General features: G+C 35.2%; 7 protein-coding genes and 1 non-coding gene across 15 annotated transcripts in view; 4 read left to right on the top strand and 4 right to left on the bottom strand.

The window, feature by feature from the left end:
* The window catches only part of fli1rs (Fli-1 proto-oncogene, ETS transcription factor-related sequence), a 41,200-nt gene extending 23,136 nt beyond the window's left edge, over positions 1–18,064 (bottom strand). For 4 of the 6 annotated variants that reach the window (XM_030158954.1, XM_030158956.1, XM_030158955.1 and 1 more), the window contains exon 1: positions 17,904–18,064. In XM_030158954.1, the coding sequence (XP_030014814.1) occupies positions 17,904–17,921 (18 nt within the window). In that variant the 5' untranslated portion in view covers positions 17,922–18,064. Of the gene's footprint in view, positions 1–17,319; positions 17,809–17,903 lie in introns of those variants that run through there. The other 2 variants (XM_030158958.1, XM_030158957.1) reach the window with 2 other exon arrangements.
* A 16,407-nt stretch (positions 18,065–34,471) lies between these two features.
* Positions 34,472–46,227, top strand: etsrp (ETS1-related protein). 3 transcript variants are annotated; one of them, XM_030159348.1, is made up of 8 exons: positions 34,472–34,613; positions 36,330–36,411; positions 40,262–40,348; positions 41,627–41,701; positions 41,783–41,923; positions 43,251–43,499; positions 45,399–45,517; positions 45,934–46,227. In XM_030159348.1, exons 1-8 carry the CDS (start codon positions 34,560–34,562, stop codon positions 46,219–46,221), a joined length of 1,095 nt encoding a protein of 364 aa, XP_030015208.1. In that variant the 5' UTR covers positions 34,472–34,559; the 3' UTR covers positions 46,222–46,227. The 3 variants fall into 3 exon arrangements, with proteins under 3 accessions (XP_030015208.1, XP_030015207.1, XP_030015209.1); XM_030159347.1 differs by having other exon boundaries at positions 40,229–40,348; XM_030159349.1 differs by lacking the exon at positions 40,262–40,348.
* A 10,662-nt stretch (positions 46,228–56,889) lies between these two features.
* On the bottom strand, positions 56,890–71,427 carry tektl1 (tektin like 1). The gene is made up of 9 exons (XM_030158053.1): positions 71,291–71,427; positions 68,127–68,753; positions 66,010–66,294; positions 64,343–64,447; positions 63,099–63,249; positions 61,875–62,041; positions 60,571–60,666; positions 60,383–60,496; positions 56,890–57,354 (listed from the first exon to the last, which is right to left on the bottom strand). Exons 2-9 carry the CDS (start codon positions 68,472–68,474, stop codon positions 57,127–57,129), a joined length of 1,494 nt encoding a protein of 497 aa, XP_030013913.1. The 5' UTR covers positions 68,475–68,753; positions 71,291–71,427; the 3' UTR covers positions 56,890–57,126.
* On the bottom strand, positions 68,792–90,167 carry LOC115435558 (uncharacterized). Its single transcript, XM_030158052.1, has 11 exons — positions 89,963–90,167; positions 86,276–86,494; positions 84,726–85,735; positions 82,451–82,594; positions 79,527–79,604; positions 77,947–78,063; positions 77,465–77,614; positions 77,159–77,326; positions 73,967–74,158; positions 73,701–73,892; positions 68,792–71,634 (listed from the first exon to the last, which is right to left on the bottom strand). Exons 2-11 carry the CDS (start codon positions 86,445–86,447, stop codon positions 71,530–71,532), a joined length of 2,328 nt encoding a protein of 775 aa, XP_030013912.1. The 5' UTR covers positions 86,448–86,494; positions 89,963–90,167; the 3' UTR covers positions 68,792–71,529.
* Positions 90,168–93,010: 2,843 nt separating this feature from the next.
* LOC115435560 (lysosomal thioesterase PPT2-like) lies at positions 93,011–99,561 on the bottom strand. The gene is made up of 8 exons (XM_030158055.1): positions 99,238–99,561; positions 97,451–97,604; positions 97,116–97,211; positions 96,581–96,688; positions 96,400–96,483; positions 96,221–96,305; positions 96,030–96,084; positions 93,011–94,185 (listed from the first exon to the last, which is right to left on the bottom strand). Exons 1-8 carry the CDS (start codon positions 99,391–99,393, stop codon positions 94,042–94,044), a joined length of 882 nt encoding a protein of 293 aa, XP_030013915.1. The 5' UTR covers positions 99,394–99,561; the 3' UTR covers positions 93,011–94,041.
* Positions 95,498–95,569, top strand: trnae-uuc (transfer RNA glutamic acid (anticodon UUC)). Its single transcript has one exon. It is a non-coding gene; the product is annotated as a tRNA-Glu (tRNA).
* A 682-nt stretch (positions 99,562–100,243) lies between the features above and the next one.
* Positions 100,244–123,669, top strand: dhx16 (DEAH (Asp-Glu-Ala-His) box polypeptide 16). Its single transcript, XM_030158051.1, has 21 exons — positions 100,244–100,498; positions 101,191–101,393; positions 101,740–101,978; positions 102,193–102,367; positions 102,451–102,507; positions 102,597–102,851; positions 103,032–103,265; positions 103,646–103,837; positions 104,688–104,798; positions 104,932–105,047; positions 105,556–105,766; positions 106,075–106,173; positions 107,015–107,167; positions 107,559–107,699; positions 108,827–108,989; positions 109,123–109,241; positions 110,321–110,388; positions 112,464–112,626; positions 113,730–113,891; positions 120,290–120,463; positions 122,976–123,669. The coding sequence occupies exons 2-21, from the start codon at positions 101,196–101,198 to the stop codon at positions 123,102–123,104; spliced, it is 3,159 nt and encodes a 1,052-aa protein (XP_030013911.1). The 5' UTR covers positions 100,244–100,498; positions 101,191–101,195; the 3' UTR covers positions 123,105–123,669.
* Positions 123,670–134,563: 10,894 nt separating this feature from the next.
* The window catches only part of rnf183 (ring finger protein 183), a 14,255-nt gene continuing 8,818 nt past the window's right edge, over positions 134,564–140,000 (top strand). Inside the window, exon 1 of the mRNA XM_030157049.1 lies at positions 134,564–134,722. The gene's annotated coding sequence lies outside the window, so the exon portion shown is untranslated. The remainder of the gene's footprint in view (positions 134,723–140,000) is intronic.

Below are 140,000 nucleotides of genomic sequence, written 5' to 3'. Positions count from 1 at the left end.
GACTTGAAATGTTAATTAAAGGCCGACTTTTAACTTTTTGTACTTTGAGAACATTTCAGGGCTTTGTCTCATATACTGCTGTAAAGAATCAGTACTTGTACTTTTAAAAGGGAAAAACACCATATCATCTTTCTGCACGTCTGTATGTTTACAAATCACCTTCCCTTACAGTGTCGTCATCAGTGAATACGATGAAAGCAAAAATATGTTTATCTCTTTGTGCTTCATACATTCTTAACCTGTCTGTAGCATTCAGTCCCAAACTCACATCTTTAAAAATACACAAATATATTCCATTTTCATTAGTTCCTAAAACTGGTGGGATGATAAAGTAAAGGAACAATCTAGTGGGCCATGGTGGATGATCCTACAGCAAATAATAAAGTTTGCATTCATTTAACTTGATTTCGTAGAAAGTTAAGGCTCAAACAGCTGAAGTTCTTAATTAGAATTTGTAGAGGTTTTCATCAGATAAATACGCTCCTGCGACCTTCTGATCTCTGTATAAACGGCTTTTGTGTATTGATACTTGATTACATGTGCAAATTTATCAATACTGGAATCAAGGAATTACAGATAGATCACAAATTAAAACTACGATATGTGACTTATACATTAAAAATATCAAAAAATTATGCATGATTTTATGTTGATTTGTGAACTTTTCAATGATATCCAGTGGTTCTAAAAGTGGATCATGTTCACATACATATAATTTTGTCAGAATATTTCACTAGATTTTCTATCAACAGCATCATATCCCCTTTAGGAAATGACATAATATAAATATATCCTACATCTTCACAACACAATCAAACAATATTCTATATGTGAGACCATTTGCAGCAGAAACAGGACATCTTCTAGACGGAAATAATAAAATCAGTAAATTACCAAATGATACATATGCATGACATTTACAGATACTTAATACCACTGATAACACTAAAAATACTGCGTAATTGTTGTGTTAGGCTATGACAGGGCCATGGCTAAGCTTTGATTAGGTATAGGCACAAAAAAAAAACTTGGATATTACAAAAAGGCTTAGGGATACGACTAAACAAGAGCAAGTTAAATCAGATGATGTTCTTTCAGATAGTAGCAGCTATGATCAAAAATGTGTTCACCCATATCCAATCAGTTCGTCGTTGAATCTAAGTGAAAGTTAGTGCCATATTATGAGATAAATCTTGAAATATCAAATCTTCAAGAATGGATGTACATGAGATCAGAGTGAGCTTAACCTTTGACCTTTGGCCACCAAAAGTGCTCCAGGTCGTCCATGTAGAAATACCATGCTCTTAAGGATGGATGGTAACATTTTTAAAAGGTTGATATAATAACCTTAAGTCAGAGCATCATCCCCACCCTTCATCCCCCCAAAACAACTAAAAAAAAAAAAAACACATTTCACATGTCTGAAATGCTCTGTCACTCTTTCATGTTATTTGAAGTTTAACATCTAAAAAAAAAAAAAAGATTCACTGAACTTCAAACTAATTAGTGAATAAATACAAATCTGAATATTAAAATCATTGTAAAGAGTCTAGATGTGACTGATTTTTAGTCAGTATTTCTATTTTTGAAACATGATATTAACTGTTAAATCCAACTACTGTTCATGCTGGTTACAGTCATCCAAGTGAACATGTTTTATCCATAATGGGGGCCAACCAGCGGACACACCATTCACTGTCAACGCAAATAAAATGGAAAGTTAGAACCATTACAAAAGTAAATGCAGCATTTTACCCTCTGGTCTCCTATTTTTGTCATCCCAACACTTCCATCCCCAACATTTGTCCCTGTTCAACATAACTTGGCTAAAGTAAACATCAGTTATTTTACTCTCATTCAATAAATAACCGGTTGTGTCTCCTTTGCGGTGAAGTTGAGCTGAGCAGAAATGACAGTGGGGCGAAGTCAAGGGAAGGTTAACATCTGGTCAAAAAAATTAAATTACAGTAATCTACACCAAACTTATATTTTTGGGTAGGTAATTACTTGTATTTTCAGGAAAATGTATTTTGAAATGAGAAAAAATGTATGAAAAAATGTGAGGAGTTTTATGATTGTCAAAGTTTTGTGCCGTCATTCTGGGTTCATTTGATAACCTCTCATAAATAAACTAAATTTATTCCGAATACATTGATATTTGGCTTTTATATGATTTATGTCATATCCTAGACACACAGTGTTTAAAATTAAATTAAAATTAATAAATGCATATATCTATGCAAAATACATTTGAATATAATGTTAATATCATTTGTATGTTGTAAATATTGTAAAAAATAAATGTATATGATATTGATAATTGAAATAATAAATGGTTAATTTGATATTTACTTTTGTTGTCCATCCGTGACGCTGCCATTTGTCAAAACTCTTGCTATTTAAGTATGATAAAATATCTTTTTCCTTTAACCAATTATTAGGTTGTAAAATAGAGGGTTTAAGGTATACACGGAATACATTTTAGGATGAAAATCTCTTAGGAACTTCACTTTTGAGAATTTTGTAATTCTTGCAAAAAATAGACTTTTTTTTTTGTCCATCCATGACGCAGTAGTTTTTGATATTTTTCATTTAAAAATATTTGAAACTAAATTTTACCCCTTGAGTATGTTTAAGATGGCATTTAGACCTTTCCAATTATGTGTAATATTTGTCTTAAACTTGTCTATTTCAAAAGTTATGAATTAAAAAGTAGTGGGCTGTCCATCTGTGACGTCCTTGACCTTGCCCAGTGGTTCCTTTTGAAAGGAAACCCCTGAAGGGAGTGAGCTCTTCCAGGGGTGACGGTTTTTATTAAACTGATGTGAATCATGTGCCTTCGCAGTCGTCAGATCTCAACCTGAGCAACTAATGGAGATGGACTGACTTCCGGTAAATTTCACCAGCTCTAGAATCGATCATGAGCCTGTTGTAGAGGCGGGTGATGCTACGACACCTTGCAAACACATGTAAGCCAGAATCTGTGTGGATTACTTATGTGCTTGGAATGCAGATGAAACCTAAATTTTAGCACCCGCAACTAAAAAAATGAGTCATTTAGACCAATCTTCTATTCAGTCAGGTTAATCATTTCATTACATAGAAGTATTTAAAAGTTAATAGAGCGCTCTAATCCAATTCTCTCCGCTAAATTTACTGTCAGGACACAAAATGGGATGTGAGGGTTTTTTTTTATTTGGAAGTTAATTTCATTATTCATTATGGCATTATTAGTCTTTTTCATGATGATTTTGATAATTACCTCCGCCAAGGAGGTTATGTTTTGCCAGGGTTTGTTTGTTTGTCTGTTTGTTTGTTTGTTTGTTTGTTTGTCCGTTAGTGTGCAACATAACTCAAAAAGTTATGGACAGATTTGGATGAAATTTTCAGGGTTTGTTGGAAATGGGATAAGGAAGAAATGATTACATTTTGGTGGTGATCGGGGGTGGGGGGGCCCATGGGGAGGGCCACTGATCAGCCTTGGCGGAGGTCTGCGCTCTCCGAGTGCTTCTAGTTTTTAGTTTTATTTCCCTTCATTTTCTAGATTTTGTTCACTTTCCTTCTGTTAACATTTTTTATTCAGTGTGTACATCAAAACAATAGAAAATAATTTTATTCTTTGTCCAAATGCATATTGTTATAATTAGAGAATAAGATACTATACAGAGTAATGCTATAGCATGTGGATTCATTTTCAGTAACAGAATGGAGATGTGAAGGCAGTTCCTAATACATTTTTGTGTCTCAAGGAGTTTCTGTTTTAGATCTTGACGTGAAGAACTTTAAAAGAATCAAATAGGATTCTTCTTCTCTCCCCATAGCTTTAAATATACAATACATATCCAGTAATACATGCACAGCTCTTACATGTGTGGTTTATATCCATCAGCAGTGTTCCTCTCTATTTGGACCAAATTCCCTGTTTTCTGCTTCAGATGATCTGCTTTTATTATTAATCCATCACTGATTTAAGGGTTTACTACAGGATTCCACATTGGTCTTCATTATTAAATAATCTGCTATTTTGTTTTCTAAATCTGGTTCACTAAATGGCTTACTTTGTCTCCTGCACTAGGCTATAAAACGCAAGATATTCAATGATAAACTGATCATTTAACACGAGTATGTGAAGGAAGTGGTTTAGATGTTCATTCACACTGACCTGCTCTACTTTTCTTTGAACCAGATCCTGTTTACTTTATTTCTCACAATTTTACCCCTAAATTAACAGTTCAGGACTCAAGGTGTTTATATGTATATATTACATATTAATCTGACAGTTATTTCTATGATTAATACTATTAAATTAAACAGATTTGTCTACAAGTATCAAAAACCTGGAAATATTCCATAATAAACTTACAAATGTCAAAGTAAAGCTGTAAATCCTTGACTTCGATAATGCAATTAACTGTAATTTCAAGACTTCAATGCACGTGGAAGTCTTACTATAAAGACTTTCAATGGTTTATTAGTCTTCCTTCAGTTTTAAAGTGAATCTGATAATTCATACACATTTCCTGAATGTAAAGGAAGTGGTTTTTGTCTGTTCAGCCTGGTTTCATCTTTAAATAACAGACTTTTGACCAGTAAAGGAAGAAATTTTGGCCTGGACTTACATTTTATTTACATTAAAATGTTATGTTTTTTGTTTAATAGGTTAAAATCTTCCCTTCTAGAGGACTGTGTAGGTCATTTTAACAGCTTGTTTTTGTCTGGTAAAGGTGAAAAACATGAAAATATTCAGTAATTAACTCCATATGATAAAGTAAAACAGCAAATCCTTAAACATTTGTTCACAAGTCTTCCTTTAATTTTTTAAGTAAATCACATACACACTTCCTGTATGTGAAGGAAGTGGTTTAGATGTCAACATTGTCCTGCTCTGCTTTATTTGGATGAAACACATTGTTTTCTTCTTTCTTTAACACATTTTCATCAGTAATTTCAGGATTTGGATTTGCATTAAGATGTTTAGTTTCATTATATATGAATTTGGCTGTCCTTTTTGTGATTAACTGTGAAAATTTGTGAAAAAAGCATGTTTTATATGAAAAATAAATCATGCACAAGAAGACGGTAAAGCTGCAAATCTTAAACCGTGACATGATTAACCATTTTCCTATTGTTCAAACCTCCAGTGACATAAAACAAATCATATAAAGGTGTTCCCTCAAAGACTTTACATGGTTGTAAATCTAACCATGCGTGCTCATATCTTGTGTGCTAAGGAAGTGGTTTTAGCTGCCCGTCAACATTGTCCTGCTCAGCTTTCTTTTGACCACACTCCCTGTTTTCTTCTTCGTCTGTTGTTGTGTTGTCATCTTTTCCCCAGTTAGTCGCCTGGCCTCAGTGCAGAAGTGAAACAGCTCAGACAATTCACTCCCAAACAGCAAATTCTCACGAGAAACAGCCGTCAAATGTGACTTTTTATTGGTCGGTCATTTTTTGATAATTGCTCGATAGTATCATGGTTGTTGTGTTCAGTTTTAAGCACTGAACGTTCAGCTTTCAAGACCACAAACACGTACTCCCGCTCTTTCTTTATCTACCCCTTTCTCTCTCTCTTTCTCTGCACTCTGATACAAATATACCAAAATGTGGCCTGACCGCCAATGCCACAACTGACTTCCTGTTCAATGTGTCTCATAGCGCAGGCTGTTGTTGCACGGTGACACAAAACAACTTTTAAAAAACATCACCTTTTGCAAACCAACAACCCTTAGAAAACTCTGCACCGGACATGTGAAGGTACAACATAAACATGGTCACAGTTACTTGGGAACTCTAACTCTGAATAGTTTTCTTAGAAGTAAAATTATTTGGTACTTGCACAGTATCAAATAAGTACAGACTATAATTAACCCCAATAACCTTAATGGCCCCATTTCAGCTCTGTTAAATGGAAATTCTCTCCGGTGTGTTAATATTTGTGCATGTTTTTGTCTTATTCAGTTAAAACCAGTATCAATAGAATGCAGATCTGTGCAGGAAAAATGGTAAAAATGCCAACTGCGCAACAATTTCTTTCGAGGAAATTTAAAAAATAAAAGTTACTCTTACCACCTCTGTCTTTTTAACCAATTCGTTGTCTGCCCTGTATGGAAACTTTGACTCTAAGTGTATAAGTCAGCAGCTCAGCTGTTGCTTCACGCCAGCTTGCCCAAACAGACTTCTCAGGGCGCGATCACAGGGTGTTTACAACCAGGACTCGCATCTGCCCAGAATAACACTTAACTTTAACACTTCACACCTCGACCATAAACCATAAACACCTAAAATATATGTGTATGTATTTAATAAACCTATCATGACTCAACCTGAAAATATAATCATTAGGGTATGTACTCGCTCATACATGCACTGTGGTGTTCGTCTTTACTTAGAAAGGGATTTCCATGTGTTTTTATGCCCCAAATTATATGAAATAAACTGCAACTAATGATTATTGTTTATACTGATTCACCTGCCTATTACTTTTAGTGTGAGAGAAAGAGTATTACATCTTTGGGGGTTGCTTGTAATTTCTGTGTTAAGCACAGACTGTATAATAAATAATAAACAGCAATAAATAGTAATAGAAATAAATAGTAGCTGGAGTCTCTGTGATATTGCTGTTGGTTTGTGTTTTGCTATTTTGAAGCTTTGGGTTAAGCGTTCTGGATGTTACAATGTTGTGAAACTAGACAAGCTAATGCTAACCTAGTAAAAACCTCAACTAACACTGTCATGTCAAACACCACCATCTAATTTCATGTACTGAAATGAAATTTGTGGCATTAATTTTGTAATGTTTTATACCAGGTTTCATTAAACTACATATCAGATGTTTATAATTGTTTGTGCTGCTTCTTGTAACGGGGTCAGGGATCAAACTAAATAGTGACTTTAAACTTTACAACCCATTTGCTTCAGTTTTTTGTTTGTCTTTTAAGGCTGTGCTCATATTTCCTGTATTTTCATGTGGTATCTGAAGAAAGGAGAATGAGAAATAAATCTGTATGCTCATTTTAACCCTGCATAAACAACAAACTTAGAAGTAGCCAAAGACATTTACAGATTACTGTATAAACACACCAGTTAGCACTAGCTCACCTAGTTAGGCTACCTGGCTAACCATAGAATCCTATGAGAATTAATGCTAAAATTAGCTAATACAGCTAAGTTATGTTAGCGGGCCTTATACTGTAGTTATAAACCTGTAAATTTGGAATAGTGTTGTGACAGAATCTTCCATTTTGTTTGTGTAATTTTTATAAACAACAACAGCAGAGCTACATATAAAAAAAAATATTAGAGGCCCAATTCATGCGCTTCCATTGGTACATTGTGTACATAGTATATACGTATGCCAAGTTAGTGCTGTGTAAAATCAAACCGGTTGTCATGCACTAACTGCAACTGAAATTGGCAACGCATTCTTCTTTTCAGGTTTATCAGTGGAGCATTAGGACCCACCAGAACATCTGCCAATAAATGTTTTGTTCTTTGTCATTCATTAACTTGTGCTTGTATTGTTTTGAAAGTTTCTTTAATGACCTTTCCTTTGTACAGAGCAGTGTTTGTAACTTCTACTGTCACAATCACAAGGTCTTCCACCTCCATTTCTAACTTTTCTAATCCCTCTTCCACTGCTACACCATTGACTTTCTGACTAAAGAGGCAAGTTTCCAGTCTTTAGGTGTAATCTTGTCATAGCTGTGGAGACCAGGAAGGGAAACCAGAGACTCACTGAATAAGTATTTGGTGAAAATTTTTGGCTCTATGGGCATTGTTAGACCTGGGCATTTGGGACTTGAGCCCTTGATGTTTTGGCAGTAGAACCGGATCTCTTTTTTTTTTTTTTTTTTTTTTTTTTACATAAGCATATGAGTAAATGTGTACCTTGTGAAATTTGAGAGAGAGAGACAGAGTGAGAGGTATGTATGGCATGACGCAGTATTTATGGAGAAAATACCGCAAATTTTTTTTTTTTTTTTTTTTTTTAAGCACCGGATGTTTTGAAGTCCTAGTGATGAATCTGGTTGGCTCCATCAGTCGATCTCTGTATGATCTTTAAAATCTTATCCATAGATTGGCAAATTACAACAGCACCTGATGAGATTTAACATTAACTTACTGTATGTTAGACAGTGATAGTTTGAGGTGTCGTGATAGAACAGCTCTACAGTCTATCATGTACCAGAACCATGGCCCAAAGACTGATGGATTTTTATATTTATTTTTTTCTTTTAGCCAACCATGTTACTAGTCTCTGCCATAAGTCCCTAAAAGTCCTCTCTACTGAACAAGACTGATAAAACTTTAGGAGAGCGTTCGGCGTCAAGGAGATGATGTGATTGGCTAACATTAACCAATGTGATGGAAGCTGAAGCTAATTAGCCACAGCTAAAACGTTGATCATTGAGAAAGAGAAGTGAACATTCCACACTCAACATTTCAACTGTTTTGGATGTACATCTACGTATTCAATGTGCACTACATTCTGCCATAATTGACAAAATACTAAGTGCAAGTACTAGGGGTGTAACGGTGCACTTGTTTGTACCGAATTGAAACCATTCATCACAGGGCCTTCAATACAATACTGAGGTGTACTGAATGAATACATGCAGCGTATATGAAGAATGCAAATACTCGCCTTAAGTTTCCACACGAACAATGAAGCGGAATGCATACATTATGAGCAGGGTGGCCGCAAGCAGAACCCATGTGCAATATTTGATATCCTAGACCAGGGGTACCCAACCCTGGTCCTCGAGAGCTATTATCCTGCATGTTTTAGCTGAATCCCTCTTCTAACACACCTGATTCAAATGATAAGCCTATCATCAAGCTCTGCAGAAGTCTGAGAACGACCGTCAGGTGTATTGGAAGAGGGATACATCTAAAACACAGGTGTCAAACTCCGGTCCTCGAGGGCCGGTATGCTACATGTTTTAGATGTTTCCCTCTTCCATCACACCTGGATACCATTACATCATTATCAGGCTTCTGTAGAGCATGATGATGAGCTGATCATTAATTGACCTAGGTGTGCCAGAAGAGGGAAATATCTAAAACATGCAGGATACCGGCCCTCGAGGACTGGAGTTTGACACCCCTGATCTAAAACATGCAGGACAGTAGCTCTTGATGACCAGGGTTGGGCACCCTTGTCCTAGATGAATGTCTAAGTGGTGTACGCACCATACACATGCTGAACATGAACCATCATGGCAGCTCAGAGCAGCATCGCAGGTACAAAGCCAGAGTTGGAAGACCCAACCGTCTTCTCTAAGGTCTTCGATTTGGGATTCTTTGTCAGTTATGTCAATGGAGAGAGACAAGTCGACAAAACATTGTGTCCCAGCATTGTTTCGTGAAGATCATGAAGACTTCTGGCAACAAGTCAAATTTCATAATGCATTTAACAGCCAACACCCAACCGTTAATATTAACACTACCAAGAGAAAAACTGTAACCCAATTTTTTACTTCAATAAAGGTTTTCAAATGAAATTGGTCCCCTTCACTGTACCAAAAACGTATCGAAAATATATCGAACCAAAGACACCCTGTATTGAAAATGTACCGAACCGAAATTTTTCTGTACCGTTACACCCCTAGTAAGTACAGAAGAATGTGATCTGAGTCAAATTATACATTTCATTCAGTAAATAGCAGCTCTAAACATGCAGCTCAAAGTAAAAAGGTGAAATCCTGGTGTTTTTTAAATCCAGAATGTTGGAGATACAAACTAATGTTGCTGCTGCACAAAAATCAAGATTTGCTTCTTCTTAATATAAGTTGATGAGAGTATAACAGAGTGTAAAGGGCTAGAGGGAAAGACAAAACAGTGGTGCTTTTTGACAAATGCTTTCAGTCCATAATGGTGGAAAACACGTCTGTTGCAATGGAATGATGTATTACTTTTGTATCTTGCCAATCTAATATCGCTGATTTAAAGCCAACATGGCAGACAACACATGTGAACTCCTACAGTCACCAGAATTGCCATGTTGCCGGTTAGATGAATTTTCTAAAGAGTCGGTGCAGAGGCATTACATCACAGCTGCATGTTTATTTCACAACTGCATGTCTGATGGACACTATAGCTATCAATCACCTGCTTTTCTAACATAAAGGAGCTTTAAAACTGAACTGATCAGAAAGACGATAATATGAGCACAAATCCACCTGACGACAAACATCGGAAATTATCTCTAGAGACCAAAACATAGGCTTTGTTTTGACTCATGGATATTCATGGAACTGCAGGTTTTGACCCTTTAGGGTGGAATTCTAAGGTTGCTGCTTCACATTTAGATATACTTGTTTGCTTCGAAGCTGTGCAAGTTTAACCGCAGTAATATCTTTGTTCAAAGGCTAATTTTTGCCGATCTGCAGAGGTGATAAAAGTCTACACATTGTTTACTCCAGTAAAAGTTCAGATATGTGCATTAAACAGACTGGTAAAAGTAGAAGTACTTATTCAATAGAGCCGTACAAGTGAGTCCAGGCTCTGAAAGGTTAAAGTCAGGGACATACAGTTGCAGAAAAAATTATTAGACCACCCTTGTTTACTTCAATTTCTTGTTCATTTTAATGCCTGGTACAACTAAAGGTACGTTTGTTTTGGGCAACTATAATGATAACTGAAAATATAGCTCGGAAGAGTTTAATTTCAGAGCTGATATCTAACCATTTTCCATGTTTTCTTGATAATAACCAAAATCACTTCAGTTTTTACATCAGTTGCTATGGCATTGTACTGACAAAAACAGTGCTTTTAGGCATTCCATGTTTTCTTTTCTGTCTGTTTTAGTCACATAATACACACAGGAGTTAGGACTTGATTGCATAACTGTTGTTTTTGACGACTTTTGATGGTGTAATAATTTTTTCCACGACTGTATCTAAAAACTGGATTTTTTTTGTGAGGTGAATTTTATCTCGCGTCATGTTAATACAATGCAAAAACTATTAAAATATTGTAACTTCAAAGAAAATCAAAAACAATAGATAATTGCACATTTTCTCCCTAAAATGACTGGTTGTCTTATGTCTTTTACGTTGATTTCATTGTGTTTGTTTTCTTTGATTTTCACTAATGGATTCACCAAAGGGTTGACTTTTCTTTGTTACTTTCTCATCTGTGGTAGAAATGGGTCCTGATGTACTGGTCTGAAAGTGGAATGGAAAAGTAGTGTAACTGTGCTAAAATAGGGTCATAAGGAAAATTAGGGCAGAAGCTGTAGTTGGCTATATTTTACTATAAAGGGCTGTCATAATTAACACATTAGCGCGTATTAATCCATCATTATGATTTATCTGATTAATAATGTTAATGCAGTTAACCCATCTGCAGCACAGAACGACTCTGAACGTCTCTGGCAATGCATTTTGGGCAGTTTGTCCAAGTAGAGTTAGCATCACGCATGAACAAATGGGCAGTTGATCCGGTAGTGACAGGCAGCAGAACCAACCCATAAAGATGGAAGACACTAAACAGCATGTTGGCCCTCTGGATGGAAATATGAGGACAAAAAACCCAAGATGGAAGAGTTGTTTCAAGTTGGTTTGTTGAAACTGCTGAAGGCGTTGAATAAACACGTTAAGTGCATATATACAGGGTGGGGAAGCAAAATTTACAATGAGCATTTAGTTGTTTTTTCTCAGCAGGCACTACGTCAATTGTTTTGAAACCAAACATATATTGATGTCATAATCATTCCTAACACTATTATCCATACCTTTTCAGAAACTTTTGCCCATATGAGTAATCAGGAAAGCAAACGTCAAAGAGTGCGATTTGCTGAATGCACTCGTCACACCAAAGGAGATTTCAAAAATAGTTGGAGTGTCCATAAAGACTGTTTATAATGTAAAGAAGAGAATGACTATGAGCAAAACTATTACGAGAAAGTCTGGAAGATACTATTAAAGAAGAATGGGAGAAGTTGTCACCCGAATATTTGAGGAACACTTGAGCAAGTTTCAGGAAGCGTGTGAAGGCAGTTATTGAGAAAGAAGGAGGACACATAGAATAAAAACATTTTCTATTATGTCAATTTTCTTGTGGCAAATGAATTCTCATGACTTTCAATAAACTAATTGGTCATACACTGTCTTTCAATCCCTGCCTCAAAATATTGTAAATTTTGCTTCCTCACCCTGTATATTCTCTTCTCTCTTGAGTCTGTTTACTGATGCAAAATGAAATGTGATTAATATAGATTAAAAATGAATATTTAATCGTGTTTAATCAAAATTAATCCACAGCAAAACTTTTAATCGTTTGACAGCACTACTATATACACAATCTAGTCAAACTTTACGATTTTATAAATTCATCATATAATGTGTTTTAGTTAACAGAAATGTTTGTAAAGTAAGTAAGTAAAGTAAATTTTATTTATAGAGCACTTTTCACAGTCACAAAGTGCTTTATCAATTCAAATCAGAATCAAATTAAGTTTACAGAGACCCAACAGAATCCTTGTCTGAGCTAAAACAGTCTGCACATCAGAATACATTCATTCTGATGTTCCTAATTTCAAATTTATAAAAGCAATGTGTACATGTAGACATAAATCTATGTATATCTAGCTTTATCATATATCTTGATTAACATCAGTCACCACTTTTGTCATTGGTTTTCCCGTTCATTTTAACAGAGTATTCTCAGAGGCAGATTAATTTCCCAAAAACTGTATTGTCATTCCTCTCATATGCATCAAAACTAAAGAAATAAACACATCGGTGTCCACAGGCAGTGTTGTTTCCCAGTTCACCCAGTAAAGAGCCAGTGATGTTGACTGGTAGTTTCAACTGTAACCAAGGATGTGGTTACAACAGCTTTCCTGTGTGCACTAGTGATGTTTTATTTGTAGTGTTTGGTTTTAGTCGTAGTGTGACTAAATGTGAGGCCCTGGTGTAAATGGTGACACATTTGAGGTGGCACAGGTGGATTTTCTGGTTTATCTGATTTCAAAGTCAAGACAAAGTTTTATCAATCTAAGTAAAACTGACTGAACTGTTTTTTTTTTTCTCATTTATCTGTCAGAAATTAACGAATTCTGTCAGGTTTCAACAGAATGTGACCTCCTCTTTCGTAGCCGGATCTAACAGGCATGGATCGGAGATGAGACGTGAATGATTTTGTGTCTGATTGTCTCCAAATGTGCTGCCACTTAGCTTTTTGTTTATACAAACTGAAAGTGATCCCAGTTCTGCACTGACTTCTGTTTTCACTATGGTGGTATCCAGATCCTTTAAATGCACCAGTACCCACTGTGTATCAGTGTTTTGAAGAAAACCTGTTTGTATAATCAGTAAAATGTAGTTAGAGAGAAAAGTAAAACAGTCTGTCTGTGATGTTTTCACTCTTTTTACTGCTGAGCTCATTTACTTTTAGACTGATCATAGTTTAATTTATGCATTTTATCAGTTAAAATCAGAAAAAGTCCCTTCTCAGGCCTGTTTTTACTCTGAGTGACAATACATTTCACAGCAGCACAGTACTTGAATAAAAACACATATTGGTACAAGGCCATTAGAACTTGGTTGGGTTTTACCGATGTATAAATCATATTTACATGGAAACTTTTTTTTTGGAAACTCTCTTACATCAGAAATCTGATATTTGGTGACACATCTATCCTAATTTTATACCGTAAATCAATGTTTGTTTGTTTTTTCTGGGGACCCACTTTTTAAAGAAAATCCAGTTCATAACTAACCTGTAATTAAGGAGAAAAGTGCATTTGTACATAAGTGACATTCCAGACCATTTCCACTGTCATTTTCACTTCACCACAGGTAAACCAGTCAAAAATACATCTGATAAATCATGTTCTGTCATTGAAAACTAGCCTCAAACAGCCTTAACAGAAAACATCCAACATATTTCCTGTCAAACATTTTAGAGGTTTTATTTAGCGACCCAAATAAATTCTACTGCTACCCACCAGAAAGTCCCTACCCAGTGTTTGGGAATCAATTTATTAAACTATTTTAGATGCAGACCATCACTAACTGGTTATAGTTAAACAAGAACAGGATTTTTCCTCCCCTTAATTTTTATTAAATTATGGAAAACTAGGATTTTTCACCTGAATGTACTGAATCATGCCACTTCTTTTGTAATATGACTATGTAAAAACTTCAAACAAACAGCGGCTAAACAGTATTTTTCTTTTTAATCATCAGCTTTTTAGCTTCTTCACATACAGTATGCAGCCAAAATATTCAAAACTCCAAAATATGAAATGGTATGCAACAAAATCTGCTTCTTTTTGACATTTTTATGAATAGCCTATGTATACACTCTCAAAAATAAAGGTCCCAGCTTGTACTTAAAAGGGTACAAATGCTTGTCACTGGGGGTGTACTTTTTTGAGAGACATTTCTGTACCCTTTCGAAATGGTCCATTTTTGTACCTTAAGTACTTTACATAGAAAGAAAACTCTCATATAGTTGATAATGCCATGATGTTTAAAGTTTGAACCAGTGACCTAATTGAGAGAAAAAAAAAACAGCATAGGCGAGCTACGACATCAAGACATGGAGGTGTGAATGAAAACTTGATAAAACAGAGATTATGGCAATAATCAGAGGTTCTAATAAGCTAAATAAATTATTAGGCTATTATCATTGAGCTAATTGGGCTATTAAATTAAAACACAAATTATTATTAAATATAATATAGGGTAATTACAGTATGATATATAATAAATAATGCGCTAAGCCTAATGTTTGAACTATAATTAGGCCTACTGTTCAGTTCTCCTAGCCTATAGCCTATTCTCATGGTCTACACACATTTTTTAATGCTGCAAGGTACCTTATAGTACAAATTTGTACTTTACAGAACTTTGGACCCTTTTTCATAGTCTAAAGGTGCAATTCTGGCCTCCTAAAGAACAATATTGTACTTTTGAGAGAACATTCTTAAAAAATGTACTTATAGGTATATAAATGTTCTAATCCCGTACCTCTATTTTTGAGAGTGTACAGTCTATAGATTTTTAATACTTATTACTATTATTATTTTTTGTATTGTTTATTTGTTTTGGGGTTTTTTTGCACTATGCATGCACATGTTCTTGCACTTCATCCTGTTGCTGCTTTGACCCATTGTGGTATCAACAAACTTTCATCTACTCTACTGAAAAGAAGTATAAATCTGCATGAAATGAATATTACTAAGGCTTTTAATTTTTTTACCTAAATAAACTTAAAGTATTCAGTTACTTTGCACCACTGGTTCTAAACATTCCTTTTAGATGTCTTATTTAACCCTTTCATGCATTAATTATGAGAACGTTAATCAAGATTTTTTTCTTTATTCCCCTTTAGGCATTTAAAAAACAGAGATGTTTTTTTTTTTGTTTTTTTTTTTTGATGAAGCTATTTTTCATGGAGTTGCAAAAATGTGTGTTTAATTTTTAAAGCAACAAAACGTGTATTTACTGATATACTGTGTGAAAACTATGAAATAAAAACATTAAATGCTGCTAATTTGACATTTTGTCACATTTTAACATACACTACAAACAAAGTTATGGATATTTAAAATTTTTTGAGCTATTTTTTTTTCAGTTGGGATTTTTGCACAACGCTTTTTACTTTTTTTGTGTGTGAATTGAACTGAAACACATTTTTTAAATGACCAGACATAGTTTTATTTACAAATGGCAAAAATGACCAAAAAAAAAAAAAAAAAAGACAAAAAACAAATATCCTTAACTTTTTGTTTGTAGTGAACTCCAATACTAGTCACTTCATGGAGATGATACACCAAAAAAAAAAAAAACAAAAAAAAAAAAAACAACTTTTGTTGTTAATAACAGTCTAATAACGATAACAAGGAATTGATTTACACTCAAATATGTTAGATTTGGTTTATCAAGAACAGCCAAGTTACAGTAATGTTATCATTTGCAGTGTTTTGTGTATTGTGTTGGCTGCTATGAAACTAAAATAACAAAATCCATGAATATACAAGAGGACAGCTGTAGAATAACTGTCCACTGTAGTGACCACTGTGCATGAAAGGGTATAAAAAAATAAAAATAAAATAAAAAAATCCCCAAAAATGCAGGATTAAAAACATTAACGAATGGTGGTGAAACCTCCACCAACAGGCCTGAGATGAGGTTGTGCAAAGACTCATCATGTCTGAGACAAACGTTTCAAAAGCAGAAGTAAAAGTGTAGTCAAGCTGATTTTGCAAAGAGCCGAGCAGCTGCAGCCTCCTGCTACACAAACACGATGCGGTTTTCACAAATGAGAGGCTGGCAGCGCTGCGCAAAGGTCTGCGCCACCCGCGAACGAGCACACGCAGCCCCGCACGGCCTCCACGCATGCACCGTGAGACACAGTGGACAATCTGAGAGTGAAAAACAATGCAACGACTCGGTCCGTCCGCTCCCCTGGTTCTTTCTGGAGGGTCTTTGTTGGCTTTTTTTTTTTTTTTTCTCTAATCCATTGAGCGGAAATATGTGCGGAAAGTCTGAGGTTTGAGACAGGAAGCCTGCTAAATTCAGATAACGACACCTGACAAGTGCTCCCGTTTGCAGCCATAAATTAGACCCAAAATAACCTCAAACACAACAACTCCTGCAACACAACGGAATCAGAATCAGAATCATAAAAATCCAGTTTACAGACAGTTTTAGAAATGCGGGATAAAACATTTTGCGTGCGTTTAGATATTGGTTTCTCTTTATTTCTACTCATGTTAAACTCACATCTTTAATAAAAAAAAAAAAAAAAAAAACAAAGAAAAAGAAATAAAAACATGTTTCAAACACGAAAAAAGGCTAAAATCCACCAGAATATATTTGCTTTGAACATAAGAAGAAGCACAAGACAAAATAGTGAAATTAGTAGTTCCTCAATCTGCCCAGGCCTTGTTTTTTTCTTTTTCTCTTTTTGTAAATGGCTTCAATAAGATAAAAAATGCTCACGTAGTTGACTTTTATTAACAGATTAAGTAAGACATTTATATTTAGTCAAATGTAGGATGAATTCGATACAAGATTCTAATAATATTAGGAGCAGAAATGATGGAAAAAAGAAACAAATTGAGCTCTTTTTAACTGTCGAGGCCTCAAAATGCGCATCGAATACGCACGATGTTTAAAGATTCGATAGAATTTGTTAGTTTTACGAAGCGTACATTTGAAGAAAACAAACTGATTTTCTGTTTGTCTCGAATCTTAAATAATCAGCCATCGGTGTAGATTTGATTACAGGGTTAAAATTCCAGTAAGGCCTTTAATATCTGCGTGTTTTCGGAGGTAAAAAATATAAAATAAATGAAAGACGAACCAGTTTTAAGCTGTAATGTTTCGAAGAAGCTGAGCAGGTGCAGAGGCATGAAAAGTGAAATACCAGTCATCTGATGAGTCCTGCTGTTGTCTGAAAGCGGGTCCATGTAGATCCATGACGCCTTCAGGGACACCTGCCTTGTGCGCGCCAACATCCTTCATTTAGCCTCCATTAAAGACCAAACACTTTACCTGCGCCATAAATGTTCAAGAACTCCCCCTTTTTTTTTTTTTTTTTCTTCTGTTATTATTTATATTTTCTATTCCGTGGACAGTGCGTGGATTAAAACGAACCAGGTTTTGTTTTTTAAAAAAAGCAAAGGCAAAAGGCGTGCGTTTTGGAAATCGCCTTTTACGCGTATAAGCGGTCACCAAATAGTGTTTTTATCTGAGCGTAAAGATGTAGTGGTTAGTTGTGTTATTATAGAGCCGACATACAACCACGAACGGGAAGGAAGAGGAAATTTTGTACAAGAAGGAAAGAGTGGGGAGCTCTCTCACTCAGCAGACAGTGCGTTGGTGTGGGTGGCCGCCTGTCATGTTCAGCAGCAGCAGCAGCGGCACCAAAGCGCACCGAACTCTTACCTTTATCGTACAGTCCATTGCAGCAGCCGCTCAGTCTTTGTCATTTAGTCGATTTTTTAGGTTAAAGTTTCAGCCAATTTAGCCTCTAACGCCTCTTCAATTCATGCAGCGGTGCATTGGCTCTATGGCGCAAACCATTGCAGTTGCAATTTTTTCGCTCAGAGACCATAACCGGATGACACCCCCCCCCCCCCCTTTCTCTCTCTCTCTCTCTCTCTCTCTCTCTCTCTCTCTCTCTCTTGCTCTCTCATGCTCTCTCTCTTTCTAAATTGGGAAGTGAAGTCTGTCTTTACTTCACACACGAAATCAACACTATTTATTCGTAGCAACAAAGTACATTTAACTGACTAATTGAAATAAATGCGTAAATCCAAATAAGGACACGCAGGACTGGATTTAAGTGGATTTTATTTATATGTGAATCAAAAGTTTTAAAGTTTTTGGACTTTTTTTGTGTGTTGCGGTTGTGATCATGTGACCTTCTAACCTCTTTTGCAAAAATCTTAGTAGTTTATTGCAGACCGAAGCAGTTTGAGACCACGATTAGATGTAGGCGACAGATTTTGCAACACTTGCGTCTATAGGAGAGGCTGTTTTTATTGAAATGCAAAAAACAAAATGAAAGTAATATGAACATTTAGTCCATTCAAGGTAGTTGTAACAGGAAGTCTGTTGTGAATGTAGACATGTCAAACATATTCTCATCAAATACATCTTTTTCTTTTTTCTTTTTTTTTTTTATTAACCCTTTCATGGATAGTGGTCACTCCAGTGGACAGTTATTCTCCAGCTGTTCTCTTGTATATTCATGTGTTTTGTTGTTTTAGTTCCACATCAGCCAACACAGTGGACACTTATGCATCATCCCATACACTGACATTCATTCCATTAATGTAACTGTGCTGTTCTTGGTAAACTTGATCTGCACTAACATGTTTGACTGTAAATCAATTGTTATTTGTTAGACAAAAAGTTTTTTTTTTTTTTTTTTTGCATATTATCTCCATGAAGTGAGTAATTACTAGCATTAGAATATGTTAAAATGTGACAAGACATCAGATTAGCAGCATTAAAAATATTTTTATTTAATTGTTTTCATATCACTTTCTGATATTGGGTTTTAAACACGTTTCTTTACTTCAAAGATTAAATGCATGGATATTTCTGTAACTCCATAGAAAAAAAAAAACTCTCGCATTGTTTTTTTCATGGCTAGGGAGGAATAAAAACACTCAACAAATAAATCTTGACTAAGGTTCTCACAATTCATGCATGAAAGGGTTAAATGTTAGTACACACTGCAGATACTCCACTCATAATGGCTGTTTTTCTGTTGTCACCAATAACTGATATTTATTCCCCTCTATTCTGTTCAAATTCCTACAAATCCCCCACTTACATCAACTTGAAGCGCTAAAAGAAATGTCTCAAAGCAGATTTTAACATATGCAGATCCACAAATAGTAGATTTGTTTAATTGACAGTGAAGAGTACAGTTTTTTGTTGTTGTTTTTTTTATTAAATGTTATTACACACTGCAGATACTCCACTCATAATGGCTGTTTCTCCGTTGCCACCAATAACTGATATTAATTCCTATTAATTCTGTTCAAATTCCTACAAATCCCCCACTTATATCAACTTGAAGCGCTAAAAGAAATGTCTCAAAGCAGATTTTAATTTATGCAGATCCACAAATAGCAGATTTGTTTAAGCTACAGTGAAAAGTACAGTTTTTTGTTTTGTTTTTTTTTACAGAAATGGATTTGGTAGCAGATGTCCCATTTTATGAGGGTCTTATCCACATGTTTATAAAATATCCAACATATTTTATTTTGAAGGGACAGCATGAGTTCAAGCTCTTTAAGTTCAAGTGTATCACAAATTTTGACAGAATTTTCCAAAAACCTGCAACAAAATTAATCTTTTTTTTTTTTTTTTTTAGTTTAGTTTATTTCAAATATGCAACAAGACAAAGTAATCTTACTTGGTCCTTAGAAATAAAACAGGTATTAAGAAGTCATGGAAGAAAACAAAAAAAAAACAAAACACAAAACTTACCCATTTGCACATTCGAAAAGGAGTGGGAGGAAGTAAAATGTATTTAATCCCACCCCTTCTCCACACAACAGTCTATCCTTTACACCTTTGTATCCACTGTGTAAGAGGTGATGAGTCGTTACTTTGGTAAAAAAATAAAATAAATTACTTCACGAGCATGATGACATCTGATTCTTTTATTAACAAATACTTTAAACTGGACAATGAAGCTGAAAAGTCCTGAAAACATCATTTGAAACAAACACTGTGCAATGATGTCAGAGGCCTATTTAATTAATTTTGTTCTTATTTTGTCCATTGTGGTTTAATGTTGCTATTCTTTATGGTCAGAGCACGACAAACACTTCACAGTATTTCCCATAACAATTATAATGACAGAACAATGTTCAACATCAATTAAACATAAGTCAAAATTACGTAAAATAACAAAACATTGAAACACTTTCAAATAAAGCAAGTTAAATTTGCATATTTCAGTAACTTTATTTATTTAAACCTGGTTGAAATCAAGACGTTGCAATCATAATCTGCATTTTATCCTCATTGTAACTGTCTCAAATGATTCAAAGTGACTCCTCCCATCATTGTAGTCTGGGCTGCATTAGAAAGACTTAAGTTATACTTTAAGATTGTTTTGCACTTTTTAGAATTATGGATTTATACCTAGTTTTGACTGTACAGTAGTGTATGTATTAATACTTAATCTTTCATACGTATGGAAATTTCCTTCAAAAAACCCACAGTGAATTGTCTTAAAATGTCTGTTTTTTACAGGTTTTTGGTGCATAGTTAATATTGCAAATAAGTTGTGAAGGGAATGTTGGAATGTTAATCTCAGCAAAAACTGGCAGGTAATGTTATTTAGTCAAAAATGTGCTAATCACTACTGTAATTAAATATTAATGAACATGACTGAACAAAACAGTGTCAGAAAAAATGTTTTTGACTTTTTTTTATATTAAGAGTGAGTCCAGTTTGTTTAGTTTTTAGACATTTTACCAACTTTAAACTGGTCAACTTTGTCTTTTATGTCTTTTGATCTGAATTTGTGAAGTTCAGGTAATGTTGTATCATGATTGGTGCCATAGAAATAAAACTGAATGTAAGTTGAAATGAAGTGTCTTTCCACATTTTCTTTTTACTCTGCATTTAAGTCCTCCTATTTTCATCTGAAAAAAGGAGTGAAATTCACAGAAATCACAATCACTGTTTACTCAGCAAGAATTTGATCATGTTTTCAGGCCCAAGTTCCCAAAAGACAGTGATCGGTGCACATACAGGCGCAGAAAAAAATAATTAGACCATCAAAAGTTCTCAAAAACAATGGTTATGCAATCAAGTACTAACTCCTGTGTGTATCATGCAACTAAGACAGACAGAAAAGAAAACATGGAATGCCTAAAAGCACTGTTTTTGTCAGTACAATGCCATAGATAATGACGTAAGAACTTCAGTGATTTTGGTTATTATCAAGAAAACATGGAAAATGGATAGATATCAGCTCTGAAATTAAACTACTATGAGCTATTTTTGTTGTTATCATTATATTTGTTCGAACAAATGTACCTTTAGTTGTACCAGGCATTAGAATGAACAAGAAATTGAAGAAAACAAAGGTGGTCTAATAATTTTTTTCCATGACTGTACATCACAACATTGTTTGGCAAACTTTAGCAAAGGCAGCCCTGTAGTTTTGTAGTTTTTATTCCATACATATGTTGGTCCATGTGTTGCTTTATTGACTGTGGTTTTCTGATGCTGTTCTTTACTGTTGGTTATGTATTGTTGTATTTGTGTAAAGCAGTTGTAATGCGGCACCACTTCACTGACCAGGTTTACTCTTGGAGATAGCAGTAGTCTTATCTTATGCCTGAAAGAGACATAGAAATGGGATGTAACTGCAGCCCCCTCAGATGTAAGATATAAGAAAATGCAAATGATTCCAGGCCTTGGAACAAATTATCAGTGTTTTTATTGTGTTTCTGTCAGCACATGCTCAGATAAACGTATTTCATCAAACTGTTTCCTGCACATTAGACCTGCTGAGATGATGCTTTCAGGGTCTGTGAGAAGTGTTGTAATCAAGACTATTGATGTGGTTTAACCCAAAACATAATCATTTACTGATATAAAAAGGTAAATAACTGTTGATCTACTAATTCTATCAATACATGTAAATAATTGGTGTAAAATACAGTTGGTCGTCTTTTCATGGTCATCAGATATGACCCATTTGGACGTTCAGAGGCTCCGTAGTTACCGTGGAAACACCGTCATCTTCTACAACAGTGATTCACCAGTTAAACCCATGGAGTTGGATCAATGACAGTGGATAGAAACACTTGGTCTATGTTCAGTTAATGATATATTTCACTGAAAAAGTCACCTTTTCTTCCATTTTCTCTGTTTTTGATATAATAACCCTTAACTGTAGTCTGACTTTTTATGGACATATAGGATTGGTAAATTAAATATAGGAAAATACCTGATTTTCACTTAAGAATGTAAAATACTGAGCATACTATTTGAATTAATGGGGATAAAAATCACTTAAGAAAAGTTAAAAATAGAGAAAAAAATCATTAAGGAATTGCTACAAAAGTAGCACTGGGTCTTTAAGGGCTGAGGATTGAGATGATTCCTTTTGGCAGTGGCCAGAACAAGGTGACATGTGGAAAAAGGAATCAAGAACTGACAAAGTTTTCGACCTAAAACAGGGTTTCTGTGGGGTCTTATAAAGTCTTAAGGTGATGCTTTCAGGGTCTGTGAGAAGTGTTGTAATCAAGACTATTGATGTGGCTTAACCCAAAACATAATCATTTACTGATATAAAAAGGTAAATAACTGTTGATCTACCAATTCTATCAATACATGTAAATAATTGGTGTAAAATGCAGTTTGTCGTCTTTTCATGGTCATCAGGTATGACCTATTTGGACGTTCAGAGGCTCCGTAGTTACCGTGGAAACACCGTCATCTTCTACAACAGTGATTCACCAGTTAAACCCATGGAGTTGGATCAATGACAGTGGATAGAAACACTTGGTTTATGTTCAGTTAATGATATGTTTCACTGAAAAAGTCACCTTTTCTTCCATTTTTTCCGTTTTTGATATAATAACCCTTAACTTTAATCTGAGTTTTTATGGACATATAGGATTGGTAAATTGAATATAGGAAAATACCTGATTTTCACTTAAGAATGCAAAAATACTGAGCATAATATTTGAATAAATGGTAATAAAAATCACTTGAGAAAAGTTAAAAACAGAGAAAATAAATCATTTAGGAACTGCCACAAAAGTAGCACTGGGTCTTTAAGGGTTAAAGAGTGAGCTGATTCCTTTTGGCAGTGGCCAGAACAAGGTGACATGTGGAAAGAAGAATCAAGAACTGACAAAAAGTTTTCGACCTAAAGCAGGGTTCCTGTGAGGTCTTATAAAGTCTTAAGGTGATGCTTTCAGGGTCTGTGAGAAGTGTTGTAATCAAGACTAGTTGATGTGGTGTAACCCATAAAGACCCATACATAATCATTTACTGATATAAAAAGTTAAAAAGCTGTGAGGTCCTATAAAGGGGTCTTATAAAGTCTTAAAGGTCTTGAATTTACAAATGTGCATTTAATACATTAAAAAAGTCCTTTAAAGGTAGTAAATTTGATATGGTAGGTCTTCAGTTATGTTTCCATAAACTTGTTGGCTGTATTATATTTAGGTGTGTCTGGGAAATGTCCAAACTGCAAAGAAAGTAACATTAGTCAATTCAGTTCCACCCGTTCCAACCCGAAAATTTATTTTGAAATCAGGAACCAGTTACTGCTAATGTTGCAGCCCCCAGTGAGAAATGACTTGAAATAGTTGAAATCAAGACACGAGTGAATAAAATAATTTTCCTAAATTCTAGGAGTCACTAATTTTTGCAGGTATGGCTGTGAAATGGGCATTAAATTCTGTTCTAAGTATTCTTAAACAGTCTTAAACTTTACTTGTAGAAACCTGTAGGAACCCTGTAAAAGAAAAGTTTAAAAGGTTTGTTTTCAGACAACAGTAATAATGATAACAAAATAAATAAGAAGTGGTACGCTCTGGCCTGGAGTTAAAATCCAGTCGTCTTTGTCTTATGGGGTCTTATCGGTACCATCAGTGTCACTGATCCATCCTGTTCATCAGCTCCTGAACGCACCGTCTGACCCAAACACAGAGACAGCCATGACAGATGGATGTTTGACTTTTCTCAGACAAACTGGAAGACACAGGGAGCAATATTTGGTGGTGTTTTTCCTCTGCAGACTAAATAAAAAATGTTCTCATTGAACAGAAATAGGAAAACAGCCAAGGAGCTTGAAACAGGTTCACAGACAAAGAGCAGTTTGCAGCCAGAACAGTGAGTTTAATGGGAAAACACCGCTGAGATATGTTGTAATAACATTTATGATTAAGGCAAGGCAAATTTATTTGTATAGCGCAATTCATACACAGGGCAGTTCACGGTGCTTTAAAAAAAATGGAAAAGAGACAAGTTAAAAATGCACAATTACAATTAAAACATAAATAATAATCAATTAAAGTAAAGTAAAGGAGAAGAGTGCAGATAAAACCCTTTCAGTTTAAAAAAAAAAAAAAAGAATTTTCACATCAGTCCTGGTCTAAGGATTTATTCATGTTTTGAGCATCTCAGAGGCAAATCTTGTACTTTTTACTCCACTTCATTAGTTTGACAGATGAGTAAATAATTTAAGTGTTAAGGGAGTTGTTAGTGCTTGTAAAGTGGCACCAAAAAGATAAAATAAAAAAAAAATAAAAAAATCAAATATTAATAATTTACAGGACTAAACAACAGTTTGAGGTGTCATTCTATGAAAACTGCCTTTATTCTGTCTAAATTCACACATATTTTAAACCAAAATAGTTTGTTTTTCATTACGTCTCATTTCCTTGAGATTCTGATTCGGCAATATTTCTTAAAATCAGTTTAAAAGACTTGCAGGCGCCACAAAAAAAATCATGTTTTCACAGTCATTTATAGGTTAAATGCTGTGTCTTTGAGTCTAAAAATATGTTCTTCCATGTAAAGTGCAATATGATGCTGAGGCACATGATTTAACCCTTAGATAACTATTTTTGTGGCCACTTCTAAATGAATTTTTCTCTACATTTAACCTTTCCTAAGTGATTGTTCTCTGCATTTTGCATTTTTCAGTAAATTTTCCTGTACTTAATTTGTTGACAATGTTGTACTAAAAGCTCAGAGTAAATTCAAAGGTTATTATATAAAAACTTTAGAGAGAACTGAAGAAAACTGAAAAATCTCAATCTTCTGTCATTTATCTACTATGTGTTTTTTACTGGTGAATCAATATTGTAGAAGATGACAGTGTTTCCATGTTCACTACGGAGCCTCTGAACGTCCAAATGGGTCATATCTGATGACCATGAAAAGACGACAAATTGCATTTTACGCCAATTATTTACACGTATTGATAGGTTTAGCGGTTCAGAAGTTATTAAACATTTTAGATCAGTAGATGCTTTTGGTCGTCGGTGGCTGTTTGAGTCTTTATGGGTTAAATTCACCATATTAACTGTAAACAGGTATACTGTCACATGACCAAGATCATAGAATTAGAACTGTTATTGTAGCAACTTCCAAATGATTTTTCCCCCTCCATTTTTAACCTTTCCTGAGTGATTTATTACCATTTATTACAATATTACCCTCTACATTTTGCTTTCTTTTGTGAAAATCAGGTATTTTCCTTCATTTACTGATCATATAGATGCTCAGATACGAGGAGAAAAAGTAACTTTTTCAGCAAAATAGGTCAATAAGTGATCAAAAAAACAAGCGTCTGCATCTTCTGTCTTTTATCTATGCTTTGTTTTTTTTGTAAGTGACTCAATGTTCAGTGTTTCCATGTTCACTATGGAGCCTCTGAACATCCAAATGGGTCATATCTGATGCTGCTGAAAAGCTGAGGAACTGACTTTTATTTGAATCAAACACATGCATTAATAGGGTTAAAGGATCAGAAGTTATTAAATATTTTAGATGAGTAGATGTTTTTTTTGTCGGTGGCTATTTGGGTCTTTATGGGTTAAATTCACCATATTAACTGTAAACAGGTATATTGTCACATGACCAAGATCATAGAATTAGAACTATTATTGTAGCAGCTATGATTTTTTTCCCCATCCATTTTTAACCTTTCCTGAGTAATTTATTACCATTTATTATAATATTACCCTCTATATTTTGCGTTCTTTAGTGAAAATCAGGTGTTTTCCTATTTTTCAGTTACTGATCATGTATAGGAGGTGGGAATGAAATCAATCACTATTGCATTAAAACAGAAAAAAATGGAGTAAAAACTGTCTTTTTCAGCAAAATATGTCAATAACTGAACATAAAAACAAGTGTCTGCATCTTCTGTCTTATGTTTTTTTTTGTTTTTTTTTTAAATAATTGACTCAGTGTTTCAGAAGATCACTAATAGAAGATATCTGAATTATATACATTTATTTTAGGATTAATGGATAAGAAGTTATTCAAGATTTTAGATGCTTTTTTAAACTTTAAAAGAAAATGTCCTTAAAAATAATGGATATAGGAGTAAATAAATAGAGTTGCAGCTGATCTACAGCTCAGATATGTGTGGGTGATAAAAATCTCAGTGTGTTTTTAATCCTTCATGCATGAAATGTTTAATAAAATGTGGAATTCCGTGTTGGTGTGTGTTGTTTGTGCAGGGTGATCCGTCTGGGAGCTGATAGTTTGACTGCACACGGTTGTTAATCACCTGCTGCGTGTTGTGTAACTTAACCCGGGTTGTGTCCTTGTTGTTGGTCCTGGATGAGGCGCGGTTCACAATCACGACTCTGGTCTCCCACTGACCGACGCGCACGATTCCACCCGCGGCTCCGCTCACTTTTCCAGATGGAATGTGTGTCCGTGTGTGCGCGCGCATGTGTGTGTGTCCGTGTGTGCGCGTGTGTGTGTGTTTGTTTATATAAGGCCCTGCTCTTATCTGCTGCAGACACTCACGCCGTGATTTCAGACTTTTCTTCAGCCACTACTTGCGTGTGTGTGTGTGTGTGTGTGTGTGTGTGTGTGTGTGTGTGTGTGTGTGTGTTTTACGGGGCCATTGTTTAGTCGAATGGTTTCTAAAGATACAGGGAGTTTTTTTTTTTGCTCATTAGAAACCGACTGGCAGAGCTCTGGTTTCAAAAGGCTCCACTTCATCTCCACCCATACTATTTAGTCCCGCCTGTCACACAATCACATAATCACAGTGACCGCAGCCTTCAAGTATGTTCAGGCCATTGAGTGACCTGAACAATGCGCACTGTGGACGTGGACCTTCACAAACTTCAACACATTACACTCATACCCAACGTGTAAGACTAAACAATGTGTCTGACATTAACGTAACATCCATTGTATGCACACTTTACGATGGTTTTATGAATGGAAACATGGGATTATTTTTATCATAAGGGGGGGGGGGGGGGGGGGGACGACGTAAAAATAAATAATCAAAACAATAGGACACTAATAACATTTTAACTTCAACATATTTGTATGAAACTTATGTTAAGATATAAAAAAAAAAAAAAAATTAACCAAGGTGACACTGAAATAAAGTCTCCTGTAAGTTTTTTTTTTTTTTATAACATTATATGATGATTTGACAACATAAAGCCTCCCTGTAAATATATACATAAACATATATTTTAATAGACCTTTTCTCTGTACACATCTACTCATTTATTTATGTTTATTTTATACAATACGATTCCTCAACCCATTGTTGTCCTTGTTTCTAGTCAAATGTTTATTAGGTCTATATTTAAGCGTGTTTGTGTTTATGTTGAAATTGTACAAAGTGAGTTGAGCAAAACCGAATCCAAATTCTTTTGTGTTCACATACTTGGCCAATAAAGCTGATTCTGATTCTATGATGTTTTTAAGAATGAAAACATGAGTTCTATAATGACTTTTTTGAGTAAATTATTGCAAAAAGCTACACTTTATTTATAACCTTCAGCATAATTAAGATAAAGTCATATATATGATGTTTACACAAAAAAAACTGGATCTACACAATGTGTCTGACATTGAAATAACATTTTATGTTTCATTTTATGGACTTTTATGATGGTTTTATGAATCAAAACATGGACTGTCTTTACTTTTTTGAGTGAATCAACAAGAAATCATTATGTATAAGAACTGAATCTGAAACTTTTAACTTTTAACATAATTGAAATAAACTTATTTTTAATGTTTTAACATCTAAACAATGTGTCTGATATTGAAATAACATCCACTGTAAGTATGTTATCACATTATATAATGGTTTAAGCATGACAACATGGAATTCTGTCCTTTTTGTGAGTAAATTAATTCCAAAAATCATCAAGATATAACAACTGGAAAGTTATAATCATTTAACGTCTGCATATTTAATTTGAACTCATGATGTAAAAAAAAAAAAAAAAACCACATTTAAAAAGTTAACATTGAAGTCCCCTATAAGCATTTTATGACATTGTATGATTTTAAGAATGAAAACATGGATTCTGTAGGGTTTTTTTTTTTTTTTGTAACTTAATGCAAAAATCAATATGTAGTTATAACAGCAGGACATTTGCAACCTTTTAACTTCAGCATAATTAAAATAAATTTGTATGTTAATTAAACGGACACAGAAACTCACACAGAAATCTACACACCAGAAGATGTTTATAATCTTGTAACATGTTTTAATGTTTAGGCTTAAAAACAACATTTAAACAATGTTTCTGAGATTGAAGTAACATTCAAATTCTTACACGTTTGTTATTTAATTTTGCTCAGTATCATCACAAAGAAGTAAAAACATGTAATTATTTTCCTTTTTAAACCTGTTGACATTTAATAGCAATAAAAACATGCCAGATCACCTTTTTAAAATGACTTTTTGACCCAAAGGCTGCAAATCTGTATGAGGTAAAATTTGATCAAATCTAAAATGGACTATAGGTTTTAATTTCAATGAAACAGATTAAAATTATCTTACATAAAAATACAATTTAATGTTCAGTAGAATGTTTTTTCTCCATGAATAAATGTAAAACCTTATATATACATTTTCCTTGCTCTCTAAAACATCAATTGAGGATTTATCACCCATTTATTAATGGGTTTAAATAGACTTGTATTCTTACAGGTAACAGTAACAGTTAAAACACACTTATATTTTAATACTTAAGCCTTAAAAACAGCAATATTTCTACACAATGTGTCAGAGACTGAAATAACATCCACTTTAGGAAAATAAGTGTAATTTCATGACTTTATATTACATTTTATATCTGTGGTCAGAACCCAGCAAACAGTGCAGCATTTCACAAATAACGTTGATAATCCCAAAGATGATTAAAATGACCAAATATGTGTTCAGCGTCAGACTATTCACAGGAAAAATAAAGTCAAGCAGCAAATTTCTGAAACATGTGTTTTCAGCTCAGAATATAAGCAAAAAACACCAAAGACAAAGAGAATGTGCGTAAATCTCAGTAATTCTTACTTATAAAGACAGGAAAACTTAGAATTCTTTACCTTTTTTCATTTAACTGATAAAGAAATCAATATATAAAACACAAATAAGAAAATCCTTTTAATATCATGTGTGATGTGATGCATTTGACTCTGAAATCATGACTATTGTTCTTCAAACTTTATTCAAACCAGTTTCACTGATCGCAGTAAAACTTCATAAAGACTGAAACTCTAAATATGATACACTCAGTATTTCAGATTGTTTACTTAATCCTAATCCTGGGTTTTCCTGTGTTTCAGATGAATAAGTGCTGTTTGGGTTCAGCATTTGGTGGAAAATTTAGTCTTTTAGATTTTTCAATGCATAAATATGTAATTTAGCATCATTTTGGGCGATCGCTATTATCCAATATAAAGACAAAGCTTCTGTTTTGATCTCCCTCTGATGTGATATATTTTTATCTTGTTTTGTTGGCAGTGCCTGACCTTCATAACAGTAGCTGATTTCTTCAAAAGTTACATTTTTTCTAATATAAATTTGTGTCTCAATAGGTTTTTTGCTGACATTTGACTTGATAATTAACAGTCATACAAGTAATTGTGATATTCTATTAGCTTCATGCCATCCCTGTATAACTCTAATGTTATTTAACTTGTACACGAACACATTATTATCACTTCTTTTTGCCTTTTGTCGATAAAAACTACTACTATAAAATTATACACTTGCTCTGATATGATATGATTAAAACAGGATAAGTCAAACAATGGAAAACAATGTGGAAATAATAAGATGTGTTATTTCTGTTCCTTCCATCAGTGTTTTATGCAGGTAAATATGGAAGATTAACATGATTATGTAAAATAATCATAAAATAATCAAGTAATTACAAGATGATGATTATATGTTAATTGTGGAGGGCATATTTGTGCTCATATAGATGATCGAAAACTTTTAGGATATACAGCTAATAAGACTGTAGACCCATTTAGATAAACTTTACAGGACAGAAACATGCTCCTTGGTTGCAGTTTTACTTGCAGAATAAAACGAAAGGGGGATTTTTCTGTGCTTTTTTTGCCACAATGATGAATACCTTTATCATCACTTTACAGTTTTTGTTTTGTCATGATGTGGGAAACTGAAGGAAAACACCTAGAAATTAACGTAAGGTGACATTAGAAATGCACCAGGACTGAGCAAACCTGATAAAATGAGGGTCATGTAGCTGAAAGTCTGTGAAAACACTGAATATGTGCCTTTAATTTGAGTGTAATCAGACTCTTTGTGATTAAAAATCTAATTTCATCCTATTTTGCACTGTAAAAATATGGTTTATCCCAGGACTTTTGAACAACACATTATTTACGCATTCATTGCCTTTGAATTATGGTTATGAGTTGGAAACTAGAGGAAAATACCTAAAAATGAATGAAATGTGAGGATAAAAATGTACCATAGTTGAGCACACCTGGAGAAATGAGGATCATGTAGAGGAAAATGTGTGAAAACCCAGAAAATGTCCATATAATTTGACTGTCAAGCAGATTCTCTGTGATCATCTAAAGCCATTTCATGAGGTTTACCTGTGAAATAACATATAATGTAAATTTTGAGTTTTTGTCCTGTTATGAGTTGAAAATTATAGGAAAACACCAAAAAATGGATGAAAGATGAGATTAAAAATGCACCAGAACTCAGCAAATCTAAGGAAATGAGGGTTGTGCAGCTGAAAGTCTGTGAAAACCCTGAAAATGGGCCTTTCATTTGATTTATTGTCAGATTCTTTATCAATTTTCAAGCTGTTTTACAACATTTACCTGTGAAATTCAGCAGGTCTTGAAAGACTTTAAAAGTATGGAATATTGAAACGCTGTTTTCCAGACCTTGAAAAGTCTGGAATTTTGTGTGCAAGTCTTAATAAAGTATGGAAAAAAAGTTTCTCTCATAGTTGAATTTTAGAGTATGCTCAAAGGCACATAATCTGGTAAAATAAGAAATACATGAGGAAAGCGGCAAAACTTAACATGATTTGACTAACCGGTCGGTACTGGAATGATTCTAGTGAAACTAGTTTGTGTGATATCCATGCACTTATGTGATTTTCGTATGTTGTGAAAAAGTTTCTGTCTATAAAACATAATTTACTGGAAATTGTGCATCCATTCATTCATACATTTATTAAGATAAGATAAGACTTTATTTATCCCACCATGAGGAAATTTCCCAGTTAACAGCAGCAACATACAACAAGCAATCACAGAGACAAAAGACAGGTAGAAAAACCACACGAGTGAAAATTAAAAAATATAAAGAGAAAAAAAAAAAAATTGGTATTTATATAAAGAATTTGAATTAAAAATTAATCAAAATGAATGTTTCTACCATACACAGCAGGTACAATCTCAATCAAAAAAGAGGCACACAAGTAAAGGTACATAAGTCAAGGTTTTGGGGAAAAAAATAGCAGTTTTTAAATTGTTTGAAAAAAGTCTAAAATTTTTATTTGGATAGAGAGCAAGCACCCTGGAAATTGCATGGACCTTTGAACAACACATCATCAAGTCATTTAGAGTGAGTTTTTGTCCTAAAATGAGTTGAAAATTGGAGGAAAATGCCTAAAAATGAATGAAAGAGTAGATTAAACATATATGATGGTTGATTAAATCCAACAGTTCTACAAGTAAAACACTTCTAGAATAAACATAGTCAAATTTTTGAGTCACTGATAAAGTAAAATCCAGTCAAAAATGGTGGTTGGCTGAAGTTTCACAGATACAGTCTTGGATAAAACAAGGGGAATTCGAGAATTAATGAGAGAATGGGTTTTACTCAAAAAGAATATTAGTCTTAGAGCTTCTAGATGTACTTCAAAACACTGTCTGCACATGACAATCTCAATTGGATCTTTTTTCCTGGTTAAATAAAGGTTAAATAAAAATAAATAAATAAAAAATGAACAATACATTCACTTTACAGGTTCTATCTGGTGGAACATTTATAAATCTATGATGTAAATGTGCATAAATCGTTATATATGTAATAACACTTTATCATAACATCAGCAAACCAGTACGTTTGTCATTTGTTTTCAAATCAATCTTATGAAAATATGTAACAATTAGCACATTTAATCTCTGAAGCAGATAATTTCTAAAAAAAAAAAATAAATAAAAAAAATAAAAAATAAAAAAAAAAATAATAATAAAAATAATAATTTAAAAAAAATAATAAAAATGGTCTACCCCAGGGGTGTCAAACATGCGGCCCGGGGGCCAAATTCGGCCCGCCAAAGGGTCCAGTCCGGCCCCTGGGATAAATTTGTGAAATACAAAAATTACACTGAAAATATTAACAATCAAGGATGTTAAAATAATTTTAGGTCAATTAATTCTAAAGTGGATCAGAACAGTAAAATACTATCATAATAAACTATAAATAATGAAAACTGCAAATTTGTCTCTTCGTTTTAGTGTAAAAAATGTAAAATTACACAAAAATGTTTACATTTACAGACTAGTCTTTTACAAAAAATGTGAATATCTGAAATGTCTTAAGTGAAGTATGTGGAATTTTAATAATATTCTCCCTTTTAGTTAATATTTAGTGTATTTGTAGATCCACTGTGATCTCTAAGTTGTGATTCAGGTGTATAAATGATAAACTAAGGCCTAATAATTTTAACATTGCACTTATTTTACTGAAGAATTTTCAGGTTGTTCATATTTGTTCATGTTATGTTCAAGTACAATTCATAGATGTAAACATTTTAATTACGGAATTTTTGCATGTATTGTAGGATATTTAAGCATATTTAAGTGTATTTTTGCATATATTGTAGGATGTTTAAGAATATTTAAGTGTATTTTTGGGTGAATTGTAGGATATTTAAGCACATTTAAGTGCATTTTTGCATGCATTGTAGGATATTTAAGCACATTTAAGTGCATTTTTGCGTGTATTGTAGGATATTTAAACATTTAAGTGTATTTTTGCGTGTATTGTAGGATATTTAAGCATATTTAAGTGTATTTTTGCGTGTATTGTAGGATATTTAAGCATATTTAAGTGCATTTTTGTGTGTATTGTAGGATATTTAAGCATATTTAAGTGCATTTTTGCGTGTATTGTAGGTTATTTAAACATATTTAAATGTATTTTTGCGTGTATTGTAGGATATTTAAGCATATTTAGGTGCATTTTTGCATGTAATGTAGGATGTTTAAGCACATTTAGGTGTATTTTTGCGTGTATTGTAGGATATTTAAGCACATTTAAGGTCATTTTTGTGTGTATTGTAGGATATTTAAACACATTTAAGTGTATTTTTGCGTGAATTGTAGGATATTTAAGCACATTTAAGTGTATTTTTGCGTGAATTGTAGGATATTTAAGTGCATTTTTGCATGTATTGTAGGATATTTAAGCATATTTGTGTATTTTTGTGTGTATTGTAAGATATTTAAGCACATTTAAGTGCATTTTTGCATGTATTGTAGGATATGTAAGCACATTTAAGTGCATTTTTGCGTGAATTGTAGGATATTTAAGCATATTTAAGTGTATTTTTTATTTTATAGAATTTCCTTTTTTCACTCAAAAGTTCTTCTCCTGTTGTTTACATTATTTTACTGGTCCAGCCCACTTTAGATCCTATTAGGCTGGGTGTGTCCCCTGAACTAAAGTGAGTTTGCCAGTCCTGGTCTACCTGAAAAACGCTTCTGTAAATTCTTGAACCTTAAACCCACAAACCCTAAACTGGGCCCATAATAAGCGGACAGGAAACCGTGGTGTGTTTTATGAATGGGTGTTTGGTCTGATCGGAGCTTCGTGAGGAGCAGCAGCAGGAGGAGGACCAACCTCTGGCTCCGGTCACGACGCACAGCGGGCGGCGCGTCCCCGCCCACCTCCGCCGCTTTATAACGGGACCGGGCTGACCGGGACCCGCGTTTAGTCCGTCTGTCTGTCTGTCCGTCCGTCTGTATGCCCTACTTATCAGGATCTGAGGAAAACACGACAAGGAAGAATATTTAAAAAAGAAAACGACCAAAGTGATGTACTGGGACACTTTGATCAAACCCACTGAGAGTAAAGACCCAAAGATAAAGGTAGGATGGCACAGAAAAAAACAACAACACATGTTCATTCATAAAAGGAGCATGTGTTCACTTTTTACACTGAGGAGAAGATCTTTAGGAGAAAAAAAAGCAAGATTTTAATTTTACATCATTCACATTGTCAGAATAGTTCTAGTCTTTAACTCTTTTAACGCAGATTTGACCAGAAAAAGAGCAAACATTGGCACTTAAGGTAAAGATTTACAGGATTTAATGAAGGTTAAGGGAAAAAACTAACTCGGCTTCCTGATAAAAACCTGCTATGTGACTTTTGGCTAATTTTATAGGAGAAACAAAAAACTGTTTATATAACAGGAAACTGTGAAATATGACAAAAAATATTTGTTCCTTTAATGTTGGTACTTATGATGGAATGTAAACAACTTTCACAGGAGACTGAAATTTGAAACTATAATAAGGGAGATAGCAGGTTTTTATTCCCAATCAAAAACGTCACTTAGCAGGTTTTATCAGGAAGCTGACGTAATGCTATTTCTTATTTGTGTAAGGAAAATAATGACTTGTTGCTGAAGTTAAAACTCCATGTGAATATACTGACTTTTACTCATGTTCTTGACGTGTGTTTCTATTTTCTGCAGCTTCATAGTTTTATCCCACTATATTTTCAAGACAGATTTAATCACTTTTACTGTTTTCATCCATTTCCCATCCAGTGGAAACCACCAAATGTGTTCATGTTGAGTGTTTGTGATAAACTGAAGGATTAAGTATTTTTCCTTTTTAGGTTAAGTGTCAAATTCTCCTCCCTCTTAAGCTAAATAAACTCTTGCATTCATTAGATAATGCATCATTCTGAATAGAATAGAATAGAATAGAATAGAATAGAATAGAATAGAATAGAATAGACTTTATTTGCCATTTGCACAGATACATAGCAGTATACATTGGAATTCTTGTGCATTTCCCTGAGTCACAGAGTTAGAAAAAGACATGAATAAAAACAGAAACAAAACATAAACACAGCTAAAATATATAAAAACAGTTATTGCACAAACACACATTTGTAAAATACAGTATTGATAGGAAAAAAGTAATAATAATAATAATAATAATAATAATAATAATAATAATAATAATAAGAGTACTGAAAGGTAAAAACAAGTTATTGTACATTTGAATTAAAAGTACTGGGTATTTACTAGTAAGTATCAGTCATATTATGGCATAGTGTATAGATATGATTAGACGAGGAAGGTTATTATTGTTATAAATTATATAAGGAGAAGGGGTGGGAGTTTATAAGTTGTACTTCTTCTCACTCCTTTTCGAATATGTATTATGTGTCTTATCTTTAAGCGTTTTATTTTCTTCTGTTTGACATTCATGTTTGACATAAATACATCAATCAATCAGGTAGAGCAGGTTATTGCACATTTAGTTAAGACAGTTAAAAGAGTTAAAACAGCCTAGTTTTTCCGAGCTCATGAAAAGTCGACTTCTAGAATATGATGCACTGTACAGTAAAGTGACAGCAGATAAAATAGATGGAATGAGCTCATCCTTAAACATATAAAGCAGTAAAACGACTCAGATTGAATGGTAAAACACTGACTGCTACATTTGACTGCATTTCTGTATATTTTATTAAATGTTCTGATTACACAAGTACCGGGAATTCTTTCATTGTGGAAAAACAGTAAATGTTGCGTTACCGTATAGTTCTAATCACATGCTCTTTCGACACAGATGGAGCTCTGCCAGACTGGGTATTACACCGAAGACTTCAGGACACAGGAAGTGCCCGCTGGTTTTGACTTCACATCTTATGGTGAGAACTCAGAAATCACTTGACTGGTGTTGCTCCATCATGTGACAATAGGAAGAGCAGATGACATTTCTAACCATTTCTGACCTTTAACATCTTCAGATTCTAATAAGAGCTTAGTATTATTAACTTTTAATCATTAAAAATATTTCTAATCAAAGCATCCTCCTCCTCAGTAGCCATCACGTAACTAATTTACAGAAAATAATCTGAATTTTATACCCTTATGTAAGCACTTTATCAGGTTGTGGCTTAATATTATAATAAATGGTAATAAATCACAAATGTGGAGGCAAAAAAATCATTTGGAAGTAGCTAATATAAGTTAAACACAGACTTCTTTATCTGTTTTTGACTAAATCAGCACAGAAATCAATCTTAAAAATGAAAGAAAAACCTCTGCAGCTAAGTTTATGATCAACATTCAATATTTTATTCACACATTTAATGGGATTTTTTTCCACAGTTAATGTGAAAAGCACAGTTTTATATATACAGTGATGGAAAAAATTATTAGACCACCCTTGTTTTCTTTAATTTCTTGTTCATTTTAATGCCTGGTACAACTAAAGGTACATTTATTTTTGACAAATATAATGATAACAACAAAAATACCTCATAAGTGTTTAATTTCAGGGCTGATATCTATCCATTTTCCATCTTTCCATTTTTCAGTTCTTAGGTCAATATCTATGGCATTGTACTGACAAAAACAGTGCTTTTAGACATTCTACATTTTCTTTTCTGTCTGTTTTAGTCACATGATACACACAGGAGTTAGTGCTTGATTGCATAACTGTTGTTTTTAATGACTTTTGATGGTCTAATAATTTTTTCCGCAAATGTATATGATGGTTTTATGAGGTATTGTCGTTTATTTAACTCAGTTTGCAGTCTTACACAGCTGCATTTTCCAAACATCTACCAAAATAGTCACAGAACAAAAAAATCTCATTAGAGTTAAACATATACAGGGAAAGGGACTTCATGGTGCATTCAGGTGCACTTCTGAAATCTATACTAAAAAAAACAACAACAGGAATTTCACATTTTTTGTCTTATTTTTCTTTGTTTAAAACACATTTGTCTAAATTTGCCATACTTTTCTTCTTCTTCTTTCAAAACAGTATTATTAATTAGAGGCTAACATCACAACAATATCAGTTCAGTTCCAAAAAAACATCAGATTTCGGCAGACTCTACTATAGTCGAGTAAAACAGGTCCCCGAGAACCCCAGTGAACATTTTAAGATGTTAAACTGCAGCATTTTTTTAATATCTAAATACTTAAGGCTTATTTATTAACAGACTTCTCGGCTGTTCAGTTAAATAGATCATTTCAACCATTTACCTTCATTTCTCAGTTCAAGTTTGATGTTGGGAAATGTAAGACTATACTCTTAAATTTCTCTGAGTGCTGGTCCCAGATTTTTGGATTAGTTTGTGAAGCCATCTTATAAAGCTGTGATTCTTCCTGATTCTGATGATGACCCGTCCAGTTTCGAACGGTTTTGCGCCGTCTGTTTCCTCTGAACCCGAGCAGCCGAAGGCCAGAGGAAATATTTGTACAGACTGTATCATGGCATCTGTCAGAGCTCTTTAAATAAGACCTTGACACTGGGGCTCAAACCCAGAGGCTGCGTCAGGATAACAGGGTGCTCATTCAGGCCTTTTGCAGCAGAGAATCAGGGTGGTCAGGTTTTAAAGATACTCTCCCGGCTGTACTCCCCCTCTCCGTCTTCCCTAATCCTTTCCTCCAGACTTCCTCCTCCAACAGATTTAGAGCCCCCCCTCCCCACCCGTCCCCGTCCCTCCCCATCCCTCCATCACTACTCTGTCACACTGGCGTTTCCTCCTCGCTCTTCCTCCCCTCCCTCCTTGCGTTTCCTCCATCCATTCAGCTGAAAAATCCTGATGGTGGTCTTGAGTGGCTGCTGCTGATTCGACAGTAAACAAACGGCCTTTCCTGTGTCCACTGCTGAGATAATAACCTCATCCACCCATCTTTCTCCTCGTGATAACTCCTTTTTTCTGCACAGAGCTGCTAATGACATCTGTTTACCAATAATATTCAATGTGTTCAGATTTTTAGGAGTGATTTACACTTAAGATTTACATCCTCAGAGATAGAAATCACTGGTTTTGACTAAAACAGCACTCATTCTAAAAGGTTTAACACAGTTTGAACTATTAATGTTACATGTATAAAAGTAAAAAGTGAGGTAAAAATGGACTTTCTCAGCTTTTAAATGACTTGAACTTGTTTATTAAAGGCTAAATGTAGACAAATCATGAATGAAAACAAGGTGTGAAAATAAATTAAAAAAAAACTGTAATAAATCGTACTGTATTGTGGTCATGAGACAAACACAAGAAGAGCAAGTAGAAAACATAATTTGTTCTTGTCAACAGACTGAAACACATCTGATGTCATTGTGTATATCTCTTTTGTTGATGGTTTTCATACTTTTTTAGTGTTCTATGCTCAAGTAACAGTATCGATTGGATGTATTTGGAAAAATGTGTGTTTCACCCAAAATTTTATTAAACTAATTTAGGTATTGTACTCAAAATCTTTCTCTTTAATGCCAATGACATACTTCCCTAATTTCTACCTCTAGAGATTCCCCGCATTCTCTATTTTCCCCACTTCTATTTTGTCCTTCTTTAGAACCTTTAGCACAAATGATACAACATTCTGCCATTGAAACCATTATGTTTTCCGATACGTATCACTCTTTGCAGATGATGTATTACTGTATGTGAGTAATGCTCTCTCTTAAATTCCCCATATTTTGGATGTTTTACCTAAAAAAAAAACAACACCTTTTTACCATAAAAATGTACTTAAAAAACAAATTGAAATTCAACTCAAAGTGAAAGCAAAAGATCAAAACAACCTAAAGAAAAAGTTACTGAAAAATCCACCAACTATAGTGACTTTACTCTTCTTGGTGGCAACCTCTGATAAATCCAAGGATATGCTGTGCCACACAAAACAATCCTGAAATGCATTGTACATAAAGAACAAAAATGTAGCAGAATTAACATTGCACAAACAAATAACTAAGTAATTTAGCACTGCTCTCTTACAAATACAACATTTAAAGGTGTTTTGCTGCAGATCCCTGACCTCAGGATGTCTTTAAATGGATTCAGTCTTTCTTCAAAGTCCCCAAATTTTTATCTTACTGCTTTAATGTAAAATATCAACAAGCTTATACTTACTTTGGGAGTTTTTTCCCAGAGCAAAACAATCTTGCACCATTTTTTCCCCTTAATTCTTAATTTACCATCTGAAACATGAGTTAATTAGGTAAAAACATAACACAGAGAAGTTCAAAATCAGTTGTATGAGATGCAAAAATAGTTTCAATTCATAGTTTTAATTCACTGGTGTAATAGAGGAACAAAAAGTTAAAAAAAAAAAAAAAAAAAAAAAAGGCTATTTTTGCATTAAATATCTGTTCTTAATATTTAACTTGAAAGCATCAGATATCAGACTTTCCCTTAGCACTTAAATACCTCACCAGTGACGATATTAGAGAAAAGCACAATTTACATCAGCAAAACAGCATGAACTTTGACCATAAATAGGTTTATTTAGTATTTCTGATTCTACAATTCAGGTATATTCAAAGTCTGCACAGTAGGATGTTCATTCTATCTAAAATGATGTAAGACAGTGAGTTAGAAAATAGATGTAATCTGAAACTAACATCTGCACATCCTTTAGAAGCATGATCTGTCTTCCTCTGCTGCCTTCATCCTCCTCCTCCTCATCACTGACATCATCTGTGTGCACTGTGTTTAACTCTAGACTACCCTGGTGAAGACCTGTCTTTTCTGTTAGACAGTAAAACACCCGGACAGCAGCAGTTTCCAGCAGAGAGCAGCTACTCAGACACGCCCAAAGCGTCGAACCTGTATGACGGCAAAGGTACGAAAATAAACAAAAATAGAAAATACAAACGCACTTACTGTGTTTGAGTCGTGTCATTGGAGATGTGATGGATAATACAGGCTTATTGTTTGTTCAGAGTTCTAGAACATCCCCATTTTTTTTGTATTTTTAGGTAAATGAAGAAGAAAAGATGGTGAAAAAATGACAAAAAAAAGACTTTCTTACCAAAAAACTGAAAAGTAATGTAAATTTCAGTTTGAACCAAGTGATACATCCAAAAATCTTATCATGAAAAACATTTTCATATCAGTCAGTAGCAATAATTATTACTATAAATGTCAAGTAACTATTTTTGATCCAAAGTGAAAGTTAAAGAAACCAATTGTTCTTAAAGGACATAACAGGATGAAAACAGGATGTTCTTTTTCTGTATTTTGGTTTAATGTTGTGAGCATTGAATCAATCTTGCCAAATAAAAATAATGAGGTCAGTTCATATCCAACAGGGTGACAAAAACACAAAAGGAACAGAACATTTCACAAATCATTGAAATCTTAAAAAGGAAACGAAATTAACCCTGAGGACAAGATATGACGATTCACCACTGTCCTAATTTCAGTCCTTAAGAAAACATTTTTCACAGAACATGTAATGAATCAACATCTTACAGTTTTTCTGCAGCAAGAAAAAGTAAATATAAGGTTGAAAGTAGATGTAAACTAATCCAACCAGTGTCCTGACTCTGACTGATTTCTTATTATCCCTTAGTTTCATAAAAGCTGTTATAATGACTGTTACTGAACCCTTATTTCATCAAGTATTGTCATAAGAAAAAGACATTAACAGACCTGAAAGGTGTAAATCTGTCCATTAGACAAAATGTAGACATTCTAAAACTTTATTTGGAATATTCTGACCTGTAAAAACATATTAATGTCAATTAATGTGGCTCTGATACACACTGTTATACTAAAATATAAGATTTTACAAGATCAGCACAGGTTTGTAAGTGAAAATTATGGCTCAGACTAACTAATACTTGTATTATCTATTAATCTGCACATTATTTCCTCAATTAATCCACTGTTTTGTTTATAAAGTATCAAAACATGTCAAAAAGTGTCATCTTAAAGTCTATCCAAAGTGAAAATAAAATCTGCTCCTTCTTCTGTCTGGATACATATGACATTAATGTGCAGTTGATGACCAAAAATAGTATCTCTACAGTGTATTTGTGATATTTTTACTGTAAAAAAAAGGACAGAAGTCTTTTTATATGACTGTTTTTTAAATTTTTCTTTTGTTTTTCTTCAGTGAACACCAACGACACCGGCCTCTTCAACCTGGATTCATACCAAGAGTACAACTGGTGGAGCTCGTATCCACAGGGTATGGAAGGCTCCGTCTCTGTGGCCTCAACAGAGCTGTAACATGTTGTATTTTTAGTCTGACTTTGTTCTTGATTCTCAGACGGGCTGGACCAAACAGGATACCAGGAGTCTCTGCAGACGTACCAGAGCGTCGTGCCCCAGAATGGACAGTTCAGCCCGGCCGTGGAGGGCAGCCACAGCCCCTTCCTCCCAGCCAAAAGAATGAACACAGCACCACAAAGTGAGTCATTCCACCCCTTAGAGCAGACTTTCTAAAATGACGATAGGGGTACTTGGAAGAAGCCCAGGGGGTACTTGAAAATTTGGGGGAAAAAACACATTAAATGAATCATCATGTACTGATTTCAAATTAAATAATGAGAATGAATGCTGAAATATAAAACAATAAATACAGTCATGTAATAAAATTAACACTCCTGACCTTATTTTATTTCAATATTTTTTAAAAACGCAGAGGTCCACCTTAAGCTTTGGTAACATTTTAAAAACATTTCTATTGTATATTTTTCAAGATGACTTTGAGTAATTAAGTAGTTATTTTTTGCTAATGAAAGTTCATTTATTCATAAGGACCAATTTATTAATTTTTGATGAAACAGAGCACTTTTCAGTTCATATTTTGCAAAGATTTGTTATTTTTTAATATATTAAAGTTAAATATATGTTTGTTTATAACATTTTGAAAATACAAATGAAGACCTTTGGCACAGGAATTAGTTTTGCCTAATTTTTTTCAATCAAAAACACTGAAGTGAGAGTTGGGAGTACTTGGCTAAAAGTATATATTTTAGGGCAGGGGTGTCAAACTCATTTTAGTTCAGGGGCCACATTCAGCCAAATTTGAGCTGAAGTGGGCTGAACCAGTAAAATAATAACATAATAACTAATAAATAATGTCAACTCTGAACTTTTTTCTGTTTTAGAGCAAAAAAAAAGTACATTTACTTTATGAAAAGGTTTACATCTACAAACTATCCTTTCAAAAGATGTGAATAACATGAACAAACTAAAAAAATATGTGTAATTTTAACAATATTATGTCTCAGTTTTTCATTTACACATGTACATTATAACTTACAGATCACAGTGGATCTACAAATACACAAAACATTTAACAAAAGGCAGAATATTGTTAAAATTGTACTTGCTTCTCTGAAGACATTTCAGGTTGTTCATATTTGTTCAGGTTATTTACATTTTCCACTTTGTTTTAGTGTAAATACATGAAAATATTTACATTTACAAAGAAAAAAATTTGGAGTTGCCATTATTTATATGTTATTATGATAGTATTTGACTGGTCCTGCCCACTTCAGATTGAATTGGTCTGAATGTGGAACCTGAACTAAAAGGATTGTTAATATCTTAGTATAATTTTTGCAGTTCACAAATTCATCCCAAGGGCCGGACTGGACCCTTTGGCAGGCCGGATTTGGCTCCTGTGTTTTAGGGGGTACTCCACTGTAAAAAGTTTGATACCCCTGCTTTCGAGGTTTCCACTTGTGGCCTCTTTTTGCAGATCAGTCTAACCCTCCTCTCTGTTCCAGGTGAGACGGATCAGGGCTTTTCCTGTCACTCGGCCGAACTGTACGACTCAGACGGACAGAGGCAAACGGCCTCGTCCTTCTGGCCTGAGTACCCCTCATCCGGCTTCAACACCCCCCTACCACACCCGCCTCCAGCTGCCTGTCCCCAGGCCGTCGAGCAGTACTGCCCCCGTGTGACCAAACGCAAGAGCACACACCCACAGAGGCCAGAAAGGGAGGGACCCATGACGGCAATGTCAGCTTATCCAGGTTAGGAAGGCTTTTCTTTGTCTGTGCTGCTCCAGTGACATTTCTTATTCTTCTTTAACCTCCGAAGACCCAGCTATGGGTTTTCTGTCCACGTTTATGGACAACAGTTTCACAGCTTTACACAAAAACCCCCCAAAACTGTCCACCATAAAGGACATTCCATAAAAATTCTACCAAATGCATCTGAAAAAACTGTTGCATCATGATGTTTCCAATACAGGTAATTATTTAATTACAAAAAGCCAAAACTTGTACTTTCCTGAGTCTCAGGAGGTTAAAGGTTAAATGAAGTTGTTTTAGCTTTAATTCGAGCTCTAAAGTCATGAAGGTTGAAAATAACAATGTTCAGCTTTTGAAATAAATATCAGGCAGCCTGTCATTTTTGCAGAAACTTTGTTTCCATAAACCTAATATTCTCTTCTTTGACTCGTTTCTATATTATTTTTCAACACCAGATGTTTATTTTATGTTTTACTCTTATTGAGAAAATTTCCATTTTTGCTGTCGTTCATTTAAATGTAGCTTAATTTCTTATTAACTTTCTATAGTGAATAATTAATGTGTCTTTTGCCAGAGTTTTACTTCCCATTTGCCCAAACTAATGGCCTCACAAGTGACATTTATGACAATTCCACCACTTTGTCACAGTAGTTTAATGATTACTTCCAAAGCTCTAATATATCTGCCAACTTTATGGGAAAAAATCACTATTTGTTGGGGCTGTGATCAACTTGTAGATGTTCTGAAATGTGAGCCCACTACTTTTTGTAAGACGTCAAAAGACATACGACATAAAGGTACAAACTACTGGTTTAATCTTTAACCACTTGTTAAATCTTGAGCTATTGTCCAAAGTGTCAAACCTTCTTGAGAAAAGTTACTAAAGCTGTCCCATGAACGTAAAAAGAGTAAAAAGTGCAATATTTTCGTCTGAGATGTAGTGAGGTAGAACAGGGGTTCCCAAATTGGAGTACGTGTACCCCCAGGGGTACTAGGAAGAAGCCCAGGGGGTATTTGACATTTTTAAAAAAAAATACATTAAATAAGTCATCATTTACTGAATACAAAATAAATAGTGGGAATTAATGCTGAAATATAAAACACAATGAATACATTCATATAACAGTTTCATTGTTAATCATCTCATTTAAGCTTGGGTAACATTTTAAGAACATTCCTATTTAATATCATTCAGAATGAGTTTATTTGAGTAGCTAAGTAATTATTCTTTGTTGATGAAATGTTCATTTATTAATTAGCAAGCGTTTTATTTATTTTTCTTGTCAATGAAAGAGGGCGCTTTTCAATTTATATTTTGCACACAAAATTTACTTAAAAAAATTTATTTTTTCATATATTACAGTTAAATATATGTTGTTTGTTTACAAAGTTTTGAAAAAAACAGACACCAACAAATTTTGCCTAATGTTTTTTTCAATCAAAAATGCTGAAGCGAGAGTTGAGGGTACTTGGATAAAAACGTATGTTTCATGGGGTACTCCACTGTAAAAAGTTTGAGAACCTCTTAGGTAGAAGAATAAGAAAATGGAAATACTCTAGTAAAGTACAGTACTGCAGTAAAAATACTGAGCCACATACCGTTACTGGTCAAACACCTCTTTTCACTGGTTTTAAGATACATTTTTGTTGATCAGATCACAAATACAAAGCTTCATGTGTTTCAGTTGTTCCAGCCCTTTTGCTGTTATGGTCTGGGACTCACTGGTCCACATATCTGTCACTGCGTAAATGCCAGTCCATTACAATTATTAATACAGCTTAGATGAATTGAAGGAGGACATTTAAGTCCTGCTGTCACCTTGTGGATATTCATTTGTTCTTAGTGCAGGACACTTTCTCTTTTCCTTGAGTAAATAAGGCTGTTGTTCTTCTGTCCAGGTTCTGGGCCCATCCAGCTGTGGCAGTTTTTACTGGAGCTGCTTCTGGACTCAGCGTGTCGGACATTTATCTCCTGGACGGGGGACGGGTGGGAGTTCAAGATGTCCGACCCCACAGAGGTAAAGACGCAAAAAACATTTACAACAGAACTGAACAAATAACATAGGGATAACACACTAAAGATAATTTTCAGTTGTTCCATTGACTTCCATTGAATTAAACAAAAAAATCTGCCAATGGAACAAGTGAAAATTATCTTGTAAGATTTTTTGAAACAAGATTTTCAAGATCTATTGTCTAAAAATAAGTTCTTTATATCTCACTGTAAAGTTACTCTTTAAGTGATTATGTCTTATTTTAAGTGTGATGAAATATTTTGACTAGAAATGAGAAAAATACACTTGGTAAGATTTAGATTTTTGCAGTGGAGATGCTTTTGATCACTGTTTGGGTCTGTATGCGTTAAAGGTGGTGATTAAATCTGTTTATCATTAGATTTGGAGTCTATAACATCTACTTGTGATCCTTCCATCAGGTGGCCAAACGCTGGGGTCAGTGCAAAAACAAACCAAAGATGAACTATGAGAAGCTGAGCCGCGGCCTACGCTACTACTACCACAAGAACATCATCCATAAAACTGCAGGCAAACGCTACGTCTACCGCTTTGTGTGTGACATTCAGGGGATGCTGGGAAAGACAGCGCAGGAGGTCCTGACCAGTCTGAATGTTTTGCCCACAAACTCAGAGTCGTGGCAGAGCACCGAGGTCCCGGCAGCGGCGTTGATGTCCGACCACAGCAGCGAAACATGGGCCTCACAGTAAAAAAAAGGACTTCACAACTGACAGTGACAGTGGCACGGTTTTCCGGAGAACCTTCAAAGTCAACGCTGTCCGCTTAAGCCCAGGCTGAAGACTTTTTTATAAACTTTAAATAATGTCGTAATGTAGGAGAGTGGCAGCCTTTCAGGGAAAAAGCAAAACAATCATGCAGGCAGGTTTTAAAGCAGGGGTGTCAAACATGCGGCCCGGGGACCAAATCCAGCCCGCCAAAAGGTCAAGTCCAGCCCATGGGTTGAATTTGTGAAATGCAAAAATTACACTAACATATTAACAATTATTTTATTTCAGGTTTTAAATTCAGACAAATCTCAAATGAGTCAGACCTGTAAAATACGATCATAATAACCTATAAATAATAACTCTCAATTTTTCTCCTTGTAAATGTACACAATTTCTTGTAATTTTACTGTATTTACACTAAAACACTCATTTCTCAAAAAACATGAATAACCTGAAGGAATATGAACAACCTGAAATATCTTAAGAAGCGCAATTTTACAACATTTTGTCTTTTAATAAACATTTTGTGTATTTGTAGATCCACGGTGATCTGTAAGTTGTAATACACATGTGTAAATGATAAACTGAAGCATAATATTGTTAAAATTGCACCTATTTTTATGAAATTTCAGTTTGTTTATGTTGTTCACAGTGCTTTAAAGGATCGTTTGTAGATGTAAACATTTTCCTAACGTAATTTTTTACCTTTTCACTCTAAAATATGGAGGGAAGTTTGGAGTCGACATTATTTATATATTATTATGTTATTATTTTACTGGTCCGGCCCACTTGGGGTCAAACTTGCCTGAATGTGGCCCCTGAACTAAATGAGTTTGACATCCCTGTTTTAAAGCAAGGCATCTACAGGTCCTTAAAATGTCTTACAGTCAGTTTTATGAATATTACAACTTAGATGTCAGTGAATCGTCTGGAATAGTCTGAGGATGGAAATGCTGCAAACATTTTCATTTATTCTCTTTCATTTATATTGTCAAAGTGAGTCGACCTCATTTCTTAACTGAATACTGTCTTTTTACATGCACTTATGTAGATTAACTCGCCATAATTACCATATCAACCCCTGGATTTCAATGGGTTTTTTGGGGTTGTTTTGACACATTTCAGAGCAGCTTTTCTTAAAAAAAAAAAAAAAAAAAGAAAGAAAAATTGAAGTGCACATTGCAAAATTTTTAGGTGTGCATTTTTCTTTGGGTTTTCTCAGATTGAGGGAAATTTGCAAAAGTAGTTGGGATTTTGTTGCAGGGTATTTACCCAGTAAATATATGGCACATAGTTGGGTAATTATCACTGGTAAATAAGTAGGTAAATATAGAGAAACTACAGCCCCAATATTAAGACCCAAGTACTGTGGTAGTTATGACAAATGCATGTGGGTCTTAACTTCATAGAAACAAAACAATTAAAATATTTGTGCAATTCATCAAAGTTAATGGGTAATATTGGAGGTTTTTCTTCATTATTTCAGCTTTTATGTGTGTATCTGCTTCTAGAGTGTAACTATCCAACAATATATTGCAGTTTAGCATATATTTACTGGGTACATTTTTAATTATGGGACTGTGAAAGGAAAGTAATCTCACTAAAATGACTCAATATAAAACTTTTCTAACAAAATCTGCTTTATAATTGAATAGAGAAGTGCTGCTGAGGGTTATTTTTAATTCCACAAATCGGCAAAATCTGTTCGGAGCTCAAACACATAGTTGTAAAAAGCACAAAAATCATAAAATATAAAGTACATGAGGCACTGATAGATGACAATAACAGTGACAAACTAATATACTCTTCTATGATAAAAGTAAAAATACCAACAAAATAATCAGTCTACACCTTCTCAAGCAGAAAAGTTGAAAGAGATGTTTTATCCCAAACTCTCAAATTATACCTTTAAAAGGTATTTTTCAAATTAACCTGTAGAGACGCTGTAAAGAGAATCATTTCTGATAAATGACACTAAATCATGTTTTACACATAACCTACAGGTTCCTTCACCTCAGGGCTAAAGAGCTACAGGCGTTTTAAGCACTATAATTAATTTCAGCTATTCTTTTTCCATTTCTTTTGCATTTTGGAGGAAATTGGTTTGTAAATAGTGTTTATAATGTATGATGTGTGTGTAGAGTTTTGTGCATTTATGTTATTATTTTTTTATACAAAACTCACATCTACCTCTGTCTGTCAGATGAAATAATGATTTATAGGCACTCACTGTGAACAGGTTCCCCTTGTGACGACTGTGTAATAAACTGTATATATACCATATTTGTGTCATTAGTCTCCAACTGTACAAATGTCTTCAATAATACAGTAGAGAAGTGATAATCGAGGAGGATATTAAGTCCATATATTGTTATTTTAGGGAATTTAGCCTTTTAAGAGAGATACAGAAAAAGTTTTTTTGTTTTTTGTTTTAACCAGCATTCTCTTTCTTTTTCTGTATTTGCTGCTTTTTCTTGGTCTATCATTTTTCTTCTTGTTCTACTCTTTCACTCTCCTTCTACTCTCAGTTCAAATCTGACACACACAAAAAAGACATTTTCAACATAAAAAAAACCCCAAAACATCTTAATATGTATTTTTGCCAAATTTATGATCCTTTTGTGCATAAATACCATGTTTGCAATGACTCAATTCTAACTGTTTACCAGGATTCACATTAAATGAATTTAAAAATACAAGATAAATCAGATTTATATCAGTCATTGATAAAGACAAAAAAAAAACAACAACAGTAAACTGTAATACAATGGTTTAGTCTAAAAGTTTTAAGATAATTTTTTTTTTTTTTTTTAGAACCATATGATTGTCATAATTGGCTGAGAATAAATGACTACATGGAACTGTTTTTGGTAAAAACACTCAGGACTACTACTACTTGTCCCATGAACTTCCGCAACTAAAGCTGCATTTAGGTGCACCTCCTATGTAAGTCGCCTACATGTTTTATTTAAATAAGCTCTGTAGTTCTGTCTAAACACCATATTATCTGAGTCATCCAGTCCGACTTTTTCTGCTTTCTTTTTCTTATCTATTTGGCTTATTTTACACTGTGCATTTTTTAAATATAGTATTATTTAATCTATTTTAAACTTTACATTATCCTTAAAACTGCTAAACTGATTCAAATGTTTAACTGCTTCAGTGATAATCGACATATAGCACAGGTGTCAAACATGCGGCCCGGGGGCCAAATCCGGCCCGCCAAAGGGTCCAATCTGGCCCCTGGGATGAATTTATAAAATCCAATAATTACACTGAAGATATTAACAATCAAGGATGTTCAATCTAAAGTGGGTCAGACCAGTAAAATACTATCATAATAACCTATAAACAATGAAAAAAAGCTAATTTTTTCTTTATTTTTTTAGGGTCAAAAAAGTAGAATTACACAAAAATGTTGACATTTACAGACTGGCTTTTCACAAAAAATATGAACAACCTGAAACGTCTTAAGAGAAGTATGTAGTATTTTACCAATATCCAGCCTATTATCAAATGTTTTGTGTATTTGTAGATCCACTGTGATCTGTAAGTTGTGATTCACATGTATAAATGATAAACTGAGGTGTAATTCTTCTGCCCTCGGTTAGTGTAACTACGTAACCTTGACAGCGAGCTAAACATCAAAATGGTTCCAGCAATAAAAAGACACGTTGTTGTTGTCGTCTTTGTCTTTACTGAAGACCATATTTTATCTTGTGAAACTGTAACATACAGAACAAGGAAAGAACATAAGTGCTCTTACATACACAAATTATAATTACTAGTGACAAACATCAGTTATCTCACAGTGCTAGGCTAACGTCGGCTTGGTTTAGCAGCTGACGGCTAACAACATTAGCTTATTTCCAAACCGTGCTGATACGACGGAAATACGTTAAGAATCCTAAAACAATAACGAACACAATATAACACTGCATTGTGACTTATACACTTACAGATTATGATTTGCCAAGGCTCCAAACGATACTAGGTTAAGAGAGAGGACAATCAGCATATTTTCCCCTCCCGTGCTGGATTTAAATACCGCCACCATTCCTTCAGCTGCTGCTTACGACCCCGGGCCACTAGGTGGCACTGTTATTATTCACATCCACATATACAACAAAGGCAACAAATAACACTATAATAATGGTGAGAGCGACATCCGTTGGCAAAAAGGAAGTATAGAACTTATTTTTACTGCAGGTGAACTTGCATTGACAGATTCACTGTTTTACTTCTGAATGAGGGGCAGAACAGTAATATTGTTAAAATTACACTGATTTTTCTTAAGAATTTTCAGGTTGTCCATATTTGTTCATGTTACGTTCAAGGACAGTTCGTAGATGTAACCATTCTAATTATGGGATTTTACTTTTTTCACTCAAAACATAGAGAAAACTTTGGAGTTGATATTATTTCTATGTTCTTATCCTATTATTCACTTTTTTTTTTCTTTTTTTTTCTCCAAAATTATACTTTGTTTTAATGTAAATACATGAAAATATTTGCATTTACAAACAGAAAAATTTGGAGTTGTCATTATTTATATGTTATTATGATAGTATTTTACTGGTCCGGCACACTTTATATCATATTAGGCTGTATGTGGCCCCTGAACTAAAATGACTTTGACACCCCTGACATACAGTGTTCAAAACGCGCTTTTTACGCAATAAATGACGAAACACACCTGTTTACAAGTGCGCTGCTCCTTTTTCCGACTCCCTTGAAAGCAGCCTTCTTCCTGTGTTTTACAGCTGAGTCCTCTCGTCACTTCACTGTTCAAGCTTGTGTCTCGTCTATGAAAGATCAGAAAATTCCTATGAGGTGACTAAAAATGAGGTCTGGAAATGTCACGATGGGATTATTGGAAATGTTGGAGGATCTGAGCGCGTCGGAGTTTGAGCGGTTCTGTCACGCGCTGATCCACCGGCGCACAGAGCCGCGGGTCCGACGGAACAAAGTGGAAAACAAAACCCGCGTCGAGATCACGGACGTCCTCATTTCCACGTTCACCCGGGAACACGTCGTAGAGGTGGCCGTGGAGGTGCTGAGGCAGATCGACTGTCATCAGGCGGCCGACGACCTGGGTGAGAATGCCAGGGTTAATGTTCTGCAGAGTCTGAGCAAAGAGCAAATGTGCAGAAGATGAGGACTGGATCTGATCTGAAACTCACACTCTGGACCCACAGACATGTTTGGTTACTTTCAGTTTTACATCCTGCACAGACTCACTTCAATAAGGGGTTACAACACATAGTAAACACACTCTCACTCTATGGGGTTACATGCAACACAACCACAGTATAAGTACAAATACTACAAGGGAAAGTCTAAAACTGAACCTAACCTGAGTAAAAGTACACAATCTGCAGAGTATTTAGGATGAATGGGCCATTGGATAAAAAGTAAACCTTTAGAGCAGGGGTGTCATACTAATTTTAATTCAGGGGCCAAATCCTCCCACACTGTAAACCCGGACTTTGTATTTACTAAAATGATTTAATTACAATGTACTTAAATGATTTAAGTTTTATTCCATTACTATAAAATGTTAAGTATATTCTACTAATTTGTAGACATGGTCGAAAGTACGAAAAAGTTTAAGTTGAATGGATTTAAATCGCTGAGTTTTAGTCATGACACCTTTTTATCTCTGCATTGCATTGTGGGTATTGGGCAGGTTGTTGAAAATGTGTTTTTTTTTTCTGTGCAGGGGTTCAGCGGGGTTGTGGTGTTAGTGTTAATTTGGACTTAATGTGTGTATGGCAGTGTTTATTGGCCTTTTTGTGTTTGTTTTTGTATTTTTGTAGAGCTGCACCATGAGTCAGAGCCAGAGGAAGAACAATGGCTTTCCTGTTCATCTATAGTAGATTTTATTTGTTAATAATCTTTATGAAATTCCAAAATTATAGCACTTTATGTACTGATAAATTACACTGTGCAATCTTCCTGCTTAAGTTCCATCCATGGTGTAATATATTAAGTTGAATAATTTCATTAAGCAGTTTATATTGCCAAAGATTTTAATTTAAATCAACTTGGAGTGAGTCCAATGCACTGATATGAAGTTAGTGATTATCCAAAGCAACTGACATTGCAACAAATTTTGAGTTAAATTAACTTGGCATTTAGTGTGTTGTACTTAAAATAGCAATTCCATTCAAATCAAGCATTTAAGTTTAATACACTCAAGTTTTCATTACTCATTACTTAATTTTTTTAAGGTAACCGGTTTACTCAAATTTTTTAAGTAAACTCAACTTATCTGGTCTTACAGTGCAATATGATCTGAAGTGGGCCGGACCAGTAAATTAATAACGTAGTAATATATAAAATAATGCCAACTCTAAACATTTCAATGTGTTTTATAGTGAAAAAAGTTAAATTACATTATGGAAATGTTTACATCTATAAACTGTCCTTTTAAAAATGTGAAAAACATGAACAACCATGAAGAAACTGTAATTTTTGCATTTCACAAATTCATCCCAGGGGCCAGACTGGACCCTTTGGCCCCCGGGCCACATGTTTGACACCTGTGCTCTATGGATTACATGCAACACAGCCGCAGTATAAGTACAAGTACCACAAGGAAAAATCTAAAACTTAACCTAACCTGAGTAAAAGTACAAAACCTACAGAGTAATTAGGATGAATGGGTCATTGGATAAAAAGTAAACCTTTACAGCCTTTACAGTATTTAGCTTCTTAATCCATGAATTTGTCGTGTATTTTTAACAAATATATGCAATTCCAAGCACCAGAAATGAACATCTTCAAGGTTTAGTGCGTATTTTTAATCCCAAAAACGTGTTACATTAACATTTAAACTGCAATAATACAAATAAAACAATCATATTATGTGATGTAAATAGAAGTAAATCGATATATCGCCTGGCTGATATATTGATTTTTTTCCCAATATCGGCCACCATTGAAAGCTGATATTTGATCAGTAGGAAAAATGTTATAAGATGTTTGATCAGGCACCTGTGTGGGCAGCACTTGAAGGTCGATAAATGTTAAAAGAGTACTGTATGTATGTGTATTAATAATTTCACTTATACTGCTGCTTTAAAATCTTAATTATCTGAGTGTTTGAATTGCCTTTTATGGTCAATGTGCTTAAAAAAAAAAATTGACCTTAAATATCTGCCTCAAAATTGGCTGTAGATATCAGCCATCAGCTGACCAAATTTTTAAAAATCGGCATTGGCCTTTGAAAAACCCATATCGGTCGACCTCTAGATGTAAACGTGAAAAACAAAATGTCAGATAAGTATTTTTAGATTTACAATGAATATACTGATCAACTGGAGTCATGTTATGGGTTTTACAAGTTAAAAAGGCCTTATTTTCACACATTTGACATAATATGACGTCCAATTACTCATTTCCATCATGATCTATTAGGACAGACAGTGTTTTTCCATAATTTCTTAATTATGTCTTAATTAGGCTACATGTGACATAAATTACGTAACAACAACAGTAATAATAATAATTACTCATTATTATTGAATTACACAACATAGTTGTTATGCTATGGTAGTAGAAGTCAATTTTACACTTTGTAAAACTGTCACTGGTGTTACCTTCCTTAGTTTTAAGTTAGAAAATAAGTCACCATAAATTTAAAACAGGTTACATTTTTCTACCTGATGCCTTAAATCAGGGGTGTCAAACTCATTTTATTCTGGGGGCCACATTCAGCCCAATTTAGTCTGAAGTGGGCTGGACCAGTAAAATAATAGCATGATAGCCAATAAATAATGGCAACTCCAAATTATTTTAGTGCAAAAAATGACATTCAATTATGCCAATATTTACATTGACAAACTATCCAAACAAAAAGGATGTGAATAACCTGAAAAAAAAAAGAAATTTGTACAATTTTATCAATATTATGCCTCGACTTATCATTTATACACATGTAATACAGATCCGATCTACAAAGGCACAATACATTTAGTAACAGGCAGAATATTGTTAAAATGGCACTTAATTTTCTTCAGACATTTCAGGTTGTTCATATTTGTTCAGGTTATTCACATTTTATTGTTAAAGGATAGTTTGTCAGTGTAAACATTTTCATAATTTAATGTTTTGTACACTAAATCAAAGAGAAAAAAATTGGTGTTGTCATTATTTATAGATTATTATGATACTATTTTTGAGTTTGATGCCCTAACTTGCACTTTGCAAATTCATCCCACGGGCCAGATTGGAACCTTTGGCGGGCCGGTTTTGGCCCCCGGGCTGCATGTTTGACACCTGTAACTTAAATGTGTGCTTGACGGCTCTAGACAGCAATGATTTGTTACTTATAATTAATGTCTAAAATCTTGGACTTTAACAGGTGTTTCAACAGTGTTTTTGCTCATTCAAAACATACATATATTTAGAAGTATTGAAGAAAATACTGATCAAATCTATTAGAGAATGATTCTTTGTTAAAGCCTTTTTGGTGGATAATTGCATTACTAACTATTACACGTTAATTCCTCCATGCATAAAGATGTACAGTCCCATTTTCCTGTGCAGTCGCAGATTTTTAACATATTTTATGTGTTTTGTTTTTACAGTGAGAAACACAAGTGACTAGCTGTGACGGTGATTGATTTTCTGCTGGAGTTCTACATTGCCCAGATGGTAAAACCCTCAACTCTTAAATTAAACATGAAATAAGATTAACGTTTCAACAATTAAGGTCATATATATTATAGGTTCATATAAATACTAAGAATAACCTCAACAATTAACAGAACTAGAGGGAAATATACATTTATACCAAGTATAAATACAAGACCAAACCTGTTGATTTAAATAATCTCCACTGACTTCTGTCCATTATTTTTCTCCTCAGAGACGATGTTTTCTTGGGGTTTTTGACATCAGAGTGCCAACATGATGAGCTGCTCGGCCAAAGAAGATCAGGAAATTAAGAACATGTTATATGTGATGCTTTATCAATTTTTGTACAGAAGTCTAATAAAAAAAAGTAGGTTTTTACTGAAATGGTGCAGAGTTTTAATTAGACGCTGATCTGGAAGATTCACAGACACATTATCTTGTCATTTCCTCTCTATAAACAATAGGTTATTATTAACATAGTTTTTGTAATTACTTTCAACACTCAAAGACCAAAACGGAATAATAGAATCTACTACTTATCTAAAATGGTCAACCACTAATCCTGTCAATACATGTAAATGATTTATGTAAAATGCAGTTTCTTACCTTTTCATCATCATTATCATCATCATCATCAGATTTGACCCATTTGGACATTTAGAGGTAGTGAACACAGAAACACTGTCATCTTCTCCAGCATTCGTTCATCAGTAAAACTCATGTAGTTTCACAAATAAAAGTGGTTGTAAATGCTTATTTTTATGTTCAGTGAATGACATATTTTGCTGAAAAAGTCTCTTTATCTTCAGTTTTGTCTGTTTTGACATAATAACCTTCCTCATGTCAAATAAATGTAGTTATTTAGTCTGAATTGCAGAAGTATAAAGTAGTTGAAAATGAAAATACTCTTGGTTTGTTATGTCAGATTTGTGCTAAAGTTATGTACTATTTCAGGTCCTTTTGTAAATTAGATTTAGAAGACAGGAGCAAAAACATGTTTTACCATACTCTGTGCTGACACTGGGAGGACATTTTCAAGGAACACTGTGTTCCTTTATTCAGATGCAAATAAATTAAAATCAGTTTTTACAAGTTCAGACCATATATCAAGACAAAAACAACAAAAAAGACCAAACAAGTTGAAAAAGACAGCGATGAAAAGTGAGTGAAAAGATGCAACAAGAAAGAAACAACCTCGAAGACAATAAAGGAGAGATGCGCTGCTGTTTTTCTTTTCATTATCTTTATTTTAGCATGTGTAGCTTTGTAAAATGGCTAAAAGGTAAAGGAGTGTATTTATTTTAAAGGTACAGATATAGATAGCCTTATTTATAGCCAATGAACAGGTCAGCTATTACTGTTTTTGTTATATTTTGTTCTATAATTCAGGTACAAAAATATTTAATGCAATTTTTCCAAATTCAGGCCAAACACGAAGCATGAACAAATCATTAGAGAAGGTCTGAAGCACATTTAGAATCCGTCAATCAGTTAATAAAAAGATTTCTGTGAAGAGAATATCACACGGTCACATGTAGACTAATGTGATCCCAAGTGGTTTGGCCCACAAAAATAATAGCATAATAATTTATAAATAATAATCTAGATTTTTCTCTTTGTTTTAGTGTAAAAAAAAAAAAAAAAAAAAGTTAAATTACATTATGAAAATGTAAATAATCTGAACAACCATGTACAACCTGAGTGCAGTTTCGATAATAGTATGTTTTATTTTATTATTAACACAACTTATAGATCACAGCGGATCTACAAATGCACAAAATATTTAAAAACAGGCATTATTTAGTCAAAATTGCACTTATTTTTCTGAAGATATTTCAGGTTCATATTTGTTCAGGTTATTCACATTTTTATTGTGAAAGGATAGTTTGTAAATGTAAATATTTTCATAATTTAATTCTACTTTTTTCACATTAAACTAAGAAGAAAATTTGGAGTTGTCATTATTTATAGGTTATTATGCAATTATTTTACTTGACCTGTGTTTGGACCCTGAACTAAAATGAGTTCGACACTTGTGACTGTTCACAAATTCATCCCTTGGACGGGATTGGACCCTTTGGCGAGCTGGTTTTGGCCCACAGGCCGTATGTTTGACATCCCTGCTCTATGTTCTATAAATACCCAACAGTACAAAGTAGACCAAATGAGCTCAACCTGACATGAATAACAAACATCATGTTATGCACTATCAGGGTCCATCCTCCTGCAGGGTCTTTTCTTACTTTATTGAACACAAGACAAGGCCAGCTGGTTTTTGTGCGCCTCCTGTTGGAGAAAAGCCGGGACAGCCCTCTTGTCCACCTGCTGTCGTCTCATTCGAAGCACAGCTGAGTCCACCTGAGCCGCCGTCCTCTTGCCGTGCAGGTTGTGGACCAGCTGCAGACACGTGTCCTGCAGCCGGACCAGCTCGCCTTCAGTGGACGTCAGGCATCGTCTCAGCACCGCACTGCCCTGAAAACACGGGAATGATGGGAAATTAAAACTGACTCAGAATAATACATACACTGAACAAAAGTATAAATGCAATACTTTTGTTTTTGCTCCCATTTTTCATGAGCTGAACTCAACAATCTAAAACTTTTTCTATGTACACAAAAGGCCTATTTCTCTCAAATCTTGTTCATAAATTTGTCTAAATCTGTGTTTCTCCTTTGTCCTTTGCTGAGATAATCCATCCACCTCACATGTGTGGCATGTCAAGATGCTGATTAGACAGCGTGATTATTGCACAGGTGTGACTTAGGCTGGTCACAATAAAAGGCCACTCTAAAATGTGCACTTTTACTGTATTGGGTGGTCCAGGGGGGTCAGAAAACCAGTCAGTATTTGGTGTGACCACCATTTTCCTCACGCAGTCTTCTTCATGAATTCTCTGAAACACCTTTGGAAATGGCTTATGGTAGAGAAATGAACATTCAATTCACAGGCAAAAGCTCTGGTGGACATTCCTGAAGTCAGCATGCCAATTGCATATTCCCTCAAAACTTGTGATATCTGTGGCATTGTGCTGTGTGATAAAACTGCACATTTTAGAGTGGCCTTTTATTGTGGCCAGCCAAAGGCACACCTGTGCAATAATCATGCTGTCTAATCAACATCTTGATATGCCACACCTGTGAGGTGAATGGATTATCTCAGCAAAGGAGAAGTGCTCACTCACACAGATTTAGACACATTTATGAACAATATTTGAGATAAATAAACCTTTCATGTACACAGAAAAAGTTTTAGATCTTTGAGTTCAGCTCATGAAAAATGGGAGCAAAAACAAAAGTGTTGCATTTATATTTTTGTTCAGTGTATAAAAGAATCACTCAAATGTCAAATTCAGGAAAATGTGATTGACTTTTAACATAGACTAACACTATGGTCTGTATGAGGAGTAGAAACCACATGATGCTCATTGAGCCAATGTGATTTTGTCAAAAAGAAAATGTATAACACTTATTTTATTTTAACCCATAAAGACCCAGAGCTACTTTTGTGGCTCTTCCCAAATAAGTTTTTCTGTATATTTAACCTTTCTTAAATGATTTATCACCATTTATTATTAATATTATCCTCTGTATATTGCATTTGTTTCAGTGTAAATTCAGTATTTTCTAATATTCAATTTACTGATCATGTAGAGCAGGGGTGTCAAACTCATTTTAGTTCAGTTCCATATTCAGCCCAATTTGATCTCAAGTGGGCCGGACCAGTAAAATAACAGTGAAAAAAATAAAATTATATTATGATCAGGTTTGGATCTACAAAGTTTTCTTAAAAATCTGAATAACATGAACAACTTGAATTGTCTCAAGAAAAACAAGTGCACTTTTAACAATATTGTGCCTCAGTTTATCAGTTTATCATTTACACATGTGCATTACAATCACACAAAACATTTAGTAACAGGCAGAATATTGGTAAAATTGCATTTACTTTTCTTAAGACATTTCTATTTGTTCATATTTGTTCAGGTTATTCACATTTTTTGTAAAAGTATAGTTTAGTAATGTAAACATTTTCATGTAATTTTACTTTTTTACACCAAAAAAAAAGGTAATTTGGGGTTGTCATTATTTACAGGTTATTATAATATTTTACAGGTCTGACCCACTTGAAATCTAATTGGACTGTATGTGTCTGTATGTGGAAAATGAATTAAAATGATTTTGACACCATTGATTGGTAATATCTTCAGTGTAATTTTTGCATTTCACAAATTCATCCCGCGGGCTGGATTGGACCCTTTGGCGGGCCGGATTTGGCCCACGGGCTGCATGTTTGACACCTGTGATGTAGATGGTCATAAAAGCTCAATTTAAGGTTGTGGGATATTATCTCAGAAACAAAGAAAACTGAAGAAAAAGTTACTTTTTCAGCAAAGATATCAGTAACAGAATATAAAAACAAGTGTGTCCATCCACTGTCATTGATCAAACTTGATGGGTTTTACTGGTGAATCAATGTTGTAGAAGATGACATTGTTTCCATGTTCACTACGGAGCCTCTGAACGTCGAAATGGGTCATATCTGATGACCATGAAAAGATGAAAAACTGTATTTTACAATAATTATTTACATGTATTGATAGGTTTACTGATTCAGAAGTCAATGATTATATTTTATGTGTAAAATGTGCAATTTTTTGTCCTAATTCTAAAAAACTCTCTAATGAGCTCTTTACATGATTAATGACATGTATCTTCCACTATTCTTGTTTCTATGGAACAGTGCATATCCCAATCAAAAAATAGACCAAAAAAAAAAAAAATTAGAACAAGATGAAAATAACATAGAAGACATAACAAGACATTATTAACTTTGTATTTTTTCAAAACAATGTATAAAGGTCAAAAAGAATATTATTTAATAGATTTTTTTATTTTATTTTAATATTATTATCATTATTATATTAGTTATTTTAATATTGTTGATTTTTTTTTTCTTTAAAGAACTGCTATTTTAACTGAGACACATCAGATAAATCTTCTCTTTTTTCCCCTTTAACTTGTTTTTGTTCTTTCTTTTATCTAATTTCTTGTTTTGTTTACCAAAGTGGAGTTAAAAATGAACACAGAAAGAATGTAAAACATGCTTACAGTATATACACATATCACTGAATCCAAGTTATGGAAATTAGTAATAGAATATAAAAGAAGGTCATTTATTGTCTTAAACTCTGAGGAACAATTTGTAAATATTTTAGCTGAAAACAAACCCTAAAGTCAAAAGAGAAATGACAATGATAATTATAGTGATATTAAAATATGATTAGTGTTTTATCATCTGATCTTCAGAGTTTTAACTAATATGTGTGAACTGGGATCAGTGAGTTCTTGCCTTGTGCATATACGTTCATTTTTCTTTTTTTTTTTGTCTTTACCCTTTATTTTTATTATTTGATTTCTGTACAATACAAAACAAACACAAGGGACATTTGGGATACATTGACCATAAAAAGTCTGCTGTTCCTTTTTCAGACGGTTCTTACCTGTATGAGCTGAACAGCCTCAGGTAACTGCGTCCCTGGGTGTCTCTGGTAAACTTGCACCATGGGCCTGTTGAGTTTCTCTCTGGACAGTATGTCTCCACTGTACTCTGGACCCTGTGAACACAACCATAACAGTGTAAAACATCCTCTGTGAGTGCGATCCATCTGACCCTTTCGTCCACACTGACCTGTGCTCGGCCGTGGCTGTGGTCGATGCAGTTAATTTCCCTCTGCTTGCGAAACATGGCCTGCCTCGTGGCTGCAGACATTAACGTCAGGCGTTGCTGCAAAGACAGAATAAAATAAATAATCATGAGAAACTTTGATGAAGTAAAGTAATCAGATCTGACTTCATACCAGCATTCAAAAACTGCACTCATATGCAGATCAAATACAGCAGAAAAAATTTTAAAAAAGGGTAATTTTCTCATTCTGATTATATTTTGTATGTGAAATACTGTTTTAAGAATGATTCAACATGCTCTTACTGAAAAAGAGAAACTGATGATTAGGTATTAAATGTCTAGTTTGAGACCAATAGTTTTCAAATAACTATATGAATATGTAAAACACTAATTATTCTTTATTTTACTGTGTCATTTACTTTATTTAATTTACTACTGTATTATATTTGTACACAGGTGAATGGTATATCAGCTGTTCTTAGTGGTCACAAAATGTATTATACTATTGTATTATACTATAAATGCATTATTTTGAAAGATAAAAACATATAAAATCATTAATCAATACTTCTAAAGTATATTAATGTGACTGTTTTTACCATTTATTAAAAACATAACATGACGTGGTACAACATGAAATAAACAAAACCAGTTATAACAAAATATTCATATGGACTTTTAAAAAGACAATGTTATATGTTAAATTTAGCCTAAATGGAGGAAAAATTGATGGTGATATTAAAAATAATAATAATAGAAATCAAATTGTGTGATTTCAAATGAGAAATATTAGAAAAATGTCTTCATTTCTTTAACTGTTTCTTTTTTCTTTCATTTATTTGAGACATTTGAGTATTTGAGTTTTGGTCGGTAAAAAGATGAAATGATGCAAAAGACAAAACAAGGTGAAAACAACATAAAAGACGAAACAAGATGAAAACAGTGTAAAAGACAAAACAAGATAAAAAAAATGTTGTGAAAGAAAAATCTGGATAAAAATTATGTAAAAGATGAAATGAGTTGAAAACAACATGAAAGCCATGACAAAACATGATTCATTTTATGCAAAAAAAAAAAAAAAAAAAAGAAACACCACTTAACAAAATATGAACACCTTTGCCTGTTGAAGGTTTATATAAATGTGTAATACTGAAGTATTTCTGTAAAGGTTGTATAAATATGTATAATACTAAAGTATTTCTGTAAAGGCTATATAAATATGTATAATACTTAAGTATTTCTGTAAAAGTTATATAAATATGTATAAAACTGAAGTATTTCTGTCACACAGTGCTGTGTTTGTGAACCTGCAGACTGATGGTTTCTGCTACTTTCTTCACCAGACCGTCGTTCACAGCCTGATGTGCAGCTTCCTGCCTGCAGATGGCGCTGGTTAACATCTGCCTGATGTTTTCTCTCAGCAGCTGGGACTGTTTGACAGTTGAGGATGATGAGTCCAACACCTGCTTACACTCTGAAGAACGACAAATAAATGACACTGTGAGGATTAAAGTCAAGCTTTAACACAGTAGTAACACTTAAACCTGTATTAAACACACATTAATATGTATGGAATAAGGAAACTAGTATTTTCAGGGTCCATTATCTTAATTTATCTAATCTGAACCTTTAGATACTGTTAATCCCCCCACCCCTATTTCAGTGTTTTATTTCCTCCACTAAGTGTAAAGGCGGAGATAATGTTTTCATCTGGGTTCATCTGTCTGTCTGTTTGTTTGACTGTTAGCAAGATAACTCAAAAAGTTATGGACGGATTTTCATGAAATTTTCAGGAAATGTTGATACTGCCACAAGGAACAAATGATTAATTACATTTTGGTGGTGAGGGGGGGCACTGATCTGCCTTGGTGGAGGTCTGCGCTCTCCGAGTGCACCACCAAAATTTAATCATTTATTCCTTGTGCCAGTATCAACATTTCCTGAAAATTTCATCAAAATCCTTCCATAACTTTTTGAGTTATCTTGCTAACAAACAGACAAACAAACCCCAATGAAAACATAACCTCCCTGTCGGAGGTAATAAGCAATATGTGCAAAGGGCGGGGTTTTTTGTGCCTGGCTCCATTTGATTAAAAGACCAACATAAAACAAGCTAATTAGTAAACATGACACAATGAACTACAACTGGATTTCACGTTTTTGTCATTAGACTTAGACTTAAACTTAGACAGACTTTATTTATCATTTGAGATTTTACATCAAAAATTAAATTTTGATGCAACTGGCTCGGCTGGCAACAGCAATAAATACAAACTGGCACTATATATAGAAGATAGAATAAATATGCATATAAAAACTATAGAATATAGAAGATAGAATAAATATGCATATAGAAACTACATGTGAATATAAACAACTATGGTTCTATTAATTTTGGTTCTGTTACACATAGGTGAGCGTGGGTGTGTGATGGAGGAGGGGGGATGTAATGTTGAAATGACTGCTTTATGTTTGGAGTTTTCCCAGTGTTTCCTCCCAGTGGAACCTCCTCCTCCTCTGGGTGGAGTTACCTGGTGTGAAGGGGCTGATGGGGTCTGTTTTGGTGAAGGTCTGAGCAGCAGATCTGGATCGTCCTGCAGATCCACTATGAGGCAGTAGCTCCAGGACTCGAGCCCTTTCAGCAGCAGAGTCCAGCAGCTGTCGCCTGCTCTGAGCCAGAGCCTGAAAAAACAGAAAGAAAACAATGATACTGTATGAGTATTGTCTCTACATTTCAGAATATCTGAGGAGTTGTTTTCATGGGCTGATTTAAGTTCTGGTTCATGAAAAAAAAGTCTTGTTTATTAACAGTTTGTCTTTGCATGTATGAGCAACACTAACAATGTACAGAAGGGAAAAAAAATGCTATTTTTGGATGCATCTCCATTAAAATGACATAAGATTATTTTTCTCCAAAATACGCCCATTATTATCTAACTCATCCTTCATTTAGAGGAGAAATGTGACATATAAACGTGTTTGTTTGTTTGTTTTTTATATTTCCTTCATCAGGTTTGAAAACATAGTGCAAATTACATACATTGACATATTTTGGATTGATTTTTGGATTTAATTTTATCTTTTGGTTTAAACCCATCTTTATAACTTGGCTTTTAACTCCATGTGTTTATTATGTTACTTTCTGTCATGGTTCTTGTTAATTTTTTGTGTTTTTATGGTTTGTACTTTTTTTGCACTTCATTCAGCTGTTGTTTTAAAAGTGCTTTATACAAAATTTTGGATTTGACTGAACAAATAGGTGTGAATTTTAGCGTATCTGTGTATTCTGCTTAAAACTGCAGACAAGGGAAAAATATGATGAAACAAATGGAAAGTGATACCCCAGGTCTGTGTGAATGTAACAAAACCCACATTAAATCCAATATGTCATCTGTCGTCTTCAAATTGCAGCAAAAATAAACAAGACCTACTATGTTCATCAATGAGCTTTATCATTTCTGCTTGGACAGTCATTAATTGAGACCCTTTCTGATTAACATTACAAATGATACTTTCCTTTACATGCATATTTTCCTGTAAACCTCATACTAGCATCACTGGTTAAGTTGGTAAATCACCATCAACGGGTTTTTTAATAAAATATTCACGAGAGAACAGCGATAACCTGCCTCTAGGACACCTCACTGAAACGCTTGGTAAAACATAAACCTGGCAGAGGAGAAACGATGCAGGTTATTGATACATGGAGTGTTATTTTCCAGCAGAGGGGGAGTGAAATAAGAGCAGGGACAGTGTTATACATGTTACAAATCACCTGGAGCTGGGTCAGAGTGTTCCTCAGGACTCCCTCCAGATCCTGTTTCAGCTGGACCAGCTCACGCTTCTCGCACGCCAACAAATAATCAGCGCCGTCCCTTTGCTGTAACAGAGCAGATGTGTCAGTGAATGCACCTCTCTGCGCTGTAACAACAACCTAAAGTTTTACAACATGGAAAAGGAATTTTATCTGTAAATGAATATGACACCTGTTATGCAGGTCATTTACCTCCAAGTCAGATTTTTCAGCTCTTTTATCTTTAGTATTTTGTGTTATTTATTGCTGTAAAGGTAAGTGTGTAATATAAGAATTTCATAGCTTGGCGTTGAAACTGTGTTTTTTAGAATGCATATAACAATAAACCTCTTGAATTTGAGCTTTTCATTGGTTTGTCTGTAAAACAGCACCAACAGTATCTAAGTTGGTTTGTTCAGAATCTAAATATCAAGGTAACATCTAAACTTTACATGTTACCTTGATAGATATATAGTTATATAATTTATTGTATAAGTTCACTGTTAATTTTATTGGGTTTTATGACTCATATACAGTTTGCAGTTCTTTAAGTGTCAGAAATTCATCCCAGGTTTAGTATTCAGACCGGCTTTTAAAAATAATAAGCTATTGAATTACAAATAGTTTAAAAGAACATGTTTATCAAAGTATTAAAAAAAAAATAAAGCTGTTGAATAAAGTATTACTGCTGTATAATATAATGTAATGTGATGAAGAATTAGAACACTTAATACTGCTGATGTTTATTTAATCAGACTAATGTTGAATTAATTTGAGCAAATTTCCAAATAATATAATTTTGCGAAATGTCGGAAAAATGTTTCTCATCTAGGAACTCAGTTTGACTTGTCCTACTCTCATTCAATTCTCATGCAGCTCATTTCTTCATTAAACTAGACCAGGGGTGTCAAACTCATTTCATTTCAGGGGCCACATTCAGCTAAATTTGATCTGAAGTGGGTCGAACCAGTGAAGTAATAACAGAATAATATATAAATAATGTCAATTCCAAATGTTTCTCTATGTTTTAGAGCGAAAAAAGTTAATTTACATTATGAAAAGGTTTACATCTACAAACTATCATTTCAAAAGATGTGAATAACATGAACAAACTGAAAAAATAAGTGTAATTTTAACAATGTTCTGCCTCAGTTTATCATTTACACATGTACATTATAACTTACAGATCACAGTGGATCTACAAATACACAAAATATTTAGTAACAGGCGGAATTTTGTTAAAATTGTACTTGCTTCTCTTAAGACATTTCAGGTTATTCACATTTTTGCAAAATTATACTTTGTTTTACTGTAAATACAGGAAAATATTTACATTTACAGAGAGAAATATTTGAAGTTGTCATTATTTATATGTTATTATGATAGTATTTTACTGGTCCTGCCCACATCAGATTGAATTGGTCTGAATGTGGAACCTGAACTAAAAGAATTGTTAAGATCTTAATGTAATTTTGGCATTTCACAAATTCATCCCAAGGGCCGGACAGGACCATTTGGCAGGCCAGATTTGGCCCCCAGGCCGCATGTTTGACACCTGTGAACTACATAATAAAAGTGCAGTTTTCCACCTGAATCTGAACCTTTAGGTGTAAATTCCTCCTATTTCTTTCTAACATCACTGATCTGACCGTCTCTGCGGTGGGCGGCCTCCTGCTCCTCCCCTCTGAGCTCCTCCTGTTGATGCTCAGGTTGGTCCTGATGTTGCGGAGCATCTTCTCCAGGTGGCCCCTCTCCCTCTCCAGCTTGACGCCCTCCTGGGTCACCCTGCCGGCCTGTCTGCGGAGGTGACCCTCCACCTCACGCACCTTCCTCATGTACTCAGCGGCCACGGCGACACTGGCCCCGGCGCACTGTTCACGTAAACTGGTTGGAGGAAACGGGACGGCAGATGTCCTCTGGGTGCATTCAGGGAACTAAAGAGGAAAGGAGAAACTTCAGTTACACTAAGTAATGACTCCTCTAATCACTGAAATTATCTCCATTTAAATTATTAAATATATCCCTGTAAGTGGATCATTTTAGTTGATAATCTATGTTTTTACATCATGTTTTTAGAGATCCATTCTAAATCTATTTCCTCCACATGTGCGTTATAAAAACCATAAACTTCCACAATTAATAGTACATTTTTTAAAATCTTAGTTTCTTTCTCTTTATTTTGTTGTTTTACTATTGAGTCTGAATGTTAGGATTTGCTTAGACTAACTCAGAAACTATTATTAAAACTAGAAAAGTACAGTGTGTTCAGTAAAACACCCCACTCCCATAAAATCTTCATGAATCATTTGAAAGATTTATTAGCTGTTAGAGCCTCAGATAGATGTATTTCCGGGGCACATAATGGATCTAAACATTTAATATAGGGCTTAATATCCTGTTTTTATTCATCTTTAACCCTTATAGACGGTTGTGTGTATTTTATGCCCTTTTCCTTTTGGCAGTCTTCATATATATGGCAAACATTTCAGCAAGACTGTGTATTTTTATGTTATCTTGTTATTTCCGGATTAGCTTCAGCTTTAAGTCTAAAATATAAACAAGTGCTACACTGATGGAAACTCAATCAAATCAATATATAAATGAAAAGCATTTTTTTTTGTGTTCAGTGGTATGAATGTCAATACTGGACGCTGCACAAAAAATAATAATGTACAAAAATCAGTGTTGCTGTTAATCAGTGAGATATAACAGGCTAACACAAAAAATACTTTGCATGAAGCTCATTGAAAAAAATTTCAGTGTTTTTTTTTTTTTTTTTTTTAAATCTGAAGACATGGTAGCATCATGCCCCCCCTCAAATGGATTAAAAGCACAGGTGTCAAACATGTGGCCCAGGGGCCAAACTTGGCCCACCAAAGGTTCCAATCCGGCCTGCGGGATGAATTTGTAAAGTGCAAGTTAGGGCATCAAACTCAAAAATTATATCATAATAACCTATAAATAATGACAACACCAATTTTTTTCTCTTTGATTTAGTGCAAAAAACATTAAATTATGAAAATGCTTACATTAACAAACTATCCTTTGACAATAAACTGTGAATAATCTGAACAACCTGAAATGTCTAAAGAAATTTAAGTGCAATTTTAACAATCTTCTGCCTGTTACTAAATGTTTTGTGTCTTTGTAGATTTTATCTGTAATGCATGTATATAAATGATGAGTCAAGGCATAATATTGATAAAATTGTACTTATATTTCTTCACAAATTTCATTTTTTTTCAGGTTATTCACATCCTTTATGTTTGGATAGTTTGTAAGTGTCAATACTGGCATGATTGACTGTCATTTTTTTGCACTAAAACAATTTGGAGATGTCATTATTTATCAGCAATCATTTTACTGGTCCGGCCCACTTCAGATTAAATTGGGCTGAATGTGGCCCCCAGAAGAAAATGAGTTTGACACCCCTGATTTAAAGGGTTAAAATCTTTGTTTTTATTATTATTAATATTTTACATCAATAATTAGGTCACTTGTAGATATGTAGGTTAGAATATATATACCAGACAGACAGACAGACAGACAGACAGATAGACAGATAGATAGACAGATAGATAGATAGATAGATAGATAGATAGATAGATAGATAGATAGATAGATAGATAGATAGATAGATAGATAGATAGATAGACAGATAGATAGATAGATATTAGAACAGGCCATAAGGTTTTACTACTATTTATAATTATTTAAACTTAACTTTAAGTTAACTTGCATGGGGGTGTTTTAGTGTTTTTCTCACCATGGGTCCAGTAGTTTGGGGTCTTGAGGTCTTATTCTTACACAATGTCTCAGGACTTTCTTCACTTTCCTTTTCTATGATCTTATCTTCGGCTGTTTCCGTCGCGTCTTCGGTGCGTTTCGGGGTGAAACCTGCGGCGGCGCTGCAGCTCCGGGGCCGCCTGCTGCTGCTGCGGCTGCTGCTGGTGGTGGTGACTCGGGCTCCGGTGGACCCTGATCCTGACCCTGACGCACCGGGCCGGGTCTGCCGAACCAGGCGCTCGGCTCGTCGGATGGAGCTGATCGTGTCATCCCGCCAGGACCTGGGACCGATGGTGACAGAACCAAGTGGAACCGACTGGACCTGCATGAGTGGACTCCTCTGCACGGATCAGCTGTTGGAAGTCTGAAAAGTACACAACTCTGCCAGAATAAAGTGTGGTAGACTTAACACTCGTCCAGTGTGGAGATCTGATGTGAAAACTTGGTGTGAGGTGTTGAGGAATCATCTCCATAGCAACTGAAGTAACTAGAAACTCAAGACTGGCCTGCGATTGGACAGTATGGAGGAACCAGGGGGCACCGTCATTCAACACTGGCTGTTACTGCAACACTTTTGGGTCATGTTCCTTTTCACCAGGCCTTCAAGCTGCATGATGGGTAATGAAATGAGCAGTAGTGAGGTAATCTGATTCAGAGGGTTTTATTCTCTTGAGGTAAAAGAAAGAAACACATAAAAAGACAGACTTGACAAATGAGACACAGGATTCAGTTCAGATCCAAAGCAAAAAAAAAAAAAAAAAAAGTCCTAAAAGCAAAGAATTAATCACTTTTAAAATAAAGACTATGAGCATGAATGAGCTCAGTAAACAAAGATGGCAGTTGTGTGCAATGACAAAAAAAGACAATAACATAAGTTTGAAATCAGAAAAAATCTCATTTAAAGCAAACTCACACCCTACAGAAGCTGACAGAGGCCGTGCTTGCAATTATTTTTACTGCCATGAGGCTAATTTTTGTGAAATGGGCTCATTTGTTTAGGAAAGCACAAGGTTAATTACAAGATAATAATGATAAACTCATAAAGGATGTCAGAAGGTAATTCCAGCCTGTTAGATGATGCACAGTCTAACGTGTTTATCAATAACAGGCTCCCTGATTTGACATTTTCAGCATAAATCAGTTGGTTTAGTTATCAAAATACTTTCTACGTGTGTTATAATGGCAGTAATTAAGGGGAAACAGCCTCGGTTTTCTTGTGACAATAGGTTGATTACTTGTTAGAGATAAAAGATCATTTTCTCCAGATAACAAGATAATTAACCCAGGATAAAATTCCAAATAATATCACCATATAATGAAGTACTTTATCTGTTATCATGAAAACCAGCTGTCAAGGTAATTATATAATATACGTTATCAGAAAAATGAGCTGTTATCTCAACATAAGGAGATAATTTATCGATTATCATGAAAACATACTTTGGTTATCTCAAGATGATTGTAAAAATGTACACATTACATGACAACACAAGCTTTTCGCTTGTTCTAAGTAAATAACTAGCTTGACAAAAATGAGTTGTGCTATATCTAGATATTGGAATAATTTATCTGTAACCTTGGGAAAAACTGAGCGTCATTTTGAGATACCTAAATAATCTATTGCCATGGCAACAAGATCAAGATCTGAAAGAAATTTAATCCCAACAGAATGAGCTTGTGACCCTCCGGGACTAAGTGGTTCGGAGAGTGGATGGACAACAGCATGAGCTTAGTTATTTGTAATACGTCAATAAATAGCCTGTCAGAACAAGAAAATGAGGTTTATCATCTTTAAATAACAAAATAATTAGACCAGTATCTTGGTAACGTTGATCTTGAGATAACGGCAATAAAAGTAACTGCTAGCGTAAACATTCTCAGCTTCCGTACAGAGTAAAAAGACAACGCAAAATGATTCAAAAACCAACAAAATGTCATGTAAAGCATACCCGCTCTTTCCTAAAAAAAACATAAACACCAGTGTCAAACCATTCAGAAATGTTTCATCAACAACAAACTCACACATTCTAACAACTCCCAATGCTTTCAAGAATCAACTAAATACATAAATGTCCTGATCTTCCCACATCTGTCTCAGTACAACACTCACATGCTGAATGTAAAGCGAAGGAAAAGGTATAGTTACAAAGTTCACATCATCTGCTAGACATCTGATCTGGACTCATGAGTAAATCTAGTTTAATTTCATTTGAACTTGGAAGAGCTGTTTTAGATATGGAAATATGAGAGGTCAAGAGGGACTTTTCATATGAGTCTGTACAGGTCAACAGAGATGGACACTTGAATATTTTAACACTGAATGACAGAACTAGGATATATGGTTTCAAACTGTGGAGGAAATCGTGAACGCCTCATTTTAGGCTAATATTGGATTATTGCTCCAATGAAAAATAAATAAACGTGAATCCTGAGGCCTCGTATTTGCACAATCGTAAGTTTGAGCCACATTTATGAGGAATCTTTGATTACAGACTAAAGGTACAAACAGCATGTGAATGTTGTTCTAAGATGAATTAGAAATAATCTGAACAATTCTTTGAGATGTGAAATCTCTCCAATTATAAAACAATCGAGCTAAATAAACCAACTCCCTGCATCTGAAAGGACTCCGTAGAGTTATTAAAGAGTCAGTCTGGTTATTTCCTTTACTTTTATTATCATCAACAGCAGCAGCAGTGAATTCACTCACAAATAGTAATGTCTGTTTATATTATGGGTCTATCTATTGTCAGAATACAATAAAAATGACATCAAACAGCTTTTAACAAAATAGAGTTTAACAAAAGTCTGATAACAACCATCGATTTTTACCATCCCAGGCAGAACTTATCTGAAGTGATGATGGTTATTAGAGTTAAAGCAATAATTATAAAGTTTCCTGAGGTCTAGGTTTGAAGTAAGTTTAATAAGTTAAGGATATTTTGTTCATAGTTGTAAAAGTTTTCATACATTCCATCCATCTTTGGCTGATTATTGGAAAACTGTTTTGTTAAAATCTATCGTTTTTTAAAATTTTTCCTAAACAAGAAACATGTCATTCGTTGCAATAATGAGGCTCAGTGGTGTTTCTAATCAGTGTTTCTCTACAGCTCAGACCAATAAGATGAATAAGGCTATACGTACACAGACAGCACTGTTTGTAGGATGAATCCAATGCTGGTGTTTCTCTTTCAGAAAATAACCAGACTTCCTTTGGTCCAAGTCAATATTAGTCAGGTCTGCTGACACAAACCTATAACCCAGAGATTGATAAATTAAATAGACTTTATGTACACCACCATAAATAGACCAAAGATGAAAATGTGGTGCGGAAAGTGCAAAGTATTCTTCCGTCTGTGCAGTAAAGTGTGTTCCCTCCTCTGTCACAGTGTGTGTTTGATGCCGGTCACAGGTTGGTATTTGTTGTGCATGTTCTGCTGAAGTTCTCTGAACAGATGGTCCTGCTCCTCAGCGTCCAGAAGGATTTGCTACGAAGAAGAAGAAGAAAATAATCGATTAAAAAACATGTGCTGATACTAATCAATAAAAACAAAAGCAGAATGTGATGCTGCCGATTCTGGATGAGGAAAAAGTCCAGTGTGATACAAACACAACACAGAATTCACATTTTTATTATCAGTTTATCTGCAGTTTCTGTTATAATCAACTCATACTAGAGTTTCCCTTAACCATCTTATTTAAATACCTTTACCAAAACCATATTAGAGCTAAAAATAAATAAATAAAAAAGAATTATCAGGAAAAAAAATGAGAAATTAAAGACAAATTTGTGAGAAAAAAAAATTTCAAAGAGTTTTCCTTTATTGTCTGAATATTACCCCTCCACTGGCTCATGACATATGTTTATTAACCTAAAAGGCCCTAATATGTCATCACAATATTAACTTTATTTTTTACATATGACTAAAGTAAGTCTCATATGTCAGAAGCTGTAGGTACCTTGCAAAATCATGTCAATTCTGCCTAAAAAGGAACATAAATGAGTGACTGTATTGTTTTCTTTGGGCTAATGTTTGTACTAAAGCAGCAAAATGAGTTTAAACTCTTAAATACTGTTGTGTAAATCTCAAAATGGACAGTTTTTAGTCTTAGAGCTGCCAAAGCAAATAAAGTGCTCTGTTTATTATTATAAAACATTACAGAACAGAGTTTAGTTTAGATTATTGACATTTCAGAATTTCATGTTTATAAAGTGAAATCATCCTTAAAAACATCAATTTACTGTACTTCTTTACAGAAACATCAATGCTAAATTTTAGTCTGAAGTATTTATAAAAGGGAGAAAATGAGTTTAATGTCCTAAATCATCTGGTGTAAATGTCAAACTGAACATAAATAGGTCTGGTTTTAGTTTTAATGCTGCCACCAGGGGGCGACCTGAACCTTCACGTTTTAGTGTGGCTACAAGTGAAGAATAAAGATTTTTATGCCAAATGCTCCAGTGAACTTGGCTCAGAGTAAAAAAAAGCCTGTTTTTAGCTTTGTGGTGGTGCATTTTCCAGTCATTTCAGGAAGGACTTTAAAGAAGGAAAACTTTAATCTTAAGATAAACTGTAAGGCAAATGTAGCAGAGCTAAAACTAAGGGTGTATTCACACCAGGAAAGTCCGATAGTCCACTTGCTTTGGGCCAGACCAAATGTGTTTTTTCTTTTTTTTTTTTTTGGTGCGGTTCGCTTTCACATTGTACCTTTTTGCAAATGGACCAAAATCTGTAAACAAAACCATGTGTGCTGAGGTCGTTCAGCCACTGGACAGAAATGAGGAGTGTCGATAAAAGTGCTCAGTCCAAAGTGAAAAGAGAGAATCATGGAAATTTTGCATGCTGTTTTTGATATCGTCGTAGCGATATGGTTTTTACAGATGCAGGCATTTGCACAAATGTTTGAGCAGCAACAGCATTTGATGCAACGTCAGGTTTACAATATTGTAGAAATTATTTCTCAACAACAAAGACACAGGGCAAGATGGCTATGGAGGACAGCGCTCATGTGCGCACATCACGTTGCGACTGTCGCTCTTCTTCATGCAAGACATAACAGGTCTGAAGTTGGAATTCTGTTAGTATATCAAAAGACTGTTCTACAAAAGCATTAGTGCTATGTACTGCTAACCTACGTGTAGCTATCCTATATCACCGTTAAGTTTAGCCAGGTAGCCTTTCTATAGTGCGAATATGAACTAATATTGCACCATTTCCACAATAGTAAAAAAACCCAACTGTGTTGGATCGGGTCTGGGCTACTTTAACGCCTCAAATGAACTGCACCAGGGTTTGTATGGAACCACACCGAGACCACCTCTTCAGCTGGGTCTTGGTTCGCTTGTTTGGTCCGAAACAGAGTTAAGTGGTTTTTATTCACACTAGCCCAAAAGGCCCGAACCAAGGGAGCAAACGAATTCTGGTTCGTTTTAAATGGACCAAACAAGGCAGGTGTGAATACACCCTAAAAACATATGGCTCTGAAATGTCGTGGAGAAGAAAAATAAAGCTACAGAAAAAGTTTCTGTTAAATTAAATAAAGAAGCTCTCACCTCTATGAGTTTGTCCCTCTTCTCCAGACTGTCCATCAGTTTCCTCTCCTGTCTGTCTCTGTCCTCTCTTTCCCTCTGCCAGACTCTGTTGGCCTCTTTCCTCTCCTTTTCCTTCTCCTTCATCTCTTTCCGAGTATCTTCAAGCTGAACCATCAGAGACGAAACTGTCTGACTGTGACTCTCCTGCTGAGTCTGGAAACAACAAAAACAGTTAGAAAAAGTACAAACCACTTCTTTTATCAGATCTTTTGATGTTAACATCTCACCTGCACCATCGTCTGGTATTCCTGCAGAGCGGAGGTCAGCTTGGTGACCTCCTGGCACAAGGTGGCGTTATTTCCCTCTCTGTCCTTTAACACAGCTGCCAGATGGGTCTCCTTCTCCTTCAGCTGGGAGGCCAGAGCAGCCTCTGCCCCGCCTCCTGACAACCCATGGCCAATCACAGAGTCAGAGAGAGCCTGGAGGAAAAACAGAAGCAGAGTCCAACTTTCACAGAAGTCAGTGTTTCCTGGAGGCCAAGAGGACTGCAGAACAGAGTACTAATTCACTGAGGGACGTGAATACACTTCTGTTTAAAGAGTAGAATCACCACCAACAACCAGTCAAGTTGTAGTTTACATCCATGTGTCCAGACTCACAACATACAGCTGTGAAAGGAATTATTAAAGTACCAGTGATTATTTACAGAATTCAACAGCAGCCTTTTTCATATCTGGATCTTGAATGTTAAAGTGTAACTTTACCCACGTTATGACCCACTTCATGATGCTCAAAACTGCTACAAAGTCCAGAGGCAGAGGTTATTATGTGATTTATTGGTGTGCATGTGAGACTAGAGTAGGTCTGGGGTAACAGGACAGGGAATCACAAGACACCTAAGGAGCTTATGATGCTCTGAAAGGGTTAGTTTGAGGTTTTGTATTGTTTTACTGCCTGAAAAAGGTCTGTTTAAAAACATGTGTTTGCATGAGCCTGCTATTTACAATATATTTTTTTTGTTAAACAGTCCTTTCCTTCTTAAACCTCCCAGAGTTACCTGATAAAAACCGAGTCAATTCTGCAACCTGTGTTGTTATGTGATAACAGTAAGTTAATAAGTTATTTCAGACTCAAACTGACAAATTATCCACCTAGCAGCAGATTTACAAGGCAAAAACTCTGCCCCATGTGAGTCTGGTGGTTCTAAATAGTGCAATAAAAAGGCTTCAGTTTACCTCCCCGGAAAAAGAACAAGATCTGTCTCAACACTTCTGATTAGAGGCAGTAACATGTTTTTTGTTTTTTTTTTAGCACAAATGTCATGATTTAGATGAAACACTTGAGTACGTTTCAGAGGAGCCTCGAGAAGAATTTAAAACAAGTTGTGAGCTGAGTTTTTATACATCCTGAGTGATTATAATTTTCCACACGGGATACTTTTCCAAGTTTGGTATATCGTGGAATTTTATTTGTAGAAAATTGACTTTTGTGCAGCTTGCCTATATTTTTTAATTGCAGTTGTAAGTAATCTTTGAAATCTGGAGGTTGCCACTTGTTAAGCCCCTTGAGGGTTTTTGGTAATCATCCATCACAATTTTTAACCAATATGTATTTATGTGTATGTTTTTTACTATGTGAAAATAAAATAAAAAACAAATAAAATACATAATGCAGATTTATATATATTTACATATTTTGATGTATATTATCAACAGTACTGGCGTTTTCCATCACAATCAAGTCATGTAATTCTGTTTACAGCTAAAAAAAAAAGACAGATTTATCGAAAAGGTTACAAATTTGTATGAATGTGTTTGACTCTAATGAAGTCCAGAAATCAATCATTCCACACAGGAAGCGTTCATTTTATACATTTCATTCTTGGTTGTATGTGTTTTCTTGCACAATGGAAGTCATCACACAGTCACTTTCCACATTAGGTCAGTAAAGCTGATTCTGATAGAAACACAGTTGTAGCCATGACTGGACACACTACCTCAAATATGGATGTTGCTCCAGATGTTTCACACAGTAGATATTTTCATTACTACTCTTTCACCACATCTCAAACTCAGCATTTTCCCACACACTGAACATTTCCAAACATCCTTCAGGTTGAATGTACATGTTTAAACGTGCTTTATCTTTGATCAACAGTTCAGAATGAAGAAGACGCCTCATTTTGTGCTTCACTGCCCCCAGACATATGCTACACCTGTTGAAATGAAATGATTTAACTGCACTCTGCTGCTGATTTACATCTGGAGTCTTTGGAAATACCTTAAGTAAGTAGCATCTACTGTGAATAAATGGGTGGTAAAATACACACACATTTTGTAAAACTTACTAAACACAAATATTAACAGGAAAAACTATACTGTAGACAACAAAAGCAAAACCTGACAATCAACAGCCATCTTTGAGTCACACCATGAACTAGATGTACAGGTACTCTAAGGTGAAACCACACCCTTCTGCCAACCACTGGAAATTATGGGATCTAAGAGAACATAAAGTGCCAAAACAAACAACCAAAACCTTCCTACCTTGATAAATTGCGCAACAGTTTTTTGCATGTTTTGAGACCAATTAAACACAATATTTATCTGCTTCCAGCCACCAACAACCAAAAGTATCCACTGATCAAAAGTGTTTAATAGCTTTTGAGCTACTAATCCTATCAATACATCAAAATAATTCAAATAAAATGCCGGTTCTGACCTTTTCATTGACATTAGATATGACCCATTTGGTCATTCAGAGGCTCTGTAATGGACTTGGAAACACTAAAATCTTCTGCAACATTGATTCACCAATAAAACTCATGCAACTTGACAAATGACACTGGTTGTAGATGCTTGTTATTTTGGTGAAAAAGTAACTTTTATATGGAGCCATTATGCAATCTGGCATAATTTGTCACTCTTATACCACAAATGGTGCTCAGTACTACCTAAAACAGCTTTTTAAGTGTAAGTTTGTCACTGGCATCAATTTTTTCACTGCCAGTTACGTCAATATGGTGTATATAAAGAGGTGAGTCTGAACTGTTTTACTTCCTACGTTCCATGAAGGCAACAAGAGTGTGGAAGGTCCCCAGCCTTTTTGCTATGCTGTCACTCATGATTCCACGCCCCTCTCAGTTGAGGCCACACCCCCTTCGCCACATCAGGGCCAAAAGTTTTGTACTTCCAAACAAATTACTTTACTTCAGTTTATTCTGAAAAATATCCTTTGAATATATTCTGAGGTTTTATAAAACTCTACATGGCCAGTACATCAAATATAGGAAAATGCTGTTTTTTCACTGAAAAATGCAGAGGATAAAATAATAAACGATAAATCACTCAGGAAAGTTTAGATAAAGAGAAAAATTCACTTGGTTCTAGACTCTGTACAGGGTAATTTTCCATTTTGCACTACTTATTCATGTTTAGGGAAACATTTTGCAGCAGAATATACAATGTTTGTGTTTCTACCTGCACATCCTTCTGACAGCTGTCCAGTTCTTCTTTGAGACATAGGATCAGGTCTTCCTTCTCCTGCAGTGCTGCGTTCAGGGCCCGATCCCTTTGCCTCCACACCTCCCTCTCTTTCTCCACCACCTTCAGATGATGATCCTTCTCCCCCAGAGCCAAACGCAGATCCTGATGGGTGGAAGACAGGTGGGTTTATCTCAACACAGTCCAGGTCAAAATTCCATCACACAGAGGCTAATTAGACTGGGGTAAAAATGTGGGCATATGTTTGAACTACATGTAAAAACCATGTGTGTGCACGCTTACATTAATCACATCCTGGTTACACTGCAGCACCGTGTTGAGTGTGTCCAGGTCTCTCTCGCGGTCTCTTCCGGCCTTCCTCAGAGCCTCGATCTCCTCCTCCATCCTCTTTTTACTCTGCATCATTTCAGACCTCAGACTCTCCAGAGCGGCCTACACATCACACAACACGTTAAGTTTTCTTTAGAATTTTAGTTGCAATGTTTTTACTTCTCAATGACAGACCATTTATTTATTTTTTAACAAAAAAGCATACATGTAGAAAACAAAATAATATAATTTATGAGTGTTTTCCCATCACACGACCCAAACTGCTGATTCAAAGACCTCTGGGAGCAAAAGAATAAAGTCTGATGACTGTCATGCCTTTTGATACTGGGCTGCAGTGAAAAGGCACAGTTATTAGAGAATTAGTTCATAACTCGACACAGCTCGGGGGGACTTGTGTTAAAAGCCAGGGTGAAAAGACTACTTGTGGTTCTTACTCTGTTGTCGGCCTGAGTTTCCTTCAGACTCTCAGCCAGTTTCTCCGTCAGCTTGTCAGAGAGTTCAGAGCCAACTCCCTCCTCCACACAGAGCCTCCTGATCAGACCCATACACTCCTGCACAACAAAAAGAAGAACACACTATAAAGAGAAAATATCTTCACTTGTCTGGCTTTCATGTCTTTACTTGAGAGATTCACAAAGCAAGTTTCAGTAGTAGTTCATGCAAAGGATGTGCTATAATAATCCAAGCCAAATGCTCATATAGATGCAAATGTGAACCACATCAATCATAAAGCCTCAGAAATCTGAAGCATGAAAGCTGTTCAAGTCTGGTCAAAACCAAAAACCTCACAACAGCTCAGATTAAAGGCAGTTTCGATGTCACTAAACTAAAGACAAGTCATTCCCATTCATCTCTTAGCAACTATATGATAATTACCAATAATGACAAGGAGTAATCATTGTCATTTTAACACTTATTTTCCTTTGTTCTGCAAGATTTACTGCTTCAGCGTGTTTTATTTTACATGCAAGGATGAAAAGATTAACAGGATTTAGGTGGTGAAATTTAGATGTTTTTTATGCACAAAGATAAAATGAAATGATGATATATTAAGGTGGATGTACTGATCTTCTATGAAGAAGAAGCCTTAACATGTCCAGCATCTGCGACAACGGTGAATCATACAAGTCATTTCACTTCATATCATTCTAGGTGCTTAGAACCTGGCATTAATACTCATCCATACTGTGTGGGTTCCCTCACAGTCTGATTTCTCTCATCATCATAAATAGATATATATAGGTTCATTCTCCTGTCAGTGTCCTTATTGACCAAGGTACTGCTGAAGATCTGGAATTGGTCCCAGAAGGTCTTCAATGGCAACTCACTGCTCCTGATATGCTAGTGCTAATGCTAATGCTAGGTGCTGTGTGTATTAGGATGCAGATATTACATGTCCTTATGGGGTATTTCTCTGAACAATTCTCATGTTGTCACTTTCCTTTCACAAAAATGACAAGTTACTGGCAAAAAATAAAGTGAAAAATCTTAAAATAACTTCACCACCACTCAGAACCCAGACCTAAAACCCTAGAATTTCTGACATTCTATTAAAATAATGATTAGTCAGTGGATAATAACAGTAATTGGTAGACTGATTCTGATATTTACTGACATTTACTGTGGATTATTGCTTTAATATTATAAGCCATTTTAAATTGGTAATTTATGTCTATTTATTTCCATTTATGTATTGCTTTTGTGTTTGTACACTGTCCTCCATTAATTACCAACAGCGCTCATGATTATTTTGATAATTTGCTCAGCTACTCAGGTGACACAAGCTACATAATAATTTAACAATAGAAGGAGCTAAAATTAAATTTAGTCTGGACTAATGCCAAACAGACGTCAAATATCCGACACAGGTATGTCAAACAGATTGAACACATTTTTGGCAGTGCCTCGTGTGCGTACAGTGGCTTCAAAGACAAACAACATTCCAGTGAGCTTTAAGCCGAGGCCCGAGCTGTGTGCATGACTGAGTCCTGTCCCCCCTCATCACCGCTCCCACCTGGATCAGGCGTTCCCGGCTGTGCAGCGAGTGTCCGAGGCTCTGCAGAAGAGAAGTGCCTCCATCTTCCTGAACCAACTGGAAAACAAGAGCAGGACATTCAGTGAGGAAACACTGACTATGTATACATCCACAAAATACTCCAGTTTTTGTCCTTATTCTTTAAAACACAACATATTTTCATGGCTAAAATGAATATGAGTATTCCACTAATGTTACACCATTTACATGCAGCTGGTTTTCCCCTGTGGAAGTTGTCCCACTGTGTGAACTCAGCCTCCCTCTTTCGGTCTTTCTTAAAAAAGTCGTCTTTTTGATATTTGCTCAGGTCTAAAAACCTATTAATATCCTAAATTACAGTAGGTGTGTTTTGTCTTTTGGCCTGAAATGTGGACTTTTCTTTAGAGCGTCCACCTTTATCAGAGTGTCTTTAATTTAACTGAATATAAAGTTGTGTCCCAACCTGTATTATTATCTCTAGTTGCTAATTTTACTTCTAATTTCACCCTTTTCTTAAGCAACAACTAAACTGTAAATAATGAAAAAAACAACAACAACAAAGAATATGGAACAGTGTAAATTTGCGGATTGGCTGTAAACATACTCATCTTGTAATCATGTTTAATGTAAATATTAAAAAATAAATAAATAAATTCAGTCAAAAAAAAAAGTCAATAATTAAGTAACTGCTGTTGCTTTAAAAAAAAACATATTTTCTAAATAATTTGTAATTGAAAAAATGTAAATAATTAAATCATTTAAATCCTTTTTTGTTCTGCAACAAAAAAAAAAAAAAGAATAGAACAGAGAATAGAATAGAATAGCCTTTATTGTCATTTGACAGTACAAAGTACATCAACGAAATGAGTTCGATGATTAGGGACATCGAGCCACTGCTCCTACTAGAGCGCCACAAAAACCCTTCCTTCGAAAAAATTGCAGTAAAGTACAAGGTAAGATAATGCAAAGCACAAATATAAAACATACAAATGCTGGAGTGTATCGTACATTTTATATGCAGATTTCTCCAATGTACACTAAAAAGGTGTGAACATATATTTTATACAAAGAACATGTAAATTACTCTAATGGAATCATAACACAACTGCCGTAAATATTGATGTTTCTTGCAACATTTGGATGATTAAACATGGAAAATTTGTTGATGTGCCTAAAACTGAAGGGTTTGGTCTTTCCTGTTTGAACCTGTTGATGCCCCTACATTAAACCTTACAAATTATTCACCGTCCTGGTCATGTGAATCAGCAGCTTTCCCTATGATAAACATCAGCTCATGCAGTTCAGAACAGCAGCTGAACGGCTGTTAATGATATCTTCTATCATCATAAGACCGAGTAGCCCCGGGGACAAACTCAACCGGTCCGGGAAGATTCCAGAGCGAGACCGTTTGTCTCTGCGTTTTTGTGTCTTTATTTGCACCTGTGAATGAGGACACACCCTACTAGAAGGACAAAACCCAATACACCACCCACCATTCCTTACATAATGCACTATTTGTGCTCAGTCAACACAACGCCGACACACATGATGGTTTATGGAGCTGTTTGGACACGTGACAGAGGAGCGTTTGTAAATTAATCTGTTTTTCTTGAGTTACAATGGTTTAGAAGTAAATGTCTGTGGTGAGATCTATCCATAAATGAGCATGCATTACTAGTTAACATCTCTATGGTTACAGCACTTTAATTTTAACTTGAGGAGGAAACATTTGATTAAATTGACAGAAAATGGTCCTGCTACAATGATTACTCAACTGAGAATAAGTAACTAAGAACTGTTAACTGAACTGGTTTCAAGGTACCCATGCCTTCTCTCATAGAACATGATGGAGTGTTGATGTTGATGTTCAAAAGAAGAACTAAAAATTTAATTTTGAACAAGGACTAGGAGATAAAATGATCATTTCATTCATCGCTATATTACATATTTTGTTCTCATTCTCCCTTAAAACACGCACAAAATGTTTAACATTTTGCTGTTTTAGTGAATTTTACAACGGTTTGGTGTTGTTGATATTTGACAAATGTAGAAAAAGACCAAACGAACAATGGATTAGCCTGTCTAACACATTTTGTCTGTGTCCACAGTCTTCTATTTGTTCCTCATCTGTGTCACAGAGCTTTATTGTTGTTTAGAAAAAAAAAATCTTTAACAGGACACATGAGACCACTGTGTAATGCACTAATATGTGTTTGTCTTCAATAACACAATGAGAATTTAAAACAACCAAAAAAAACTAAGAAAAAAAATCTACTTGAGCCATCGATCAAATCAACATCCACTGGAAAAGAATGAAAATAAAAAGATTCTTCTTCTCTTACATTTCAAGAAGATCAAGCTCTTCAGAACAGGTGGAAAAAACTTTATTCAATTAAAAACAGTTAAATTGTGTTTAAATACTTTGCTTCATGAGTACATACCTCTTATCTGTTCCTTTAACAACCATATAAACAGTTCAGTTGGAATCTCTAAATAAAATTATTTCAATCAAACTGAAGAAATATTGTCCATTTAACTGAAGCTTCTGGTGGTTTTGGTCTTTTCACTAGATTCACGGACAAAAGCTTTTAAACTCAATATATTGTGCTACATCATGATGACCTGGACAGAGCCAGATCCTTGAAGAAGGCCTGATCAATCCTGACTGATCTGAACCATCTGCAGATACAGTCAGCCATGACGCAGAAGAATAGGTTCAGGACATCATTTATTTCTCCTGCCATCAGCCTTAAAAATGATACTGTGTAATTTGGGCATTGTGTCGTATTTGTCCTTGTTGTATGACTGCTGGTTACTGTTTATTTCTTGGCTGTAAATTAAATTGCCCCTCAGGGATAATAAAGATTCCTTGAACCTTGAACCTTTTTATTAAACACTGTGTGCACCAACAGGCTTTTACTTACCGAGGCCCAGTCATGTGACCCGTTGACTTCACCCGCTTTACTCCCATGCTTTAGCTCAGCCTCCAGGGTCCTGATGCGGGACAGAGCCTGGTCCAGCTGTCCTCGCAGCTGCCTGACTGCATGCTGGACTCTGCCTGTGTTATTCTGAAAAGACAAACCATATCAGACTGGAGTGTTGTTGGACTACTGGACTGGACTGGCCTCAGTCAATGCTGGATACCCTCCTACAGCACAGTGTGTCAATATTTACTCACAGCAGCATTCGGTCAGACCAGGCTGCAGCAGAGTTTCAACTCCTACACAAATACAGGACGCCTCATTTGTCTACAGCATGTTCAGACATGAACAGAGATGAAGGGTGTCACTTAGTTTTGAAGAGTGGTGGAGACATAAGGACTGAGGCAAAAAATATTTTTTAAAGGTTGTCAACATATACCATTTTCGGCTATTTGATTGGCGGATTGATATGAAGTCTGAGTAGAAAATAATGTTGGCGCTAAAAATGCATCAAACCCTCTTTAAAGGCTGATAAAATACTGATAGTTTGGAGCAGAAAAAGGCTGAGAGCTGAGTAATTGAACAGTATCATCAAAAGTTATCAAGGGGTTTCATTTATGTTGGAAATATTTTTGTTTGGTAGCATGACTTTATTATAGTGAGGTTGTGACTTTATTAGATAATGATGGAACTGAACATCTAAGACAAAGAAATGAACCAGGATACGAATGCAATGATCAGTCTCTATCAGAGCCATGTAAAATGTGTCATCATTGATTGGTCATTCTCTACTACAGAGTCGGCAATCTACAGTTCAAAACACAACAATGTTGGCCACACACCAATCCATATGTAATTGGCAGAATGCCGGCCACAGTGCGTCAATCAGAACAATGCCAATATCACATGCACTGTAGAAAGAATAAAAAGACAATATCCAATATAGCTGTTCTAAAATATTACAAATAAGAACCAACTGAAGGAATAATATTAACATTAGCCAAGCTAAACATCATAACTCAACCTTATCTATTCATGTTTTATGAAACTGCGTTGCTAATTCCTTAACAGTCCTTGGTCCAATTCAACCAATCCTCTCATTCAAAGCCTAAGGTTTGAATATTTTTACATAGCAATCAATATTTAAGAATGTTCTTTAGTTTTCTGGCAGCTCTCAGTTTTCTTTAGAACTAGTTTAGTCTGGCATGTAGTTACTGCCTGCAATTAACACTTTCAGTCCAAATCTCTCTGCTGATGAAACTTTATAGAGGGACACTGTAGTGATGAACATGAACATGAGCTTTACTTCCTCTGCAGCAGCAAACATAATACAGCACACTGTAACAATAATATGCTGTAACCTCAGCATATTTTATACTGTACTATTATAACTCAGTACCTGTAGTGTACTTTTACTGTGACTGAGATAACACACTAGTATTATTCAATCACACACTCAAGGGAAATATTCTTACCACAACACCTGATGAAATAGTGTTACAGATCAGCATGCCTTTGTCGTTTTACAATCAATCCAGGAGGTTTTTTTTTTTTTTTTGTTGTTGCTTACTTGGGACTTGCATTTGCTTTTTCTATATACACACTGCATAGTTATGTTTTTTTAAACTGTGCAAATAAGCTTCTTCTCATTTGTTAGTTAAGACAACATTTATAGTCAAAAAGTGAGAACTGAATCAGGGATTTCAAAAGTGTTGGGGCATGTTAGTTTCCATCTAACTTCCTATTCCCATTTCAACTATGGGAGATGTGGAAATGTTAGTGTCTATGATAAAAGATAAATAGGAAATGCCAGTAAGTCTACTATAAATAGATGTTATGTATAAATATGTTTTTGTGGACCAATGAGGAGACTTCAACATTCCTCTTATTGATACAAAAAATAAGCAAAAACGCTATGAAGTGAAAAACAGCAACGGCACCACCATGTATGAAGAGCTGCAGAGGCAAACATTCACAAACTGTGTCAAATTCTGAGAAACAAGTGGGAGAGTCTGAATCAACACTATATGATCCAGACCAGGGGTTCAGTTCACAGGACAAAACCTGAAGCCAGTTTGAGGATTTTTTTGACAAAATACATCCATTAACTCCTTAATCAACAGCTCATTCATGAATTTTGCTCATTTAAAAACACTCCATATTCAAACAACAGGTTGGGAATATGCATACAGTCATAGTTTCTTTTGCTGAAATACTGAAAAGTTAGTTAAAATTTGTGTCACACTCAAGTAATGATATTGACAACTACGACACTCACCTCTCGATGCAGAGGCATGAACTCATCTCTCAGCTCTGTCAAAACGTCACCATCTTCTTCATCGGCCCCATTCTCCATATCCCCAAAGTCCAGGACCCTGTTCACTGTGGGGGACGCCACGTCTTTCATTTTTCCACTGTATCGACCATCCTTTGTGCCTAAAATTGGAATCCTACTCCCCACAGGTGAACTGACCGGCCGTCCTTCAATACTCCTCAGTTCCTTCAGAACAAAGCTGACAGACTGATCACCAGAGGAATCAAACACATCTGTGCCGTCCAGAGAGTCCAGAGACTGGATGGACTCGGTCCGAGATGATGCCCGTAAAGACAGAGTGGACCCTGCTAATGAGGCCGGGCTGGAGCAGATGGACGACGGGACCCTCTGCCAGTGGAGGGGCATGCTCCTGGACTTGTCCCGTGATAAGGCCAGAGGGGAGAAGGACTGGAGAGGCAAGTGACGGGGAACCCCACACACCGACTCATAATCCGAGTCTGAAACCCGTAAGGAGTCACAACCTTCGCAGCCTTTCCCCTTTCTGCATCTTTTACCTGTTCTGATGAAATATGGACATGTGTCCCACTTCTCAGACCAGCACTCATACTCCGACAGTGCCATGTTGTCTTTGAGCATCTCCCTGTATCCCTCCTTCTCCGCCTCCCCGTCCTCCTCACTGGTGCTGCCTCGGCTGTGGACGTCCTGCGGGTGTCTATGGGAATAGTTTTGGCGAACCCAGCGTCGGATCTTGTCCCTCTCCTGCGTCAGCTTCTGAAGCCTCTCAGATGATAGGACCTTCACCCTGGCTATTACCGAGTCGAACTTAAACACTCGCTCCAAGACACACACGCATTTGCCGCACACAAACTCTCCATGGTCGCTGCCCCGCGGAACCGACTGACCCAGTATGTGGGTCAACACCGACAGCAGATCCATTGTTTTAGAGGAGGGGGAGATCAGTGACTGCTGAGACTTAGACAGAGATGACGAAGACCCCAGTGACAACATACTTCCTGAAAAGTGAAAATAAACATAGTTACTCCTATATGCAGATAATAACCTTAACAAATGTTCTATATATCCAATAAATAATCCTTTATTCCTCAAAATATCTATATGAAGGCCTGTTTCTTATGACAATATCAATTACATGTTCACCAAATTTAACCTACATACTCATATTTGATCATTTTTGTACTTAATTAGAACTTTTTGTGCAAGTTTTCAATTAAATATGTAGGTTACTAAATTATAAAAACAAACCCTATGCAAGAAAATATACCCGTCTCTTGCCGTTTTTTGCATGTTATTTGATTAATTCTGTAGCTACATGCACCAAAATCTAATTACTTCTAGAACTTACCAAGTTTAATAAAGACTGATGCATCACTTATAGTTGAAAACAATATGCATATAGGCCTATAATGTAAATATGGTCAAAAATATCATCTATTTCTTCTCCTTTTGTACATTTGATCACACACAATATACATCTTGATACTGCACAGCCCTATATGACATGATTTTTTACATTTATTTGGCTCTGAACTCACCCCAGGGGCTGCTCTGTGATGACCTGGACAGACTTTGTCCCCTCAGAGACCCTGCCTGGCTCTGTGACTGGTTGTTCTTCTTATTTTGGCCCCCGAACAGCCACCGCCTTTGGTTTCCCTGCAGAGCTCCGCCACATATTTGGCACAGGTCATTTTTCCCTCTGGATGACATTGTGGACAGAGGGTTGATATGACCCCCTGAACGTCCACTGGAATGATCTGCAAATTATAGCAGAATAGACTTTTAAAAGGAGGGACTTTGCACACTAGTGGAATGTAACTAAATACTTTTACTCATATACTGTACTTCCATTTCAACTTTCTGCAGCTTTATCCATTCATTCCACTACATCTCAGAGTCATATATTGTACTTTTTACTCCACTACTACTGACAGCCTTAGTTCCTTTCAGTTTTTCATCTTCCTGTCCAGTGAAAACAACCAAAATAAACTAAAATATAAAGCATTTCCCTCAAATAAACTCTGAAAAAAAGAATATTATCACAAAGTAGAAAACCTGTTTTTATGAGCTTGTGAAAAGTTTAAACATGTACACCAGTAAAATGTAACAGTAAAATTGATCAAAAACATCAGATGCAAAACAAAAACATTAACTACTTTGACTTTTCATACTGCATTTTTTAAATACTCATGCTTTTGAAGTTCTAAGTGTGATATTTGTATTTTTCCTTGTGTAAAGTCTCTTAATATTTCTCACTGGGTTTTAGGATGTACTTCAGATATATGTAAGAATTTCCAGTAAAATTTACTTAACAGACCCAAGTAAACATCATTATGGAAATTCCCTTTATATCGGATGAGAGGAGTCAAATTGTCTTTGTGTTGTCTTTTATTCTGCAACAGAAGGAGCAAATCCAAGTATACACATCAGTCTGAACAGAATAGCTCCCTGAAAAAAGCTCACAGATAGGTTTCATACAAGGTGGTTGTTGGGCAGATGGGAGGATGCACAATACCATTTCTGAGAAACCACATGGGTGTTGATTTCTTGGAGTGTACCGACACATTTCCTCTATGTCAAAAACACAGTTAGATTGAGGTCGGCTACACTACAGGTATCAGAACAAGTTCTTAACCGCTACCTGCATGCAGCATCTGCAAAACAGTCTTAGTTATAGGACAAATACAGGATTATTCAAAAAGAATGAACTGATTTCATTACGCAATATTTTCATAATATTTTAATAACTTTAATTTTTGACACTGATGTTCCTTGGTCTGCCCCTTTAGAATAATTTCATTTGTGTTAAAAAGCTGTGAGTAGTGCAGTAGAAACACTTACATGTAGTAGACACACTTTTCTCTGATAGTTAACCTGAGACTTCTCAACTAGTGCTGCTGACTTTGAAAAGTAAAAGCACAAAAAATATAAAGTGCATGTAGAATCACCTAGATATATTTGACATTGTACTGTGGCTTTATTGAGACTTTGCCCTAGTTGCTCTGTTTACATTTAGCTTATAAGTTAAGTGGAAAAGACCATATTTCCAAAAGTGCCATTTTTTCCCCAGGGTGTCAGTGATATTGGTCATAAAGACCCTGTAAGACTTTTGTAAGAGTTGATATATTAATTTTTCTCTCCATTTAATCCTGTCTCACTTGAGTTAGCACTATTTATCACAATATTAACCTCTCCATTTTGCTATATTTCCTATATTTCCTATATTTATTCTATTGATCATCATGCTGAGATTACATTTGAGGGTTATTATAACAAAACCAGAAAAAACTTGACAAAAAAGTGACTTTTCCCAGTCCAATCTCTCATTAACTGAACATAAACCCAGTGTGTCCATCCACTGTCACTGATCCAACTCCATGGGTTTTATTGGTGAATCAATGTTGTAGAAGATGACAGTGTTTCCACAGTAACTACAGAGCCTCTAAACATCCAAATGGGTCATATCTGATGACCATGAAAAGATGAATAACTGTATTTTACACCAATTATTGACATAGATTGATACGAATAGTGGCTCTGAAGTTATTAACCCTCCGGTATCCGGGTGCGCCTTTTAGGCACACATTGCACTTCGTTTTAAAAAACTTCATATTATTTTTCACAATTTAAATAAGGTTAGAATTCAAAAGTTGTTCATTTTTGCATGATCTTTATAATTCTGGCCACCAACAAAACTTTGCACATTGTAAACAAAAGAAAATTACAAGACTAGCATCTGTTTCCCAAGTGTGCCTAAAACGCACTATTTCTTCCATTTGTTATGTATGATTAGGACTGACCTTGATTTACTAAAATAAAATCAAATTAGAGCAGACAAATAAATCAATATATAATATTTAATAGTTTGATTTATAGGTGTGCATTTTATGCACACTTGATGACAGATGCTAGTATTTTTTAACATTTGACCTAGCGCCAAAAATAATAATGCTGTAGTTAATCATTGACATTTGCCAGGCTGCAAAAATCAAATAATATGTGATCCACTTTTTATGTAGTATATTGGAAAAAAAAAAATTTTTTTGTGTTTTTTGCATCTAAAACAAATGGTTTGTTTACATTACAAACACGGCATTTAAAGGGTTAAAAAAATTTGACAGTTATTGAATATTTGGTATTTTTATTTATGGCTCAAGTTGATGAAGTAGAAAAAAGTGTAAAAGAATTAAAAACAAACTGTATGAAATTTTTTTTGACATTATTTCACAAGTGTGCAAAAAAGGCACACTTGGTGCTTAGTAAGGGCCTTGCTGGACAGGATACCGGAGGGTTAAACATTTTTAGATAAGTAGATGCTTTTGGTGTAAATTTGGGTCTTTATGGGTTAATCAGCTTTTTTCCCCCCTAAAAACCTAGTGAAATATGTTGCACGGAAAATATGTAAGGTGGTAAAAATGTAAAGTGCAATATGCCTCAAATGCACTTTCCACTTTTACTTTTTCTTGTCCTGTTTTTTTATAGGTTGTAAACATGATCACATGTAAAACAAATACAGAAACATCATATATGCTAGTAAAACACTTCTAGGGACTAGTAGAGTTTGCTGATAGTACTATACTAATAAGGAAGTAGTTTTTGGAAGCAGAATATGTCCTGTATTCTGGAGTAGAGGATCTGCCAGTCCTTTCTCTTCACTTTAATCCAAACCAGAGGCGGTGGACTATCTAATCAGACGGGTTTGACGCCTCCTCGGTGGTAAACTTGTCATGTTTTTGCAGTTTTGTGCTCTGTTCAGATGAGTCTACAGCTGCCTGGTGTTTACAGAGGCTCCACACAGGGCGGGACACGTCGACCTTGAGCCACGCTGACAGTGGGTTCAGTCACAGCAGAATGTGGATGAATGAAAGTCTGCGTCTGACACACACTCTCCATGAACCCACGGTGCGTGTGTGACAACCTACCGTCATTTACAGCGCAAATAAACCCACTTACACACCATACATGAACTGCAAATGGAGCTGCCGTTCTGATTTAACCGTTCAAGTCCTACTTAAAACCACTCCACGCCCGTAATAACTCCCTTTTGGTTTATTGGAACAACTTTACGCTGCGTAATCACACACACACAAATGACACGTTTCCAAAAACTGACAATTCCAGTGGAAAAGTGTACGTGTTGTGATATTTTAAGAGTCTGACGTGCGGTGAAAAGTCCATGAGTGGACGGACACACACAGGCTATATTGACATTGTGTGTTGCTTACCGTTTTAACCGCGCGTGCCCACGGCGTAAAAGTAAATGCTGACCCCTGACCCCTGACCACAGTCCGGTCCGTCACGCGTCGTCCACTTCGCGTCCGAAACCGAGTAAAATCCGTGTCTTCGAAGCGGCAGGTTCAACCAGACATGAGAACGGACAGCCTGAGAGTTTTCCTGACGGGGAAATCTCCGCCGGGAACTGGAGTCGAGTTTCAACACACCGGAGCTCGAGACCAGAGGTGGGTGTCACCTATATGACGTCACAGGTCGTACCTGTTTGGAGGGCGGAAGTACGGACCTCTGCTGATCAGATTATCAACGGTTTGAGGAAAAAAAAAAAACAACACAAAAGTTTATTAATGGTTTAGAGTTTACTGACGCTAAATGTAGCAATATACTGTATAAATAATAATTTAAAAATGCAATACAAAATATTAAAATATAAGAATAACAATAAAACCATTAGGGTAAAGAAAGATAAATATCACAGGAAAAAAAATAAATAAATAAAAAAAAATCTGAAATACTATCTTCCCTAATTCAAATTGGTATAAATCCTGGACGTGACCTTTTCTTTACTGTATCAGTAATAAATTCAAGGGAATGCATATTAGAATTTTACATACCATATGTCCCACCAACCTAAATTGCTATATTGTTCTAAATATTAAGAAAATGAAAATACATGTACATTCTATATTTTCAAGAATTAGAATCACTTTTTCATCTTTTTTTTTCCCTTTATTGTCTTTCTTTTTGGACCCATTTTTCAAATTACATTTTAACCCAACATCACTGAAATTACAGATAAGAACATAATTACACATTTTGACCACACAAATTCTAATATATACTTTATTATTCATCTTTTTATTCTTATTAGGGAAATTTTAGTTCATTATCCCTAATAAACTTAAAAAAAAAAAAAAAGAAAAAAGCATCAAAATCTTTTAGTATGTACCAAGAACTCGTTAAAATGCAATGATTACATCCTCGAATGATTGTATTGTTGTGGTTCTCCAATAAAGTTCATAAAAAAAAGAAGTACGGAAGTCTCATACCACTGAATGAAAAACAAAGTGACATTAAGACTTAAAATTATTAATAGCAAACAAAATTAATACAAATTAACCCTCTAATATTAGTCACATTTACACTGATGAGCACAAAAATGCGCTTTTCATAAGGGAGCTATAAAAATGATTGTAAAATAATATCATATTCTACTGTCATTGAGCTAATTTTTATATCTGACATTATTATGAATATAATATGTCCATTAATTTAGAAAAAAAATGTTACCCTTTAAATGCCAGGTTTTTCAAACTCCCTCTAATACTGCCATAAATACTGTAAGGTGAGGTCAGTAGGGCGTTTTGCCAATAAATGTCATTTTTAGTTTTAGAATAAAAAATGCTGCCCTCTGGTGTACATTCATAGTCTACTAAAAACTACAAAACCAGACTGTTCTTGGGGATGAAAGAACATCTTTGATAAGATTTGACAAGCCTTTATTTTTCCTCTTACAGTAAAAAAAATAAAAAAATAAAATGTAAATATCATTTATTTATATTAATGTTTTATTTACTCAAAACTGAGATGTTTAATGTTTCAGTTTACTTATGTTTGATTATTACTCATATTTAATTTGTTGCAATGTTGAGAACCATGACACTTGCTGCTTGTTATTCTGTTAATCCTCTTCATCCTGACATTAGTCATGTTCTTTTGTCCTTTATGCATGACTACACAACATCAACATAAACTCAACCAATTAACTGAACTAATTGATTTTCCCTGATGAACTGATCTTTTGGTGTCAAGCTATTGATTCAGGGAATAGGAGATTTATATAACAACAATACAACCTAATAAATATTCAGTAAAGTACATTCATGTATTTAACATTGAGTTCATTTGGTTTGGTTACTGACTTGCAAAACAACACATATTTTTGTAGAATATAAAAACATACCGCCTCCAAAATGAAGTAATTCGCAAAATGACGGGCTAAATATTTAATAGAAAGCAAGATTTTTTTTTTTTTTGCAGTATTTTAAGAATAGTTCAGATCCTTTACTTCAGTAAAAGTACTATAAAACTGTTAAAGTACTAATATGAACTGAAACTACAAATTCAAAACCTTATATTAGTGAATGCATGCGAATATAATGAGCAAAATCTAAAAAAAAAAAAAAAAAAGTGCAAAGTGTCATGTTCCCTGCTGGTGTTTCACTCTCACATCTGATATCTGATGTTTCTGATTCATTTGACTGCTGTATATGTATAAGGCTGAGTTAATTTTAACTACTTTGTAAACTCTCAGTAGCTTAATCTACAGTTAAGATTATATTCTATACTCTATAAGATCATAATATGTTTGTAGTATTGCTGTTCGGTGAGAACCGTTCGTCTCTAAAAAGTCAATGTTCCATGAGCTCATAAAACAGGTCTATTATCAGCTTTGTGGAGATGCACTTTCCATTAAATACCGGATTCATTTAGCTTAAAAATGGGGGTAAATGTAAAACTTCACCCATTAAGTAAACACTTTATCTTTCAGTTTATCACAAACACTGAAAATCACAACAGGAAGGGCATGAAAAACCATAATTTGACAATGCACTGAAGGTGTCAGACAAATGTAGTGGCACAGGAACTAATAAATATCTGAACAAACATCTACATACAGTATGAAACAGACTCTTATTATTTTATCTGCATGTCAAAGATCATGTCTGTTTTCACACTCATTTCCCCAGGAATTATTTTTAAACAGTTTCTGGTGAAGTTAGAAACTTGCCAAGTCAGATAACACTTTCTGTTCCTGTGTTATTTTCTCTTCCTCATCGTCCAGCAAGTTTTTAACTCCATCACGATACTAACCCTTTGACCTTGATGCTGTATTTAGACAGGTTTTATTAAGATCCTTCTAAAAGGGGCATTAAACAAAATAAATGTGTATCATTCAAACACATCAAAGCATAACAAATGTAATTTATCAAAGCAAACACATCAAAAAAGTGTTATGACAAAATATGAATATGTGCTGATGCAGGGTTCCTACAGGTTTCTACAAGTTAAATTTAAGACTTTTTAATACCGTTTTAAGACTTCTTACAACAGAATTTAATGCCCATTTCCCAGCCATACTGGCAGTAACTTGTGACTCCAAGAATTTAGGAAAACGTATTTATTTACATCAGCAGAGACTGAATATTACATACAGTACATACTGCAGACATAACTGAATGTTCTGTGATTATTCCTCACTGGAGGCTGCAAAGTTAGCCATAACTGGTTCCTAATTTCAACATAAATTGTCAGGTTGGAACAGGTGAAACTGAGTTGACTAATGTTATTTTTTTTTGCAGCTTGGACATTTCACAGACACATTTAAAGACAATACAGCAAAATTGTTTATGGGAACATAACTTAAGACCTATCATACCAAATTTAATACCTTTTAAAGACTTTTTAAGGTATTAAATGCAGATTTGTAAATTCAAGAATGTAAGACCCTGCAGGAACATTGTGATGAAACTTTGGCTCCAGACTCCAAGCTGCAATGCTTCATGATTTTGTCCTTCTCAGCAAAAGTAGTTGCAAATTTTTAACAAAAACAACATTCGAGAAAACACAGCATGGCTCATGTCTGAAATTAGTCTAAAATAACACAGAATTTCAGGGAATCTCAACAACATTTCAGATCATAGACCAGATATTAAAGTTATCCAAAATGTTGTGTTTTAATTATGTTTTGGTAAAAATTTTAACCGTAAAACAATGACACAGGATTTTTTAAAATGGAAATTCTGATGTATCAATCAATCAGATGAATAACATAAGAAAAAGAGGATGTTTTTCCTCAATAAAAGAATAAAATATGAAGAAATAGAGCTGAATAAAATAATCAGACATATTACTGTGGAGGTAGAGCTGTGTCGTCTTTTGCTTATTTTCTGCATATCTAAGTAGCAACATCTTAGCAACATAATAATCCCAGACAGGTAAATATCTTCATTATATTTTGCGCCTCTTTCAGATTAATATTGACGTATCTCATAATCATGTTTTCATGTTTTCACGTGAGCCACTTCTCTAAGCAGGTATTGAACACCGTCTGGTTGGAATGCCATTTAGTGTGATGAACTCCAGAGTGAACACACACTGATATGTCTCCTCGAGCTTCTAGTGTCTTCAACCCAAATGTGTCGTTCCTGTAAAACTTTTAATGAGAGAAGACTAGAGTTACAACCTCTTACTAAAAACAGCACCATTTGATAAATGACATAAAAGAGAACACAGGGAGAAGATTGTACTCAATAATCTGAGGCATATTGTACTTTACTTTATTATTAATCATCATGTAATAGCAGCTGCAGCCATCCTCGTCTTTTGTACTAATACCGGACTTAATCTCCTGCTTTTCTATTTTAAAATGTTTTATTTTCTATGACAAATGTGAAACGAAAGTAAATGGATCTGGATGTTGAGCTGTTTGTCAGATTAAAGAAAAATCTCCCATAACAGACATTGTTTTAGTTCTATTTATTTCTTTATTTATTTATACTTACCCATTATACTTTATAATAACATTAAAGCAAGTTACCTTCTACCTTAAATCTTTAAAAAAAATAATACAAGCTAGAACTAACACATAAAGACATATTACACATAAAAAAAATTGCAATCTTATAAGTTAGGACATGAAAAATACAAGAATCTTAAAGGAAAATGTACTGAAGAGCATTTTGTTAAAACTATTGTACTGATGAAATATTTGCAAGGTTCCTTAGTTACATTTTAAGTATGTTTAAAAGTTCTGCATATAAAATCTTAATTAAGTAAAAATATGTAAGTATTATAAGATTTTAGTGTTTTGTATATCTGATGTTTTGTTTTGCTTTCATGTCTGCGTAAAATTTTACTGCTGTAAATGTTTAAAGTTGAGTTGATTTGAACGTCACACACACACAAACATACACACCACACACACATTCACATCCCTATTATAAAAGCCAAGTGGCCTCTGTGTGCGTGTGTGTGTGTCTGGGGATTCGCACAAGATCCGGAAAGAGCTGACTGCTGCAGTTTGTCATACTTATGTATTTTTGGTCAAGAACTAGACTAGTGAAAATGGCAAGTTGATAGGACCAATATTTTGGGAGATGTTAATAATTTTGGAATGCAATCATCATACAATCATGTTGCTATGGCCAGAACACTTTGGTGTGTGACTGCTGGACAAATGCGGTACAGCGTGCAGGAATACACAACAGCATAAAAAACACCACATGTAGAAGCTGGGGATCCCCACGGGTCAATGCACTAGTATCTATCTATCTATATAGATATATATATTACTGAAAATGTAATTCAATCATTGCATCATTTTCTATAAGATCATATGTGTATGCTGTAGTGTCACTAGCTTGTGAAAATCATGTATCTCATATTATCTTGATCTGAAGCATACATTTAATTTCAATGGGATCTTTTTTCCTGGTTGAATAAAATTAAAAATAAATCAACACCAATCCCATATGGTCTAGCGGTTAGGATTCCTGGTTTTCACCCAGGCGGCCCGGGTTCAACTCCTAGTGTGGGAAACAGTATCTTTCTTGCAAATTTGTCTGTTGTGAGACTAGTATAGGATTATGTTATCTGTCTGACGAGGAGTGTTTAATAGAGTTTAGGAAGTGGGAAGCTCTGAAACTGAGACCATAAAGCAAGCGCTTCCTCTTTCATTGTCCCAAACAGACATTTATAGATTTCAGTGAACAGAAAGAAGATGAAAAACTGTTAAAAAAAACTGTTAGACAAATAAAGTGGCGTAAAAAGACCAGTATTTGTTTCTTAAATGCAGTGAAGTAGACGAATGAAGCTGAAAATACTCAAATGCAGTTATAGTACTAGCATCTCAGATTTGTACAAATGTAAATTAAGCTGCGTTGAACTACTGCTTTTTGTAGTGTGTTAATGTTTTACCCAATTAAAGTCTGTGAATTGTTCCCTCTCTGTTAGGAGTGAAGTTTCAGGTTTGGATACAGTTTCTCGTTTCACACTTACCTCCTGGTTCCTCATTTCAACTATATTTTCACTGCTGTCATAAAACCCAAAGAGGCTGTAAAGGAAAAAGAGGAAACAGTCCACCTGTTAGCAGCTCCAAAGGAAAACTAGTAAAATCAAATGAAAATGAGGGCTTACTGACCAGTAGAATTAATCAGAAAGTGTCTAAAATGTGTTTGTGTTGTAAAAACCTGGACTGCCACGGTGTGACGACACCGTCGTCTGGTCCACCAATCAGCACGAGTTTCTTGATGTGCAGAAAGTTCTCCCTCCACACTAAAGGGGTAAATTATAGACATAAGAGCATATTGATGCATTATTTCCACAGATATAAGGACATAATGTTTGAGATTAGACTATATTACTCCACCTTTCATCTCTGCATGAGGAGCATCACCATTAAGAAGAGCCAGAAAGGTGTTGCTGTGTAAATAACGGTCTCTTTGATGGGGGTCTGCAAAAAAACAAACAAACAAAAAAAACCTACAGGTGAGATCATTTGAAATGGCAGTTTCCAGAAAAAAAATTAGCAAAAGTCTCATTGTTCTTACCATTCCAATAGTTGCAAATGGAGAAACACTGTCCAGCTTTACTATAGCAGATATGGAAAATGGTCTTCTTCATGTATTTAGGAAACAGCCAGCGCAGATAGTCTGTGTCTGCAGAGAAAACATTAAATGCATGCAGTCTTATTATGATCTGCACATAATGTTGTTTAGGTGGAGGTTTCATGTAGGTTTCTTTGTTTTCAGTGGTTGTTACTGTCCTTAAATTGAGTTTTCAGGCATCTGTATTATGTTCCCTTCAGTATTTGAGCATTTTTGTGACATCTTTCTACTTTAACTTCCTTCACTTTAAGACAAAGATCTGTATTTTCTTGTCTTGTTACCTCAGTTTCAATGTATTTGAGGGAAATTAGCTGTTATTTTTGATACTGTAGTGAAGCAAAATCAGTACAAAACTTAGACGTTATCACACCTGATGAACTGTTTTTGTATTTCGGTCTTAAGAGGTCATTAAATTTCTGTTTCGTAACTGAAAAAGTGCTAAGTTGCATATTTTCAACATTAAACTCAGTGTTCTGACCTCCATACTGTCCAGCCAATGGTGACGACAGAGCGATGAAGTTATGGACGTTGTGGTCGGCCATCGTTGAAAGAAGTGCTCTGCAAATCAAACCACCTGATGGGAAAAAGGAAATAAGAACAAGTCACTACAGGTTTCAGTTTGTAATTTCTTTGTGGAGTCTGTAAGTATGTTAAGAGTGGATGTGGGTTAGTAAGCAATAATTTTGTAGTTTCTGACTTTTACAGTAAACTATAATGTACAAACTTCTCCATTTCTTTACCCACTCGTGCTCTCAGTGGTTTAAGCCTATTCCCATCCATGTGTGTAAAATCAGAGTCTGTGTGAAGAAGCACCTTGTGAAAAGCAGAGGAGATGGATGCCATCTGGAGCTTTCTTCATGATGGGCTCGACCTCCTGCCTGAAGTCTTGGACCTGCTTCCACAGCGGCCGTAAACTGAACAAACCATCGTAAAGGTTAATGAACAACACCTCAGTTCCTGGATGAACCTGGAAACCAAACAAACAAAGGAAATGAGACGTGAAACAATAACTGCATTCAAGACAAGATTAAAAAAGTAATTGATTGAATCAACCTGATGACTGATTATAATGCTATCTGTGAGGGTTCATATCTCCTGGTTGATGAGGTGAAAACTACAGAGGAACAGAATATGTTACATGGTCTGACACATTTCTCACTTCACTAGAAACTGAGCAGTTACTTTCAGTAATCAGAGTAATTCCTGTGTGAATGAGGTTGTAAACCGACTGTTTGGTCTTTGACATGCAAATTAAACGACGTGATTGCTTTGTTATCTCACACCATTTAGAGTTTGCACTAAAATGAAACAAACAGGAATGATCATAAATTTCTCAGAGCTCATGAAAAGTTGACTTCTCGATGAGGATCTCATAGAATATGATGCATCGTTGTAGATTAAACTATCAACACTTTATAGAGTAGATCAAATATGTAACACCTTAAACTTTTACAACAGTAAAATTAATTATATATACCATACATAATAGTCATCATATCATGTATGATAGTAAAACACTGACGGGAACTATTTTACTGGTACAACTTTCCTCTGAGACCTAAAACAGTTTCTGCAGCTCATGACCCGCACTAAAACATTTAGAATCAGAGGTTAAGCATCATTTCATCCACAGAACCTCAAGCTCCATGTGGTTCATTTAAAGCCACTGTTTTACTTTTGCATTCTCAGAGAATGAATGAATTTATCAGAAAATAAGAAAAACCTGCTTTAAAAACTCAGTGTTTTTACTGTTTAACTCAGACAGAACCTTTAGGAAGTTTATTTTTCCTCATTTATAAAATTGAACGTAAATGTTCTTGACTTTCAAATTATTATTTTTTGCTTGCATCTAACTATTGACTTAAATTAAGAAATTAGGATTTTCCAAAGAATATAATTTGTACAAGCCCTAGCACCCCACCTCAGTTTAGTTGTTGATTTTTTTTTTTTTTTTTTTTTTTAATTTCATTTTCTCCAAAATTTGCAGTCTTGATGGTTGTTGATATCTATGTATCAACTCCTGTTTGCACCCATGCCTTGGTATGTTCTTTAATACGGATACCAAGTTGTTGTATATTTGTGTATTTTCAATTTAAATGAATAAATAAATAAATAAATAAAATTCCAAAAAGGAAAAAAAAAAAAATTATATGATTTTCCACTGCCCCATATACCATGTCTGGACTGATATACATCACTACGGAGCCTCTGAATGTCCAAAAAAGACAAATATGATACCGATGAGAAACTGCACTTTAATAGGATTAGTACTTCAATAGTCGTTAAATTGTGTTAAAATAAACGTTTTAGCCACATGAAATGCTCTTTAAATGCATAACTTTTACTTGGGAAGTGTTTCAGAATATTTTCGTCTTTCGCTGAGGCAAAAGTTCTGACTTTTTCTTCAACCACCGATTAAATGCAAATCTGTAGGTTTTCTTCCACAGCATGTCTATAAAGTTAAAAAAAAAAAAAAAACAACTTGGTATAATGAGTTTTACACATCCAAATTATTTTTTTGTAACTAAAGCGATGCAAATAAACAAACACACAGACGCATGAGGTGATCTCTTGCGTGCACACTTTCACTTTCAGCTCACCTTGCTTATGAGAAAAGTCAGCGTCCTGAACTGTTTGGGTCCATCGAAGAGGCCGTGAACGATGACCACAGGCCGGTATCCGTCTGTGCAAAGGCCCGAGAGCAGCAGCTGAAGCAGGACCACCTGCCAGAACCAGGAGCCTGGACCAGACCCCATCCCCAGACGGACTCAGGAGACAAATGAAGTGAGCCCAGACCTGCTCCTTTCACTTCTTATTGGCAGAGAAGAGAGCTTCCTTCCTGTTCATCATCTGTTCTCTGAAGATTTTTTTTGTTCCAATTTGATTCCGCATTACATAGAAAATTAGCAAAATTGCAGATGTGTCCAACAAAATATATATTTTAAGATATGTTAATATCAAATGTATTTCAAGCAAGATTTAACAAGGAAGTATAACTGATAATGTGTTCTATTTTACTATCCTTTGGGTATTATTGTGTAAAAAGGATTATCACAGAGCGTAAAAGCATTATCACTAATTTTCAATGCAAGTATATTTATTTCACAAAGAAAATGTGAGTTCATGTATTTATTCATAAACCCCATCTCCGAAGTTGTTTTTCATTAATAATTCTCTATAATTCTCTCTATATCTAAATTGGAAAATATACGGAAAATGAACTGGATTATCTGTTTTACTTTGCCTTTACAAAAAAATTAAAAACTTTGTGTAAAACAATAAGAATCCAACAGTCTTCTTCTTCTTCTTCTTCTTCTTCTTCTTCTTCTTCTTCTTCTTCTTCTTCTTCTTCTTCTTCTTTTTCTCTATTTGCCGAATTGAACACATTATATATCTGTTATTAAATGATTAGGTTAAGTCTTTTTTTAAGCACAAACGTATGTGATGATCTTGGTAGAACACTGCAGGGCTTATTTAAGAAAAAAAAAAAAAAAGTTTTTTCGGAGAATATTTTGCTTAAATGCCGTGCCAGCAGAGGGCGCAATGTCAGACTCCAAACACATTAAAAACGAAAATACATAAACGAAGAAGAAGGTTTAGTGACGTATTTCCGCTTGTACTTCAGCATGCAAGTTAAATTAGCAAAACATGGAGTTATTGCCTTGTTTAGTCACGTCTCTTTTGTTAAAGCTGTAAATATACACCTGTAAAAATCAAACAAGGATATTCTTAACGATAAAAGTTTAGTTAGAATGAGCTTGTGAGCTGCTTCTCACAATATCGCCGTATTTGTAACTAGAGTTAGCATAGTTAGCTAACCTCTGTCACAGCAACAACGTTTATGAACAACTTGAAGAATCGGTGAGTTGAAATTAAGCCTTATTACCATGTTACTAATTTATTATTAATATAGGTCTCAATATTGATACACTATATTTGAATTTAATCTGTCTTAGCTATAAAAACAATTCGTAAATCAGGTATGAGCATATAAATAAAAACTGAATCATCAGTCTTTACAGCCGAAGTTACCTGCGCCTTTATATTTAGGAATTAGTGACTTGTTAGTAGTTTGAGTACAAAAGTTATTCCTGTGATTTAGAAATTGCTGTCATTATATGTTATAATGTAATAATGGTGAGGAGCCTTCCTTAAGGACCCTTCTCTGTTATATGCCATATAGAGTTGCGGTAAAGATTTACTTTCATTATCAAGCCGATTGTTTTCTGTTATAATCTTTTCCTTTTTAAAGATTGAAAAATCCCAAATTCACGTTCTCACAAAACTATTTTCATTCATCAACTATCTACTCAGAGTATCTTTAGTAAAACTATATGACTTCGCACAGCCCCATGAATTTATTAGGTTGATATTGAGTGTGAATATCCATGTCATGAACTGGGACAACCTTGGTGAGTTGGCATCATATGACAGAAATCTTCTGTTTTCTCTCTATTGTCTTCATAATGTCCTGAAGCATTTTAAAGAACCCTCCCTATGCTGATTCAAACCAGCATGTTCTTTACATTTTACACTGACTTCTTCGTGAACAGATACCATGGCTAACCTGGAACAGTGGGTCAGCGATCGTCTGCACGACATCCTCGGTCTTAGTGACAGATACGTGTCGCAGTTCATGATTGGCACGGCCCGGAAAGCTTCCAGTGCAGATGACTTTGTGAACCGTCTCGAACAGACGGGCACTATTGACATCGATCAAAGTGTGACCAACTTTGCACGGGAACTCTTTGACAAGGTAAACAAGGAGTCATGTCATTGTTTTCTGTGATAAAGAAAAGGACAGGCTCACAGTTTTTCCTCTCTGTCTGAAAACAACATGCAGGTGGCTAAACTAATCAGATGTAGTTGTATTATAATTCAGTTTGATTTATTTTACCCGATTGGGTGTATAAATTCCACTTCACTAACAAATTGAACATTTTAACAACCAAAAAAAGAACAGAGATAAGAAGACAACTTTATTTTATTATAGGGATTTTTAACTTTTGAGGGAGCTTTTTGAAGAGAATTTGATCACTATTCATGCTGACACTATAATCATGACCACAGGTTTAATGTGTAGTATGTACTGTGTGTTTCAGATTCCTCGTAAGCAGGTTGTTGAAAAACAAGCCCGAGTGATAGAACGGCAGTGCATTGAGATGGAGAGGAAAAACAGGACGTACACTTTACTGGAGGACAGCGATAGCGATGGAGACACTGGGAGGGAGACACAGAAAGGGAAGAAGAAAAGCAAAGATAAAGACAAAGGAAGCAAAAGGAAACACATCAGACAGAAGAAGGAGAGCGAGTCGTCAAGTGAAGAAGAAGCACCTAAAAGGTAACCTACAAGTCTTTGACAAATGTCATAATGCTCAGATAGTTTGGCTCTTTGATTATATGTTGATTCCTCAAGTCATTCACATTTTGTAGCTTTGTTGTGCAGATGTTTTTTCAGAGTTGACACAAGACACTTTTCCATAAATTTGGACCTACAATATATAATAACACTCATCATTTGAAAAGTGTTATGGTGCTTTGGTTTCTGACACCAGGAGTAACTCAGGAGAGAACAAATCTGTGAAGAAAGAAGATGAGGAGGAAGAAGAGTGGGAGAAGGAAGAGAGAGAGCGGCTGCTGGATATTGAGGAGAGGGATAAGTTTGCCGAGAGAGTGAGACAGAAAGACAAAGACAAAACCCGAAATATAGCGGAGAGAACTGATAAAAAGGTACGATGATAAAGTAATTGATGTTTCAAACACTACCCACCATATGAAGCAGGTAAACAGTGTCTCATATATTTGTTTTTCAGGCTTATGAAGAAGCTCAGAAGAGACTAAAGATGGCTGAGGATGATCAGAGAAATATGGTGAGTGCAGAGAATTACTAAAAATTAGCCACTGTTATTACAAATGAGTAATAAAATGAGTTCTCTTTTCTCCCTCTTGGCCTCACCAGTTACCGGAGCTGAGGAAGCGCTCTCGCTGGGATTACCTGAAGAAAAGAGAGGCTGAGAAACTGGAAGATCTGGAGGCAGAAATCTTGGACGATGAGTACCTGTTTGCCACTGACGAACTCACAGAGAGGGAGAAAAAGGATTTAGAGTACAAGCGCACCCTCCGAGACCTGGCCAAGGACTACAAGAAGGCAGGAGCAAAGGAACAGGAGGAGAGGAAGAATAGATACTACATGCCAGAAGAAAATAGAAACAAGGTAAACGTGAGAACACATTGTAAAGTAAGATTATAAAACCAAAAATGAATAAAAAGTGAATGTGTATGAGAGGAAACGGAAATACATCAGATCATAGGAGCAATTAACGGAAACCCCTGAATTTAAAGAACTGTACAGCTGATGACACCTCTGTTCGTCTTTCCTTTCGGTGCTGGCCAGGAGGTTCCCCAGAGGGACCTGGAGCTGGAGGAGACCCCCATGGAGCTTGGAGGTGAGCAGGGCCGCTGGGAGGAGGAGAGGCTGAAGACAGCCTCACTCAGTTTTGGAGCCAAGAAGGAGCGAGAGCTGGGGAGGAGGAAGGAGCAGGAGAAGTACCAGCTGGTCCTGGAGGAGGATGAGATGATCGACTTTGTCAGCACCGCCATCACCATGAAAGGAACTCTTACAGAGAAGGTCAGTGCATTTTGATATCATGAGACTTACAATGATCAGTTATCTGTATAATCTTGCCAACCAAGAATAGAAATCTAGTAAAGATGGGCTCAAAATCTTCTACTATCATGTATGTAATTTGTAATGGCATATTATAACACAATACTTGCTCTGTGAATTCAGGGGAGACCATAATATACTTAATAACATTTAAATATTATCTTCATTTATATCAACCTTTCATATAAACTATTTTACATGGGACAACACTACACTTAAAAGACTAAATATTAAACAGTAAAAAAAATAGCAATAAGTCAAAATACAAGAAAACTGTTGTGGATAGATATCAGCCTGACTTCAGTTGCTGTGTGAACTTGTTTTGTACGTGGTGCGTTCAGGAGCAGGAGGCCCCGGCTCTGTCCCAGGCTGAGCTGAAGAAACAGTCCATGCAGGAAGTCCGCCGCAGCCTTCCCATCTTCCCCTACAGAGATGACCTGTTAGCTGCCATCCACGAGCACCAGATCCTGGTCATCGAGGGGGAGACGGGCTCTGGAAAAACCACCCAGATCCCACAGTACCTCATGGAGGATGTGAGTTTAACAGCTTTTACCTCTGGCCTGTTAAAAACCACCTGAAGACACAAGATGATTGTTCTTCATCTCACTGGTGTGATGATTTTAGGACAGGAGCAAGAATATAAAAGTGCTTAATTTTATTGACAAAGTAGGACAGATGACAAATTTTTCTCTAAATATTGTCCACAAATGTCTCACCACAGTGTTAATTAATATCTGTCAAAATTCAGCTTCACTCACCTGATATCATCATTTCATTTTTAACACCTTAAAAGCAATTGGTGTGCTGTGTTTGTGAACAGTTCAGGAGCTTCAAGATTTTACAGCTCATTACTAGACAATATGGGCTGAATGTCACTGTTCAAATGTAAATCAGCCCAAAACTGTAGTCTGAGTCCACTGTAGGAGACTGTGGAAAGCAAAGTCTCTGAAAAACAAATGTTTAATGAAAGACAAACACTGAAAATGCACGAAAGGTCAAAATTTCTTGACAAGGATCAGCTTGTAACAGCTGAAATGATACATGCCAATAGATGTTGTAAGATCTGTGACAGTTATAAAACCACACTAGATTTGCAATTGTGTGAACAGAGGCAGAAAACTATCCAGGTGTTTGTAGTTGTTAGGTATTCTGACCATATATATGAGGTTTCTTGCATAAAATGCATGCCCACTGTGAACATAAAGCCCCACATATGAGCTGACATTAATATTTAGTCATATTTAAGTTTAGAAGTAAGAGTATACATGTATAAACACAGGAAAAAACATGTGATTATAATTGATGACCTTATCTGATTAAATATATCCCAGAAAATGATTTTAGTGTTTTTTATGACTTTTCAAACTGTCATTTATCTGCCAGGGCTACACCAAAGGTGGACTGAAGATCGGGTGCACACAGCCTCGCAGAGTGGCGGCCATGTCTGTAGCTGCCAGAGTGGCTGAGGAAGTGAGCGTAAAACTCGGTAATGAGGTAAGTCTGACACATTGTCACACAAAATTCATCTCAGTTTATCTTTAGCACAAATACTGTGTTGAGTCGTAGGTGTTTTTCAATGTGGGTCCAGGTTTTGTATCTTCTAACTGCTCTGTTTTTCCGCTTCCAGGTGGGCTACAGTATTCGTTTTGAGGACTGCACATCAGAGAGGACGGTGCTCAAGTACATGACAGACGGCATGCTGCTCAGAGAGTTTCTCACCGAGCCGGACCTGGCCAGTTACAGGTAGAGCAAAAAGGGAAACACAAACTACATGCTGTGCACACCCAGTATCACATCTGGAGAAAATAATTTTTAATTAATACCCAGTGGTCACTTTTTGTTTTTGTGCCTCAAAGTGAAGAGGAAATAGAAACAAAGGGTAGACAAATGCTTCTGCCTTATACTAAATGCATTTCCCTTTTGTGGAATCTGTAAAACACTAACATTTTTCTATTTTCGATTAGTTTTCTATTATTTTGTAATGACTCATTTGTGCTGTTTCCTGAGGTTAGTCTTGCTGTTATTATTTCCATTAGATGTTTGTGTGGTGGTATTACATTAAGAATAGACCCGTTTAGGTAGTGAACTGCAAAAGCACAGATTTTGTCAGTGTATTTTTTTTAATTTTCTATATCCACCTTTGGGAGAAAACCTGTATTGAACAGTATTTTAATTTATTTACTTCACCTTCTGGAATGTAATCTTGGCTTTGAGAAAATGAATAGTCCCTCATCCCTCTCTCTGACTCCAGTGTGATCATCATAGACGAAGCCCACGAGCGAACCCTCCACACAGACATCCTGTTCGGCCTGATTAAAGACATCGCCAGGTTTAGACCTGACCTGAAGGTGCTAGTGGCCAGCGCTACCCTTGACACTGAGCGCTTCTCCTGCTTCTTTGATGAAGCTCCAGTGTTCAGGATCCCTGGCAGGAGGTTCCCCGTTGACATTTTCTACACAAAAGTAAGAACTAGAACTGAATGTTAAGCGATGTTAAAGGGTAAATGATTTGGTATATGTTCATTGTTAACAAGTACTACAGAAGTGGCATTCATTATTATACTGTAGATCTGCTTTGTTTAAAAATGAGTGTTTCCATAGAAGAAATGTGTATTGATGAGGCTCAGACTGTGTTTCCACTTGTTTTCAACAGTGATTCTCTACACAGACAAATCATGTTAATCAGATTTGCTTGAATTTCATGTGCTATATGTTGGTAAAGCAAGTGATTTAGATATTGTTTTGGTGAATTTTCATAATGTGTTTTCAAGGCTCCAGAAGCAGACTACCTAGAGGCATGTGTGGTATCAGTGCTGCAGATCCACGTTACCCAGGCCCCTGGAGACATCTTGGTTTTCCTCACTGGACAGGTATAGTTTATATCAGACATGGATCCTCCAGAACTGAGATGGGTCATTTCATACAACTCACCACAACCTCCTTTTCTTAAAAATATGACAATGTCTATGAAGTTCATGGATGTTGCAAAATGACAAACACTTTAGAGATCTGAATTTTTGAAGTCTGATCTTTTGAGTTTGCTTTATTGCTTTAGTGATACTAAATGATTTTTGATGAAGATGATGACAGTGGTTGTTTTGTCCAGACATACACAACAAGACAGCATCAATTATACAGTGAACCAAACCACTACAAATTGTGTCTATTACATTTCCTGAACTCAATGAAAAACAGGCTCATAATAAGAAAAAACTACTTCTCCATACATTTTCATCCTATCGGTCAGAGGCTGGGAGAGGATAGACTAATGAACCCACTTAAAGTGATGCCTTGATCTGATACTGATATCGGATATTGGTCCAGGATTCCCCTCAGCAGCTAGATATGATGCATATGTCACTCTCTTTAATTCAGTTCTTTGTTTTTTGTTTATACAACGACCTGATATGTACATGCACTATGTTTCTACCGGGAAAAGTCAATCGCACATTCACAAATCCACTGCCAACAGTATAATATATTTATTGTTACACTTTTTTTATCAAAGTAAGAATGATGTGTTTAATATGAAGCCGGATTTTGCTTTACATGTGAATTAATCATCCCAGTCTCTTCCAGTGAAGCTCTTATTATTTAAATACTCTGTACTGGCCAGTACCCAGAAGACGATCATTGGTATCACTTCATCCATACCCACTACCCGTATGTGCGATTTACTCTTTAATTGCTCTTTTTGTGTACATCTTACAGGAGGAGATTGAGGCCTGTTGCGAGCTGCTTCAGGAGCGATGCAGGCGACTTGGATCCAAGATCGCTGAGCTCCTGGTGCTGCCTATCTATGCCAACCTGCCTTCTGACATGCAGGCAAAGATCTTCAATCCAACTCCCCCGGGGGCTCGTAAGGTGACGTGACAACTTTCACTGAGTTCTTCTCCTTTGTGTCCTTGTAGCATTAACACCTGATCTGCTTAATGTTTAGCAGGTAGCTACTGTTTCAACTAAGCAGCCACAGTATAATTCTCCCATTTGGCATCCGTTATTATTTTGTGATACACAGATAAAACGCATCGGTGTTTACTGGAATAGCTAGAAAAGGACACACAGGATCAAATGTTTGTGCCATTATTCACCATTAGAGGCTGCTGCAGCTCAGTGACACTCAACAGAGATGCTGTTGAGCAACACTGTGACAGAATATTTTTCTAAAGACTTTAATCCTCTTGTCCTGTTTCCTTTATCTTCTGCTTGCCCACTTTATCTCTTGTAACTGTGTGTTTTTCCTAATGGATTCCAGGTGGTGGTGGCTACAAACATCGCAGAAACCTCTCTGACCATTGACGGTATTATCTATGTCATCGACCCAGGCTTCTGCAAACAGAAGAGCTACAACGCTCGCACCGGCATGGAGTCACTCATCGTTACGCCTTGCTCTCGGGTAACTGCTCTGTGATTCAGTTAAAGTTTAACAAATCAGTGCAGACAGAACATTTTACTCAGATAGATGAAGGGTGGCCACATTGACGAAAACAGGTACAAATCAACAGAACACCAAACAAACAGTTTAAAGAGTTGTCACATCTAAGGTGTGGTTGTTTATTTGACATAGTCACCGGATTACCCACAGTAATCCACTGTCAGCACTGTCACCACCCGTATGGAGAAGCAGACATGAACTGACACAGAAACTAACCTATGGGGCATCTAAAAATGTCACTGCTTTACTTTACTGTCAGATAACACATTATGATAGAAATGGGTAGATATGCATTTTGCTGATTCATAGCTGCTACACAAAACAACAACCAAGTGTTTCCTGGTAATCATTATGTCATTAAATGTTTGGTGTAATCTAACTCATGAAATAAAATCAAAACAGGTAATTTTGCATTCTCAATCCCTGATTCATGGCTTTTACACAGAAACTACCACAAGTGTTTCCAAGTATCTTATTTCCAATGGTTTGGTGAAGACTTATCTGTAATTGTGGGGCACGATAAATGAAAGATAAAGGAAAAGTTTATATGGTCATTATTTCCAAATTAGTTCATAAAAGTGTGAAAAAGAAAGTCTTACAAAAATTAACTAAAACTAACCAGCAAAATCCATAGATCTAGAAGTTGTCCATGAGTTTGGCGTAGGTGCTGTCCAAAATGGCTTTGCCACATAATGTATGGAAACCCCTGTAGAACTGCATTATAACCAAACTATTCACTACCTCAATAGAAGTTAGTTGTTATTTAAAGTGCTACCCATATATGAGTCTGCACAAATATGGATGTAAACTGACACTTGATTGTTTTGCTGAGTTGTACGACCCTGAGGAGATAAGTCTTATGTAATCTGTCATGTTTACTGTTATGTTTAGTGAAAGTGTGTATAAATTATAAACCGAAGACAGTCTGAAACTGATCGAGGTGGAGTCTAGTCCAGAATAGACCTAGCAGGGTTATTAAAGGTGGTCCAAAAAGAGTGGGAGAAACTCATAGATGGTTTGTTTCGACAACTCTGCACCTATTGTAAGGCAGCATTAAAAACATCAATGTGTTTCAATTTTCTGTCCAGGCTTCAGCCAATCAGAGAGCAGGCCGTGCAGGTAGAGTGGCAGCTGGGAAATGTTTCCGTCTTTACACAGCCTGGGCCTTCAAACACGAGATGGAGGAAACCACAGTGCCTGAAATTCAGAGGACCAACTTGGGAAACGTAGTACTTCTGCTCAAAAGTTTAGGTGGGAGAAACAGAATCATACTAATTAAAGCTGACCCTTCACTCATCAGTTTAACAGTAGAGTTAAATCTACCTGTCCATACTCCTCTGATAAAACATTTACTGTTTAATAATGTGGAACTTTGTTACTGCAGGTATTAACGATCTGATTCACTTCGACTTCATGGACCCCCCTCCTCATGAGACTCTGGTTTTGGCTCTGGAACAGCTCTACGCTCTTGGCGCACTGAACCACATGGGGGAGCTCACAAAGGTAAACTGTGCTCTGCATGGAGAGTTAGAAGCACCTTAATGTGTCTTTCATCACCTAGGAAAGGATTTGATGTCCAGTTTGAAGAGGCAGATGGATTACAACAAGCAAAACCTGTTTTAATGTGCATACAAGCTCCTCACTGTTTTTAAGACATAATAAAAACTTTGTGAATCTCTTGGAGCTCTGGAAATGACAAGAGAAGCTCCCACACACTGTCTTGCTTATTGTGATCTTGTAATCTTATAGTTGTGATGTCATTTATACTTTTTAATGTCATTGAATGGTCAGAGGTGTATATATGTTGCAAGTTTTTTTGAGCTGCCTCCATTTGTGATTAACATGAAAGGACCGAAAGATCAGAATAAAGTTGACAAAAGCAAAAAGCAAGACAGTGTGAAGGAGTTCTTGTTTTTCCTTTTTGTTTTTAGATTTTTGCCTTCTCTAGCGCACCTGTTGCACATCAAGATGTACGAAGATTTTTTTCCAGCTTATTACAGCTGCAGCTAATGATAACTATTATTATCAATTAACCTAATGATCATTTTACTCTATAGCCAAGTTGAAAAGATTCACAAAACCATGTGAATTGATTAATGCAATAATTTAGAATCTCTTTAAAGACAAGAGAAAGATAACGTGTCAGTCCTTTTGCTTATTTTCTTCAAGCTTCAGTATGTGCTCTATTACACCAAATACTGATAGAAGATCATTGTTGTCAGATTTTCTATTTATTGAACGTTGACTCTTGAGAGCATTTATTTTTGATGACTAAGCAACAAAATTAATTTATGCTTCCTCCCTCCTATTTAGTTTAATAAACAAAAAGCATTGACAGAACTGTTTTTGTTCTTAACTTCCCTTACAGAGGAGTAATAACTTGTTTTGTATCCATCCTCACCTGCATATTTGCATGAGACACATACCTAAAGATGATTTAAACCGTATGGCACTCACTTCCTTGATCAAATCTGTCAATATGTGGGAACCGACTGATGAGTCATGGTTTACAACTTAAACTGGAAAGTTCCAATGTTTAATTGCTGTGTTTTTAAATGTTGTTTGTGTGTTTTTGGGTTCAGTTGGGTCGCAGGATGGCTGAGCTGCCGGTGGACCCCATGCTGAGTAAAATGATCCTGGCCTCTGAGCAGTAAGTCTGTGACTGACATGCATTTGTAGTTGCAAGTGTCTGAAGCAGATGGAGACGGCACATCAGGAAAACCATTGAGGAAGTAGCAGAAACAGACAGGTCATTGTCTTGTATACAGGGTGTATCAGACAAAACAACATGAAAACCAAAATGCAGACATTTTGAAATTCTGGTCATATCTGTTTATTGGCCATGTAATTCTCCCTTGATTGACACCAGTGTCCTGGGTCAGTTTTCAGGCTTCAGTGAACAACGCTAATTTGAATTGTGCAAAATAAAAATCTTTTGCACATGGAAGTGTATCGATGGTAAGGGGTTAACATGAAATTATTTTTTTCCTGTTTTATGCATGCAGGTAAAAGACCAATGGAACTTGTCATCCATGGCGACACATCTCACATTAACTCTTACACTTCCGTGCACAAAAGACATTTATTTTGCACAATTTAAATTAGCGTTGATCACTGAAGCATGAAAACTGACCCAGGTAGAGCTGCAACTGATTAATCGTCTCAAAGTGATCCAAAGAAATCATTCAACCACAATTCTCCTGAATCAAAGCTTTGTTTCCTTCATTTCTCTGCTGTTAAACATTGGTTCCACTGTTGTGTTTCACACGGATGCTTATTGTGACGGACAAAGAAGCTTCAATTCAGGAAAATTGCAATAGAATTTCTCCTTTCAATCAATTCGAATCGATTAATTGAATCGGGAATTTTTGCATTGGCTTCAAGCACCTAATCAATTAATCAGTTGCAGCTCTAGACCCAGGACACTGGTGTCAATCAAGGGAGAATTACATGGTTAATAAACACATATGACCAGATTTTCAAAATGTCTTCGCATTTTGGTTCTGTGTTGTTTTTTTCTGAGCGTCTACTTTTTTCTGATACACCCTGCATATTAAATGTGCAGCAAACCATACAGACTTCCAATCAGCTTTTGTTTATCATTAAGTATAAAACACGATGACTGCTTCATAGTTATCTTCTGCTCTGTAGTAAATATAGATGTGGACTGTATTGTAGCCACAGAGTCCCTGGTTTGACTCCTGGTTCAGATAAAATCTCCTCTATCCAGTATCAAATAAAGGGCCTAAAACACATGTAACCTCATTTGTATGACATTTTAGAATGATTATATTTGTACTTGTTATTTGCAGGATTTGTTTAATCTGTAAAAGTTAAAAAGAAGTGTAAAAAACATCAAACTGGCATCTTCTGGAAGTATTTTTCATCACCAAAATAAAAAAACTAAAAGATGTTTCATTCCTAAAAATGGCCAGAAAATTAGGCTAATATCAGAAACTCCAGGTCTAATGTCATTCCTCATCATTCTACCACCTTCAATCAAAATGACAAATGACTTAAATATAGTTGAAACAAGTTGTAATTAATTATTTCCCATTATTTTAATCAGTAAGTATGGGATGAATATCAGGTAAAAGAAGACTTTGAAAGTTTAAAGCTCAGTGTCTGAAAGCTTGAAATGTAATAAAATGTGTTGCAAGACTGAGACTAGGTTTAAAAGGCTTGCACAATATTTTAATAGGCTCAGAAAGTGGAATCTACAAACATTGCTACGTATTTGAGTTTTCCTTTGTTAGAACAGCAGCACTCACTGTAATTACAGTATTTTTCCAACACATGCTCAGAGTTCCGCAAATGAGCGAGTTAAAATTTTTCAAAGCTGTTCAGTTTTCTTTTTTTTTTTTTTTTTCCCAGTTATGAGCTATGGCACTTCATTCTACAGATGAGTTCTTGCTGCTGTGGTTTGTGGCTCATCATTAACTGTGTCAGATGAAAGACGAAATATTAAAATGAGAAATGCAGTCGTAGGAAAATGGTTTTGATCACACACAACTGCAAATCAAAACCGATGCTACACGAGTCTACAGCTTGACTCCCATTAACCCTTTTCTGTTTAGAATAAATCTACCTTTAGATAAAAAATTCCTCAGCAGTGTATCAAACCTTCAAAAGAAAATAATGGTTGCAGGTTCACTTTTCTTCATCCTCCATCTTTCTTAAGTTCTCAGTATAGTTTATTCTTTTTTTTTTATTGCTTATTTCCAGGTACAAGTGTTCAGAAGAAGTGCTGACAATAGCGGCCATGCTGTCAGTCAACAACTCCATTTTCTACCGGCCTAAAGACAAAGTGGTCCACGCTGACAATGCCAGGATGAACTTTGTAGTACCAGGAGGAGATCACCTGGTGCTGCTCAACGTCTACACACAGGTAGAACAACAGTATACTTGAACTAGTTAAAACTGCCATCTAAGGCCACATAGACAAATTATATCAACTGTACATTTTTTGATAACACACCCTCTGATACGTTCATACTGAAATACCTTTGTAATCTTTAATTAATAGGTGAATTGTGCAGGTGTACTACAGGTGCATTTTCAGGGTTATTGCATTATTTAATCCATTTGCAGCCTGTTTTGCACGTTCACAGTGGAACGTTTTACTTGTTTTTTGCTCTGCAGAAGCCAGAGTGGATTTTTTCCGCATAAAACACAGAGTTGAGTGAAAACTTTAAAACTGTAAAGGAAAGTCAGATGTTTTAATCTATACTTATAAATGTTGTACATAGTGTAATATTTGAATATGGAATACAGTAATGTTGGATATTCTGAAGCAGACTTGAAAAAAGAAACCTTCACACACCTAGACTAGTTGAATTGAAGTGCTATAAAAAATACACCCATAACAATGTATAATCTCAAATATTTTTAATTGCAGATATTTCAAGATACAAATGTATGACTTACCTGGAATTTGTCTACACTGATACAGTAAAAATGCTGGAGTTTTAGTATGTAGCTATCCAGTTGTCCTGGACTCAATCATTCCCTGTTAGGAATTACAGGGTAAAGCATCTACACCTCAGGTTTCACAAAATGTGTTTTTTTTTTAACCTTGGAAAATCTCAAAATTGAGAGATTTTTTTTTTTTTTTCCTACTCTATAACCAGTTGTTTTTTCCTAAATTCATTTTATTGCCAGGAAACCGAAAACCAAAGAATAAAATAACTTTCATCACATTTTGTTATTTTTAGTGCATGTAATTTGTATATACTTAAACACCATATTGTGAAAACCAGTAACTTCTGTCTGATGTAATTTGATAAAAGCTACTTAAATAAAACCACCTGATTTCAGTAACTGTATGATGTTTCTAAGTGTATGAAAATGGAGTAGCAAAAGTAAAACTCTGCTTTCTATAATTAAAAATGCAGATGCATTTGTGCTGCTAATGATAGTCAAAACAGTTAAACAGTAATCTTTGTTATCCAAACCTCTGCTCACTTTGGTCATGCTGTCTTTCTCCTCCAGTGGGTGGAGAGTGGATACTCCACACAGTGGTGCTATGAGAACTTCATCCAGTTCCGTTCGATGAGGAGAGCGCGGGACGTCAGAGACCAGCTGGAGGGTCTGATGGACCGCATTGAGGTGGAGGTGGTCAGCGCTCAGGGGGACTGTGTCCCCATCCGCAAGGTTTGTGTTACCCCCAAAAACTCCCACCTTTAATACCTTAATGTATTCACTGACAGTAACACATTTACCTCTGATAATGAAAAAAACTGGTGTCAAAAACATCAAAATTGAAAACATTTTTTTTACCTAAGTGTACATCTCAGTCAAATAATAGATATGTATAGAAACAATTACAGATCATTCAATAAATGTGGAACTGAACATCAAACTAGCTGTCCCACTTTCCACACTTTTATTTTCCCTAAAAGTCAATATTTTGAGTTTCGAAGCCTAACTAAATTCTAGCATTACTGATTTGTTTGTAAAACATGAGCTCATCTATATTAATGTTTTTGTTCATCTCTGATCTCTGGTCTGTCTCTGATCTCACCTGGAGGTTGGAGTTGTGTCTGGACCAAATGCTAAAAGTAACTCTTCCATTGTCAAATTCTCCCTCATAACCTATTCTGTAGCTTCAGGCATGAAAGCTGTTGTGCTTGGTATTTTTTAGTATCACCGAGCAAAACATTTATAATTCCCTTTCAGAATATTATAATCCGAATTCCTTTCCAAACAGGTTTGTCTTGGTCATTTGTAAAACACAAAGGGATTGTGTCACTTAAAAATTGTTCTCTTTGTTATGAAGAAAGGGACCCAAAATTGGAGATGAATTTTGTTTCTGTTTCAAAACTGCTGCTGTGGCTTAAAATAGAGTCTTTCATGCTTCAGTGGACATCCACTATTTGCCAACACAAAACTAAAAGTTAACAGAAGTACTTAGGGCCTCGCCATTTTTGAATAGTTTATTATGTTCCACGTGTAATAAATCTCCATTTCTGCTGTTTTCTGTGTATGTCATCACCACATTGACCCCTTTTTTCTTCCTGTGCACATGACAAAAACCCTCCTTCAGGCACTGAACCTGTTGTAATTTAAATATAATGGTATGTACTGTAAACCTGCACTGTCAACCTGTAAGTTACAGTAGCTATTGAAACGCAGACATAGAACATATAACATGTCAGCGAGACAGAAATTGGTCTCCGGATGTCTTTACCTGCAGTCGGAGCAGTTTATTTACGATTGGCATTTTGTACGGGTGCCTGCAGCTTTGTATTTAGCTGAAACTGACACTGTTATGGAACACAGAGATGCAAAAACATAACAAAAGAAGAGGGCATGAATAAAAGCACTTAGAATGAATCTTGCGACAGCCATTCATAAGCAAGGTGAGTCATGCTGCCTCTCGCTGCCCCTGTGGCTTATGTTGCTCTAACCTAATATCAGATTTACCCATTTTTCATATTTTTGAAAAGCGCTCATGTTATGTTTTATAGCAAGGAAGGCTTTTGTGAATGCTTCAACAAAGCCCAACCAGTCATGGACATTTCACATTAGCTACAGTGTAATTAAAGGGAAGTGCTGAAATAGAAAAGATATGGGTTGACGCTCAAATTACAAGTGTTAGAGTCTTATATTGGAGGCCAAATTGCTGGGTTAAAAAAAAAAATTACAAGTGTTTTTTTATCCCCCCCCCCCCCCCCCCCCCAGTGTTATGGATGGCTTGCACCTTTTAATCGATTTTTTTTTCTGACTACATGAACTGTAGAAAAAACTTGATTCCAAAACACTCTTTCTTTTCTGAAAATATACTCCACATATGACAGGAGAAACCCATTCAGAGTGAATCTACTACAACAAGCAAACGGGTTACATTTTTAATGTATATTTGAGCAAGAAAAGTATCCAGTGGAACCATCGACATTTTGTGATTTAGGCTTTTTCATCTCTCAAAACAAAAACAAAACAAAATCTCAGGTATTCAAGTTAATTTCATACATTGCCCAGATCTAATTCTAAGGCTTATGTGCTACTCTTAAGCCAAATTCATGTAAAATCAGAGTGGAGAGAATTAAAACTATCTGATAAAAATGACTTTTCACAGATCGAACGATTACAGACGGCCCCAGTGCATGTCAGCAAGATTTGTTTTTATTTTTCTGGATGTTTTACACAAATTAAAATAAAAGGTCCAAAAGCATGCCTAATTATATAGATTTTAATTGAAAAATGTCACATTTTCTGTCAGAAAAAATCCACAACCATTCACTTTGTAGTTAAAGTTGAACCCAAACAACCACTTAAGTCTCTGAAAATCAATAGAGTCCTGTAATAGTAAGTTTTTTTCATCTATTAATACAAGCAGACAAATAAATATTCACTCACTTTTATACAGAAAGTGCTTTCAGAAGTCAGATGACATATATCTATAATAAAAGCAGCTGCATCATGACCCACTACAGTATTTTAATATTACAAAAATGCAAAACCATAAACCCTAACCTTTTTCATGGTGGTGGAGAGTTCCAGAACAAATTTAAAGAGTGAATCATTGTTTAACTCTTTAAGTGCCAGACAGTTAAGGGGCTAATAAGCCTTAAAAGTGCCACAGAATTTGGCTGTTTTTCAGTATTTCGTGTCGTTTTTATAATATTTGAAGAATCCTGCAGGAAACCGCTCGGTAACATCCGACCGATTGCTGATTAGATTCAAAACGCACCAGACGCAGCCGATTCATTATTGATCGTAATTTGCATAATTTATAATAATAATAATAATAATAATAATCTTTATTTATATAGCACTTTTCATACATTAAAAACTGTAGCACAAAGTGCTTTACATATCAGTTTAAAAATCAGTACCGCCCCCCACCCACACCCACCCACTCACCTGCACACACACAAACACACATATACATGCAAACCCACAAGCTCACACATACTTAAGAAGACTGACTGAGCACGGGTAGACCAGAACAAAAATGTACAAGTAAAAGTAAAACATCAATTTAGGAGGCGCTGTCTCAGGGAGCCATCCGCACCAGGAGGCAGCCGCCGACCCCGGTGACCAGGCACCAGCAACACAGCCCCGCATCCCAACTAGTGGGAGAGGGCCAACTGGGACCCCCACCCACCAGAAAGGAGCGGACCCCAGTGAGAGAAGGCGCCACAGCCCCGGAGTCCACAGCCGCCCCCCCGGCATGGAGGGCTCCCTCTGATGAAACACCGGAGAATAAGAAACATTAAAAAGATATAAAAATATTATTCGGTCGCGTGACCTCAAATTCCCGTCTGCTTGGTCTCAAAAGGGGGACACAGAAAGAACATCATCGAAATGTGAGAAAGAAATGGGGGTGGATGGTTTGTTTGTACACAAATATGGCGCGTTCTCCAAAGCCGATCTGATCGGCCCGTGGCACTTTACAGGTTGTTTTCGTAAAGCCGATTTAATCGGCCCATGGCACTGAAAGTGTTAATCACAACTCTTTTTGTATATTCCATGACCAGAATGTAGCAGAGAGGAGAAATTTACCTCTTTGTTTCTTACAGTTTCATAATATATATATATATATATATAAAATCAAGAATACAACAATTCAGACTAACACACACATCGATTTCAAGTAAATAAGTTTCCATTACTTAAAAGATTTGTAGTAGGGCTGTCAGAATTAACACATTAACATGGATTAATTCATCATCATGATTAATCTGATTAAAAATTTAACCCAATTAACCCATCTGCAGCGTTGAATGACTCTGAATGTCTCTGGCAACACATTTGGGGCAGTTTGTCCGAGTAGAGTTACCTTGGCGCATGTGCAAATGGTCAGTTGATCCAGTAGTGACAGGCAGCAGAACCAACCCATAAAGTTGGAAGACACTAAACAGCACGTTGGCCCTCTGGATGGAAATATGAGGACAAAAACAAAACAAGACAGAACAGTTTTTTCAAGTTGTTTTGTTGAAACTGTTGAAGGTGTTGAATAAACACGTTAAGTGCATATATATTCCCTTCTTTCTTGAGTCTGTTGAATGAAACGTGAAATGAAACGTGATTAATGTAGATAATAAATGAATGATATTTAATTGTGATTAATCAAAAATAATCCACAGCAACCCTGTGATTAATGTAATTAAAATTTTTAATCATTTGACAGCACTAACTTTTAGGCTGATGTATATTTTTAAACAGCGCTAAATCATTTTGCAGGGAATTCCTTAGTTTTACTCCAGTCACATAAATGCACATCTGCTAATTCTTAAAATATAATTTTTGCTCTGTGATCATCACCCTCTGAAATAAAAAGAATTGTTCAGCCTCTGGTAACATTCTGGTTTTTCCTCTAAAAAAACACTGGTGATGTCTGTAACTCAGTCAAATCTTTAAACTCCAATAGGTCTGGCTTAATAAACAACCTATCAGTATGTCCTCTATTATCCACAAGCACAGTATATAATCTGTAAAACAACTGCCTTTAAGTATCCATCAAAGAGGCAGAATGTTGACACTCAAGACAATAAAACTATATTTAGGATGGAAGAACCTACAGGTCAGTGCAGGTCATCTTATCTACTGTCTGATCAGATTTGCCATATCTGGGTCTGTATATGTGTGTGTTATTGTGAACGCACCCCTAAACCACTCAAGATAAGCAGGGCGTTTGTTCTCTTACACCTATACCTGCAGCAACGAAACAGGCGAAAGATATGACAAAACCTCTTCACTTATTACAAAGTAACACATAATATCTGGACAAACTGTTAGTGAACATGGTATTAGAATCTTATTTTCTTTTCTTAGATGAAGGGTTATAGTAGTAATATATGTAAGGTACAAAATGAGTTATTAAAAGGGAAGTGGCGGGAAAATCAAGGTTTTCTTTCCCGCCACATAGCATAAGGGTGAGTGCTGAAGACTGGATTTCAATATCATTCATGTCATGCTGTCCCTTTAAGTGTTAGTTTTGTGAACACACCCAACTCCTCCTGGCCCACATTGCAGCAGGTGTGAACAGTTTAATACTGTGTTTGCACTGGAGCTTAGCAGCATTTGCATGTATTAAGTTATTGGGCAAGTCACCTACTTACAGTATCCATTAGTGTCGAAATAATGACCCATATGGACAGAAGAATGTGGACATGCCTGTTTGTATCTGCAGTGTGTGGCCTTTTCCTTCTTTGAGTTTCACTAAAGGGAAGGGAATACATCAGTTATTTTAGTTTGGTGAAAATCTAGTCATCCTCAACATAAAGTGTCTCTGCGGACCAAACACATACATAAAGATTTTTTTTTTGCATGAGGGGAAAGTGGAAAAACCGAACTGGTTTTTAGCTAAATGGGACCAAAATCTGCAACAAACAGAAATGAGGAGACTGTCCTGTCCCCACTAACATGAATATTTTTGTAAACTAATATTTTATTCCTTCTTTTTTTTAATTTTAGTTTTTTTTTTTAAAGTCCGACTCCATGATGCAATTCCATTGTTTTCCAGTGTCTGTTTTCCCTAAACACATGTATACACACAAACCAGAGTTCTTAAAATTATTCACTCTGGAAAATATTTTAAAATCACCATTTTCTCATTTGTTGATAATGTGTGTACTTGTCCTGCTTAGAATGTGAATAACCAGACTACATTCAACATATTCCCACCTCTTTTCTACATCAAATAAAAACACACAAAACCACTGGACAACACTTATATTGTTAACAATAACCAGTATCACAAAAATTATTGTCAATGGGCTCTGTTAACGCGAGGATTTTGGGTGAAAAAATATAATTTAAGGCATAAGATGAACCAGGAGTCATATTGTACTTTGCAGGTGCAATGGAAGTAAAAACAGAAACAAAATTAATACAATAACATTATAAATGTAGAAGATAGCTGAATAAAAACACTGCTTCTCAAGAGATGATGTATAAAAAGGTAGTTATTAATCTTGTTAATGGTTGTTAATGATTACTTGCAGTTTATGGATTTTATGGAAGTAAAATATTGATGTCACAATAGGTCGCATCAGCAGAACAGTTAAAATACACATTTTAAAGCCAGGCTTTTCTGGCTGAAGGGAGTTTGGAGTCTGCCTTCATCCTTTTGCTCACATAGTTTACCTCTGTCTGCTGAACCATTTGTTTTATTCAAATACTTCAGTCACAGTGGGAAATGTCACCGTGCTGCCATTTGTTTCCTACTTTATGATGTGTTGAGCTGTTATAGTGGGAGGTGGGTCAGGCCTATTATTAATGTATGGTGTAATAAAAATACTTCCTGCTCAATAGAAAACAAAAAAGTGACACAAGAGCAGGTTCATTGACGTAGTAACATTTAGTTTGACACTCCAGTTCTTTTTCACTGTCAGTGTATAGATTATCAGACTCAGAGATGAATCAGTAGATGATGGTTAAATAAGAAATTGTGTTTAAATGTTGTGAAGGAAACACGATGCAGAGCAGTTTTCATATATTTGTATACTATCACTCTTTACCCCTGCAGAGTTGTTTTTTCATAAAACTGCTGTTCTCATCGGTTCAGTCTGTGTGAAAGTAGTTTCCTCTTATTCTGATCTCAGGCGGTGACGGCAGGATATTTCTACCACACGGCGAGGCTCAGCAAAGGCGGATACAAGACGGTGAAGCACCAGCAGACGGTCTACGTTCACCCCAACAGCTCTCTGTTCGAGGAGCAGCCCCGCTGGCTTATCTACCATGAGCTGGTCTTCACCACCAAGGAGTTCATGAGACAGGTCAGGACCAAGCGGACCTCTGTTTTACACACCGAGACTGACACAGTTTGATTTTCACATCTCAGAAGAGGAAATTCAGACAAATATTGGCAGCCTCTTGTTTAGTGAGAATTCAGATACAAGCCCCATGTGCCAAAAGTGTTGTCAGAGCCTAAACTTTACTGTAAATATCACAGGGTTTTCTCTACTATAATACTATGATGATCAAATCTAGCTAAAGTAGTTACAAATGCAGACTAATATTTACTTTGTCAGGAAATGTCAGTATATTGCAGTGGTGGGCCATATATTTCACATCTAGGTCTTCAGTGGTGTTCTACTTGACTTAATCCACCATTTAATATCAATACTATACTGTAAACCAACATAACAGGATGTTGCATCACAGATAGGTATCTCATGTATCGAGAATGGATGCCGTTACTGAAACAAGAAACCAATGAACACAAATCAGCAGGCTTCCTTTCACTACCGCCACAGCTGCACCACATACGTCATCTTTTATCTTAGACTGATCAACAAAACATTCTTATTTACAACTGTGGCCCGGCAAAAGGCAGGGTCTTTTGAGGGAGCTAAAAAACAAGATTAAAATTATACAAATAGGCCAATGAAAACACCAGAATGAGTTAACATTTTAATAATTATTTACAAAGACAGCTAGAGAAACAGGACAGAATCAGGCACAATCATCAATATTTACTAAATAAAATGACAAAAATATAAAAAATGTTCATAAAATACATTTAACTCTGCAAAACTATTGCTTTTTTAAGTATAAGTGTGTGACCAAATCCATTTCTTCGTCTCTGTCGGCCATTGTGGGTTGAAAACAGCTATTAAACCTAAAGCGATATATTTTAGCTTATGGTTAGCCACATAGCATAATTGCCTAAGTCATGTTTGTGGCCAAATTATGATAACTGCGTAACTTTACTCTCCTAACACTGCAGCTTGATTTTCTATGTAGATATCAACAATTTGGCCAAAAATATGACATAAGCAAATATGTTACGAGGCTAACATAATATACAGGTCGCTACAGATGAGGTTTGTTAGCTGAGCTTATTCCGACTAGTTGCTCTTTGACCATCAAATCAAATGACACCAATATACAGACGTTATTTTACACCTGCTCGCTCGCCCCCCATGTGATCAACATGAAATCTGATTGGTTAAAGCTACAGGTTCATTCCATTTATTCATTTATTTGAAGCTCCAGAGGCTGCACTGTTGATTCTGAAGGCCTCAAGGCAGATTTATTTTACCCAACAACACATGATGGCTGAAATATGATTGGGAAACGCTCTAACACATACACAACTGGAAGTAGTGAACAAAGAGAAAAGGTACAAAATAAAGAAACAGACAAAGTTTAAAGTGGGAAAAGTTTAATACACCTTCATGGAACAAATATAAAAATGCAGTGTATAAATGTAGGTCAGTGGTTCTGTTTTTTTAGCAGCGGAGAAGGCTTTGCTGGCCACCACTGATATATTTCATTTGGTCCCAGTTATTTAAAAAAAATGCAGTCTTTCTAGTGATTCAAATTATGGATTTTAATTTAAAAGATTGCGGTTCAAGCAGTATCCTTGAAGTATTTGTCACATTCTGACCATAAATAATCATTTTAGTTACTGCTTTATTCCACGCTCGCTCAGTCTTTACACTTAAATAAGTGTAAAGGCCATGGCTCAGATGGTAGAGCGGGTCGTCCAATAACCGAAGGGTTGGCGGTTCGAATCCCACTCTGTTCATGTGCTGTTGTGTCCTTGGGCAAGACACTTCACCCTCCTTGCCTCCAGTGCTGCTACTCACACTGGTGTATGAATGTGTGTGAATGTTTGGTGGTGGTCAGAGGGGCCGTAGGCGCAAATTGGCAGCCACGCCTCCGTCAGTCTGCCCAAGGGCAACTGTGTCTACAGATGTAGTTTACCACCACCAGAGGGGCAATGTGAGAGTGAATGAATAATGGATCCACTGTGTGCGCTTTGAGTATGCATTCGTAGAAAAGCGCTATATAAATCTAATCCATTATCATTATTATTATTATTATTATTAAATAAACACTGATCTGACATTTTTTGTGCTAATTACCGACAAATCAACAGGAATGGGATTGACTACAAACTGCCATTATGATGTGTCTGGATATTTTTGTCTATATTGTGAACATTTGCCCGTTAACCTCTGAAAATAAATATGAATGAAACCAGTAAATCTTAATTTACCTATTCTGAAATTAAACACTGATTTCTGATGTATCTGGACTGAATTGCTCTAAAGCGCCTACAGTGTGCATCATAAGTCTGTCTGTCAACGTATCAGTCCTGTTGGTGAAAAAAAAAAAAAGTCATTTTATGTCAAAGCCTTTATTATTAAATCCAAAAACTGCTTGTGAGGATGAGACAGCAAATTACTGAGGAAGTCTGAGCTTAGTTCCTGTTCAATATTTAACCACATCCTACTGATGTCATCTCTTATATTTGTATATTTATTTGTGGCCCTATAGGTGATAGAGATCGACAGCGGCTGGCTTTTAGAAGTGGCTCCTCACTACTACAAGAGCAAAGAGTTGGAAGACAGCAGCAGTAAGAAGATGCCCCGGAAACAGGGCAAAACCAAAGAGGAGCTAGGCTGAAACCAAGGCCGGAGCTCAGCGGACACACTGCAGAAATAATAAAAATGGACTTTAAAGGTGTAATAATAGAAAATGATCGAGAATGTAGTTGTTTGGCGACAGATGCAGCTGCGTGTTTCTACCCCACTCTGTTTTCTGTTGCGGTACAAAGCAAAATGTGGACCAAGCCTGGAAATCAGCTCAACACAAGCTGATTTCAACATTCAGCACGTGGAAACCAGAGATGGGTTGAGTGAGAAGTGGGTCAAAAACTCCAGTTTAATCATAAACCAGACCAGCCACAACAACAAAGCTGGACCCTCTGCAGGAATACAGACCTGAATGCAGACCCGTTGGGTGGGTTTTGCAGCTCATTAGTTTGGTTTTCAGGTGCTTCTAAATCCCACCTGAAGGTTTTGAATAGAAGCCTTTGTTAGTATTATACTTTACATAGACTGCGCCTTAGGAGTCTCCACTAAGACTAATACCTAAACAATGGGTTTCAGTTGTACCTGTGAGCCTCCCTATCTTGTTTCTGTTCATTTTTCTACCGCAATAAAAGTTTTACTGCGTCTTTGTTTTGGAAGATGTGTGCGTGTGAAACATTTATCATTGTGGTTTTGACGCCAGCAGGAAGCTCACTGCTGTGTTGCAGGATATATTTAGACACCTTATCTGATTCAACAGAACTGTTCAATATCACTACTGGTATTACACTGGAAAGACAGAGAAAACAGGACTAATAAAAGTAGTGAAAAAGGTATTTATTTTAGGAGTTTATCTGTATCAAAAGTCATTTTCATGAGACAAATTATCTACAGGAGAAAATAAGGATACGAGAAAGTGAAGGATAATGTTTTACCTTTTACAAGAGAGAAAATAAACCAGGTTTAAGAGTGAAATTTTCACATCTATTGAAGTTTTTAGGATTGAGAGAGTTTTATCTTACAGATGTGCTCATAAGTTTACATACAGTAGCAGAAAAAATTCTCAGACCACCTTTGTTTTCTTCAGTTTCTTGTTCATTTTAATGCCTGGAACAACTAAAGGTACATTTGTTTGGACAAATATAATGATAACAAAAACAGCTCGTAAGAGTTTAATTTCAGAGCTGATATCTATCCATTTTCAATGTTTTTCTTAATAACAATTACATCAATAGCTATGGCATTGTGCTGACCAAAACAGTGCTTTTAGGCATTCCATATTTTCTTTTCTGTCTGTTTTAGTCACATGATATACACAGGAGTTAGCACTTGATTGCATAACCATTGTTTTGATGACTTTTGATGGTCTAATAATTTTTCCGCCACTATCTTGCCAAAATTAGTGAAATATTTTGAATTTTTCTTTATGCCTCATAGTTTAGTTTGAATCCCATTTAAAATAAAAGAAATTTTTTACCAGATCACTCATGTTTTCATTAAAACATGGTACACATTTACAAATTTTGCCAGGGTATGTAAATTAATAAGAACTATAATATTAATTACCTGTAACTAGATCATGACCAGGACCTGATTTCTGGATGATATTAGAGAGTAAACATCTCCAATATCAACATACTAGATGAAAAACACCAGGATGTATCAAATTTGCTTAAACACTTGGCAATGGTATATGTAATAGAAGCAGGATTTTTTTTTTTTACAGTTAAACATAAACTTATCATTGACTGAACATTGAACAGTAAACTTAACTTATAAATAAATGAACATAAAAACACACACAAATACACAAAGACCATGAAAATTTCTAAATAAATATCAAATATATAATTTAGCAGGCAGGACATGAGGCTTCAACAGATTATTTAGATTGCATTGATGCTGTGTGTCACCCCACCACCACACACACACACGCACACACTTCCACTTTCACCTGAATATGATTATATTTATTTATTGGCCATATCCTGATGAAGAGCAGCGCATGTCATTGAACAGATAAGAAAATGACAGTTTTTGAGCGATGGTATCAGTGTCTATTTGACTGTAACTGTGTTCAGCAGTAGTTTGGGTGAAAACAGGATGGAAACTGGTGCTGGATCAGCAGTGTTTCAGTTGAATACTGTAATAAAAAGAAAAAAAAAACAGCCAAGAGAAATTGGAAATAGTAACTGAGGTGGCTTACACAGTTGCGGAAAAAATTATTAGACCACTCTTGTTTTCTTCAATTTCTTGTTCATTTTAATACCTGGTACATTTGTTTGGACAAATATAATGATAACAACAAAAATAGCTCATAGTAGTTTAATTTCAGAGCTGATATCTATCTATTTTCCATGGTTTTCTTGATAATAACCAAAATCAATTCAGTTCTTACGACAATATCTATGGCATTGTACTGACAAAAACAGTGCTTTTAGCCATTCCATATTTTCTTTCGTCTGTTTTAGTCACATGATATACACAGGAGTTAGTACTTGATTGCATAACTATTGTTTTGATGACTTTTGACGGTCTAATCATTTTTTCCGCAACTGTATTTTGAAGCATCCCTTTGCACAGAAGCTACTGAAAGATTTAATTTTTTATAACAAGCACCTGAGATGCACATCTGCTTAATGGTGTATTTCTTATTCTGTGATGTTCTTTAAAATGATTAAAATCAAATACTTAAATTGCCCTGCAGAGGTCAATTATAAGACTCATTACCACATGGTCATAGCTTTCATCTGATCCTCAAAGGCATTCATTAAACCATGGTGTCTGACTTTTCTTCACCCAATCTGTGCCCTTTCAGTATCAGTCGTCGTTACGTCCGCACAAAGAAGAAAAATGTGCCTGTGACACCTTGTTATGTCAGTGATGAATTACTTTACAAGCTCACATGTGTTTGGGCAGTACTTCTGCTCTTCTTCTGTTCAGAACTTTCTCCTCATTCAAACATATCACATATTTACATGACACATTTGTGCCATAAACAATTACAACATGAATGAGACATTGTTAAGACTTCTTTTGTTACTTACACAAGATTCAGTGTTTGTCTGAGTTCAGTGAATGATCTGAAATGGAACAAAGGTAGGCAGTAAAAACCAAAAACTGAACATTTCACAGTTACAGAATGACAAAAGACCTTTTACAGGAGAACAACTAATAGGTTGAAAACAGAAAATAAACAAGACCCTAACCTGTAAAGACGCAGTGCTACTTTTGTGGTACTTCCTAAATTATTTTTACCTCCGCCAAGGAGGTTATGTTTTTGCCAGGGTTTGTTTGTTTGTCTGTCTGTCTGTCCGTTAGTGTGCAACATAACTCAAAAAGTTATGGACAGATTTGGATGAAATTTTCAGGGTTTGTTGGAAATGGGATAAGGAAGAAATGATTAAATTTTGGTGGTGATTGGGGGTGGGGGGGCCCACGGGGGGGCCCATTTCCAACAAACCCTGAAAATTTCATCCAAATCTGTCCATAACTTTTTGAGTTATGTTGCACACTAACGGACAGACAGACAGACAGACAGACAAACAAACAAACCCTGGCAAAAACATAACCTCCTTGGCGTGGGGGGGCCCACGGGGGGCGCCACTGATCAGCCTTGGCGGAGGTCTGCGCTCTCTGAGTGCTTCTAGTTTTTTCTATTTTTAACCTTTATTAACTGATTTATCACCTTTTATTCTAACATTATGCTAAGTATTTTGCATTTTTAAATATAAATCCAGTATTTTCTTATATTTAATTCACTAATAATGTAGATGTTTATAAAAGCTCAGATTAAAGTTGAGGGTTATTATGTCAAAAACAGAAAAAAAATGAAGAAAATGTTACATTTTTTAGTAAAATCTATCATTAATTGAACATAAACCCAGTGTGTCCATCCACTGTCATTGATCAAACTCCATGTGTTTTATTTACTGATGAATCAATGTTGTAGAAGATGACAGTGTTTCCGCATTCACTACAGAGCCTTTGAACGTCCAAATGGGTCATATCTGATGGCCATGAAAAGATGATAAACTGTATTTTACACCAATTATTTACATGGATTGATAGGATTTATGGATCAACAGGTATTAAACAGTGTATATCAGTAGGTGGTTTTGGTCATCTGTGGATGTTTGGGTCTTTATGGGTTAAAAGTGGAACTGGTTCCTACAGGTGTTGTGACTTTAGTTGGTGTATTTAAAGCCTCTGTGTGTGTAAAAGTGTTGTACAAACAGACCTGATGTAGGATTATTCAGCCCCACCTTAATGAACTTAATGAACAGAGCTGTTTTTATCAGATCAGCGTCTGAGTCAGAGTAAAATACGTGTGAATATGAAGAAATTCATTCATTTCATTCATTCATTTATTTGTTTCGAGCAGAAGAAAAAACAAAACAAGGAACCAATATCAGAGCAAATACATTAATAAATAGAGGTGATCAAAACAATATAGCAATTGTCATGTACACTAGTAATAAAATAAATTCAATATGTATTGCTCAAAAAGGAGTGGGAAGAAGAAAACGTATTAAATCCCACCCCCATCTCATATTTGTACAACATAACACATTACTTTTGCTTCCTTAATGATAAAGTTACATATGTTTAGAGTCCTAATAATGTAAATAACAGATAGTAAACAGATTAGGAAGCAGATGTATATTGCACATAGTAATTGAAAATCTGCATAACTTATAATACAATATATCTCAATAATAATTACATACCAACAATAAGAAATAAGGGTTTATTACAAGTGGCATAGAAGAAGAATGAGTATTTAATAAATGTCGACCACATAAAAGAAAAATGTGGAGAAGCTTTGGATGTAGAAGACTTAACAAGGTGAAAATAATGTATCAGACAAAAATTAATAGATACGAGAAAATGAACACGATGTAAAAACTGTAATTCATGGCATAATTGTATAAATTTGGGTCCCAAGGAAACACAGCATTTATTTTTTGGAGTTTGTGTTGACAGACCTAAACAACCACTGCCAACCAAAAGCATCTACTGAAACAGAATATTAAATAACTTTTCAACCACTAATCCTATCAATGCATGTAAATAAATCAGGTAAAATACAGTTTATCGACTCATCATCGTCATCAGATTTGACCCATTCGGATGTTCAGAGGCTCCATATTGAACATAGTAACGCTGTCATCTTCTGCAACATCGATTCGCAAGTAAAACTCATGGAGTTTGATAAATGACAGTGGATGTGTTATTTTTTCTTAACTTTTCTCTGTTTTGATATTAGACCAAGAATTTACTCTGAGCTTTTATGACAATTTACTTGATCAGTAAACTAAATATGGGAAAATACCCAATTTTCACGGAAAAATGCCAAATTTAAAGAAATATTTTATAATAAATTGTGATGAATCACTGATTAAATATAAAACAAAATCATTTGGAAGTATAAAACTGAATGTAGGGCTTTTAAACAGTGCAGATGTTGTCCTGCAGATTCCAGAACTCTAAATCTATAAATAACAGACCAGGTGATGCTCTGACCAGTTCACATTAAATTTATAATCCCATACCCAAATAATCACCCCGCTAATGGTCCCTCTTACGCTCTGCCGGTAGTCAAATGGACTTTCTCTATGTGTACTTCACATGGTGTAATGACAGGTTTTGTTTGTGTTTCCACCTCAGTATGTAAAAGAGTTGTTGTACTTGTGTCAACGAGTGAAGCAACTGTTTAACTGTTTAGTTTAGTAAAAGGCCAATGCTACTGAGAGCAGGAAGTGTGAGAAAACACATCACAAATGCCAGAAATGTGTCAGTGACAAAAAACAGCAAGATAAATTTAAGAAATATTTAACATAAATTTAATAAATACTAAATATATTTTCTTAATTTCTCCTGTACCAATAACTGTGCAGTTTATAAATATTCCAGTGTATAATTCCTCTGCTCCAGGGCCTGTTTAATACCAGGGTAAGTCCACTTGAATTACATATAATCAGAAAGGTAATTCTGGATTTTTCTGTCCAAATAAGACAAAGAATGATCAGCCACTGCAACTTTAAACATACAGGTGCCAAAAGTCCACACATTCAAATAGAAGTACAGATACTATAAAACAAGGCTGTGATTAAAGTAGATGTACTTATTCTGTACTGCAGGAAAATGTAATAGACATATTTGAGACGTGTTAAATACAGACACAGTTTCTATGAGCAAAATTGCTTTTGGGTTTGATAAATCACTTTGCATGCGCTAAATTAACCCTTTCATGCATACTGGTCACTCCAGTGGACAGCTATTCTACAGCTGTTCTCTTTTACGTATATTCATGGGTTTGGTTGTTTTAGTTCCATATCAGCCGACACAGTGGACGCTCATGCATCATCCCATACACAGGCATTCATACCAGTATTGTAAATGTTGTTCTAGATAAACATGATCTGCAGTAACATGTTTGATTGAAAATCAATTGCTAGTTATTATTAGACTCTAATTAACAGTTTTCTCAAACAAAAAGTTTTTTACCTCCGCCAAGGAGGTTATGTTTTTGCCAGGGTTTGTTTGTTTGTTTGTCTGTCTGTTTGTTTGTCTGTCCGTTAGTGTGCAACATAACTCAAAAAGTTATGGACAGATTTGGATGAAATTTTCAGGGTTTGTTGGAAATGGGATAAGGAAGAAATGATTAAATTTTGGTGGTGATCGGGGGTGGGGGGGCCCACGGGGGGGGGGGAGGTCTGCGCTCTCCGAGTGCTTCTAGTTTTGTATATTATCTCCATGAAGTGAGTAATAACTAGTATTGGAATATGTTAAAATGTGAGAAAACATCAAAATACCTGCATTAAAAATATTTTATTTCATAGTTTTCACACAGTATATCACTTTCTGATATTGCGTTTCCAGATGAGTGGAGATTTTTCTAACTCCATAAAAAATAGGTTAATTAAAAAAATTCAATCGCATTGTTTTTTTCAATAAAAACACTCAGGATCAAAAAATCTTGACTAAGGTTCTCATATTTCATACATCAAAGGGTTAATATATTTACATTTTCTCCTCCCAGCACACGCACAATGGCATGTAAACGCCCCACATTGTATATTCATTGCGGCAACCGTACTAACTGGATGCAGACGTGCTTTTTTGCACCTTTGAAAGACACAACCCTTAGTGTGTACTGTTAGTAAATCAGTTAGTACACTTTTTTGCGTGTGCAATGAGTTTGCACACGTTTTTGTACACGCAAACCTTTGACTGACTGATGTATTTATTTTGAATATGAATGTCAAAACAGAAGAAAACAAAACAAAACACTTAAACATAAGACATATTATACATATTCAAAAAGGAGTGAGAAGAAGTATAACTTACAAACTCCCACCCCTTATCCTTCAAAAATTAAAAACCGTAATAATCTTCCTAGTCTAAACATATCATCTTTAGTAGATCCGGCCCTAAATGTTTCTCCTCAGGGGCCAAAATTTACAAAAAAATATCACCACAAACGACATGTTTTAAATTTTTTTACAATTTTCACTTTTAAGTCATTTTATACCTTAAATTGTAAACATGTTCATTATGTAATTTTACCTTTGTGCACTAAAACAAAGAGAACTAGAAGCACTCAGAGAGCGCAGACCTCCACCAAGGCAGATCACTGCCCTGGATTTGGATGAAAATTTCAGGAAATGTTGATACTGGCACAAGGAACAAATGATTAAATTTTGGTGGTGATCGGGGGTGGGGGGGTCACCAATCTGCCTTGGCAGAGGTCTGCGCTGTCTTTTCTAGAAAAGCACTCGGAGAGCGCAGACCTCCGCCAAGGCAGATCGGTGACCCCCCCACCCCCGATCACCACCAAAATTTAATCATTTGTTCCTTGTGCCAGTATCAACATTTCCTGAAATTTTCATCCAAATTCATCCATAACTTTTTGAGTTATCTTGCACACAGGCAGACAGACAAACAGACAAACCAACGCTGGCATTAACATAACCTCCTTGGTGGAGGTAAAAATTTGGAGTTGTCATTATTTTCTAGGTTTTTATGCTATTCATTTACTGGTCAGGCTGGTATGTGGCCACTGAACACCCTTGACTGTTCTTGACTTCAGTGTAAGTTTTGCACTTTGTAAATCCATCTTACAGGCCGGATCGGACCCTCTGGTGGGCTGGTTTTGGTCCACAGGCCATATGTTTGGCATCCCTGTTGTAGACCTGTCCTTTAACTCTTGCAGATGCTCTTTTGTCACACATCACTCCCTAACCTGCACTCTCCTCTTCACCTCCAATCCAATCTTTTTGTGGCAGAAAGCACCTTATGTAAAACCCACACCGTACACATGACATTTCTGAACATGTCTGCATCTGCTCGGAGATAACATGTCAGTGTTCGACCTGAATATGATCTGCAGAGCCAATCAAAACAAATTCCTGTCCTCATTGTGGTTTTGTTACATAAAGGATGACACATCACTCTATATCGGGAAGAGCCAAACAAACAAAACCCTCCTGTGTGTGAGTTAAATTGTAATAGTTTAAGGTGTTATAGTATTGTTTCAGTTTGTGCACTGAAAAGACCTGTACGCACTCTGAATCTAATCGACACGTGAAATGTGCAGAAGATAAAAGGCAAAGAAGTGGCTTTTCTCGTCAGGGAAGTTGTTGAAGCCACAAAGTGACAAAGGAGCAGCAGTGGAATGACAGGTATGTCTCAGACGCTGATATCTGCTGCACTGTTGACAGAACTGACACTGGAATTTTCCACTGTCGGGGTTTATCTGTTTTGTTGATTCATATCACATATAAAGAGTCACACAGGCAGAAAATACCCATGTTCCTCCCAACATGTGACCGATCATGGCACTAGTAACGCTCGACTGCCCAATAAAGACCCAGATACACAGGCTGTCAAGGTGAATGATGAAGAAGAAGCAGCTGCAGTCACTTTGAGATGAAGATTTCGCTTAATTCTGTACATTATTTACACATTCATAACACATTATGAACTGTAACCCTAAGGCCTTACAGCAGACAGAAGCCCTGATGACTTCCAAATGATTTTTCCTTACATTTAAGTGATTTATTATTGCTATTTACTAAAGTATTATCATCTTCATTTTGCATTTTTCAGGTATTTTATTTAATTTGATTTACTCATAACGTACATGTTTATACAAACTCACAGTAAATTCGATGTGAATACAGAAAATTTCAGCTAAATATATGATCGACTGAACATGTAAATATGCATGTACAACCACTGTCATACATGAGTTTTACTTGTGACTCAGTGTTGCAGAATATCACGGTGTTTCCATGTTCATACGGAGCCTCTGAACTTCCAAATGGGTCATATCTGATAACGATGAAAAGCTGAGAAACTGCCTTTTTTTTCTCCAATATTTTTTATTGAAGAAAAATAGAACTCTTCCAATCACAGAATTACAATTTACCTTCCCTTATTTTTCCCAGTAAAAACATATATGCATATAGAGACACATTTACATTTATACTACATTAAATTACCATTAATTTGGTGGTTAAGTTTTCTATTTCTCTGGTTTATTTTCACCTTTTTATGTTTCGCTTGTTTGTTTGCTTGGATACATTGTTTTTTGTTTTTTTCTTTTTCCTATACTGGATGCTGGGTAGCTGAATTTGTTATGTAGGACAGGCATTAATATAAGCATTTTGCTTCTGCCTGGGCCTTTTCAGTCATTAACCTGTTGGTAATGTTTGTAATGTTTGAAGTGCTGTTGTTGACACTGGTTATTATGTGATGACTGAATAAAGAATTTCATCATCATCATCATTATACTGTACATATACACATGCATACAAAAATAACAAATGAAACAGCACTCTTATTAAGAGTGTGAGAAACTGCCTTTTAACAGATTTATTTACATGTACTGATAGAATGAGTGGTTCTAAAATTATGAAATATTTTAGATGAGTAGATGCTTTTTGTTGCTGGTGTCTTTTTAGGTTTTTCAGGGTTAATTAAGCTGTAAAATCAAAGACGACTAATTACAAAACATCTGACACTCATTAAATAACTGTTTATATGGATAACTCAAAAATAAAGTGGGTTCAACTCGTTTTTCTACATTATGTTAAAGATGTTTTAAAGTGTAATGTTACATAAAAAAACAGATAGCCATCCCCTCATGTCCTTCCTTTATCTTTTGACCTATATAATTCAGCTGGTCATGCTCAAATACCAACAGCATGGAAAAAAAAAAGTGAATTTCTGTGTTTGTTCAAGATGTTTCAATATAAAATTAATATCATCTTAAAAGATGCATAACTGGAGATTTGTTCATTTTTGTCTGTGTTGATTAATTTGTTCATTTTTGATCATATTTTTTTTTGTTTGGACCTTACTGTTTCCATTTTTGTTCATTTTATTGAATATTTTGTCAATTATCTGCTTATTTTGCTGCTTCTTTGTGCAGTTGTTTTTTTCTTACACTTTATTTTGGCCTTATTTTATTGATTTTTGTTCGTTTTTTTGTTATTTTGTTTTCATTTTCAATCATATTGCTTTTGTTTTTTGCTTATTTTGTTCATTTTATTGATTATTTTGTTAATTATCTGCTCATTTTATTGATTATTTGGGTACATTTTTGTTTATTACTGTTTATTTTGTTGGCTAATTTGTTGATTTTTGTTGAGTTTATTTTATTTTGTTTTCATTTTCGTTCATTTTGTGGTTTTTTCACTAATTTTGTTTATTTTGACAATTATTTGGTTTATATTGTCACTTATTGTTCGCTGCTTAATTTATAAAGTTTTGTTCGGTATTTTGTTAATTTTCTATTGTTTTGCCATTTATTTTGCCAGTTTTTCTTCATTTTACTGATTGATATCTGGCTTTGTTCATTTTATTAAATTTTTTGGTTTATTTTCTGTTGATTATTATTCATTTTATTTATTTTTTATTTCTATTTTCATTTATTTTGTCATTTTACTCATCATTTTAAAATTTTCAAGCTCATTTTATTATCATTCTATTCCTTTTTTGTTCTTTTTTTTTTTTGGTTTTATTATTTACATTTTTGTCTGTTAAGTAACCCTTAAGTATAGTGATTAAGTAATCACTCATTTATCAATGTCAGATAGACTATTGATACTTTTTAAATATATTTATGGTCCAAACTTTTGTGCAGACATTTGTTTTGAGGAGACACCAACTTCGACCATGTTCCAATGTGTGTAAAACAAACAGTTTAAGTTAATGTAAACAATTTGTATAGATTCCAGGTCTATTTCTGTCTTTACATATTATGTTTGATTATCCTTTAAATCACTGTGCTGTGTAATTATTTATAGCATATTTATAGAGCAAACACAGCAGTCTTTACTCCCTAAATGTCCTGATTATCTACATTTCACACACTCAGACTGGCTCGGTGCAGCCTGACTGGTCTGACTGGTCCGACGAGAGGCAAAGAGAAATAGAAGAAGAGGAGGAGGAGGTGGTGGACGAGGAGGAGGAGGGTGTGAGGCAGCAAAGAGGCGGGGCTGAGCTACAGTCAGAAAAAAACAAAAAAAAAAAAACAAAACACAAGATATGAGAAGAAAGATCCAAACAGCAGAAGAGAAGTGGGAAGCAGAGAGTCTGGAGCTTTGGCAGAATGAAGAAATACTGTGGAAATGAAGTGTGGTGATGTGCGGCTTCTCACCTTTTTAGGATTATCCCACTGACGTTCATCTACCTCAGCAGGTGAGTGTGTGTGTCTTGTTTTCCACCATCCTGTTTGACATAATGCTGCTCTGTCACTGGTCTCCTTATCTGGACTTTATCGTCTCTACCAGGAGCTTGGCACTGCATTTAAATGTGGAAATGTCAAGCTCTGTAAAGGTGGAGGAAACAGGCTGTAGACGTGGTTCCAGTGCTCAGGTTAATGACTGACTCTATAACATGGGTGGATGTGAAGGAATGCCTGAGTGTATGACATTCCAGAACAGGCAGACACCGCTCCGAATCCAGTTCTGCTGTGACTGTCATACATATGAGCGCAAATACAGGGAAGCAGCAGTGGAGGAAGTATTCAGACACTTTAGAAGTACCTTAAATATAAAGTCAACAAAGGATTTAAAGCTGATTTATCAACTTCAAACAGAACCAAATGGGCCAAAAACTCTATAATTGTGAAAAAAAATTCCCACTGAAGACTTCTGGGATTTTAACTCGTAAACAAACCATTCAAATTAAACTCACAATTTAGAATGTTTTCACTATTTTCTTTCATGTATTTCAGTAAAAATGCTAATACCAGACTGAAAATGTCATTGATACACAGTTTAAAAGATGAAATGACGACCACTACCAATGATCAGAGGCAACTGAGTTCATTATTTAACCCATGAAGACCCAGTGCTTCTCCAGTGGCAGTTCCCAAATGAATTTTTTCTATCTATTCAATCATTGTTAATTGATTTGTCACCACTTATTATAATATTATCCACTGCATTTTGTGTTTTTTCACTGTAAATTATGTATTTTCCTTTATTTAATTCACTGATCATGTAGATGGTCATAAAAGCTCAGATTAAAGTGATATTTTATTACATCAGAAACAGAGAAGACTGAAGAAAAATATTAAACAAGCGTCTCCATCCACTGTCATTGATCAAACTTTATAGGTTTTACTGGTGAATCAATGTTGTAGAAGATGACGGTGTTTCCATGTTCACTACAGAGCCTCTGAATGTCCAAATGGGTCATATCTGATGACCATGAAAAGATGATAAACTGTATTTTAAACCAATTATTTACATGTATTGATAGAATTAATGGATCAACATGTGTTAAACAGTTTTGCTTTTGGTCGCCAGTGGCTGTTTGGGTCTTCATGGGTTAAGACAAAAACCTATTTTCTTATAAGTATGAAAACTTCCCACTGAAGATTTTTGGGATTTTCAACTCCTGGTTGTACATAAACAAAATATTTAAACCTAAAATCAGATTTTAGGACATGTTCATGAGCATTTTTCAGTATTTCCAACAATAGTGGAAGGTATTCAGGTACTAACATGAAATAAATGACTGAATAAGAAATTATAAAATTATATAGAACATTTTACAATAAACTGTGCTTATTTTTAAGCACAGACAAGGTGACATTTTAATATTTTTCATCAAAATGGGACTTAATGCTTTTGGGATTTCAACTCTTGGTTGTAATAACAAACCATTTCAAGCTACACATTGAATTTATGAAATGGCATGGGTTCACAATTTTCTAAAAGTCTTATAAGAAGCTTTATTTCAGTAAACATAATAATACCAGACTGAAACAAGAAAAGCACTCAGAGAGCGCAGACCTTAGCCAAGACAGGTCTGCCCCCCCATCACCACCAAAATTTAATCATTTTTTCCTTGTGCCAGTATCAACATTTCCTGAAAATTTCCTGAAAATCCATCCATAACTTTTTTTTTAGTTACAAACAAACACACACATGCACACACATGCACACACACACACACACACACACACACACACACACACACACACACACACACACACACAAAGCAAAATGATCATAATACCTCCTGGTGGAGGTAAATATACTCAATACATGACTTAAAAGCTGAACTGACTGTCCACTGATTAACTACACAAGAATGAGACCTACATGTGTTCATTATTTAAGAAAGAACTTCTTATGAAAAGTTCCTACTGAAAACTTTTGGGTCTTTAACTCCTAGTTGAACAAAAACAAGACATTTTAAAGTAAAATCAGATTTTAGGACATGTTTGGGACCATTTTTCATTATTTTCAACAACAGTGGAACATATATGGTCCTTTATGTTCGTAAAAGTTCTAATATTGCAGAGTAAATAAACAAAGAAATGAAAAAACTGAAGGGAATAACTGACTGATTAACCAACTAGAAAATAATATGAAACACTTTATAATAAACTGTGCTTATTTTAAAAAGGGCTTGTTCACTATGATGTGAAATCAACACTTTTGGGATTTCAACTCTTGCACAAAAACAAACCATTTCATCTAAACTCCACATTTAGGACATGTTTTCAATATTTTCTGCAAATAGTAAAAAGTATTCAGAACCAGTAACATTATAAATAACAGCCTGAAAATGACCTGGATATATTAGTTAAAAGATAAAATGATCCACAATTAATCAGCTACATCAATCACATTTAAGGTCATACAAATACCTGACATTAAAATCGCTTAAAACCAAACACATTTTTCAGATCTTTTTATTGTAAAATCACTAATACCACAATGAAAATCAGTGTGATGCATGACCTAAACATTGAAATGAGCGAATTATTGACCAACAAGAACAGAAAAAGAAGCAGTTTTGAATAATTGTGCTTACTTATTAGTCATATCATGTCATTTTTTGTTGTTGTTTTTTTTTTTTTTTTACTAAACTTCCATTGCAGACATGCTTATGAGCATTTCTCATCATCCAACTTTTACATCAGCTTGTGTTTGAAGATAAACTATAAATTATCTAGTTTTAAAACAAATTTAGAGATTGTATATATTAGTACCAAAAGTCAGTCGCTGTATTAAAGTGGTGGTTATCAGTACTTTATAATGTACAGAATTTCATTAGATCATGATTAATAATGCATTCATGTAAAGGCAGGATGTCTATTATTAATATTTGCCACAAAGTATAAAATAACAATAGTGGTAATTTTTTTACTCCAATGCCACTTTTATTACAAATTAAGATTTTTACACATAACTTATGAGGAATTGATCAAATGTTTTCTTATAAATTAGACAAGTTTATATAAGTACAGATGAAATGATCCATTAATAAGTTGACAAATGTAAAATTGATGAATGGTTTAACTCATGTATTTTTATGATTTTTTTTTGGCCACGGTGAGGGTGTCATGCTGGCTTTCTGGGTCACTGTGATAGCATTTCTCACTATTTCATTTCTAAACAAACTTTTAATGGAGAAAATAATCAGCAATTTAATCCATAATGAAAATATTATGATTCATTTGCAGTCCTGTATGTATAAAATGGTACAAATCGAGCTCCAGATGAAAAAAACAACTAAAAGCAACTGACTCTGTCCAGGGTAATGAAAAGTTAAACAATAATAGAAATATATAAAATACAAACTACAGTCATGCAAAAATAGTTTCGAACCAACAACAGCAGTCAACAACTTCTGCTTTAACATAAATGCAGCAGTAAAATTAAAACTTCTGCTTTAACATAAATGCAGTAAAATTAAAACTTCTGCTTTAACATAAATGCAGTAAAATTAAAACTTCTGCTTTAACATAAATGCAGCAGTAAAATTAAAACTTCTGCTTTAACATAAATGCAGTAAAATTAAAACTTCTGCTTTAACATAAATGCAGTAGAATTAAAACTTCTGCTTTAACATAAATGCAGTAAAATTAAAACTTCTGCTTTAACATAAATGTAGTAAAATTAAAACTTCTGCTTTAACATAAATGCAGTAAAATTAAAACTTCTGCTTTAACATAAATGCAGTAGAATTAAAACTTCTGCTTTAACATAAATGCAGTAAAATTAAAACTTCTGCTTTAACATAAATGCAGTAAAATTAAAACTTCTGCTTTAACATAAATGCAGCAGTAAAATTAAAACTTCTGCTTCAACATAAATGCAGTAAAATTAATCTAAAGACATCATATATATAAGTAACACCCTGACAGGAAACATTTTTTACTGCACTATGACTTCTTGTAATTTTCATACTTTGCATACTTTTGTTGATAACACTTAAGTGACGTTTTGAGTGCAGATCATTTACCAATCAAATATTTTTTACAGTGTGACATCTGTACTTTTACTAAGGTCCCTTTACTACAGCTTTAGTAAGAATTTGCACAAAACTTCTGATGAGTTTCTATGACATCAGTTGTGGAAAAGAGCAATATTCACCACTGAGAAGTGGCCGAGTAGAAGAATAAATTAGCAGGTAGCTCCGGTATTGAGCAAATGTACTACTATATTTGACCACTTCAGGAAAGCCTATTAAACAAATACAGCAGCTCATTATCAAATTATAAGCACAAAAACCAACAGAGAGGATTGCAAATGTCAAATACCCTGTGGTTAAGAGGTGTTGCCACATCATTATGAAACAGCAGCAGGTTGAGCAGGTGTATTTCTTCACTCTGTTATTTCCTGCTGTGTTACTGGATTTGATAATCAACAACAAAAGCATAAAGGATGAAGGGTAAGGAACAAGCAACTGAGGTCAAAATGGATTGTCAGGTTGTTATATTGTGTTGTGTGTGTATATATACATGGGTGTAGATGTGGGTTGGTGTACAGATGTAGATATAATTTGGTGTGTGTGTATACGTGTATGTGACTGTATGTGTATGGGTGTACAGGTTTGTAGGGGTGTGTATATATGTGTATGGATAATCACAATCTTATGTATAACGTGATTAGGCACCATATTTTATATATCTTTTATTCTTTTTTATCACTTCTTACCTTGTATCTCCATTGTTGGTTGTCTGTTAGGATGGGTCAGTGTGTTTTTACTGCTGTCGTAACCAAATCATTTCCTACAAAGGATCAATAAAGTATCTATCTATCTATCTATCTATCTATCTATCTATCTATCTATCTATCTATCTATCTATCTATCTATCTATCTATCTATCTATCTATCTATCTATCTATCTATCTATCTATCTATCTATCTATCTATCTATCTATCTATCTATCTGTCTATCTATCTATCTATCTATCTACTTTTTTTGTATTGTTTTGTCTTTTTCCTATGTTTTGTATTATGTTTGTGTCTGAAATAAACTGAACTAAATAATAATAATAATAATAATAATAATAATAATAATAATAATAATAATAATAATAATAATAATAATATCACAGTGAAAATACTCCATGATACATTGAAGATTTACAATCAAAACCGTATATAAGTAAAATTAAGTAATTATTATCAACTAAATGTAAGTTAAGTGTGAAAAGTCAAAGCAAAA

The sequence above is a fragment of the Sphaeramia orbicularis genome, chromosome 16 (genome assembly GCF_902148855.1).
Source record: "Sphaeramia orbicularis chromosome 16, fSphaOr1.1, whole genome shotgun sequence".
NCBI lineage: Eukaryota > Metazoa > Chordata > Actinopteri > Kurtiformes > Apogonidae > Sphaeramia > Sphaeramia orbicularis.
Note: the sequence above shows the minus strand (reverse complement) of the source record. Positions and strands in the feature narration are given on the sequence as shown.

Bases quoted from the DNA above. Each gene is read 5' to 3' on its own strand.
- dhx16 (XM_030158051.1), top strand. From the start codon at position 101,196: ATGGCTAACCTGGAACAGTGGGTCAGCGATCGTCTGCACGACATCCTC. The intron at 105,767-106,074 runs GTAAGAACTAGA...TGTGTTTTCAAG, and splicing joins TTGACATTTTCTACACAAAA to GCTCCAGAAGCAGACTACCT. The intron at 112,627-113,729 runs GTAGAACAACAG...TTTCTCCTCCAG, and splicing joins TGCTCAACGTCTACACACAG to TGGGTGGAGAGTGGATACTC.
- LOC115435560 (XM_030158055.1), bottom strand. From the start codon at position 99,393: ATGGGGTCTGGTCCAGGCTCCTGGTTCTGGCAGGTGGTCCTGCTTCAG. The intron at 97,605-99,237 runs GTGAGCTGAAAG...TTTGGTTTCCAG, and splicing joins TGACTTTTCTCATAAGCAAG to GTTCATCCAGGAACTGAGGT. The intron at 94,186-96,029 runs GTAAGTGTGAAA...TCTCATTAAAAG, and splicing joins TTGAAATGAGGAACCAGGAG to TTTTACAGGAACGACACATT.
- LOC115435558 (XM_030158052.1), bottom strand. From the start codon at position 86,447: ATGTCATCCAGAGGGAAAAATGACCTGTGCCAAATATGTGGCGGAGCT. The intron at 82,595-84,725 runs GTGAGTGTCGTA...TTGTCTTTTCAG, and splicing joins TCATGCCTCTGCATCGAGAG to AATAACACAGGCAGAGTCCA. The intron at 77,327-77,464 runs GTAAGCGTGCAC...TCCACCCATCAG, and splicing joins GTAACCAGGATGTGATTAAT to GATCTGCGTTTGGCTCTGGG.
- etsrp (XM_030159347.1), top strand. From the start codon at position 34,560: ATGTACTGGGACACTTTGATCAAACCCACTGAGAGTAAAGACCCAAAG. The intron at 36,412-40,228 runs GTGAGAACTCAG...GTTTAACTCTAG, and splicing joins TTTTGACTTCACATCTTATG to ACTACCCTGGTGAAGACCTG. The intron at 40,349-41,626 runs GTACGAAAATAA...GTTTTTCTTCAG, and splicing joins GAACCTGTATGACGGCAAAG to TGAACACCAACGACACCGGC.
- tektl1 (XM_030158053.1), bottom strand. From the start codon at position 68,474: ATGCAGGTCCAGTCGGTTCCACTTGGTTCTGTCACCATCGGTCCCAGG. The intron at 66,295-68,126 runs GTGAGAAAAACA...TTTCCTCTTTAG, and splicing joins CCCAAACTACTGGACCCATG to TTCCCTGAATGCACCCAGAG. The intron at 62,042-63,098 runs GTAACTCCACCC...GTCGTTCTTCAG, and splicing joins CATCAGCCCCTTCACACCAG to AGTGTAAGCAGGTGTTGGAC.